We start from the raw sequence: 144,179 nt of genomic DNA, 5'->3' as shown, positions 1-144,179 counted from the left end.
TATTCAACTTTAGAAATTACAATTGCGTGCTCTTGACGCTCACAAACTATGCCGACCCGGCGGTAAAATAAAAATAAGAAACTAAAAAGAGATAATAACAAGTGACTAACTACGAGGCTCTCTAAACGTAACTAACCTCACCGCGTTTTACAATACCGCTGATAATTCAGCAAACTCTGAATATTACGTTGAAAGATTAACAATTTGCCGAGGCAAGCACACAGGCCGAAACGCGTGGTTCTTCAATTTCTAACTAGCCACTTCCACACTCGTGAAGCAAGAAAGCACCCTTTCGAACTCGTTTCCTTTCTATTTAACTCAGAATACTTCCGCTGATAAATTTGAATCCTTGCGCGTTCTACTAAAATTTACATACTCTAGCATTGGCAATTCCAGGGGAAAGTAAGGCTTGACAGGAAAGATAGTTTAAACTTAAAATAAATGTTAGTTAAAAATAAACCCTACAACTTAATAAGTGTTAAAGGAAGGAAGCAAAACATTATGGAGCTTATCTATTCTGAAAAGTGTGGACTTACTTCTGTACAAGTCAATTTTGAATGGTTATAATGGTGAAGACAAAGAAAGCATAGTGAAGAAAGTCGTATTACATCTCTTCTCATTGAGAATGATAATATCACTAATTTATGGAACCTAGAAACCACAAGAATAAGTTACCCTTGTAAAACTGAGAATTCTGCAGAATTACAACGAATGACCACAGAATATTTTCTACGACTGTTGCTGTAAATGAAGAAGTCAGATATGAAAGTCGACATCTATGGATGCCAAATTTAGATGAATTGCCGATTAACAGAGAAATCACAGACATAATCTTAATAGAATCAACAACAAAGTTAGAAAAGGGTGACAATTACCAAAGTTATAATGCGGTCCATGAATAGCATAAAGATGGTGTCACAGAAACTATTGGTGACAGACTAGTGAATAAATTCTAGTGACTGGTGATCTTACTCATCGATGAGTATTTAAGGCTCATTCCACTACAGTTGTGAAATCTGATTTGATGCTTCCAGTAAAATTAGCGGCAATTTAACATTAAACGATTACTCAACAAAGGATACAAATTTTGGTAGTGATTGTTCCCTCAGTGTTAACGAGGTTTAGAAAAAAGAAAATTGGCGTGATCTTAGACACAAAGAAAGCCTTCCTACAAGTATGTGTTTCTGAGGAAGATAGAAAATATCTGAAATTTTTATGGTGGGACGATAAAATCAAGAGATCAGGAACGTATTACAGCACTGTAGAGTTGTCTTCGGCCTAAACTGTAGCCTGTTTTAATGTACGCTGTTATTCAACATCATTTAAAAATATCATGATTTTGCTGTTGTTGTCACTTATCTAACTTGTCTAAGAGCAACATCAAAACAAGACCACAAAATTCATTGTGGGAAGGAGTGCAAGACTGCAGCTGTCGTTGGCAAAGCCTACGATAGGTAACAGTACGACTTTGCTCAGTTCCGCCCCAATTTTGATAGAGAGCCCACCCAGGGAATGTGTCCGAAGGTCCCCCACCCCTCTTTCCCACCCACCCACCTTTCGAGAGGACTTTCGGCTCACATATTTAGAGTTCCTTCATGCTGCACAGATACTATACATTTAAAAACATCCATGCATTCTTCGGGATTCGAACTCGTGTCCTTCGGTACCGCAATTAGATCCCTAACCACTATCCCAGTTGGAGGTCATGATTCTCCTGTTCAAGATATATCAGTGAAATTAAGAAATTATACAAACAATTGCGTCACTTCTGTGGATTGTGTCACCACTGTTACTCACCTGAACAGATGAAAGATTCACAAAGTGTTCTTCAGAAATGAGGGCAGACGCTAAATTTAAACTCAGGGACTAGGACTTTACCAAATGAACAAAATAAAATAAATAAACTCATATTTCTCCTCTTTTGGGTTCCCTTTGGAGTTGATCAGATTTTTTTTGTGCTAATCGACTATCGAAATATATGAAAGAAACATGTACGTGTATGATGTTGTCCTTATCTCACCGAATTTTCAATACAGTTGGTTTCAAAAGTCCATGAGTTATCGTCCAAAATTTTTCCTTGAAGAAAGTTCACAATCAAAATTAATTTTGGGTTTGGAAATTCCAACTGATATAAAAAATTTTTTGAAATAGGTCGAAGATATGCAGAAAATAGACATCGTTAAAATATCACGTAAAGCACTTTTGAAAGAGAACAGCCTTTGACAATAACATACGTTTTGTAATGCCAGTTGTATATTTTGTTATGCCATTATTATTTCTGCATTCTTACGGGGACAGGCTGATGACGAAACTACTGTGCAACTATTGATGGACAAATCTAGAATCGCTCCATTCAAAGAAATTTCAATTCCAAGGCTTGAACTGCTGGCCTGTAGCATAGGGGCTCCTATGATGAAGATTTTAAATTTTTGAACCATTACGTTTGAATAAATTCCGCTGCTGCGCTTCATTGGATTAAAAGCGATGAATCATGGGAAATATTTGAAATATTTATGAAGATTCGAGTACGCGAAATAACTACATTATGGAGTACTGAAAACTTGAATATGCCTACAAAATCAAATCCCGCAGATATTTGTTCTCGAAAATGCACTGTGTATAAGCTCCTAATTTCCAGATGATGAGAAGTGCCATCTTAATTAAACTCTGAAAAGGAAATATGGCCTGCCTGAAAATCTAATTGAGAAAGAAGTAGTGTTTAAAAAAAACTCCACGAAAACTGTCAGTCTTGCATCTGATGGTACTGATGCAGTCTCAGTCCGAAAATTTAATTGATAAAGAAGTGTTTAGAAAAATATACGGAAATAGTCAGTCTTAGATCTAACGGTATGGGTGAAGATAGCCTTTTCTACCACTTTCGCAGTTACACGAAGAGCGTCCGAATGATCGGCTGGGTGTTTCGATTCATTAATAATGCTAAATAATAGAAAGATATTCGAAAAAGAAGAGAGATAACTCTAAGATAACAAACGCAGAGAAAAGGATATAAAAGTAATCCAATGTGGAGTTTTAGCAGAGAAGTACAACAAAGAACTAAAGTCATTAATTGTATTTAAGGATGAAGACGTAGTTTTTAGAGTCAAGAGAAAGTTGATTTGAAAAAATGATACAAAAGGTTTTAGATTTCTTGTCATATTTCCTGGAAAACAAGGACTACTGAAACTTCTTTTCAAAGAAACTCACCCAAAACTAATGCATGTTGGGTAACAAATTCTGCTAGCTAGTTTAAGACAAACGTTTTGGGTTGTCAATAGTACATGCTGTATGCGATGAAAGAGATAGAATGCCAAATGCAAGGGATAGAATGCAAACGGAACATGTTAGTTTGACTTCTGATAGAATAGAAGATACAAGTTGTAGATATCCACAAAAATATTGTTACGTGCGCACGAGTTCGTAATGGATAGAATGCGCATAACAATTTTTGGCGTGAGTTGAATGCGGTGACAAGAGGGATGGAAAACAACTATGACAGCTGGTGAAGTCTTTACTGCATCTCAAGAAAAGATGGAAGAGGTCGTAAATTCAGTTAAAGAACAGATAAAACCAGGTCAAGAATCCACTAAGAAACGATGGAAGGTGTTTAAATAGTGGTGTAAGTAGGCCAAGAAAGGATGAGAAAAGGCCAAGAAAAGATGGAAGGGGAAGCTAAGTCAGTTCAACGAATGATTGAAGCAGGTCAAGAGGAAATGAGAAGAGAAACTGCTACCATAATAAAAAACACATTTGAAGCTATGGAAGGCAAAATAGACTCGACTGAAAACAGTGTTGGAGAAATTGAAGAAAGAGTTTCTGTTGCTGAACAACAAATTGAAGAAAGAGTTCCTACTACTATCGCCAAGGAAGTTAATATTTAAAAAACCCATAACGACAGCCAGGCACAATTCTGACGCCTTTTAATTCCTAACGCTGTGTTTTCATCCCTTTATAAAGCTATCCACGTATAATGAGAAGACCTCCTGGCAAATGTACCAGGCTCAGTTCTCTATAGTAGTAAACCTAAATGGATGGGATTCCGAAGCCTGCCATTTCACAACTTCTGTGACAGCAGACGCAACGGATATCCCTCTAACTTTATCCAAAACCAGAGGCTAGATTTCAAAGCTCAATCTCCCGCGTTGGAACTGCGCTTTTGCTAGAAGTGTTTAAAAGGCTATAGCCGGCTTCAATTAAATTCTTGCCAATAGAAACACAAAGAAACACTCCAAGAGGTCGCCGCGAATGTTGAAAGAGTGTCTCATCGCGTTTTCTCCGACTGCCCATCAGAAACAAGCGAAATCTTGTCCCTGCATACAAGATTGCAAGATCCATCGTTAGCAACCGTATTCGTGAAATAGGGAGGAGAGCAGAGCACCACAGAAGGAACTAAGACCTGAGCGGCTACATTTTCAATATTAATAAACATCTCTAGAAGCCGCTAACCTGTTGATCGGTCCATAGAGCCAAAACAATGCCTCGCTGAGAGTTGCACACAGAAACTTGAATTCCACATCCTCTTCCCTGAGAGGAAGATAAAGCAATCGATGTATCCATCACCTCGACATTCAATGTATCCACCGTTTCGGGGGAACGAATCCCAATATGGCAGATAAATCTCAATTCAGGTGAATTGGGCTTTCAAAGCTGCCACCGAAACAATATTTCAAGAGGCATCCAAGATCCATCAGAGACTTGCACAAACTCGGCATTTGCGCACTACATTGGCTTTGGCCATGTACACAGCGATATATTTTCCGGCCATGTACACAGCGATATATTTTCCTTAAAAAACATCAGAGAATTGCACAAACGCAGCATTGCGCACTACATTGGCTTTGTCCATGTACACATCGATCTATTTTCACTTGAAAAACATCACAGAATTGCACAACCTCGGCATTGCGTACTACATTGGCTTTGGCCATGTACACAGCGATCTATTTTCACTTAACATTAGAGAATTGCACAAACTCGGCATCGCGCACAACCTCGGCATTTCGCACCACATTGGCTTTGTCTAAGTACATAACGATCTATTTTCAGTTAAAAAGACATCAGAGAATTGCACAAACTCAGCATCGCGAACAACCTCGGCATTGCGCACTACATTGGCTTTGCCCTTGTACATATTGATCTATTTTCACTTAAAAAAATCAGAGAATTGCACAAACTCGGCATCGCGCACAACCTCGGCGTTGCACACTACATTGGTTTTGGCCATGTACACAGCGATCTATTTTCACTTAAAAAATCACAGAATTGCACGAACTAGACATCGCGCACTACCTTGGCTTTGCCCATGTACATACCGATTTCTTTTCACTTAAAAAATCAGACATTGAATAAACTCTGCATTGCTTATATCCTCAGAAATCTGCTTTCACTTAAAAGAAATCGGATAATTTCAGAAATTCGCGCATAACCAAGTCCATTGATTCGAGTGATAAAAAAAATGTTTCCAGAAAAATTACACAAAACGAAAATAAAGCCACCAGAATAAAGTAATTACCGAATATCCAAATTGCCATATTTGGCAAGCACCCGATATTTTACTTAAGTCAATAATAATAAAGGAAACTTACCTTCAGTCTTCTCCTTTTGCACCCCATCACATTCTCCTTCAAGCACCCCACCCAATACCCCATTCTTCTTTAAGAATAACTCTATGCACACTTTCCTACAAACACTTTTCCAATCTATCACCGCAATTTTAGCAAGTAATTCCGATCGTATAAAATCGTTCCCGCACTTACCCAACCACATATAAGTAACTCGAAAGACACCACACATGCTCAATTTACTCTTCGCAAACCACAAGTGCTTTCGAACAGACCTTGTAATTCGATGCTTACATTCGCCTCCAGTAACTCCACACATCCACTCAAAACCATCTATACAGTTCTTTCGTTCTAGTAGTTTCATATCAGTTTCACAAATTGGGCATTTATACGATTTTGCAATCAAACGTTTCTCCATAACCACTCAAGCACGCTTTTTTTTTTTTACCTCTTCGCTCCAACTGATTAAAAAAAATCCAGATTCAGATAATCATCCATTCTGTAGTAAGCGCCGAAGCAGACACACTCAAAAACGTTCTTTCTTTTCTGTATTTTGAGAAGTTACGGTTATAATTCTTAAATCATGCATTCAATATTTTCAATCGTTTGATAATGTTCGTTTTCAATCGTTTGGTATCTTAATAATACGTTTGTGAGAAATAACTCGTTGCGTTAAATGCTAACACTAACACACAACACACAAAAGTAGATTTATAATTAAAAAAATCTCGCGCAGATCATTAGAAACTTAATATTTCAATTCAGTTAAAATGCAATTTAAGTTTTTTTTTCAAATAAGAAATATGGCATACTTATAACTTGTTTTTAAGAAGAGGCGTACCCAATATTACGTCGTAAAAAGTTGTGTCCAAGCATAAGAGAAGTAAACACGGCATCGACTGAAGCAGCCTATTCTGCGATTTAGCCAAGTGTTGGACCGAGTCTGATACATCAGATGGTCCCATGCCGGGAATCGAACCCGGGCCGCCTGGGTGAAAGTCTTGGGGCCTTGTGATAACGAGATTACGGAAGATATAAAAGTAACTCGTAGCAGTCGTTGAGTAATATCTGTTAAACGGATGGACTTATGAACTGCTAGTGACTTTCTTCTTAGAATTTGATAATTGCAATGTCATTTGTGTGTTTACTGTTCTTTGGTGTTGTATTCACACATTTATAGTTCTTAGTTCAGTTTCATGTCATGTGTTAAAATTTATGCCTATTATTATATGTACACATACTTCATTTTGTTGTTCATTTCATGTTTCATTACTTCATTTTGCATTGCTTTAAGAAAAACATACCTGCAATGTAAAGGGGGGGGAAGGATGTTGTGACTCCTATTAAGTTTAGCGTTCCCCGTTTCTTATTATTTAGTAGTTTGTTTTGTAATTTTGTTTGATGTATGAATTTGGCAACCAGTTTTATTTTCGAATGTAATGATCGGGAAATTCCCGTTCTAAGTAAGCAGCACTTAAGTTACGGAATTACTGAATGTTTTTCATCATTAAGATGTACGGATCATTTGATCGCATGCTAAGATGTTAAGTTACGTTACTGAGATACTGAATGCTTTTCATCATCATTAAGATGTACAGATCAACTGATCATTATACTAAACATTTAAATAATCACATTTATCTATTTGTGTTCGTAAAGTGAAATAAATTGGATACTAAACAAAGTCTGATTTCGAATCAAAACACACATATTATAAGAGATTTGTGAAAGACTTTTCTTCCATCACCTTGACCCCCTCCACAACCTGACAGAGAACAAGCAAGAGTTCTGGACAAAAGAATGTACGGTTGCATTTAAAAAATAAACGAAGCTTTAGCATCTGTTACAATCCTGACGTATCTTAAGCTCGATAAGCCATTTATTCTTGACACGAATGCAAGCAATGAGAGTATCGGTGCTGTTTTGTTCCAAAAAATGAACGGTCAAGAACATGTTATAGTATACTAGAAGAAATACCTGTCTAAACCTTCCGCTATTACGTCTACGGCAGAAAATTCCAGCTCCGCGCAGTTCATGTATCGTTGACCTGCTTCTTAAATTTCAAGAATCCTGAAGGCCAAATAGCCAGATGGATGCGGAGACTACAGCATTATGAGTATACAGCAAAACGGCATATCTTTAGAATTTCCGATGCACAGTCTCGCGCACTAGAGATAATTTTTTTTCCCTGTACAGTGTTGCCATTGCACGCTTTGAAATCGTTCAGTTTGTTAATCAAAAATTCGTTAATGTTTACAAAATTTTAAATTGAAAATAAATTCGAAATTCAAAATTCGGGCTTCCAAGCAATGCCCATGCTCAGTTAGAGAATTACGTTTTTCAATATTTGATGGCTCTAGGTACCGTTGTTTTTCCTCAATGAGAGAAACATCCATACAGATTATTCATTATTTAGTTTCTTCAAATACAATACATGGCGGTAATATTTGGTGGCAACGGCAACAGTTTGAGAAGTGAACCAACGCAGAAAGTGAAATGACGAAAAATGCCGTTTAGAGACTAATAGCCATTTGGATCTAGCGCCCCTTTGGGCTTATAAGTAAATAAATAAAATATGCTTTCAGATTTACAATCAAATGCTAAAGCTGTTATTACACATCTCACCTTGAGTTGGAAATTGGGGCATACCGCGGAAATATTCTTATTTTAAATATGAAAGTTTTAATGGAAAATTAAAAAATTGTATACAGATCACAAACAGTAGCTCATCAGACTGCTTTACGTTTGTTAATACATCAGTTTGTTAAAATTTGCATTCTTTTCATAGTTTCTCAAATACTGTTGCAAGAGAACTATTTCAAAAATTAATTCATGGATGTACGTTAGTTAAATAGTTTTCAAAATCTGACAATTTATTAGGGAGGAAATATTTTTTTTTTTTGTTTTGTTACAAGAGGTTAAAGTTGTTAGAATCAAGCCTGAATTGTTACCTTTCATTCATAGTTTGACAACGTAAAAAAAGCAATATTTTTCTGTAAAGAGTGTTTTACGGATCGTTAAAAAAATACGACGATTTTGAATAGTAGATATAAATATATTTTATTTGTTTATTAAGAGAAAGAAGAACAGTTAGTTCTTGCAAACCTCGCACAAACTGGTAATCCGGATAGGATCAGTATAACGAAGAGAAGGTCAGAATTTTTTTTTTTTTCGTAATGGTTGACATTTGGATCATAAAACATTATAAATCATTTAAGCTTAGTTCGGCGATTGAGTTTTATTTTAATTCAAATGTAATCGTTAACTGAGAAACAAAAAGCGCCCTTTAGGAAAACAACTAATGCAATTTTTCAGGAATAAGGAGAGAAAATTCCTGATGAAAAATCTGTGAAATTGAAATTTGTTACTTTGGAACTTTTATCTATTGAATTTAGTACATTTGGCACTCAAATATTGAATGCGAAATTTTCTTCAAATGATCAGCTTGAAAGTGAATGGGTTATGCAGATTTTTTTATTTAATTTCTTCAAATATAATGCAGGACTCTAACATTTGCTGGCAACAGTTTGAAAAGTGAAACGGACATTTAAAGTGATTCAACACAAAATCGCAAAACGAAAGCAATAGTCCTTCGAAAACAAAAGCACCTTTAGACTAATAAAAAATCTGAAAGTTTTCCTATTTTAAATTACGTCAAAAAGGGCATTTTTATAACATTTTATGTGTTATTTTTATTTATTAAATATCCTGTTCTTAACACTTAAACCATAAAATTCAGTTCAACAGCAATATCGAAAAAAAAAAAAATTAAATTGAGCATATTTTTAGAATTTCCGATACACAGTTTTCCGCGCTGGATATAAAAATGATTTTCTGTACAACGTTACCATGGCTCGCTTTGAAATCCTCGAGTTTGTTAATCAAAAATTCGTCAAAGGTTTACAAAACATGAAATCGACATTAAAACAAATTCCAATTTAAAATTTGGTCTTTCAGATGCCCATATTCGCAGTAGGTTTACAACATTCAAAATTTGATGGCTCTAGGTACCGTTGTTTTATCACAATGCGAGAAACATGCCTACATTCATACAGATTCTTCATTATTTAATTTCTTCAAATATAATACAGGGCGATAATATTTGATGGCAACAATTTGGATGTGAAACGGACATTCAGAGTGATTCGACGCAAAATCACAAAACGAAAACAATAGTCCCTCAGGGACAAATCCCCTTTGGACTAATTATCTAAAAGAAATTATAGAAAATCCCTTTTTCACTTCATTTTATAACTCTCTTTCTATGAGAATTTGCGTTTGACTACTAAATTTAAGACTATTAATTTATAGCTTTGCGTATGGTAACAGTATTATTTGGGCATTCATATGAGAAAGAGATAATAAATATCCAGAATGAATTTCGGAATTAAAAGCAGCTGCAAAACTGAGTCCGATTAAGATATTCTGGACCCCTAAGAACAACATACTTTTGAGGTTTCTGTATGCTCGCATTTTCTTAATTTATGTGAGTTAAACGCTAATGTATTTTTTTTTAAGTGAACAGTTAATGTATTTCGTTTTGCCACCTATGTCTGGGAGGAAACACGTGAGCAGTGTTTTAGTTCAGCCTTCATCTGTTGATGAGACGGCACACTGGCATTAATTACGGCAAGTATGACAATGAGAGAGCAGTTTGCTGAGAAAATTGGTTTTCTGTACTTTTTGCGGCCCACCAGCGGCCGAGCGGTAAAGTCGCTGAACACTGGTAGTTCGGTTCGAGGTTCGAATCCCGCGAACGGGCTGGTTGCATGGGTGTTTTCGTGGTTTTCCCCATGTGTAACGTGTATACGAGCCAGTTTCCCTTAGAAAGTCCTCCACGAAGGCATCCCTCCCCTTAGGCAGATAGCCCTAGTGTGCTTTGCCATAATTAAATACACCACACCACTGTACGTTTGCTGCAAGGTACTATTCCGAAACCGATTATGTTGCCAATGCTATTGTGAAGGCAAGCCTCCACTTGAGATGCTAACTGCAACCAGCACTGATCACGAGGCGAGTTTGAAGGACGAAACCGGTTTCTCGCTTTCTCCTGTTGCTGGAGTTCGTCGAGGTAGGACGCCCTTCTGGGCTGTCTGGCCGAGTCCTCATTTTCCGAGATTTCCTTTCTCCCTGGCTGCGTGAGTTAGCCATTTTTCATTTTTGGAGTTTCATCGAATTAAATCCATATTAAAAGAACTTATTTGGTTAATTGCCTGAAAGGCAGCTTTTCGAGAACCATCTTCTGATAATGTCTTGTTACGGAAAGATATTTTGCGCAAAATTTCATCGGAATCTTGTTCGTTCCAAGAATTCACACAGCCACGTGCTGATTCTTCAGGCCTAAAATTCCGAACTGGAAAATGCATTTGAATTAATCTCATCAAAAATTTAAGTGACTTTAATGCAGCTAACCCAACTTAAATATGCTATTCACATAAGGACAGTACTTTCGCGGATTAATTAAGATTCTTCTGGACTTCGTCTGTAACTCACGAGCAGCTTCATGTGTGCCTTGTATCAGTATTTGATGTCTGGCAATGTGATATTTTTTTATCTATTTCTTTTACAGTCTGGCTAACTAATAAATTTTGAATTGTTTCAACGAGTCAATGTTGTCATTTTGGGGTAAGTTAAATCTTATTTTTTTTATTTCCTAGTTCACACATGTTACCCTCAGTCCTTTCCAAGCATATTACAGGTTATTGCGGCACAATAGCAACTGCGGCACAATAGCAACAAAATAAAATATAACAGCTATCGAGTCGCATAGGTGCATTTACAAAAAGATAACACGTGATCATATACTGCGTAATATTATTAGCGATAAATTCACAGGCTTAATATTTTTTCATATATTTCCACGACCATCTAATTTCTCACAATATCACCGACGGAACACGTTTAAGATATGCCGGGAAGGTAACTGCAAAGTGCTCGGAATGCAACTACTATTTGACTAGTTGCAAAATTTTTCAGAAAACCTTCAGCAGAAAGACTTAAAACAATTTGATTTACGTTGTGCAGTACCGAATATAGGTTTATATAACTACTAGAGAAGAACTGACCACTTAATAAAATATAACCTCTTAGCTACGTTTTTGTCTTCTACTATCGTCCTTATCATGACGAGTATTGCTGTTCTAGCTCAATATTTTATGGGTGCATATGTTGTCTTTTTTGCAACTCAATAGTAAAGGTATATAACAAAATAATTCCTTTTATATCACAAGGTAATTTCTCCCTCTTTATCTCATGCCTTCGTGGTTTAACTTAAAACCCGTCTGGCTAGTACTTGGGTGGTTCGAAGTTCGAACCCTTGCGAGAGCATAGCTGATTTATCATCATTTTGCCTTCGAAAAATTTCTGAAATGAATCTACAGCTGCACCCGACCTAAAATGTTGAGACAGTAACTGAACATCGAGAGGCGTTGAACACTAAATCTGCTCTTTCTCTGTCGCCATTTAAGAGGGTAGAATGTAAGGTATTTCCTTCTTCCTAAACCATATGCCTTCATGGTGTAATTGGAAATACATTCGGCTAGTAGTCGGAGGGTTCGGAGTTTGAATTCCGGTGGCGACATTGCATATTTTTCATGTTTGTCTTGTAATAAATAGCTAATGAATATATATATATATATATATATCTAAAATTTTTGAGCGGGCTTTATTTAAGGATTAAGGAAAATATATTATGATTGGAATAATGATAACGATGACAATAATGACAATAATAAAGATAAAAATAATTTCTTTGGATGCAGATGAATGTTTCATATTTTATAAAATATAACAAATCGTTATGCACGTACGATTGCTGCTATTTATATTTCTAGCCTAATAATGAAGAAACAAGTGTTTATGATAGAAAGTGTTTCAATGTTTTTCAAAATATTCTCCATGATCAATACACTTTTGCATGAGTTTGAACCGATTTCCGAAGCAATTTTTCTACCTCGATTGAGGTAACTCCAAAACAAGCCTTTTGAATACATCAGCCGCTTCTTCAGGTGTCGTAAATCACTTGTAAGGATCTTAAGTTTTACTAACGTTTATTTTATTTTAAATCTTTACTATCACTTCTTATTTTCTACTTCCGGCCAGAATTATAAGCGTGAAGGATTTTATGCAAAGTTTGTCTGGCGAACGCCAGGTATTTAAGTGTGGCCTTTTTGCCAAGCGAGAGAGAGGAAGCAGTGAGTCAACGCAGGCCGCTTACCTTAGAAGTTACGCAGTTGCTGTTTGCCTTCCAGGCCAGAGGTTTTAATCCTCTTGATAAATTAAAACGTATTGTTGTGTTCACAGTCTCTGTGCTACATACGCTTCCTGTTATTATAAGGCCAATCTTCCACGTGTATTATTCTAAAGTTAAATTAGAGTTTAGTTTTATTTTTATACTTTTACGTTAGACCCCGAGTGGCGGGTCATTGTATTCCGAAGTACGGAAGTTATTGTATATAGAGAAAAATAAAGGGTTTTGTACACCCTTCGTCTGTATCCTGTCTACTTACCACAATTAGTGAACATAGCTTTAGTAAGCTCTCTGTTCCGAGTCAGGTCCTTGTATGTTCCCGAAGAAAGTTGGAAGGAACATTGACCCTGATACACTGACCATGTAATTTTTTCGATGTGCGGGAATAAAAATGTCATTGGGTGCCAAATCAGGGCTTCACCGTGGATGACCCATCAATTCGATGTTTTGGCCCGTCAAAAATGTCTTTATTTGAACCGATGTGTGACAGCTCGTATTGTTATGATGAAGAATGATTCGCCTCTTCTTTTACTTTTTCGGAATTTCTCCGGTGACGTGTGGCAAACAAATGGACGTGCACAATGCAAGACGTGCAAACAAATGGACAGACCGTCCTGCGTTGCTGTAATGCCACTGGACCGCTAACGACGAAGAAACTTTCAACCATTTGCTTCGATGTGCTTTTCCCGCGTACAACTTTTGTTGCATCTGGCTTGTCTTGAAAGAATCATACAGTGGACAGCTGTTTTGTTTCGGGCTCATATGCATAGATCACCTGTGTGCTTCGTCACCTGTGTAGATGTTATACATAGCCTTTGACGCCCCTTGAATATATTTTTTCAACATTTCCTTGCACCAATCGACACGAGTCTTCTTTTGAGTGTTTGTCAGATTATACGAGATCCAATGCGAACAAATCTGTTTTTTGCGATAAAATGTTTCACGTAATATTTTATTGATTTTTATCATACTAATACCCAGAGATACTTCAATCTCACGGTACGTCACATGACGATCTTGCTTTATCAGTTCACGCACAGCATTGGTATATTTTGGAACAACAACCAATTTTGGACGACCTTCATGGAATTCGTCCTGGAGCGAACGTCGACCACAATTGAATTCGTTATACCAGTTTTTTACAGGGCTGTAGGATGGTGTTTTATCGCTGTATAAAGAATTAAGTTCATCGAAGCACTCTTTATCTTGAAAATCCGAGCCGAAAGTTATGAAAAATAATCGCACGAAAATGTTCACGAGTCAATTCCAATTTTTTCCTGAGATGAATTTTTCAGTTTACTGTAAACAACACAATTTACGCTAAAATGGTAAAACGTTCTGAAGAAGTTATGGTTAAAAATATCAAACTTTCGATTGGAATCTTCTGCGATCATCTAGCAATATTTACTGTTGCCAAGGCCAGAAATATAAATAGCAACTTTCGTATAAACACAGAATAACGGTACTTTAACTGATTTTTATCAGCTCTTTCACAAATGAATGATTAGACAAATACTTCAAAATACGTATGCAAATGAAAAACGGAAATTTCGCTGGCTGAAACAAGTATTACCTGCTTTACGCAATTCGTCAAAATTGAATATACCATTCAGAAACAATTTGCAATAAGCAGTCCTCGTTTACTGAACTTACTAAAGTTACCGGTTTTCTACTAATATGCTTTAACATGATAGGAGAAGTGGGCAGAAAAAGGAGATACTCCATATTTCGTGACTGCTTAAAACTTTGGAATACTGCTAGATCGTCTTGGATTTGGTTTCAAGGGACTGAGCGACCATGCTGCATAAGAGTTTCGTAATTTTCTACTTGTTTAAGAAAATACAAGCAAATTTTCCTTACATATACCTCCATGAAAACATTCACACATAGTCAGATAAAATTGGCAACTTGGCGATTGTTAATTAACCAGCCAACGAAATATTAAATCAGCCAACAGTCACAGAGATTATTAAAATAAAAGATTTTCCTTGCACTCAAACCTGTTTGGTAAATTTCTTGAAACTGAAGGTGAAGAAAAAAAAAAAAAAAAAAAAAAAAAAAACTCGCAAAGAAATACCTGATTAGAGCTTCATGATGATTTTAGAGGATACTCAGACAAGATCTGTTGCACTATGAAGCTCTCTTCTTAGACATAACAGTTCCTTGAATACATATTGGCGGAGCAGTGAACTTACCTTTCCAAGTCCTAATTAAATAATTGAGAGTATGCTAGGTTATTGAAACAGGTTAAGCACACAAAAGCTGTTATTGGATACTCACGTTACACATGGAAGAAACCATGAAAACATCTATTAAATTAGCCCAGTCGCCGTAATATGAACTCAGACAGAATTAATAGTATTCAACTATCTTAACATTGTTTCCTGTTCTTACTACAGATTACAGATTATCCGTGAACATCTGAACAGTAGTAATTTCATGCGTAGATATTCTCCCTCAAATTTTTGTCTATAATGCTAGTGATTTTTCGATAACTTACGCTTATTTGTACAGTTCTAGCATAATGAATCGTACCATTTCATCAATATGATAAAATGTGAATAATTTTTAAGCAGAATACTCGAAAAAGGTATTTGTTATTTTCTTAAATAGTCGTCCTTCACGTACACTTCCAAAATTAATGGTTTTTAAAATAAAGGTTAGAATTCTCAGATAAAACTCTAGTACTGTAGATAGGGTAGATACAGTTAACATAGAGAAATTTTTTAAGGTCTTCCTGGAACAGAAATTCAAATTCGTGAACTTTAGATATGCTTCATTTTATTCAAAACGTGAATCTTTAGATCTGAAATTCTCCCATACGTTCGAGAATGAACAAGATGAAGATTTAGGTCTTTTTACCATGCTCGAAATTGTAATTCGTTTTATTAATTATTTCCTAATTTGTAAAATTTAAATGAATTTTTAATTAACAAACTCAACAATTTAAATGGAGCAGTGGCGACACTGTTCGAATTAAAACATTTTTATCTTCAGCGTGCGAGACTGTTGGAATTCTGAAAAATGCAAGATATTTATCATTCAAACTTAATTAACAAACTCGGCTATATGAAAGCAATGTGTTGCCTCGGCCGGAAATAAAGTACTTTTGTCTAGCGTGCTGCCTTTCAGTAAAGCCTCAAATTTAATCTCGAAGGTTACTGAGTAATAAACTAAGCAATTTAAAAGCAATAAACACAATTCTTAAGAATATGTTTTTCTACTTTTTAATGTGGTTGTTTTAAATAACCGTATATTAAAACCATGAGATGTCCAATTAGAAATATTTTTATGAAATTACACTAATTAGACTCATCAAAACAATATTTTCTTTTTTATGATAACTATTTTAGGTAGCTGGCAGCGCGAGCGGCTAGTTTGTAAAGAAATGATACAGCGAGTATAAAAATGTCATGGCAACTTCTAACATTTATTCGGGAATTATAAAGATATACTGTTTTTAAATATTTTGTGGTTTTGCTGTTTAACTGAATTTTCCGTAGCGTAAATGAGAAGAACGTGATATTTAATTCGAAGAACGGGATATTAACAAATAAAGTCATTGCATAAAAACTTAATGATAAAAGGAGAAACATTTTTTTAGCCATCTTACGAAGAAAACAGAATATTGATATGATGAACTGAGAAAAGCCTGAAAAAAATATAAAAATGTATCCTATGATTTAACACTGCATCGAGAATTCAAAACATATGTTGCTATGCAACAACCTTAAAAAAAAAGTAAGAAAAAGAGCTAGAAGGAGTGAGTACGAGAGCAGATTGGTTGACTGCGAGCTCAGTGAGAACCTCAAAATCCTCAACTAACCCTTTTGAGAAACCGCTAAAATCTGGAACCTTTCAGAATTTTTTTAATTTTACTTTTTTAATATTACGTTTATTATTTTTATAGTTTTACTCTGAAAAAAAAAGAGAGAAAAAGAGTAGTATTCAAATTAACGCTTTCGTTTTAAACTTCTGTCAAGGCTCATTCTTTTTTTTTTTTTTCTTTCCTTCAGTTAAACTATTTATATGGTATTTTAATGGAATGTACTTAAGTATTTATAATAATACAGTATTACCATATGACAATAACCTATATCTTTAAGAACAAAGTATTAATTAAAAATGTCGTTGGTTAAAATGTGAGAATAAAGATAGCGCGGGGAGAAACTCTTCAAGGACCTCACAGGGAGAAAATTAAGCTGACATCAGCACTTTGAAGCACTTCTAGTGCCAAAGTTTGCTGATTGCTACTCTCTTACATTCGTAAGGCTCGAAACAGAATATATGATTACTCGAGAGAAAGGGAAATTAATTAGCGAAAAGGATGATATTATTCATTATTTCACATTGTTGAATGATGCATATCACCGATATCTGGCAAATGAGATTAAAAAGAGATTTTTCATGTGAATGAGAAAGTTGAAAAAAGCAATAAAGTGTCCGAATATTACTTTAGTACTGAATCAAAGAAGTGATCAAGCAAAATGTGAATTACCAGTCAGGGCCATTTCTGAATGCAGAATATGCAATTTCTTTATAAGAAATAAATCTACACAATAAAAGGATCTTAAATGGAAGATGGGCATCAGTTGGGGCAACTATGGCAAAATATTTACGCTGCCCCCTATTAAAAATCAGATGATCAGTCGCGTACCTTATAGGTATGCAAGGTTAAGCAATGCCTAAGTGCTCACACGATTTAAGAGCCACTATTCTTTTATCAGTTAAAAAAGTAATAATCAATTAATATATTTGTTGCCGAATCCAGCTTTGATATTTTATACGTACAGACTTAAATTTAAAATTTTGGGAATAAATTATGTTATTAATTATAAATGTGTTTCAGATTTTCTTTTCAAGTAACATAAAAATTAGAAATAAAATTGAATCCACAACAGCCTATCTTGCTTGTTATTGATTCCATGATTCCATCACTGCGTAATGCTTTCTTTTGTTTACACATATTGGCCCGTTTGCACTGTCATCAAATGCGCATACGCAACGTGACCAAAAGTATCCTATTTTGTTTGTTATAATCATTTTGTGTTTCTTTTTGCTGTGTTTTTTGTATTTGAACATAAGAATGTATTAAAGCATAGCAAAAAATTGCTATCACAAACCAAATACTTAGCTTTGGTTAGATACGTTGTTTATATTCTCGTTGATGTTTTTGAAAGAAAAGCCCCAAATAGCTTTATATTTAAAAGCCCCGAACCGGGGAAAAAAATGAGGGCATTTTTATGAATCATGTTCTACTGCTTGTTCAAGCGTAGTTGGTAAAGTTAATATCTTTTTTTGCATATATTGAAAAGCATTCTTAACACTACATTCACTTTTTTATTATGGATGGATAAATTATGTTCATGAGATGATGTTTTAAATATTTAGAAATAGAATAACAGAAAGTAATAAAATAGAAAGCTATTAGCATCCAGCTGCACCTGTCTTATTTATCTGATTGTGTTACTTATCCCCAGTAAAAAATACGGCAAACTGAAAAAGTAAATGCTACTTCTGTACAAATAGTATTTAGAATTCGTATCTAATTTTTTATACTAATTTTTATACTCAGGTAAGCCTAATTTTTTATACTCAGGTAATTGGCGTTTTTAAAGAGCTGTAAAAAATAATAGTAATAAAATGTCTTACATTTGATCGTAAAAAGGAGCTCAGATTTTACTCCTCTTAACCTGATTCTTCTTATCCAAGCTTATTCTCTTTTGATCCATTAACACAAGAAAACTTATAAACGGAAAGCTCAGAGACGGCGCATGAACTGTTAAGGTCAGAGACAAGCGCTAGTCATTCTGTCGCTCGGTGCAATATCCAGTCTTCAAATTATGTGGTCCAATGCCAGCCTGAATTTTAAAAATGTTGCGCCCCTCAAATCTTCCCGTCCTGTGTAAGCGCACATGTTGTCCTGGCTTTAGCTCCGGCACTAGTAAGGTTTAATATTTTTAAAACAAGTAGTATGTTATCAAGTTTTATTGCCAATAATAATCTTTCAATACGTATTATTTTAACTTGAACCCTTGAAAAGATTGCTCGCTTTGTCGAAATTCAAAGTACAATATTTGATCCTTTAAAACTTAATTCTTTTCAGCTTACGTTGTTGTTGCATTCAAACAAGTGTTATCACGTACTGTGTCATCTAAACTTGATTTTGCATTTAAAAAGCTAAAGAAAAGGGTTGCAAACAAAATCACGAAGAAAAGAAAATTTATTTACTATACGGTTTTAATGAATCGATACCTGAGTAAGCACTGCAACACACATTGCAAAATATTAAGGACGTTATATGTATTCTGATATTAGATAAATTGAAAAAGATTTTTACATACATTTTATGGTAGTAAATAATTTTTAAGGTTAGGTTAGGTTACTTAAATTCGGTAAATCATCCAAGGGTTATGTGCCTAACGAAAAGAAGTATGTATAACTTCCTAGAGAACTTTCTAAGTAAAAACGTTTAACAAAAATCTGAAAGGATTCAGATTTTAAAAGTCGCCCAAAACGGTCTGTTAAGGGTTTTCTATTCTCGCTGAGCTCGTAGTTTACCAGTATTCTATTGCACTCACTTCTGCTAACCTATTTGTTTTGCCTTTTCAGCTTCATTATTAAGCATCATTTTCTTCACATTTACGCCATACGCAGAATCCATATGCTACAGCCATATACGCCACATACAAAATATACAAAATCAAAGCCATATACAACAGCAAAACACAAGCGTTTTATTTAATTTAGCAAAATTTATAATTCCCGATGCAGTGTTAAGTGTTGACATTCATTTTTATATTTTTTTCACACTTTTCTCAGTTTATATGAGTGGCCAGTTTTCTTAGTAAGATGGTTAGCAAAATTTTTTTTTCTATTTATTATTAACGTTTTGTGTGTTAACTTTATTCATTAAATATCTCGATTTTCGCACTTACGCCACATAAAATTCAGTTCAACAATAAAATCACCAAATATTTGGAAACAGCAACACATCTTTAGACTTTTCGATGGACAGTCTAACGCGCTCAAGATAAAAATATTTTATTCCGTACTGTATTGCCAGTGTTCGCTTTCAAATCACTAAGTTTATTAATCAGAAATTCATTAAAGGTTTACAAAATATGAAACAGATAATAAAACAAATTCGAAATTTTAAATTCGGGCTTCAGGGTGCACATGTTCTTGTAGAAGACTACGTTGTTCAAAATTTGATGGCTCTAGTTACCGTCTATTTTTTTACATTTCGAAAAGCATTCATGCATTCATCAAGATTCTCTAAGTAATTTCTTTCAAAATATTACAGGGCGGTAACATTTGGTGGCAACAGTCTGAAAAGCGATATGCCGCTTATAGTGATTCAATGCAAAATCACTTTTTCTAACTAATAGCCTATTTGGGTTAATAAGTTTTATATGTTCATGATTATTGGTTTGATAATTTGAAACATTTCCAGAGTTTTTCAGTCAGAAAAAGAGAAATCGAAGAAACACTTAATGCCCTGCCCGGGATTCGATTTCATGTCCTCCGGAATACGCGTCAAATGTGCTTCCAGTTACATCACGAAGATATGCGGAAAGAAGGAAGAAAATACCTTATACATCAGATAAAAAATTTGGTTTCTCTTTTTCCTGTGGCTCTTCAGTTTGTTCATGAATTCTTTAAACTGCAGAAACTAGAAAAGTATTTACCAATATGTTCATTAAAATATCGCATGTAAGTGAAACTCCGCAGTTCGAAACTATATGGTTCAATGTTTAACCTCATTTCACATCAAGATATTTATGGCTATGAGAAATAATAAGGTTCCGCCAAACGATTGTAGCCAATTGATTTTATCATTTGTTAGGAAATTTTTAAATTTTCATAATTTCGTTAGTAAGGCATTAAACATACCATCTCTGGTAGGTTTTCACAAATGCTACACCGTAATTATATATCCTTTTTAAAGCAATATACTTTAAACAGGTAGGTATCGCAAGTAAATTTCCATCTTGTAATTTAGCAATATGTATGTAAATTTTCTATTTGTTCCTACTGTGGTCGATAACGACGTAAAGAAAATTGGTTTGGTTTGGTTTATTTAATTATGGCAAAGCACACTAGTGATATCTGCCTAAGGAGGATGCCTTCGTGGAGGACTTTCTAAGGGAAACTCTCTCGTATACACGTTACACATGGGGAAAACCACGAAAACGCCCGTTCGCGGGATTCGAACCTCGGACCAAACTACCAGTGTTCAGCGACTTTACCGCTCGGCCGCTGGTGGGCCTGTAAAGAAAATTTAATGAAAAGTATGCAGTTCCGAATTTTTTTAAAGAAAGTGTAACAATTAAAGACTTACAATTTTTATTACTTTTTTTTAACAATTTTACAGTATTTTCTGATAATGCACGTAAATGCATTTTACACGTTTCTAGGTTTCTTAAAGTTCTCAGATCATTCTATAAAATATTTAAATTTGGAAGCCAACAGATCACAATTCTTTTTGAGAAGAGAATTCAGGAAAAAACGTTATAGAGAGGTCTGGGTAGCTAATGTTTCTCCGAAACTGCAAAATCTAAGCTTTATTTTCTCAAGTGAATGTGATATCTAATTAACATGAAAAATCATTCTGTTCTTGCCTATTTCACACATAATTAATTACTGAAATTTGAGTTTCTGACTATCAGAAGCAATATGCAATGATTCAATTATTTTCTGATTTTTTTTTTTCCTTTGAGAACATACAGACTCCCCGTGCACCACATATGTGGGGGGCTTACAGAAGTAAGTTAACTAGAACATTAAAGGTTACATGTATAAATAAACATTAAAAATTACATGCATAAATAAAGCGAACAAAAGCAGAGAACAGCAGTCTGGACTTCACGAAAACAGATAAGTTCACTGGCCAAGTCACTGCGAACATTTTCAAATCGTTCTGTAAGCATAATTTAGGGCCATCAAATGTAGGGCACGAGAAAATCAAATGTTCCACATCCTGAGGAACTCTTTTTGAACATTCACATAAATTGTTTGATCGTAGATTAAAACGAAACAGATAACTTGCAAATTTACCGTGACCAGATAAAAACTGAGACACTTTAAAATTTAACGAGAGGAAAGACTCGGAATTCAGTCTATGGTAAATAGAAGGAAGGAACTTTTTGGTGACTTCAGCATTACAAGATGAAATGTATTCCTCATTCCACAAATCTAAAAGCTTTTCATAATGAAAGGACTTCCAATAAATCTTTGGAATGCTAATGTTGATATCAATGGGTAAATTTAAGGCATCTTTAGCTAAGAAATCAGCTCTTTCATTTCCGTAGAAACCACGATGAGCACGCACATAAGAAAAGCAGATATCAATACCTCTAATTCTAAGTGAACTTACTAGGGTTTCGATAACTAATTTATCGCAGCTGGTAATACTGTTCAAAAGTTGAAGAGAAGAAAGAGAATCAGAACAAATAAGGTACTTTGAGGATGTTGTCCCATGATCCTGGATCCATTTGACGGCAAGATAAATGCACAGAAGTTCTGCTTGAAAAACTGTACATTCATTCCGTATACGGTGTCTAAGAAAACAAATCTCAGAATGGCCTTCAAAAAGAACAAATGCAAGGCCAACCTTGTTGTTCATCTTGCTGCCATCTGTAAAGAAAACCATATGAAAACTTATTTCAGCAGTCTCTTTATAATCGCAGAAATTTGTGGGTTCTAAAGAAGCGGGATGAGGAAGATCAGTGAAGGGGACAATTCCATTAATACAGTCTTCCGAAGAATGAGTTGCCAATGACTCAAAAATATTATTCTTATATGCAATTTCAAAATCAATAGGCGGAACTCCTGCAAGAACAAAAGTAGCCTCATAGTTTAAGGTTCTATAACCACTAATAATACGAAGAAGAATTATCCGTTGAATCTTTCTTAAATTTATTTTGTTAACCTTCTTGGCAAGAACATGTCCTCAAGCACGACAGCCGTACGAAATGAAAGGTACAATACACTGCTTATACATGAGTTTCTTAACATCGTAGCTTACTCCAAAAGTATTTTTGGCAATTCGGTGAAAGCCATTAATAATTTTTTCCCATTTAGCAGAAAGGAATTCAATGTGCTTTTTCCACGTTAATTTTTGGTCAAGAATGACACCAAGATATTTAACATTTTCTACAAATTCCAACGGAGAATTATCGAGCATCAAAGAAGCAATATTTTGTTCATCAAACGTACAGGGAACAAGCATAGCTTTACTTTTTGAAGGATTGAAAGTGAGTTTATGAGAAATCGCCCAACTGGAGACAAAATCTAGAACTTGTGCTCTCAAAAGAATATTATTCAAAATCCTTCCTTGGAAAATTAATAGTAAGTCGTCTGCAAACGCAATTTTTAAACAACCGTCGAGATGACTTAAAAGATCATTTATGATTATGTTCCAAAGAGTAGGTCCGGATACAGAGCCTTGAGGACAGCCTTTTTCTAGAGAATAAACCTTAGCTTCGTTCCCAAGCTGAAGCTCAGCAGTCCTCTCGTTCAAGAAGCTTTTAAGGAGGTGGTATACCAGTATATATTATGTGGTATACCAGCATCTTTTAAAATTTTTAAGATAGATGGCCACCAAGCATTATCAAAAGCTCCTTTGAAATCCAGGAAAATAAGAAGTGTAGTATACTTCATTTTCTTTGCACACTGCAAGATATTACAAAGGCGAATAATGGCGTCTTCAGAGGACTTTCGAGGTGTAAATCCGAACTGAGAATCATTATAAAAGCATTTTTGTCTCAAATACCAATTTATTCTGTTAATGAAGAGAGTTTCAAGACATTTTCCCAAAGTAGGCAAAAGACTAATGCATCTAATATTATCAAGATAAGGGGTTCTTGTATCTAAAGTTTTAGGAATCAAAACAACCCGAGCTCTCTTCCATGGTGCTGGAAAAACTGCTAATTGTAAACAAAGGTTGAAAAGTCTGTGTTGAAATGTACTATCCACCGCATGAAAGTGCTGTACAATTTCATTAGAAAGAGAGTCAAGCCCAGGTGATTTGTTCTTCTTGAGATTTTTAATAACACTGTTAACTTTTGAAGTAGAGAACGGACAGTCCATAAAAGAAATATAAGGTCCATCAGACTCAGTGCGCATAGTTCTATGAGAATTTCTATCATCACGCGCATTATCTCTTGGGAAATTCTTTGTCATTATAGCAACAATTGTATCACTCAAACTCGAAGTAACACTGCCATCCGGGAGTTTAATTCCCGAAATCTCAATCCTTTTCGCAAAATTGGTCTTAACCCCATACTTACAAATAGATTTCCAGACATTGTGAACAGTAATAGTTGAGAGAAAATTTCTCCACGACTCAAGCTTAGCATTAGCTAATTTAGCCTTGTACTTATGCCGCAATTCGAAATATTTAATTTTATAAATATTTTTAAGAAGAGAGTTTCTTTCTCTCTGGAATGTACGCCTAGCAGCATTTACATGCTTTCTATAGCAATCAGTTTCTTTAGACCACCAAGGGACCCCATTCTTCTTACTTTTCTTCATCGGAATTGAAAGTAAAGCACAATTAAAAACAACGGTAGAAAGTCTGTTTACAATATTTTCCTATGCAATACAATCAGAGTAACTGTTAAGAAGGATATTCAAGTTACACAATTCTCTTTTACAAAGTTCAGCAAATAAAAACCAGTTCGCTCTTTTTAAATTAAAAGTACACAAATTAGAAGATATAATCGGACGGCATAAAACAAGTTCAAAGATAATCATTTTATGGTCAGAAAGAGAATCTTCCTCAGAGATATCCCAACCTTGAACGTATGGCAGCAGTCCTAAGCTACAAAGCGTAAGGTCAATATAACTCTAACCTTGCGTGGAACAGAAAGTAGGTCCGCGATTTTCATTAAGTAGAAACAAATGATTCGCACTAATAAAATCACTAAGTTTCGTTCCTCTAGCATCAGTAATAGGACTATGCCAAATCGCTGATTTGCTATTCGAATCCATACCGCATAAAAAATTGCATGGTTTCTTCATCGTTAAAATTTGTGAAATTTTTAATAGCTGTATGTCAATTGAGGCTCGAAATAAGCGGAACAAATAGTCAAGTCAGATCCATTGATTTTTTTATCTAAAACAACAGTATTATAAACTGTATGATTTAAGTCCAAAAAAGGAGAAAGATTCTGGTTGCGAACAATAACAGCAGACTTGACAACTTCTGCTTCGGAATTATAGAAAACTTTATATTTTATTGGAAAGCCAGGAAGAACACCTTTATAAAAGTGCGGCTCCTGAATCAGTGCGACATCAGTGTCATTTGCCTCCATATATAAAACAAGTTGCTGAGTAGCAAGTTTTGATTTGTGCAAATTTATTTGTACAAAAGAAACAGACAAATTGTCGGACTTACCCATGATAAATTTTTGAAGCTGCAAGATTCATCATAAATGTATGGCTGGGGCAAGTTCCAGAAAAAGGCTTATGATTTACATCAACTTTCTTAGTTGCATTTTTCGTCTTTTTATTAAATCTTATGCAATTAATACACACTTGCACTTCTTTTTTATCACATTATGAACTCTTATGCTCACCAGAGCAGCAATAACAAGCCAAGGGATTTCTGCAATCAAGATTTCTGTGGTAGCCTAAACATTTAAAACATCTATTTAACAGAACAAAATCTTCAGCTTTACACATATTCCACATCACTTTAATACGCCCAAAATTTAAAATACGCTTGCGCACAGCAGGATGCACCTCAATAAGCACGCTTCTCCCACGTTGAAACTTTACACGTTGAAGTAAAGCGAACTTTAACCTCTTTCCAAAGTCTCTTCACTCACGGTAATTTCAGGATTTTGTTCTTCAATAATGTTTAACAGTTCATCATTACTAATGCTGTTTGGCACATTTTTAAGTAAAACTGTAGGATATTTTCGTCTTGGAATAGAGGGATTCAAAATATATGAGTCTTCCTGCAAAGCAGTAAACAGTTTTCTTTATCATATCCCGAAGCACATTTCACCATTACTTTATTGTTATGAACTGTTCGAATATTGCTAATTCCAATTTTATGTTTCCGAGGGTTGATTTCAGCTTTAAGGAGCTTTTTAACTTCGTAAGTTTATATTTTGATATTAAATTCATTTTCTCCATTCTGTTCGCATGGTGAAAGTGAAACTGGCTACCATTAGCTCTGAGACCGGGTTCGAGACCCGGAGAAGATACTGATGTTTGCAAGTGTATACTGTCATGGGGCATGGGGCACTTGAAATACTGTCGAACCAGAAGGTCTCTTGAGAGATTAAGAAAAAGGAAAGAGCAATGGGCGATCCTCGGATCAGTTCTCGGGAGAGGATTTTCCTTCAAATTTGGGACGGAGCTAAGGAAATTTCTCTTGTCACCTACAATGTTGCCCAAGATCTAAGCCAACGACAGGGACAAATCTTGTGTGTTGGCTAAAATAAAATTCTTTAGTTTGATATGATGTGATTTTCAGATAAGTGAGGTTAAGTCACAATAAATGCAGATTAATGTTTTATATGCCATCTAGTATAACTAATGTTACGTAATCTTTCTTGTTAAATGTAACTTTAATTTTAAAATAGATACTTCATACTATATTCTTCCAAATAAAATCAATCGGATGCATTTTTATTTCTTAGATAGGTAGTATAGTAGTAAAACGTGAGAAACATATTTCAAACCCTTTTATGATATATAAACTAATGAAAGATAAATTTTTAAATTATTTATATTTACTATATTCAGATAATGTTAGAAATATGTTTTCTAAACATGAATGTAAAATATGTTAATAAATTTTCTACATTTTTAGCATGCTTAAAAATTTCAACAAATATAAACATATATATAAAAATTTTAACAAGTAATAATTCATATTCTGCTAAATCGAATATTGCCGCAAATTTAGAAACATTCATATTTCTGTGAATGTAATGTATAGGTCTATGGAAAATGTGCATTCGAGATGTAATCCATTTTAAAAAAAGTTTCTTGCGTAGTGATAACTTTTATATGATGAAATGAAAATGAAGTAGTTTGGATAAGAACTGGAAATAAAAATGATGTATTAAAAAAGCAGGGAGATGAAAGTTGCTTTTTCATTGATAATTCACATAGCTTAAATAAAGTAAAATAAAAAAAAAATATTTATTTAACTTTAAAGTAATCTTTAAGATCAATCAAAAATCAAATAAATTTTAAAATAATAAATAAACTATTTCTTCAAGTACCTATTAAAGTGACGGATGTAATAAAATTAGGTACACATTTATTGATATTAGTTCTATTAATGATGATGCATTAATTTAATTATGCATTAAATCATATTATTTGCATCATAATAGTTTAATAATATATGTAATATTTAATAAAATTCCATAATTACGTGGAATTATTTCAATATGTGCTCATATTTTGCACATAAAATGCAAATAAATAAATTAATCCCCATAACAAGCTCTATTTCTTTTCTTCTTTCCAATTGGACCAAGAGTTCCGTGACGTCACCAAGCTCCTGATTCCTCATCGCGTTGTTCTAGAGTGCGAGAGCAATCGATAACAACAAACTAGCGGTCGTCCCTCGTCGGATCGTCTTGCCGGAGAACAATCATGGCTGCTGCGTTTATTTCCCGGGGTTTGCAGAACTTCAATCGGCATCTCTTTGCGGATTAACCAACTACAGATGTGGCTGTTTCTTGTTGCCATTCCTCCTAATTCTCGCCCCCACGGGAAAGATTGTCTCGAAAACTAATTCCAAGCTCCGGCGGACGTTTTCCAAAATGAAGGCGAGCTCGTAAGAGATGAGATTAGCGACAGTTGCCAAGAAGGCCACGTGTTTAAGAGCGTGATCAAAGAACCATGGAGAGCACTGTTGTTGCTGGAAAGAACAGGTAAAACAAAGAAAAAAGTTCTTTCTGGTTGCATATACACTTAATAATTAACTAGGAAATTAATATTAAAGGAAATAACATTAACGTTGCCATTTCAGAATACTCGTGCATTACAAGGCACTCTTGTAAATATATTTTTAATACTTCATTAGAAGAAAATAGTTTTTTAATGCCCCCTTTTCGATGATCTGCTATTTCCATAATCTTTTTTAACCAGAACACTTATATTAGACGAGTAGTCTTCGAAATATTTTGTTCTGTATCGTTCATTTATGTACCTTGGTAGGAAATGACTGACCAATGTTCAGTTTCCAGTCTTTTGGGTGACATATCGACGCATAAAATGAAATCGGTAATTCATCTTTATACTCTAAATAATTTCTTGATTCATTGGTTGAATGAGGCTTGTTACGTTGAGCAACAGAAACATAATAGAAATATTTTTCATATTTAAATCTTCAGACTGTTAAAGCACTGCATATTTTTTTTTAAAATCTCAGTGGCTCAAATTTCGTATTTAAATTCATATCTTCAAAAATGTCGTTATTTTGAAATAATTGGTTAATTCGGTGCCCGTTATAAGAGATTTTACTGCGCTAACACTCAAATTTCTTAAATGAAGTAGAATATTTAGAAATACGATAGGAATTTCAAAAATCTCTGTTTCCTCCATTTACAGCTAATAATAAAAATATTCTTTCTTCAGTATAGTAAAAATACTTCGAAATAAGAACTTTTTTTTTTTTCATTTTAACACACAAGGAATTCGGAGTATATTTATTGTATAAACAGAACATTAAATTCTAACAGTAAATGGCATAATAATTTTATATGTAAAAAAATATTTTTACAAAGTAGTCAATTCGACAACATATAAGAGTTAAATAGATAAAATTCGCAATGATAAATGGAGGCTTTAGAACTATAGACATAGTTGCTTTATGAAGCTTCCACTGTAGGAACGAACCTAAATCGGAAAATTTCTCAGTTAATGAAAGGAAAATGAAAATGATTTTTGCTTTTATAAAGAAAGAAAATATGGTTTAGTGCTTGCTTTATGCAGCTGATTGAATAAAAGTCTCGATAAATATGGTATTCCTGATGGAGTTGATGAAGATTTTGCAAAAACCTTTTAATTGCTTATGAAAAACTGTAAAGTAATGGGGGCATTGTGCCATCTAGGCAAGTAAGCATTTATAACTAAGCATATCTAACTTCTAAATTCACTATCAGTCAGAGTACAACAGATTTCGCTCTTCAGCAATAGACTAAGTGGACGTAAAAACTATAGGTCCGACGGTTATAAATTATGATAACATAACAAACAATCAACATCATTCTTCTACAGAATAGGCCACTATTTCATACTCAGAACCTCTTTGGCTTCTGATGTGTTCAACTACCTTTTCAGATTTTCATCTTAAAACTAGAGCGTATATTTATCACAGCATTATGTCTTTTTATGCTATATTAAGCTTTAAATGATATCTGGGATATGACAGTTTTTTTAGAGTGATGTGGAAACGTTCAATGCGTTTTCCCATGCAAATTAATGATTATTGCTTGCTTTTCCCCATTTTAGTTTATGAAAAGTTTCATAAGAGTTCTTTGATTTCGAAAAGAGAGCAGAATTTATGTAGTATTTAAGAGCATTCAAAAATAATTTTAACATCTTAAAGTAGCTATTACTGTTTTTATCTTGATGTTCAAATTTTCATTTTTGCTGAAAAATAGCGGCGTTATCACACGAAGAAGCATATAATATATTTTATCTACCTTATCATGTTTCAAAAATACATTGCTAAGCAGCGTAACAAAAATGTATCAATCGAAAGCAATGGTAGTCTTAATATGCAGCAAATTTTATTAATGTTTACATCATTAATATAATTAATAAAATATCTAATACAATATGTGTTTGTAGATTACAAAATTACAATCTTTATGTATATTATAACATTTTTAACACTTACTCCGTATGTATATTACCATCTGTATCAAAAATAAAATTTAACGGGAATGATGAGAATCGGTAGTAATATATAGACTGAAATCTGATGCATATTTCGGTTAATTAATATAATAATATATAATATGCTTTTAGTCAGAAAGTAATGTACTTTTATTGCATTTTATTCCTTCTCTATTTAACCTTTTTACGTTTTTGAAGAAATAGAAAAATGAATGCTCATCGAACGCAAATAAAAATAATTTGAGTTATTTTTTAATTTTATTCAATTCAAAGCAAAGATCTGTGTTAGTACATGGAGAAATAGGTATTATGTTTATTAGGTAAGAATACAGAAATATCCGTCCGATTTCTCACTGGTGGGGTTCTTTTAGCAAAGTTTGTATAGAATTCGGGAACATCAGAAGCATCAATAGCTATTAAACCAGAATTTTATAGCAAGTAAGACGGCAGTTTTCTTCCGGACTTTTCCTTTTCTAGCAGTACTTTACGGATTCTAACTCAAGATTATTTAATGGTTTATATTATCTGTTTGTAACGAAAGTTTTCCGCCAAAAGACGTTTTTAATAAAGTTAGAAGAAAAAAACATGAAAGCAGTACCTTTAAGTGCGGATAGTAATCACCACCCAAATCTATGACTTTCTGCTAACGGTTTAGTAGTTTTTCAAAGCCTTCGCCTCAGAAACTTGGTGGCCATGACTCCAAAAACATATCAATCTCATTTCGTGCATCCTGTGCAAAATGGAAGATAGCACCAGCAAGATGTAGCTACATGTGTGAAAAAAGGTAGAATTCCGAAAAAGGGATGTCGGGGCTGTTTGGTTGGTGTAGCAAAAAATTCCATTCGAGTCCGTAAAAGTCCAGCCGGTGAATGTTGACACATGCGGTCTTGCATTACCTTGACAGAAAATTACTTTTTACCGCCGAAACTCAATTCGACGTTTTTCCTTGAAAGCAGCGTCAACAAGGTTTAGCATCTCGCTGTGCACCTTGCTGTTGAGGATTTTAAGTTTTCCCTTATACTCTTTGTGGATAATACCACGGCAATCCGATCAGATAACAAAGCATGATCTTTTTGTTAGTCAAATTACGCTTTGTGCCGCTGCCGACAGGCTCACTGGGTGCAGACCAACGCCTTTTCGGCGTGCGTTATTGAAGTAAATACATATTTCATCACAAGTGACGATCCAGTCCAGAATTTTGTCTTTTCGTTGATATTCGAGCAGATTAGTGCAAGCCCGAACACGTCTGGCTTTATCTCCTTCAGTCAGTTATCTCCTTCAGCTCATGTGACACCTAGCGATTGAACTTGCACGTCACGTTTATGTGATGTATAGCGCTACTAATGACATATTACTAACGTCTAACTCCTTAGCAAGCTCTCGAGTGGTTGCATACTGATCTCTTTTACATGTTCTCGCAGGCGAGTCTCATGAACATCAGTAGCCCGGCCAGAGCGGTTGATGAATAACCTAGTCTTTCTTTTTGAACTTTTGGTGCGAAACATTCACAATGTCGTATGATACAAAATTAGTACCTAAAGCTCTACACATGATTTGGTAGCATTGTGTGGCTGACGTTTTACGACAGAACTAAAATTAAATGATGGTTTTAATCTTGGAGCGTGATAGTTCCATTTCAGACCCTTTGTACTTAATGATAACGATATTTGTTTACAAATTTCACAATAAAGTTTTCTAAAGTAAGTTTCTTTGTCTCAAATGCTAAAAAATCGTTTAATAAAATGTGATTAAATACGAACACGCGAACTGTTTGCGCAGACGATATTTGCGGTGACGGTAAACCTTCGTTAAAACCCGGTATATTAATTCTTAAAATAATACACACGTGTAGAAAGGAACAAGCATAGACAATGTGTTGACGCTTACATGAATATTTATCTTATGAAAATTTGTGAATGAGAACAAATAATTGATTGTTTAATAAAAAGAGTAAAAAATATTTCAAAAAATATTAGACAGCTTAATATTTTTTTTAAATTAGTATTTTAAGCACATTAGAAAAGTAGTTTTGTAGGGACATTAGGTTATTTTTGAAGCAGGATATGGGAGAAATGAGCAATGTCCTCGCCGGGACTCTAACCACGGACCTCTCGAATACGCCCCGAGCATTCTGACCATCACACCAGGAAGGCATGTTACGAAGGCTGGAGAAATACCTTATACACCCCCCTTTTAAAGGGCAATTGGGAATTTGGGAGCCCCCTCGCCAAATCCTGGTGGGGGAGAATCATCATCCGACACCTTTTGTTTTATTTCGGGCGTCACTGTAGAGACATTAGGATATTTTGGAAGCAGAAGACGTGAAAAATGAGCAATGTCCTCACCGGGACTCGAACCTTGGACCTAACGAATACGCGTTGAGTATGCTGATCATTACACCACGAAGGCATGCTAAGAAGGTAGGAGAAATACCTTATAGTCTAGGTATACGAGGAATGATACTGAAATCGATATGAGTGCATTTAGTTTTAAAGAACTAATACAACGGAAATAATCAAAAGCCTTGAAGACTCAAACTGATTATATAGAAAAGAACAAAATATACAAACAGCGTACGCATTCACGGTATTAAGAAGGTGGCTGTGGGTTCTATTCCATTAAATACCAGTGGCCTCTATTCCATTAACCTTAAACATATATTTCTAAGATTTGGAGATTCGTCGAAACTGTTAGGACGCCAAAATCCGTTCGAAACAGGTGGCCAAAATTTTGCAAAATAAAATCTAACTCTAGTATATATGTTCTGTATGAAAACATGAGCTTCTCAATGTAAAAAAATGCCGAAAATTGCCAACAAATATCTGCCCACTTGTTTCAAACATCTCGGCGCTTCAACCACTCGTAACGTTTGAGGTGTGCTATTAACTACTCGATAGGTCTTCTTCCATTAACTTTATTATATTTTAAAATAGTCTTTGGGATGGAAATTAAAGCTATTAGTGTTCTTCAGTATCGATATATATTCAATTCCCTTTCGATCAAATTATATATAGTTGAAAAAAAGAAAACGTGCTCTTGAAGCATAAAATTAAAATGTTTAGCCAGGTTCAAAAAATGGCAATGGAGAACTAGTTTGAAAGAGCATGTATTTTTGTTTGCTACGGTGAAGAAATTGATCTGCTGTAAGAAAGAGCTCAGCCATATATCATTCAGATTACAGTCAGAGTTATCTTGGCGCTTACCAGACTCCTCCTGTTAGATTAATATTTGATGATGCTCTTGGCATCCCTCGTGCCTTATCAGAAGTGTTCTATGAAGCTTTTCGTAATTATATGTTTTCTTTTACACTGTTCAGGATTCAAGTTATTAACATTCATCAACTGCACATGTCTTAACATTTTTTATCATTAATTGCGAAACATTTTTTATAGAATAATGAAAAGATTAAACGTATAAATGCATAAACTCCTCTGCGCCACAATAACAACTTTATAAGGAAACAAGCCCAACAGCGGGTGAAGCGTTGAGTCTCTGAACCCTGTTAGTTCGGTCCAAGGATAGAATCCTCGCCAACGGGATGACTGTGTGGGCACTTTCGTGGTTTTCTCCAAGTCTATAAGAGCCAGGTTTCCTCAGAAAGGCCTCAAAGAAAGCATTCCTTCCCTCAGGCTCGACTACTTTGACATAATAACCCAAACCAAAATATAAGGAGAAAATGTTACTTAATGTACATTTTGATTAACAAAGCCAAGTTTATTTCTCAGTTTACTTCATTAAATGCATTTTGTTTGAATCAGTAAAACATTTGGCAATCTTCACGTCTAGCTATAATTAACTCCAAAAATAGGTAACATCCGAGAAAGAGAATTTACAAAGCAACCATCATATTATTGCTGCTTATTATACGAAATTAAATTTAGAAGTAGACGCCGCTGAATAGCGATCACATTTTTCACGTCTGTTTTGATAATATCAACTGAAATGATAGCGCTACACAATGAGAAAAATATTTTTCAATGTAACAATGGAACTAAACTAACTGTTGCTTCAAAGTAACAATGGAAGTAATTTAGTATAAAATATCGTTGGGCATATGAATATGTATTTTTTCTGTATTTGTAAAAAAACTAAACATTTGTTTATGAACTGTTCATAATATCTTGAATGCAGGAGTTCATTTATGAACTGTTCATATTGTTTATGGAAATCATTTGATTGACCCCCTAATCTTAATATACGGATGGCATCTTTCACTGGAAGACAGCATACTAATGTAAAATTTTAATTTAAGCAAAATAGTAAACTTAGCTTGCTGTAAATGTTTTCAAATAACTTGGTTTTAAAGGAAAAAGACTTGTGTCTAATCACTTTCAAAACCGATGACCGCTTTCAAAAACGTCAAACTAAGGCTGCTTTTTTCACATCTTCTTAAACTGTCGGCTGAAATCTAAACCAAGCTGTTTGGCGATTTACCCCCTCATTTGATATTTTGTTGTCACTCGGGAATTTTTATCTATTTTGACCTTATTTGACGAATTCAACTTTTATTCCGCAATTTTTGTTTAAAAAGCTTCTATAACAGTTTAAGATATTAACTGAAATATTGCTCACAATAGGAGATGCATTTTTATTGTTTCAGCGCAAAAACGGGCGGGACATGGATCACTCGTAACAATATCCGAATAATAATAGGAGTATTAACCGCGACGACCACATTGAGCATCATCTTCTGTAATAGCAAAAGGAGGGAGGATAAAGAAATTCTACTATAGCATTTGTCTCATATCTTGTAACTTATTACCTGAATGTGTTTTAAAAATTAAAGAATTTCGCAACTGTAGTCATAATAACTAAAATAACTCCCATTCTGAAAACATTGTAGCATTATATGTCAGCACAAGAAAATATAATAATTTACCACTCAATTTAGAAAATTAAATACGAAAAATAGTACAAATATTTCTCTTCTTAAAAAATTACTAATATTTGCTGTTAACAATTTGTTTAAACTCAGCCGAAAAATAATTTCAATTTTACGAGCTCTGGCGTGTATTTCTTAATTTCTTTATTGAAAGTAAATGGATATCCAAAAAAGAATATAAATTATTAACAGCATACACTGCGCTTGATTAAATTTTGAAAAGTAAATATATAAAGAGAATTGCAATTGTACAAACCTCTCTATTATGAATTTTTTTAAAATCGTCTTTTTTCTCTTTCAAAACTATATGCTATACCCAATAATTAGATTTTATTTTGATGGTTTGGTTTATAAGATTACGGCAAAGCACTCGAGGGCTATCTGCCTTAATGGAGGGATGCCTTCATGGAGGACCTTTCAAGGGCAACTGGCTCGTATACATGTTACACATAGGAAAAATCACGAAAACATTCATGCAGCCAGCCCGTTCGTGGAATTCGAACCTCAGACCGAACTACCAGTGTTCAGCGACGTTACCGCTCGGCCACTGGTGGGCCAGATTTTATTTTGAAGGCAGGCCATAGTGCATTTAAGTAGAAAATTTTATGGGCTATCTTTTGAGTGAATTTAGAAACCCGTTTTGTTTGTAACATCCTTATTAAATAACTTTTGTTCCAAACTGTTGTTAAGAGGTCCAGATAAATTAATTTTAAAATTATTAATATCAGATGCACCGAGCAAAATGTTTCTAGCATAATGAATATTTAAAAACAACAACGATCTTATTTTTTGTCGATTGGTAAGGACGTCTATTTATGTTGGATGCGGGGATGCAGCATTATAAAAACTGAAAATAATAAAACCCTTTCGAAGGATATATAAATGTGCGCTTGAAAATAAGATGGAAACTATTGAACAAGCACGGAGAAAAACGTAAGAGGTTATATAAGTGAGTAACACTGAAATGGTTTGAGGCTTTAGAGTAATATGATGAACATAAAAATGTGTTTATTAAGTCAAAGTGTAAACTTCGTATAAAGTTTGGAGAAAATATTTATTGCAGATTTAAACAGATTTGTTTTGAGAATTTATTATCTCGCACGTTATTATTATTAGCAGTTAATTGATAATAATAATTAATAAATAAAATAAACTTAATGAAATTTGTAGATTCATTAGGTTACATCGATGCAGGAACATGAAAAATCCGCAATGCCTTCGCCGGGATTCGAAACCCTGACCCCCCGCATACTACTCGATCATGCTTCTAGTTATACCACGATGGGAGAAAAAGGCTTGTAGATTTATGAGATGTTATTAAAAAGGAACATTGTTAAATAAGATATTATTGAAAAAGCAACTTTATGATGTTTACATTTAGATGCAGATCAGTTTTGTTGCTTCTGTTAAAAAACTGTCCAATGAGATCATTGTTGTCAAAAAGTTGTTCTACAGTATTTACTTTCTGTTGCTCATAGTTTCAAATTTCGAACATAGGACAGACAGAGACAAGACAGAGAGAACTGTCCCTTCTCAGCTGGAGGAATGTTAACGAAAAAATTATCTTCAGGCTTTTCATTCCTTCAACTGCATGTTTAGACATCTATTTCCAGTTACAAAATTTTAAGTAATTCCGGAAAAATTCAAGGCCATTGAGAAATGGTTTTAATTAAGAATAGAAATTTAGTGAAAGAATAAAATTATAGTTGATAAGTAGTCTGTTGCTTTTGGTATCATTTAAAATGAATCAAATGTGCTATATTTGCAAATTTCTGAAACTGCGATTCAGCCAGCTAGCTAGCACCTCGAAAGAAAAGAACTTTACTAGAACCAAAATAAAGTATACATTCCTAGGGTAATAATCTTACCTAAAATGTTAAAATTTTAAATTTTTACATTAGTCGCATTAAAATCAGGAATTTCATAACACGGCAGGAAGAGGTGTAAGTATATCATGTTTAACTTATATGAGTATCCCGTTTTAAGTTATTTTCCTTTTAAAAAACTAATATGATACATGTACTCAAATAAAATGGGCTATCATAAGAAAATTTTAGTAAAATGCGAATTCAAATGAGAGCAGGGCTGTTATAATAATAATTTTAATGATATTTGCATTCAGGTATCAAGATATGCTAGAATGATTCTTTAAGTGATTTTCTTCTTGAAATAAAAAGTAACTTCATGTCTTATTATATAAGGAAAGAGTCAGCCCGCGGAGAACACATTTATATATATACTAAATCAAGAAACTTGTCGAAATTGTAATAAGTAGAGTTTTTTCAAAATTTACAATATCTGTATTACCCCTTTTCTATTAAAGCACAAAAATAATACTGACTAAATAATTTTCATTAACGGTCCTGAGAACGGGGTTTTACGTCCTGAAAAATACTATGATATTTTTTTTATTAGTTCACTTCAGTAACAATAGCGACGGCTACATAAAATAAGATATATAAGTTCTTTTTTGTGAAAGTTTGTGAGGGAAGGCGAATGAATCTATTAAATAAATTTTTTGCTGTTGCAACTTAATAGCTTTAATAGCAACTTATTCGTTTTAATGCTGCTATTTACAGAAGAATTAAATAAAACTCTTACTTTTCTAAAAGATGCTAATTTTAATTTATGTCGAGTTTCAAGCTAATAAATGATATTTTTGATGGCGAATTTAGACCATACGTTTTATTCAAGGCTAACATATAAATGATCTGATATAAAAGTTAAAATTCTAGATTTCATTCATTTGCAAAAGCTTGATTTTTTAATTAAACATTTTAGAGAATTTCTATATGTAGTCCAAAATAAAAATTAGAAATAAATAAACAAAAAGGAAAATTTCGTTAACGCTACGTCATTAACTTCTAAATTTCAATAAGAAACTAAGTTTTATGAAGCAAAAAAATCATTGCAATAAGTTTATAAACTAGAAAAATTTATTATTTTTGAGTAGGAATAAGACCTAGTGAAAATAGAAAATTATGCTCCAATTCTTGAAACTGTTAATGTGTTGTATTTCACTGAGGAGTAGTTAAAATAAAAATCAAGTATATTTACATTTCTTTTAAATTTTGATGCTATTTACAAAATCCAAAATTTCTTAAATAATGTTTCATATACAACTATAGCAAAATGCTTCAACATGCTAGGTTTTATAATGGAAAAGGCATCAGAAATAAATTCATAGTCTGAGAACAACAATGATATGTAAATTTTACAGATTTACTTTAAGAGCCGAGTAATTAAAGTGAAGAAATAAAGGAAAATAAAGAAATTTATTTAAAAGCAATGGATTATTTTATTCTTCATCTAATAATTAAAGAAGGCCACCAAATTCATTAGCTAAGGGAAAAACTTTTAGAATGTTTAAATATATCGAGAATTTATTCTTTGTTCAGGAATGAAATCACTGCAGGCAACCGTATTTGAAGTGGCAGCTATATTTGTACATTTTACGCCACTTTAATTTGCCAGAATATTAGAAGCGTAAAAACAGTTAGACAACTCATCTTCAAATTTTACCTTCTAACTATATAAGGCACTTCTCCCACCTTCTTAGCATGCCTTCGTGGTATCGACGCGTATTCAAGAGGTCTGTGGTTCGAGTCCTGGCGAGGTCATTGCTCAATTTTCATCTCTCTATCTTCTAAATAACCTAATGTCTCTACAACTATAGTAAACATAATTAAAACTGACGATTTAAAATAAAATCTATTTATTAATTTGTCATCCTGAGTGTATTATATACTGAAAACTTACGTTAAACATTACGTTATACGTTAAAACTGAAATATCTGAAATTAACGCATTAGCTTGATGGATATATAGTAAAAGTCTGCCTGAGTAAGTTCTGCTTCGTGATCCAAGTTTTTGCGAAATAAATGCGGTTTACAAGTCGGATCAGACCAAAATGTAGACAAATATTCGCCAAGAATGGCGACTTTTCTTGGCAATTTTTTGCCGAATTTGGCGATAAAAATTAGTCGCCAATACTTCAATTTACATATAATTTCACCAAAATTATTTACGTTTGTACAAAATTCTTACTGACATTTTATTTTTAGCGGTGGCAATAGATTTCTTTCAAATCTCTAAACTTGTGGGTCATATTTGAAAAACAAATATATTATGTTTTATACAGTGGTAACATATATCTTTTAAATCACTGAATTTGCTGATTTAATTTGAAAGATAAATATGTTACCTTTTTCTGATTGGGAACACATTCCTTTGAAATCACTGAGTTCATTAATCAAATAGCCTCTAAATTGGCACAATATTTAAATTAAATAAAAACTAAATTCGAGTTTCGAAATTTGCCTTTCGGAGTTTAATTTAAATATTGTGCGAGTTTAAAATTCGGTGGTTTTAAGTGCTGTCATTTTTTAAATATGAGGAACATACATACAGAATATTCCTTACTTGATAATAGAGACCATAATATAAAAGTCGGAATGTTAAATGTAAATTATGCAGAAGAAGTACATAATATATGGTGTTAATGATATCTTTTATCAGCTATACAAATGGTTTTAATCGTTGACAAAATTTATTACCATCGTATGGTATCAAAATGTTATTCGAAAATGCGTATTATTTCGCAATGATCCACTCTGTTGTCTTAATAATCAACTTATTAAGATTTGGAACCTAAATTGAAGCTGGTTTGATTCTTGATTAGTGACAAGTTTTTGTTTTCTAGAGCGAAAGAAAAATAAGAAACAAAAATAACAAAAGTATTAAAAAAATTTCTATTTTTCATAATCGGGGTGAACCATCACATAAAAGGTAAGGTAACGTATTCGCTGACAAAGTATCTAATAAGATTATGCGTTTCTTTTCAGTACAGCACGTTATTAAATTATATTTTCTTTGCTCTCAAGAAACAAACTCTCGAAGAAGTTAAGAGCACTGAAGAAAGAGAAAAAATTGGAAGCACTTAAATTCCCTTAACAGGAAATGTTATTTACGTTACATGCATACTGATATTGCCCAGAAGAGCTTTTGACAGGCGTTATAAATAGTTCTTCCCTAATTACAGTTCTGTTTTATATTTCATGATTTCTGTTACTAAGCTGGTTTTTCTTAAAAACACGTATAAATTATTCAGTCTAGCCTATTAATAAAATAGTAATGTACCTGTTGATATAAACAATTTTTGATCTAATAAAAATAGTGACACAACATCGTTTTATACAAATAAATTATTTCCATGAAACGTTTTAATCAAACTCAGCTACAGTTTCGTTCTAGAGGTAAACAGAAAAGCTACCTTTTTAAAAAAAATTGAAATATCAAAATGAAGAGTTGTTGAAATTTAGAGTTAAATACATAAGTTCTTTATTTCTGACAGTATATAATTATTCAATGTTTTCGCTGGGGTAGATTTAATTCCCCATACATAGAAGATGTAATTCTGCTCTCATTTCGTGCTGATAATAAAGTGTTGCGTGTGTACGGGTTCGTAATAGATTGAATGCATAAGTCTGAAGAAAGGTTAATAATATTTATTCCTATCGCAAAAAATAAAAACAAAATGCTGAAATCTTTTCTCACAGATATTCGTACAATATCACAATACATAGTTAGAATCACAGTAGTTATATTTTAAACTACTAAAATGTTAAATAGAACACAATTCAAAGTGCAGAGAAAATTAATCCGATCTCACAGCGAACACGTTAATGTGAACAACAACAGTTATCTAAACAACTGAACTGAGATGTTTTTCTCTGGCTTTTAGAAGCCTTTTAATCAGTCACGAGAAACTTCTCGTAATTTCTCGAGATTTTTGAAAGACAAAAGAGTACAATTACGAGATATCTATTTATTAAATGTTAAATGCGCGTGCTCCTGTATTTTTAGTTTTTCGGCGTAGCTTTCCCTTCAAATTCGTCACGCGCTGCATTACACGGGGCAATAAAACAATTTTAATAACAATTCTTTCAAAAAATAGCTAACTAAATACAAAATCCGTAACAAAAGGAAAACTGTAGTATCAAAAATATATTTTACGAATTATTCCTTCTTTTATAAGTATCTACATATGCTATTTCCTGTATATAAAAGAATTTGTTTTGATTGATGACGCAAAATATTTGTTCTCATAGAAGGAGAATATCTGCCAGTTTTCCTCAAAAAGCGCATAGTTTTGTTATAGAATCAATGTCGATCTAAAGTTTAATTTTTTCTGGTTTTAAATGCATCCGTAATTGTTTTCTGAAAATTATTAGGTTTGAATTAAATATTTATAACTATTCTAATAATGCATTTAATGCTATGAAGGAAAAACATCTTTTAAGATCTTTAATCAAAAGTAGTTCTGCCATTCTTCTAGATTATTATCCATAAAGAAAACCTCAAGCGTTTCCACTATTATGTTTCTATTTAATGCCTTTTGCATTCATAATCTCAAGTCAAACTTTTGTGTTCACAGATATAATTTCCTGTCAAAGTTTGTGTTTAGACACTTCACCTTAAATATAAAAAACTAATATAATAGCCTAATACGTAGCAACTTCTTTATAAGAGATATGTGTAAAATATTATTTTGCAAAATAAGCATTTCTTAAATACGTTATCATAAAAGTGGTATTTATTTTGCTGCATTTAGAATTTTCGGAATTCAAACCATCTTGCAGATCGTCACCCATCTATAGATAGCGTTTACATTTTATGACTTGCATGGATATGGCAAGATACCAATCTAAGATGAGTATTTTTCTAACTAGACTCCAGGTGAGTTGCATCATCCATGGTCTTGAAGCAGAAGCAGGATTTTCTATTAGAAAAGTCAAACTGATCAAAATAACTCAAGGCATTAATGGGTATAACTGAAATAAAAGATGTGTCAAAAGCACCTGGCTTTCAGAAATACTTTTAAATGAAATAGAAGTACCACAAACTCCAAGCGATTACGGAGCCTCAATTAACTGTATTGTTACGTCGGACCGAATAATCCATGAAGTATTTGTTCCATAGATGAATCCGCTTGCGTATCCAAAACAGCTGAAAATACTTATACCAGTCTATATTTCCCATTCACTAAGAATTCAGTATTCGAACTACTGATCCCAGGTGAGTTGCATTCATCAAGATCCAGGATCATCATCCTGGACCTTCATCAGGATCTTTCTCGCAATAAAAAATTTCGAAATACATTTTTAATACGCATGTACATGTAAACTTCTTGCGGTACTAAAACATCACATTTCAGAGTTATTTGCCCATATGTAAATTTATAACTCCTGTGCTTTTATGAAATTGAACAGTTTACTGTAAATATTTATTAGCTGGATCCTGTGTTTAGTTATCGTCTTAGACGCTAGCTAGACCTAGTTGTACGCTTTAAAGCAGCACTTTAAATAAAAGCACAAATTTAATCCTTAATCATAGACTCACAGATCTCACATGCATCCCTATTTACTTGAAATTTATTTTAACGACGAAGTTGTCTACTCATATTTTAACAAACAATCCGTCTTTTTATGTTATCCTAATTTTGTGGTATGATAAAGTATTAAATAATTAACCATTTCAAAGTAGACTAACCGCATTTAATAAAAATCCAGGTCGGATATAATTTATAACAGTGGCATAAAGACTGATAATAGATAGAGTCATTACTTAAAAATCGGCTATAAAAATTGATGAATTTTTCTTAACTCGGTTCAGTAACTACGTACCTTTCTTAAATACGTTTTTACTTACCCCGGCATAGAACCTCAGATTTAAGAAAGCATCCAGATTATTTTATGCCAATAAATCTCTATAATCCCCTTTATCTCTGATCAAAGCAACGAAAAAGATCATTGTTTGCTTTGAGGACTTCAGATTGTCTTATAGATCGAAATTCAGCAGGAGGTATAGGTAACAGGCTTCTCGATTAGCATTCCCTTTTTCGCTATTAATAACTCTACGACAGGAAAATGAAAATCTAAGCAGTCAAGCATATTGTCGTACTATTTCAAAACTGTTGCATCGATCACAACATTTAGCAAACCTCAACCTTCTGACACTAGACTTAATGGATGTAATTAATGACTGTAGAGATTTAAAGAATGAGATACCAGTGCTTTTCTTAATCCTTTTATATTACACCCACGTGTTTGTTTTACCTCCCATTCGCAAATTTTCAACAGCCGAAACTTACGCCCTTTCGGCATTGTCCAAATTTTTCATGTGTAATTGTCGTCTCTCTCTCTCCTTTTTTATAATGGAATTGCTTTGTAAGTATATAACGTTTTTATTTCACATCGACTATGCGTTTATCATATCACTCTAGTTTTTAGCGTTATTTTGTATTATTTCAATATCAATAATTAAACTATTTGTACACATTGATACATCTATGATATGATTTATTTCCTTTATTTTAAAAATGGATAAATAAATGGAGACTTATGGCAACTCTTTCTTGCCTTCTTTCTTCAAGCAGAATAGTGTAACTCCGTTCGTACAGCACTAACCCTATCGAAGATATCTGATTTGCGAAATAAATTGTATAGGAATCTAAATTATCAAAATATTTTACAATTAAATAATTGCAGAAAATTTTCAGAAGAATTTCTTAATTTTTATTCAAATGCTGGTATTCAAATGGGTCCTTAAGTCATTATGAATACAAATAAGTTGAACTAAAAAGCAACAAAATACAACAAAGTAGTGAAAATCTAGTTGGTGACAGCAGTCAAAAATAAGAATTTAAATTATTATTATATTTTAAGGTAGTGAGTTAATATAAAATTACAATGTAGTAAACTATGAGATCTAACAGCTAACGAAATTCAGTCATACACAAAGCAAAATGCTTATTTTAATGAAAATTACGAATTTACACAGAAGTAATTAATTATTGTAACATCCGAAAATGTCTCAAAATCGAGAAAAGAATTAACACTTTATCGATAGAGATTTCGATCGTGTGGATCTCCGACATTTTTGATACAGCGATATTTTCTTCATTATGTCTGTTAACTGGGAATATTTAAATATTTCAGTAATATCCTTTATTACCTTAAAGATCTCAGAAATAAAAACCATACCATTGGAATCGTAGCTCAAGGTACTATATTTATTTTGGAGGGTTTTGTTTTGAATAAACGTGGGAATAAAGCATGTTTTTGAGATGGGAATAAAGCATGTTTTTGAAATGGGAATAAAGCATGCTCTAGATAATAAGGAGAACTATAGTATCCGAATCACCTTTATTAACAATGGCGGATTAGCTCTTTTAAAACTTATTGCTAAGATTAGTTCTTTTTAAGAACTTTTGCTGAATAATACAGAGGATTTTCAAATAGCCTTTAAAGTTCGCAATAATTCCAGATTGCAGACACCTTTCAGACTACACATTTTGAGTTTTATTCTTTTTACCACAACATTCAGAACTGTTATGTGCTCTGGTACACTACACGCATCTAGGTTTTTGACTTGGACACTTCGGACGAGTGATTAAATAATTGGCAGTGATAACAGTCGATGATAGTTCTCGTTATCTGGTACGGAATAACAGAGAAATTAAAGCATACAAAATGTAGAAATATTATAAATGTATTCCTCTTCTCCTCATTGGTCGTTGGATCTGACAAAGAGGCACTGGGACCTTGTTTGTAAGGTTGTAAGGTTTATCCTAAGTTTATAAAAGTTATTTTTATGCTAAAGTTCCTTTCATATCTCTCCTAATTTCAGATTACACTTTCTTACCGGAATGAGCTTTTAGAATCGCGTTTAATGCAAGTGAGAAGGAGTAGTATTTAAGTCGAAGTTCCACTGACTTCGAGAGAGAGAATTAGAGTTCCTGAATTGCACGCATTTGCCTTTTGGCCACGTCTCTTTAAGCTGTTACTACGCTCGGCCGTATTACGTGCCCTTGATAGCTTTGCCCTCTAATTCTATATTTAGGGACCAAATAGTTAGAATTGTGTTAGCTTCGTCTAAGTCTCTTTAGGTCGTTATTAGTTAAGTTCTTATTATCTTACACTGAGTTTAAGCCTGAGTGGAGGTTTTTCTGTTCAGCCCTGAGAAAGGGGCCGACTGCATATCTTTATTTTGAGCAATAAACACCAATAATTAACCCTTCGTGAGTTTACGTTGTTATTTCTGAACTTAAGCGATTATTCGCTTAGTTGTTCATTAGGTTTCAATACTTAGTTATTAGATAAAAGGTAGGAACACTACAAGATGGTACATTCTAGCAGCCTTTTGTACCTTAAATTAAGAGTTATAATTTCCTCAGTAATTTCATCAATCAGGCATTCTAGAGAAAGACATCTAGGGCAAATTAAACCGGTCTTTCCGATTCGTCAAAAGTAATAGTGTGTTAGCCAGATATCTAAAAATAATTCTGTGGAAGTCTATGTTTTTGGTACTAACATATGAAATTCACCGATGACATGCGCTATGAAATCAATTTCGATATCATAATTAGTAAGGTTGATAAAATATGAAAATTCCACTTGTTTGGAGGACTTCCAGTAGTCTGTATGAATGTCCATACAAATGTCGGCATTGCAATTGTTATCAGCAGGTAATGGACTAAATTTAACACTAAACTGAAAATCCACAGTACACTTCACAATTTTACAAAGTCTAGCAGAATTGAAACCTTCCTTTTTTGATTTATTGTTTTCATTTAGGCTACGCTTTTCAAGTTTTTAGTGTTTCTAATCGTTTTGCTAGGACTGGAATTAACATTTTCTGCATTATTTACATTACCAGTTTCAGATTATTATCATTAGAGTTACATAATATATTTAAATTTTTAGTAAACTTTGAAGAATCGTTAATATCAACAGAATAACTAATTGTATTAGAATTAACAACTTTTAAAATTTTTACTTTAACTCATTAACCGCCAAAACTATAAGGAATGTTTCTTTTCTCATGAAAATAATAACAAATATTAAATTAAGCATTTATAACATACATTTACATTGAAAATAAAAAAAAAATGCTCTTACCTGTGGAAAACGCGAGTGTTGCGTTCGCGCAACGTCAGCGGAATAAGACTACGGATGTTTAATGAATAGGATTTTACTCGTGTGATGTTTCTTTTGAATGGAGCGCAGGATTACTTTTTAGCTGTATAACGTTTTATAAATCTACAAATCACTTTACTCGCACTTAATTTAGTATTAAAATATACATTGTATTTCTTTTACAAATACAGATTATTTCATTTGAAAGATTCAAGCATGAAAAGCTTGATTACAATCATGATGTAAAGCTACATTACATACTTTGCATCTATAAACAGTCTGGCTATGGTACTCTTTACAACAAAGTCTTTTGTTATCAACGGACTTTACGATAAAATGTCTACAATCTCCATGCAATGGTTTTTGAATGCTGAATTTACTAGGCCTTCCTGTTGCTGATCTATTTCTGGCTAATTCTACACTAATTTTTTGCAAACAATAGGAGTTTGTGAAAATAATAATGCATTCTCGCGTCTGAAATCTAAAAGAGACTTTATATTTCCAGTAGTAAAAAGTGGTGATATTTAGTAAGTTTAGATACGGTCTCACCTCATATAATTTATCAGGATTGTCAATTTGACTATTGTCAAATGCAAATTCTGCTTCATATTCCTGTACTGCAAACGTGATATCAAATCTCGTACAACAGGAACAGAAATGTCCTTATCAAAAGACCAATACGTTTTTTCTTGAGGTAAAGAATGATATCCTGTAAGCAATAATATTCCAATAAATCTTCTCATATAGGCTTCAGATGCAATAAATTCTGGGCTCTTTTTTTTTTTTTTTTTTTTCTTTTTTTTTTCTGCTGAACGTATATATTTGTCTGTTCAACGAGAAGAGAGTAAATGTCTAAACCAAAAAGAAAATCGAAAATCTGTGCACTAGTTTTATCTGGTGTTTTTTCTTTTATAATTTATCTTCTATCTCTTTCTTCATGTTCTTCCTGAGACATAACTAACAGTTCATTTTTTATCCACTTTGAGATTTCAGTCTTCTGCTTTTTAAACTTTTTAGTATGACTATAACTGCTTTTAGAAGGCTGAAACTTACTTCTTACGTGAATTTCAACTTCCCCAGCAGTATCATTCGATAAAATATCATTATCATTATTTAAAACATTGTCATTCCTCTCTTTTTCTGGGGGAACAACAACAATATCAGTTTCATTCTGGTCATCATTAACATTATTATCATCTGTTTCTTCATCAAAAAATCTTTGAAGGGCTTCTTCTAATGCAAGATACCTCATTCTTGGCATTTTTAAACTACCAGAATATGAACCATAACATCGAAAGGAATGAGTGAAAAGGGAGATTGACTACCCGTTTCCTGCTGACGTTGCGTCAACGCAACACCTGCTTTCTCTCCCTTCCCAACACAAATGTAAACATCTGACTGATGTAATGTTCTGATAAACGGTGACCTTGACTAAAAATAGATCACTCATAAAGACGGCGATTCTTTCCTTAAATATTTTCAGCAAAACTACCCGGTCGAAAATTTTGCTTAAAATTTGCTTAAAGTATAAGATTAATTACTATAAACAAAATGATTGTTGAAGGCAAATATTTTTTTACAGAAATAATCTTTATAATATTCCCTACACAAAATCATCTGCTGGTATAAAATATCTTAGGTAGTTATATTTATATACGCATTTATTTTGACCGTTGCGTCAACGCAACACCAACGGTTAATGGGTTAAGAACAATCTTTTTTTTTGTAACTCAGTCTCGAATTAATTTGGTAATTAAATCACTATTAATGGGTTTGGGGCACCAAAAAGGTTGCACTTACCTCTCATAATCTTTAGAACTTTGTCAAATACCTGTACCTTCTTGTCAAATATTTAGACCTGGTAGTCTAATTCAAGACCTTTGCCTTCTTGAACAAATTCATTAGACAGATAACTTAGCGTCTGTCACTCATGGACCGTTTTATTGATTAGCCCTTAATCAACGGCATAGTTCATTAAGGTTGACCTTAATCATAGTTGACCGGCCCGGCATAGTTGACCTTAATCAATGACATCATAAGACTTGATTTCTCTTTCAATCACTTTTGTATGGTCCTAGGAATTGTGTTTTACTGAATCACTAAAACTGTAGACGCAATTGAGTAATTGAGTTATCGGCGTGCTGAAATTCAATAATAACGCAGAAAAGGAAACAAACTGCAAACCTTTATTTTACGACTTATAGAAAATTTCTGTAGGAACTCAAATATTAATGATTCTTTTGGGTCGCTATTTGTGAAAACGAAATCAAATCAAAGTACTATAAAATTTCCATTTAACACAAAATAGCTAAAAAGAAAACATGAAAGCTTTTAGATTTTATATTACGTTTAAAGGGGCGTTTTTTAGCGTTTTATGTATTACCTTTATTTATTAAATATCATGTTCTTCGTACTTAAACCATAAAATTAAATTCAATAATATCACAGAATATTTAAAAAGAGCATATCTTTAGAATTTCCAAGACACAGGCTCACGCGCTGAAGATAAATGTTTTTTTTTACAGTGTTGCCATTGCTCGCTTTGAAATCTTTGAGTTTGTTAATCAAAAATTCGTTAAACTTTAAAAAATATGAAACAGATAATATAACGAATTCCAGTTTCCAAATTTGGCTTACTACATTATTCAAAATTTGATGTCTCTAGGTACCATTGTTTTTTCACAATGCATACATACATTCATGCAGATTCTTTATTATTTAATTTTTTTAAATATAATGCAGGGTTCTAATATTTGGTAACAACAGTTTGGAAACTGAAGCGCCGTTTTACAGTAGACGATGCAAAATGCCAAAACAAAATTAATAGACTTTCTGGCCAAATTGCCCCTTTTGGCTAATAACTCAATAGCTCTAAACAACTAGCTCTCACCATACCCAGTTTTCTAAATTTTGTGAAAAGTAAGAGTAACCTGCATCAAAACAAAACAATAAATAAAAATGAGTACAAGATGCTCACGTAAAAAAAAACAAAACAGAAATCCTATTTACCTCGATATGTTCTCCACAGGTCAAAGCTTCGCATTAGGGCTGTCCAAAACAGTAGTTTTTAATAAATTGGTAGCCTTTTTTGGTATTATTTTTGCTCGTTTCAGCAGCAGCAGTTGTTGAACATTTATCTCAATAACCTGAGGATATGATTCAGGTTCTTCTCTTCTTTTGTATCTTTGAAGGTTATCGAAAGAAAAGTTTGGCTTTCTTAAAGTACATTTCTGTTCATCTCTTAAAAAGCTGACAAATGCAATATATATTTTCTTATTAGAAAATGTGCAACACTGTAAATTCAGACGTTACCTCTGATAAATTTGTTTCATCAATTGAATCATATGAAATATATCAGATGGGAAGGATTTTTAGCCCTAAATATGCTTCCAGATGCAGATGCAGGATAGCATTTGCTATGAATCATCTGAAAGAAAATTAAGGTAAGGACACAATGCAATTCAAACTTATATGACAGGGAATGAAAGAAGAAAGATTAAAACAGCTATACATCTATGTATTTATATAGAGATACCTAACACGCGTACTTGACAAACATGAAAACAAGAATTGATAACATTATATGCTTCAAAATTATGATGAAAATGGTGATAGTTCTAGTAAAAGTTCTATAACGTTATATAATTGAATTTTTATCATAAAAGTGCATTTTAATGCTTTTATAGGGAAGCTAGAAATGAAATTTAAATATGCAACTTCGAAGTTCAGAATAAAATAATGTTACGAATTTGGTATTTAAAAAAGCTAATATTAGTACAATTATAAATTAAATAGTTTTATTTCACCGCGCAGTGCGGCGCATGATGAATATTAAAAGAAGCCGGAAAATTGAAAATACAAGAGCGCGTGCATTAAACATTTAATAAATATCTCTTTTTGATTTCGAGAAAGTAATAGAAAATTCTCTCGCGCGATATTAAAATCTTATAAAAGGAGGAAAACCTCTCAGTTCGTAGTAGTTACTTAGATTGTTGTTGTTTAGAAAACTACTCTTTTTGACTGTAGCGAATTCGCGGATTAGCTTTCTATAGCTGTTTTGAATTAAGTTCTTTTGAACGTTTGAATAGTTAGAAGAAAACTGCTGTGAGATATTGTAAAACTGAAAGAATATCTGAGGGAATTTATGCATTTTGTGATAATAAAATTTTTTTTTGTTCATTTTTCATCGGACTTGTGCATTCATTTCAAACGAACCCGTACGCACGCAACAATTTTTGGTGTCAGAAGTGAGATTTTGAATGCCAATTACAAGTGCGATGGAAGAACAATTCAGGCAAATGATGACTGCATTTACTGTTTTCCAAGAAAAGATGGAAGGGGCCGTCAACTCCGTTAAGGAAGAAATGAAATTGGGCCAGGAATCCGTTAAATTAGAAATGAAGACTGTTCAAGAGAAGATTGAAGTAGGTCATGACAAAATAAAAATGCATGATAGAAACCAAATTCGAGGTTACGGAAGGCAGAATTGACGCAGTTGAAAATAAAGTTGGATAAATTGAAGAAAACGTTTCTTCGGTGAAAGAAGAAATAGAGAAAGAGTTTCTTCTGTAAAAGAACATGTGGAAGAAAGATTTTCTGCCGTCGAACAACAAATTTATGATAGGGTTTCAGCCGTTGCGAAAGAACTGGATACTTTAAAGAAATTCGTAGTGACGGCAGGGAGCAATTCGGATGGTTTTAAATTTTTACCAATGCCTGCTCGTCCCTCTCTGAAACTATCTACATATGATGGGAAGACATCCTGGCAAGTGTTTAAGACCCAATTTTCTATAGTTGCGGATGCGAATGGATGGGATTTCCAAGCTAAGGCTGTCATCTCGCCGCTTCTCTGAGAGCAGACGCAGCGGATATCCTGCAGACTCTTCCCGGAAACCAGACATTAGACTTTGAAGCTCTATCCGGCGCATTGGAGCTTCGCTTTGGAGAGAAGTGTTTAAAAGACTACAGCAGGCTTCCACTAAAAACCCGTCAGGAGAAGCCCACCGAAACACTTCAGGAGCTCGCCACGGATATTGAAAGGCTGTCACATCACGCCTTTTCGGAGTACCCGACAGAAACAAGAGAAATCCTGTCGCTGCAATATTTCATTGATGGCATCCGGGACCCTGAAATACAGAACGCTATACGCTATACGAATGGCGGATGTGAAGGATATAAAAAGTGCTTTGTTGTACGCCATGAAATTCGAGGCAGCCCAGCATGCAACTCATAGAGACCGCTACCCAGTCAGAGCTATGCGAGTCCACGAGCCAGTAGATCAACTGATGGCTCGTTTAGATGATTTATCCAGACAGGTGACGGAGGACGGGGGGCGTCTGCTGTCTAACATAGGTAAACAGGCATATGCCCCACGTCCTCCACTGTGTAGAGGCAACAACTCCCTGGAGCCCCGTAAGGCCGCCCCGGGAGTTTATTAGGATCTTTAAAAAAAAGTGAACATGGCCATATAAGGGCTAGACTACATGTAGTACATTGTAAGAACGTGAGACAACTGAAGGTTATGGTTACAGAGGTAGAACAAAATAAGACATAAACATAAAACCTAAATGGAAACATATTAAAAAAACATAAAGAAACACATAAAGCACTAAAAACACAAAAAGGTACACTAAGATACACTAAAATGCACGTAACTAAATAAACACCGAACAAACATAGATAAACACGATGCAGACAATTATATAATGTGGACACATAAAAACGAAACACTTGATGATGTTATGAGATGCATAATAGCACGTAATTATTTAAACAGCGCGTGTGATACTGAGAGGACACTCAATAGGGCACGCATATATACGTGAAGCAATGTGATGACAGTAGTTCATGAAGCAATGATAATAATAGTACTCACAAGAAAACGCGTAGATATACAAGATGCAATGTAAGGACTAAGGTACATGATACAATGATATACATGATGCAATATAATGGTAATAGTACATGATGCAATAAAGTTAGTAATTCACATAACAGGTAATAGTACACACATGTGAGCATACAAAGATACGTGTTACAGCATAGTGACAAGAGTACTTCACATAATGGTGCTAATAGTTCACACTGTACGATGCAGTACACACATATATGCAGAACGTATACTTGATGACAAATAGTACACATATAAACGATGCAGACGATTAAATGATGCAGACACATGAAGAAAATAAACATTAATATGGTGCACATAAAAATTATGAGACTCATAGTAGCATACTGTTGATGATACGGCACGCGTGACTTGATAGTACACACAATTGTCTATTCATATATACGTGATGTAATGCGATGATGGTGATACATTATGCGAAGATACTAATAGTACACTGAGCGGTTATTAGTGCACACGATAAGACATGCAAATATACATGTTGTGGTGTACTGACCACATGATGCTAAAACGACAATAGTGCACTAGCAAAACTTGCGTGTAGACAATATGCAGACAGTTAAATGATGCAGATAAGCATTAGTATGATACACTTAATGCTAAAGATGCATAATAGCACATGGTTGATGATTGATAGCTGAAGATATGTCACCCGTGGCACAAGGTACACACAAAGACGTATAATAGCATATGGTTGATGATAGATGGCTGAAGATATGACATCCGTGACACTGATTATACACACAGTAAAGCATAGATACTGTAAAGAACGCTCCTGAACTCTACTAGAAAGACCTATGATGCTCTTGACTAGAGAGAACGTCGTTAGCAAACTCCTCACATTACGAGTACTATAATTCATTTTAACACCTTATTTTAAAAAACTGTGAATGGCAACGACTTAACTGATACGCATGCGTAAAGAGAAGAGACTTCTGTTCAGACGCCTGTCAGAGAGGAGAAGAGTTTGGGAAGCTCCGCGAGCGAGCTGAGGTGTGGAGACTTTGTTTGTCGAGTGATGACGAGTACCATCTTCGTTAACGTCTCTGATCGTGTCACCAGCTCGGATATCTACTAAAGTTTTCTAAATGTATTAATGTTGTATCTGTGATATGTTGTGTTATTAAAAAGTGATGCATCACCACTATCAGTGTTGATTCCGTTCCCACTGAAGCATCCACGACATCACAGACTAAAAGAAATAAAAAAAATTTGGAGGTTCCACCGAGATTTGTGTGACAAGAGACCAGGTATGTGTTCTCCACAATATTCATTTCCAGGCCTGAAGTGTATAATGTAGTTATTTATTACTTATTCGGGAAATCAATTCCCAAAGCAGAAGTAGCACATCAGTGCATAAGAGTTTTAAACACTCAATGTGTTTGGTTTGGAAAAATTCATTCCCGTAAATAAACAGCACATCAGTGTATTTATATTTAACGTTTCGCTATCAATTTGTGTGATAGAATCTGAACTATTTATTTTGTGTATATGTGAAAGCACATCAGTGCAATATTACAATTTTCACTTCTAAGTCATTAGAAGAAAATGTATGTTAAATTCTTGTGAAAGAAATAAGTTGTTGAAGATATTAAAAACTTGTTACTTTGGTTTTCTCATGAAAGCACACCAGTGCTGTATTTTAATAGGATGCGTATTTTCTGAAAAGTAGAATGTTAAATTTTATCATTTCATTTTACATTTTAAAGCTTTGAGCAGTAAAGAAAAGTTCTAATAGTGTTCTGATTTAAACCTGCGCCTATCGAATTTACGTAGTATTTGCGTTGGCCATGTGGTTGCTAACGGAAGTATCTGAAACGATAGTTAATTAAAGGTGTTTATATTTATTGGCGCCACTCTGGTTTTTTTTCTGTCTGGCTGTACCAAATGAAAAGAATTTGTTATTATTTTTTACGAAGTATTCAGTAAGGTTGTTTATACGTTTTATGTTTGAATGGAAATAAATCCAAAATGATTAATGCTTTTATTAACCTTTTATTTTTATTTGCCTAATGTTGTAAGAAAGAAGAAAGTGTTTTTTATATCTCTGATATATTTTTATGTGTATTATTTGTGAATAACTATTTGAGTTCTTATTTGTTTTGAACAAGTACCTTTGCGAAAATGGCATTTTTGGGAAAAGCTAAGAAAAGGGATCTATTCCTTGTCGCTTCAGAACTTGGGGAAATAGCTTTAGAAGATATAAAAGTGATAGATTTAAAACAATTAATAACGAATAGTAAAAATTATGAGGAAGAATTTGTTAAAAATTTGTTAGAAAGTATTATGACTGATAGGATAGAAAAGGAAAACTTAGAGAAGCAAACAAGAGCGAAAGAATTACAGTTAGAACAGGAAGCTAGGGAGAGGGAATTTCAGATACTACAGCAAAATAAAGAAATTGAAAAGCAACAGTTAGAACTAGAATGCCTTAAAGCAAAACAGAACACTGAATCTGCTAAACCTGGAGGTGAAACGGTATTTAATCAGAATTTTCAGAAACTAATGCCCAAGTTTAATTTAAAAACTCATGATATCAGTTTATTCTTAGAACTTTTTGAGAGGCAAGCTAAAGTCCTAAAATTGCCCACGGATCAATGAGTGTCATATCTCATTGGTGTCCTTCCGGTTGAGGTAAATAATATAATTGCTAGGGAACCTGAAGAACAGGCTAGAGATTACCAACATATTAAAGAATTACTACTTAAAAGATTTAAATTAAGTGCGGAAAAGTTTCGGCAACTTCTTGTTAAGACTCAGAAACATCCGGATTCTACGTGGTACGATTTTTATCACGAAATTAAAACATTTTTAGATGGGTGGCTTAAGGGATTAAAAATCGAAACATTTGAGCAACTCAAGGATTTAATGTTGGTAGATCAGATTAAAAGGCGCACGCCTAATGAGTTTAAGGAACATTTTATAGATGAATGGGCTACGATCACTTCACCAAAACTGTTGGTGGGTAAAATAGAGGAATTTGAAGATGCGAAAAAGACGATGGTTGGGAAAACGAAATTGGGTGAACTGAAAACGAAAATATCAGGTAGACAAATGGGTGTTTTTCAGTCCACTGGTAACGTTTTCAAAAATAGAAAAAACCCTCATGGCACACAATTAAAACAAGATGATGACGCACGCAATGTTGGGAAAAAGTCAGACTTGAATTTTGATAGGAGAAAAAGACTCCAGTGCTATGAATGTGGATCTTTTGACCATTTACGACTTCAGTGCCCTAATTTAAAAACTCAAAAGGCAGATTTGTATCGGATAAGCGGGAGATCAGAGAAGAATCTGTTAGATCCCTATACATTAAATGGAAGAGTAAATGGTTTTGAAGTACCTATTCTAAGAGATACGGGAGCAACGGTAGATATTATTTGTCAGAAATATGTAGACAGAGATAGAATGAAGGGGGAACATGTGTGGGTTCGACATTTGTTGGATGATCATATGACTTGTTTACCTGTTGCTGAAGTAGATATTGAATGCGATTTGGGTACAGTAACCACCAAAGTAGCTGTTAAAGGAGACCACTTAGACCAAGGACGATATATATTAAGCAACCAGACAGCGGCTGTTCTCAGAGGAACTGAGAAAACTTATTCGTCGTATGTCGGTAATGTTAATGCGGTCGTTACTCGATCTCAAGCACGACAATTTAAGGAAGCGGAAAATTTATGTGAGACGAATCAAAATTCTGAGCAGAATGAGTTAGAATTGGAAGAGGAGGACGATGCTCATGAGAGGTCTGAAAACAGAGAGATATTACCTCCTGTCAACCTTTGTGTCCCCACAAGTCCTGCGATTCAAATAGACTCAAGTACTTTTATTGATGAACAACAAAAAAGTAAAGAACTTGCACCTTTATTAGAAATAGTAAAAAGCGGAAGTAAAACAAGTTATGGGATTAAAAATGGGGTTTTAGTAAAAAAGAAGGTAAATAAGTTAGGAGGAGAAGAACATTTAATTGTTGTTCCAGAAAACCTCAGAGAGCAAATTAAGCAATTTGTCATGAAGGAACTTCAGGTCACTTAGGAGTTCTGAAAACAAAAGACCGGTTACTAAGACATTTTTTCTGGCCAAATTGTTATAAAGACATTGAGGAATTCGTTAAAACATTCGACTCCTGTCAACGTGTAGGAAAAACAAATGACAAAAAGAAGGCACCGTTGGAAATAGTACCTGTGATATCGGAAGTCTTTAGTAAGGTTAATGTAGATGCTTGCGGGCCTATGCCTACATCTACTGAAGGTAATAAATATCTTATTACAGTTATGTGCTTAGCATCTAAATATCCTGACGCCGTCCCGGTACCGGATATAACGTCGAAGTCTGTTGTAAGTGCACTCTTGCAGGTATTTAGTCGGATGGGTTTTCCAAGGGAGGTTCAAACTGATCAAGGAAAATCTTTCATGAGTCGCTTAACCGTTGAATTTTTGAAGAGGTTTGGTATAAAAATTTCCAGAAGTTCTGTTTACCACCCCCAGAGCAATCCTGTGGAACGGGTCCATAGGTCAATAAAAAGGGTCTTAAAGGTATTATGTATTGAAGCTGCCCCAAATTGGGACCTGCCGCTCTCTTTGCCCTGCGAACAGTAACGCATGATAGTACAGGATTTAGTCCAGCTGAATTAGTGTACGGGACCAACCTCAGAACACCTGTCGCATTATTGTATGAGAAATGGTTAGATCCTCAGGAAAAAGAAGATACCGTGATAGAATATGTTTTCGAATTAATCAATAGGTTAAAGAAAAGTAGAGAATTAGCTGCAGAGAAAATGGAAGAGGGGAGAGATAAAAGGAAGAAATGGTATGACAAAAATGCCGTGAAAAGGGTATTCCAGCAAGGAGATTCTGTATTAGTATTAGCAGGGAACCAACCCCATAAACTCGCTCCTCAATGGAAAGGGCCGGGAAAAATAGAGAAAAGATTATCAGAAACAAACTATGTGGTTAGTTTTGAAGGGAATCAGGAAGGGAATAAAGTGTATCACATCAATATGTTAAAACCTTATCATAAGAGACCTGAACTTTTGAATATGGTGCTCCTTGACAACGAGGAGATAGTTGAACTTCGGAATTAGAGGAGGATTTTCCTTATATGTTAACCGACCCCAATGTGTTTGATTTTAATGAAATAATAGCAAAAGATAATCTTAAAGAAAGACTTAGTGATGAACAACTCCTGCAGTTGGGAAAGTTGTTGGTAAAGTTTTCTGCTATATTTTCGAATATTCCAGGGAAAACAAATTTAGTCGAACATGATATCGAACTAATTAGTGATAAACGCGTACAGCATAAGCCTTATAGAATGACAAATCGACAGAACGAAATTCTTAAAGTCGAGATTGAAAAAATGTTAAAATACAAGATTATTGAACCAGGGCCCTCTGAGTATACTTCACCCATGATCCTTGTTGAAGCACCAGGTAGGGATCCTAGGCCGTGTATTGATTACAGAAAGTTAAGCGAAATAACGCGTACTGAGTTCTATCCGATCCCCAATATAGAGCAACGTGTGGAAACTGTTGCAGCAGCCAAATTTATCACCTTGATAGACTTAACTAAAGGTTATTGGCAAATTCCGCTGACCCCTAGGGCTCAGAAAATTGCTGCATTTGCTACAAATTTTGGCGTATAGGCCTTTGCGAATGCCATTTGGGCTTAAAAATGCTCCTTATTATTTTAGTAAAATGATGAGCGAAATATTGTGCGGATGTGAGCAATATGCGACCCCCTACTTAGATTATATTGCTATTTTTTCTGAAACGTGGGAGGAACATTTACAACATTTACATGAAATTTTAGAAAAAAATAAGAAAAGCCAATTTAACTATTAAACCCTCTAAGTGCAAGTTTGCACAAGAAGTGCAATATCTCGGTCACATAGTAGGTCGAGGAAAATGTTCTCCAGCAGAACTAAAAATCGAAGCGGTTCAAAATTTTCCTGTTCCCACAACTAAAACTGAGATTAGAGCTTTCTTAGGGTTAGCTGGATACTACAGACAATATATACCTATGTTTTCTGCTATAGCCGCACCTTTGACAGATTTGTTAAAAGGGAATAACAAAAGGGGTTAAATTGTTTGGAATGATGAATGTAATGAATCATTCAAATCCTTAAAAGAAAAGTTATCTAGTAGGCCTGTGCTACATGTAGCCGATTTTTCTAAACCATTTATACTACAGACAGACGCGTCAGATCAAGGATATGGTGTTGTTTTAGCCCAAAAGGATGATAAAGGAAAAGAACATCCCATATTGTATCTGAGTAAAAAATTTACTGATAGTGAGTGGAAGTATTCCACCACTGAAAAAGAGTGTGCCGCAATTCTGTATGGAATAAAAAAATTGAAAGGGTATATAGATGAGCAGACTAAATTTTCAATTCAAACGGACCATAATCCACTAGTATGGCTAAAAAATAATGCAGGTAGAAATGGTCGATTATTACGCTGGGCCTTAGCCTTGCAATCTTATAATTTTACGATACATCATAAAAAGGGAAGTGACAACTTAAATGTAGACTGCTTAAGTAGAAACTCTGTACATGCCACTTAAATAGACTAGTTATCATTTCTTTTAAATTGTATTGTTATTTGATTATGTATATTGTATTTTTTTTTAAATTCATACTATATAGTAAATTGTTAGCTTCATATATTCATAAAGACAAAATTTCTGTGTTGGTTTTTCATATATTGTATGTGAAGTTTTAAATGTGTTCTTTTTATGATGGCCTGGTTATGAGAGTGGAGAACCTTTGTAACAGTGTGGTTTAGAATTAACTGGTAAAATGTTGAACAATCTCTATTGAAACCAGAAACTGTGAACTGTGAAGGTTTACTTCTCCTGTGTCCGGAGAAACAAAAACTGGAGGCGGAAGGTGTTTGTTTGTAGCGAACGCCTGCCTGAACTTCTATTTTATCCTGCAAAGTTTTGTTTCCTCTGTGTCCGAGGAAAACAAAATCTGGAGGCGGAAGGAGTTAGTCTGTAAAGAACGCTCCTGAACTCTACTAGAAAAACCTATGATGCTCTTGACTAGAGAGAACGTCGTTAGCAAACTCCTCACATTACGAGTACTGTAATTCATTTTAACACCTTATTTTAAAAAACTGTGAATGGCAACGACTTAACTGATACGCATGCGTAAAGAGAAGAGACTTCTGTTCAGACGCCTGTCAGAGAGGAGAAGAGTTTGGGAAGCTCCGCGAGCGAGCTGAGGTGTGGAGACTTTGTTTGTCGAGTGATGACGAGTACCATCTTCGTTAACGTCTCTGATCGTGTCACCAGCTCGGATATCTACTAAAGTTTTCTAAATGTATTAATGTTGTATCTGTGATATGTTGTGTTATTAAAAAGTGATGCATCACCACTATCAGTGTTGATTCCGTTCCCACTGAAGCATCCACGACGTCATAATACACATGATGCAATTGGCTGACTAAAGTACATGATGAATTGCTGAAAAAAGTACATGAAGAATTGTTGAGAACAGAACACTTGACAAGACATGCAAGTATACATGTTGCTGACAAATGCATGCTGCAGACTCAGAGAGGGGCTGCATATTAAGTAGGCTGACAGAGGTCTTGCCCTAATGCCGTTATTGCCTTTAGAATGCGGCAGATTTTATTTGTCGTGGTCTTATTTTTGATAGTGAAGCGGTAGAATGCCTCTTCATTGTTGGATGGTGTAGGCAGGTGGTACTGCGACGTAAGTGGGCATTGGCAGACATAATGGTCAGGTGTGCCTTCGTTGCCACCCACACATACATTTGTAGTTGAGATTCCGTGCCTACAGAAGTAAGTAGGGAAAGGGCCATGTCCGGAGATGTAGTGTGACAATGGTGCAATTCCTATAGTGCGGTCAGTGGACACTTTTGGGAAGAACATATAAGTTCTCCTGTCTGTGTCACTTTGGTCCCACTCTGATTGCCATATGCGGGCAGCTTCATCCTTGAGTAGACGTTTGAGGTAAGAGGGAGGAGATGGAACGTACAGCTCTTGCGCTGCAATGTTGTTATCTGCCTCCTTCGCAAGCTGGTCTGCTGCCTCGTTACCAAGGATGCATGTGTGGGCTTTAACCCACTTTATAGAGATTTCGCAGGAGCTGTTGAGCTTTAGCATCTGTTGCAAATTCATAATAATTTGCGACGTGTGCATATGGTTCTGGATGGCGTACAGTGTAGATGCGCTATCCGAGAAGATGGTTGCATTACTAATACCGGTGTATTCTATTATATGCTGAACTGCTGCTGTGAGAGCCAGCGCTTCTGCCTGGAAGGCGCTGTTGGAGTCAGCCAGGTGGCCCTTCCATTCATGAGTCGTAATGTGATTCTCAAATTTCACAAAACCGCATCCGACTCCATTTTCGAACTTGGAGCCATCAGTGAAAATATAGGCTTTGTTGTCATTAGCAATGATTGCTGGGGGCTCTATAGAAATAGTCACTCGAACTCCCTTGGCTTTAAGGGCTGGGTGTGTTTGAAGGACATCTCCAGGGTGTTCAAAAGTGATCGGACAGAGAGTCCTGCCATTCAAGGTGGCGTCCCGTCGTAAGTGAATTAGCCTGGTGTAGGCGGCTTCTGCCTGTGCCTTGATATGTAGGGGTAGAAGGCCTGCCAGGATCAATGCAGAACTCGTTGCTGTAGTCCGATATGCTCTACAGATGTTGAGGGCAAAAGGTCTTTGTATGGCAGAAAGTTGCCTGATTTTTCTTGCCCCCATCTCTGATTTTTCTTGCCCCCATCTCATCATCATCCCCATCATCCATTTTCTTGCCATCTCTGAGGGCCAGCTTAATTGCAGGCTACCAGAGGGTGTCAAAGGCACTCTTCAAGTCTATTGAAATAAATGCCGTATGAAGCTTAAGAGATCTATTGTTCTGAACACATTCAAGGACGGTGTTCAGTGCATGCGCTGTAGAGTAGTCTGCGCGAAATCCAAACTGACGGTGACTCAGGTAGTGGTTGCGATGCAAATGGTGGCTAAGGCGGTTGATCAGCAGCTTCTCATAAATTTTTTCTAAGGATGACAATAGGCAGATTGGCCGGTAAGATCTGGGGTTGGCCGGGTCCTTGTTCTTTTTAAGGAACAGGACAACCTGTCCCTTTTTGAAGACTGCGGGGAAGATTTCCGCCTGCAAGAGCTTGTTGAAAAGAAGATTGATCCAGACATGTCGACGCTTTGATACGGAGTATCAGTGAGAACAAAGTGGCTCGAAGGTGTTGGAGATGTGGTTCTGAAGGTCACCTACGACGGCATTGCAGAACACCCCATGGCACAGATAATTAAACGGATGAGTTGACAAGACCAGTGAATGCCTTGAGACGGAATAGTAGTGAAAAGAAACCGATCCTAAAGTGCTGGAACTGCGGTGTTGAAGGCCACCTACGAAGGAACTGCAGAACACCGCAGAGCACGGAAAATATGGCATACGATTTAAACAGATAATTAAATGCCATGGGAAGGAAAAGGATCGACAAGAAACCAAAGTGCTGGAACTGTGGAGCTGAAGGCCACGTACGAAAGAATTGCAGAATATCCCAGGGTATGAACATTGAGACCATTTCTCAGCAACGACGCAGGAAACAAATTAATGACCATATCAAGGAACGGAGGTTACCAGATAATGAAAAACCTTGTTTTAAAGAGTGGCAACAGTAATGGACTGTCCATCAATGGAAATATCGATGGAGTTCCTTGCAATATGATTATTGACACAGGAGCTAATGTTACCATCATTAGGAAAGATGTAGCTGAACAGTTTAAAGATAAACTTATTTGGACGCCATCCTCTGTTACCCTTCAGACTGCGTCTCGTGATAAGATCGACACAGCTGGGAAGTTAAACGTGAAGATCATGTTTGGAAGTGCCGCCTACCATCATACGGCTTATGTGGCGGATATTACAGATCCATGCATACTCGGATTGGACTTTTTAAGGAAATATAATATTTCCGTAGACTTCATAAACAACAAACTGCTTTCAGCATCTGAGGACATGACTATCCATCCTCAGAAGGAATCCTCACCTGGAAATGCCGACGCATTGTCCGAAAGATCCAGCTCGGGAAGCTGCCGAAATCGTGCTAGGGCCGAAAAGAAACGCAAGACTTCCAGCTATTCTCCATCCCAGATGCTCTTCGGTCGAGACATTTGTCTGCCTTGTGACCGCCTGTTTGGTCGCCCTACGGATGTGCCTTCATCGCCTGAGGAATACATTTGAGATGTCCAGGCCCGGTTTGAAGTGATGCACCGTTCTGCAGGAAAGCGAGTCAACTTAGCGACGGAGAAACCAAAGACCAGATACGACACGAGAGCTACTGGACATAGATCCAACAAAGGAGACAAGGTGTGGTTATGGAACCCGATTCCACGAAAAGGAGTCAGGTCTAAATTACAGTCAACTTGAGATCGTCCGTACACAGTACTTAACAGGCTGAATGACGTCGTGGTTCGGATCCGTAAGTCTTCGAATTCTAAACCTAAAGTCGTTCATTGGCTAGCTCAGGCTAGCTCATTACAGGCTAGCTCATTACTATGGCCATAGTACGTAATGTAAATAAATGTAAATAGTGTAAAACCATGGTCATTTTTGTTTCTAAATGTCTATTTAGTTTTTGATTTGTATTTTGCATTTGATTTGTATTTTGTATTTGGTAGCATTTGATTTGTTTTATTTATTGCATTTATTTTTCATGTTGTTTATTATTGTAATGTAATGCTTATTATTGTATTCATTCCTTAGTTGTAAGTTTGGCTTCCTGTCCAGGGATTGTACTGCCCGGGACGTGCAGTCCTTGGAAAGGCGGCAGTGTTACGAATTTGGTATTTAATAAAGCTAATGTTAGTACAATTATAAATTAAATGGTTAGGGAAATTGAAAACTTCAGAAAATCGTATATGAAACCTTTGCTAGTAAATCGCGCCCTAAATCCGCTTCAATGAAACGTGCGGCTGTTAATAAACTGCCTGCTCACTGGATGGCAAACAAGGTAAGCCCTAGATCATTATTGCAATCTTTACAGAATGATTCAACAAATTTTCATCTCAAAAGTCAGACCATGAATTGTAAAAGATTTCGAATTCCATTTTTTTCTGATTCTTCACATTGCACTTGGCTATCATATCTTGGAGCACCAAAAGTATAAATTTTATTTCTGCTCCCTAATATTACGTCTTTGTTACAGCCGCTAGATCAGTGTATAACTGCAGAATTTAAAACATGATATGTAAAATTTCAAGACGTTTTGAACAAACTGAATAATGAAATATTAACAGTCACTGATGTGGGAAAGAAATTTTCAATTACGAATTCTATTGATCAATTTGGACTAGAGTTAACGGAATTAGATTAGGGTTTTCCAATGTAACAAAGTCACGAGGACTATTGCTTAGGAGGAGGATGCCTTCGTAGGAGATTTTCTGAGGAGACTGGCTCATATTCACATTACACAAGGGTAAAACAACGAAAATTTACCATTCATCCAGCCCATTCACCTGAGAATCGCCAGAAAGGCCGAAAATACTTTCTCGCCTCCAAACCAGGAAACACGTGTTTAACCTACCTGAAAGATTAGAAAAGAAAACCGTAGCCGGCCGCAAAGTGACCGTTGTGTGAGAACGGAAATAAAAACCCGCGCCTTTTATTTGTAACAAACTCTTCTGATAACTTAAAAGAGCTTTGCCGTAATCGAACGAAAAGTTTAAATAATACTGTATATTAAAAATTAATTCTCCGATAAGAACATTGCAAATTCTTTATTCACACTAAATAATATAATCCTATGAAGTAGTGTAAAACCAGTAAGTGTAAAATAATATGTAATAATTGTAGGCAACAAAAATAATACATAACATCCCTTATCTCGGGGTGATCCGCACTAATTCTGTCACTTGGACCCCATACATACATTTTACTCTCCAGACGTTTTGAGTTCGTAAAGCTAAGCTGTATCCCTTAATTGCTCGAAACAGCTTCTATCTATTGACAACAAGTTACTCAATTATAAGTCCATGTTGCGGCCCATGTTATGTTATGCCTGTCCAGTCTGATGGAAAAAACTTCTGACAGAAAAAAAGTCTGACAGAAAAATCTTCAAACTGCACAGAACTGTATTCTCAAGCAGATATCCGGAGCACCCTGGTACGTTCGCAATAATATTATTCATGAAGAATTTGGCATTCTCCAAACAAGATCATTTTATTACCGTCTAGCGTTAAATTTCCTGCAAAAATGAAAATACTTAGTCATCTTGATCTTCGGATCTTTAGCTATAACTGGATGAGAAGCATAAAAAGCGGCCCATGGCCATACTTAACCTATAGGTTGTAATGGAATTATTAGTATTGAATGTAATTTTATTTAAAATTTTATCTCCCTTTACTTCCACTTTTTCCCCGTTTTATTATTATTATTGCATGTATTCCTTTAAACTTTACCACTACGAACGCTTGCATTGTAAACTTAGTAATTTTTATTCTCAGATCGATCAGCTCCTTGAACAATCTCCTCCAACAAATTGATTAATATTTATAATATATTTAAAAAAATCAATAATTCAAATCAGTTATCTTATTTCTTAATGTATTATTAAGTATATTGTTTCGAAATTTTTAATCGTTAGATTCGGGGTAGGGCACTGGGCCGAGGCACGCGGGTGTCTTAAGCACCGTTTCACGTTAGCTGCAGATTTTCTCATGATGATGAGACACCAGCAGCTGTTCGCTTCTAAATCCACAGTCTTGATTAAAATATACACCCAACAGAAGTTTGTTGCTTTGCCTACTATTACTGTACACATATATTTTTAACTATTTGTACTATTACTGTACACATATATTTTTAACTATTTGTACTATTACTGTACACATATATTTTTAACTATTTGTACTATTACTGTACACATATATTTTTAACTATTTGTACTATTACTGTACACATATATTTTTAACTATTTGTACTATTACTGTACACATATATTTTTAACTATTTGTACTATTACTGTACACATATATTTTTAAAATACAGTTAACTAAATTCAGTTACTTTTATATCGGTTCCAAGTAGCACACGACGTTGTAAAGACGTTGCAAACTGGTCCGAGAGGTTGCAAACTTGTCTGAAAGGTTGCAAAGTGGTCGTGGTAATTTTTACGACGTTGAGAAGACGCAAAATATTTGCTGTTGCATCTTGGCAATTCGTCGACTTCGCTGAAACGTCATGATATGACCGCTTTCAGACGTGGTCGTTTTAGCATTCTTTTCATAGTTCATCAGCATTACTTTTAGAATGAAAAGAATCTAAATCTGCTCTTTCAAGTAGCTGAAGTTCGCATAAGATTTACTTTGCAATGTTTCATTACTTTATTTCATCTAAATATATTAATCTAAGGTATTACATATATCTAATTATAAATATAATAATAAAGGTAGTTCATCTAATGAAATGCAAATTTAATATAAATACTTTTGATTTATTAAATTTAATTAATAGTACTAAAATACTTTAATAAGTTAGTACTAAAAATACGTGCTAAATAATTGTTTAGGCCCACCAGCGGCCGAGCGGTAAAGTCGCTGAACACTGGTAGTTCGGTCCAAGGTTCGAATCCCGCGAACGGGCTGGCTGCATGGGTGTTTTCGTGGTTTTCCCCATGTGTAACGTGTATACGAGCCAGTTTCCCTTAGAAAGTCCTCCACGAAGGCATCCCTCCCCTTAGGCAGATAGCCCTCGTGTGCTTTGCCATAATTAAATACACACTACATAATTGTTTAAAATTTTGTTAAAATAATTAATACTTAAAATAATTTTTATAAATATTATAGCAAAGTGTTTAAAAATGAAACTAATTTATACAGTAAGTAATGCATTTTACATATTTTAAAAAATCATATTTCCGAAATCAATGCAAATCACATGTTAGCAATTATTTCGCTACTGAAATATGACGTTATTTATTATTTTTGAAGAAAGTACGAATTTATTTGAATTAATATGGTGACATAATATGAAACATTTTACAGCATGCAGTGCAAAAAGTGCAATTTTCGCCAAGATATGATTGGGCGTGAAGATGTATTCACGGATAAAAATGGGGCGATTTTAAGAATTCCGAGAAAGCGCCCAATGTTAAAAGAAGATGCATATCCATGCAATATTTAACGGCTGTCTAATATATATGACGGAAAACTCACCGACAGTCTGGAGAAGTAGAACGGAAAAATTAATGGAAAAAGAGAAAGAAATATTAACATTTTTCATGGAAAACGATAAAATTAATGGATTTGATAAATTACTAATAAATGTTGACATAAAAATTAGAGAAACTGTGGAAAAAAATACGAAATTTATTAACTATAAAAATTCCGATGAACTGTTTGTTATGTTTTTACGTTTTTGCACATCTCCATGCATTCAAAAATGCTTCGTTTAATTCTATACGGTACACTCGGGATTTGGCGACATTGACATTACAAATGTTTTAGCGAGCCCGATAAATATTTTTTTTTGTAAATATAATACTGTGAAACATTGTTCGTAATTCTATTTAGTTTAGATAATTCTTCTAGGCCATTTAAAAGATTCTATTAAATTACCAGAAGAACCGTTGAAAGAATTAATGTACCCATAAAAATCGCTGAAAGTTACACTGCATTGCTTTTCAACCGATGACTTCCATCTACATTATTTACTGGATGCTTATATAAACGATCATTTCGAAGTTTTGCGCGCTTTGGCAAGTTGTTAACTATGCAGTGACTTGAGATTCCAACAGTTCTTTCAAGTAATTTGGTAAAGAAGCTATTTGTAAGGCTTTTGAAAAGACTGACTTCATGTTTGAAATTGAATCAAGCAATGACTAATATAAATAGTATTGCTTATATTAAAAGTAAATGTAATGCACTGTCAATCAAAGAACGCCCTGTGAATCTTTTCATTGTTCTCACCCTATCTACTTACTTCAACTGCCTTCAGCGAGCGAAGTTGCATTACTGTGAGCTTCTGTTTGGAAGCCCCTGAGTTGAAAACAAATCATCGTGAGAATGCGGAATTTGTGCTTATTTTCCTTGTGAATATCTGCTCTACAAGAAGACACCAAAATTTTGGATACATCATTTAGAAATTATTGAATGCAACGTGCTACAATGTTAATCGTGAATATGGTGTTCCTGAAATAGTGTTCTGTTTTGGTGTTTCGTGTGTTTCCGGTGATTGAAAAGTTATATGGCGGTGTTCTCCAATCTTCTGTGGTTCGGTGTGCTTCGGTTATAACGTCCTAAGTGCTATATCGTATATTATTCATATTAATCGATTATTGTGTTCATAAAGAAAGGATGGTACTCTGAATTAATTCATATAAAACCATGAACAAAATACAACGGTAAAGCACTTTTTGGTTTTGCTAAAAATGCAATCAATGCAGAAGCGACAACAATTCAAGCTGCTATGGTATATTCATTATTTTCAAAACACAAAGAAATTATTGGACTGGTACCAGTACTTAATATGACTGCTGAAGATGAATTAGATATATGTAATAAGAAGGAGCAATACATTAAAATTAATAATAATGCACATTGTATAGTATGTTATCTTTTGCATAGTATGCAGAAAGGTTAATGATTTTAAACAGTGTATGAAATGTATGATCGAAAAAATAGTGTTAAGGAAACATTAGCATTTCTATGAAATATTGTAATATATAATTATGTGATATTTGTGTAATATTAAAAACACTAAATATTTTTTATTGTTTGCGAATTGCAGTTCTATTACTTTTCGTTTGGTATCTATTCTTCCAAACATGAGTGTTTGGAACTCATGTTTTTTAAATATTGCCGTTATGTATGTTTATTAGATTATTTCAATAAATGAATGTTGGAAATTAGGCTTTAGTTTTTTATTAAATTTAAGTATATTTTATTTGTTTTTTGCTTAATTTTTATGTGATTGTGATAAAAAAGAAATTCATAATAAATAGAAACAAAAAGTTTATCGTGTGCTATTTAACGAAGAGCTTACTTTACCGTACTTAGCTTACTATCGTATACTATATTATTTAAATTATTTCTGTGCAGTAACAAAAGGAAAGTTATTGATTAAAAAAAGTACGTGAAATAATCGTTGTAATCTACCACTCTTCTAAAATGTAAAAACTAAAAATAAATAAATACATTAGCATATGAGCGAAAGAAATGGTGTTAAGAAACATCAGCATTACTAGTAAATACTACAATTCATAATTATTGCACTTTTAATTGCTCACTATTTAAAAAACACAAATAATATTTTATTAATTGGAAATTTTAGTTCTGTTACCTTCCTTCTACTATTTATACTTTCAAACACTGCTAGTTCGTGTTTTTTCTTAAATAGTGCTGTCATTTATGTTGTTTGTTAGGTTATTATTTCATTTTAAATATGAATATGGGAAGTTATTAGATTTAGGTATATATTTTTGTATGAAATATTTTTGATCACATTTATTAACTACTTTTTACAGTCTTTCATTTGCTATCTTGGAGATATTTTTATATAAATAAAATTTTATTTATATTTTAATTTTTTATTTTTATAAAATTTGTTATTGGTTATATTTTTTTACTAAGAAACGCGAATAAATTTATACTTGAGTTCAGGTAAAATACTAACTATGTTACCTTAATTTACCATGATAGGGGCAATTTTCAATGCGTCTGAGATTTAACAGAAATAAATGTGATAATGCTGTTATAATCAGAAACGCTCCTTTTTTCCCCACAGATATATCTTTACTTTTATTGACGTCTGATTGACTTTTATTTACTTAAAACCTACTATTATATCTATAATAACCACTTTCATAATTACTCTCACTTACATACTAAAGGATTAAAGAAACAAATGATGAAATCTTAAGTAATCGTAACTTAGAATTTAAGTTATTTAAAAAATATAGTTTGAAGTACTGAAAATAATTAAGGGTATTATTAATTATGCATATTTAGACTAAAGAGAAATTTAAAAAGTATAGTTTAAAGAACTGAAAATAAATAAGGCTATTATTAGTTATGCGTATTTAGTCTAAAGAGAAAAAATTGTATTATCTTCTGGTTTTCAAGAAATGATAAAATATTCAAACTTTAGAAAAATAGAGGGAATACAAAATTTAAAAAAAAGAAAAATATATTAATTGTAAGGCTTATTCTTCTGCATAAATCAATATGTAACACAAGGACATAATAACGGGTTTTGCAACTGTTGCAAAAAGGTTGCAAAACAACTGTTTCAAAAATTTTGCGAACATTTATGCGTCGTTAAGACGTTGTGATACGATGCTTTCACAACTAAAATATAACCTGCGAAAGACGCAATAACGACGTCTATGTGACAAAAATATCATCTGCAAAGACGTAATAAAGAGATCTTTGCAACGGTTGCAAAACAGTGGAGTTTCGCAGACATCTAGGCGTCTTAAGGACGACATATTGCAACGCTTTTGCAGCATGACTCGCGACCAGTTTGCAACGTCGTTACGACGTTGCCGTGCTACTTGGAATATTATGCAATTAAGTTAATGGAAGAAAATTTAAATTTTTTAATAGCTCAAGGCTATTAGAATTAGGACAATCTTTATATTATTAATTAAATGTTAGTATTTGCATAAATATACCTGGATGGGCCTGATGAAATATACCTGTATATTGGATGAGCCTGATAATTTTTAGTTGTTCTATATTTGGAAATATGCTTGAAAGAATCACTATAATCCTCATGCTTTAAATCCCTCTTTTGTTACTTAGAATAGGTGGGAAGTCTGTAGATTGAATAACTAATAGTAATCTCATGAAATATCAGACTTGGGAGAAAAGGTATAGATGATTGTCATATGTAATTTTCAGACTCTCAGATTTTCATGTAAAGTTTGCTACACGCAGTTAATTTGAATTTTATTTTTATCTTTTTTTCGATTAGTTTGGAAAGGAACCTATAAGAAATACAAGGGTAGACTTCTAGGACTACTTGTGGCTCGCGGTGTTTGAGTAAAGCTGCTTTATACAATCAGAGAAAAGAAATTTTATCCCTTTTTTTATAATCAGCTTTAAACTAAGTCGAACTTACCGAGAACTAGGTTAATTATCTACAGAATGTTAGGAGTATTTTACTAGGAATTCAATCCGTAACAGAAAAATTTAAAGGCTAAATTCTTCTAACGTTGAATGAAATAAGATATTGAACGGAAATTTCGTTTAGATTCGAGAAACTTTAAATGACTTAGGTTAAGTACAGTCACTTATCTTAGGTGTGGGTAACATTGTTACCACGGTAACTCCAAACATTGAAAGAATTATGTTGCTTAGTTAATTAAACAATGACTATAAATTTTTTATAAGCAGTTTTACTCATATAGCTAAAAGGTTTCGGGGAATAGAGATCTAATTTATATTTGGGGTTATTTATATATTGGTCATATGTTTAGTAAATAACACGAAAAAATGATAGGAAAATTACTGTTAATGTGATGTAGTATATTATTAACATTCATGTGCATACTTTTCTAGCTCATATTACAGGCTGACAAAATGCCTTATTTAATACGTTTAATACGTTCCTTATTTAATACATCAGCGCCGAGGGTTAAATGCACTGAGCACTGGTAGTTCGACCTGGATGTAAATTCCAGTGGACAGGATGGTTGTCTGAGAGGTTTCGTCACTTTCCTCCTGCGTAACGTAAATACGAGCTAGGTTTCTTTAGTTAAGTACTCCACGAAGGAACCCTTCTCTTCAAACAGATATTTCTGGCGTGTTCTGCTGTAATCTAAATAATCCAATTTAGTTTGCAAATTCAATAACCAATTTCTTTAGAACGCGCAAGTAATGTACTAGTTAGAGCTTCGAATCTTAGTTTGATGTTAACTTTAAAAAGAAAAGTAACACATTTTACGCGTTAAGACACCTCCCACGAATTTACAGACCTAAAAGTGTAATGCTGACAATTAATGTTGCAGCTTTGAACTTTATTATGTACCCGAAATTTCCAAGCCTTGTTTTTTGATTTTGAACAGCGCAATGAGTAATGTTAGGTTCTGTGGCCAATAGTTAAGGTCCTGTTTCTATAGGAGCAATCCACGGCACAGATCTTTGCGTTACCATTATAAGAGAAAACTATTCGAATTAATTTGCTTCTGAAGAAGAAAGGATGTGTCATTTTTCTCTCAAAATGCCATGAAATGTTTCATTAAAGAACAGGATGCAAATTAAATTTAAAAAAGAAAGTTTGATATTTGTCATATAAATTAGTTTTACCAGTTGTGGAAATTACCTGAAATTAGTAATTTGAATGTCTTGTGAAAATTACTACTGAAAATGTTTTCATAACACAGAAAGTAATTTTTAAAGTTTGCTAAACTTGTATATACTAGAAATGTGTATGGTGCTTTAATTGTGGGTTTTTCAATTTAATTTCATACTGTTAACTATTTTGTTTTACGCTTTTATGCTATCCTAATAGTCATTCTAGACTTCAGTTTAATTAAGATAAATTTTCCATCCTATAATTTCAAATGTTTTATATAACTTTGTTTTGTATAAACGTGATCTTAGTTTTAAATATTTAATTACGATATACGGTCCTGTTAAAAGTTTCAGTCCAAAGGGACGTTACCCCCGAAAGGCTATTAGTCTAGAAACGGCATTGTGCGTCGAATACTATAAACGGCTCAAATTGTTGCTTATCAAATTGTTGCCACCAAATAATATCGCCCTGTATTATATTTAAAGAAATCAAATAACGAAGAATCTACATGAATATATGTATATTTCTCGCACTGTGAAAAAACAACGATACCTAGACTCATCAAATTTTGAATTACCTTATAATGTTGGTGGCCCCAACTTGTCAGCAACAGTAGTAGTGACTGCTATGAACACAAACTCGTAAGAAGGGTTTAAATCCCTTTTTATTTCACTTTAGAAATCACAGATGCGTCCACTTGACGCTCACAAACTACGCCGACCCGGCGGTTAAACAAAATAGAAAAGTACAACTAAAAATAAATGACAGGATGAATAAATAACGAAATCACTATCTACGAGGCTCTATAATCGTAACTAACTTAACCGCGTTCTAAGATACAGTTGAGATTCAGCAAACTGATTAAGAAGCTGAAAGATTCACCGAACTGCCGAAATAGGCACACAGGCCGAAACGCGCGGTTCTTAAATTTCTACCTAGCAACCTTCACGCTCGCGATTCAAGAAGCACACTTACAATCTCGTTTCCCTTCTATTTAAACTCAATTTACTTCTGCTAAAAATTTGAATACTCTGCGCGTTCTACTACGATTTACATACTCTGGCATTGGCAATTCTAGGGGAAAGTAAAGGCTTGGCAGGAAAGATAGCTTAAACTTAAAATAAATGTTAGTTAAAATAAATATAAACCCTACAACCTAGTCCTTCACCCGAATATGAGCGCTTAAAAGTCTAAATCTTGAATTTTAAATTTGTTTTATTATCTTATATTTTTTAAACTTTACCGAATTTTTGATTAAGAAACTCAACGATTTCAAAGCGAGCAGTGGCAACACATTGTACGGAATAAATATTTTTATATGCAGCGTGCGAGACTGTCTATCGGAAATTTCTAAAGATATGCAGTTTTTAAATATTTTTAGCTGAAAGGGGCATTAGCCCGAATGTTCTCGAAACGTGCATGTATGTGTAAACGAAAAAAAACTCTCCTTTGGGCGTAATATAAAATCTGAAGGCTTTCAGATTATTTTTTAACCTGAATAAATGATAATTGATAATAATAATAATAATAAATGATAATTTATTCATTTAATTTCTCAAACCTGTAGAGGAATTATGTCAACCAATCGGATCTTCTGCCTTTACAGACAAATAGATATTTCATAGGTACAAGCTAAACTTATTTTAAGTATACTAATTTCTGTTTTAGCCCAATACGGTTTATTTAATTTCTATTAAAGTCATTACAAATATCCAATTTTTTCTACGTGATTTTACTTTGATCTAATAAAGCATCAAACACAATGTTTTTAGGTCATTATTTGAACATAATTCTTAAAAATATTTACTACTCAGGATTTCTTTGCCTTTACACTTGCAACATGTTTGTCAATTAACGGTCAGATTTTTCTTTAAGCAGATTTTTACTTTGAAGTCCCACCCCCAAAAAATTACATTATTAAAGCTGCAAAACAAGAGTTTACTCTGCAAAATTGAGATAAATTGCTTCTTTTTTTAATCTTTTTCTTTTTTTAGTCATGAGCATTTAAGAAATTGAAAACTAAAATCGAACAAAAGGAAGGAAGTTGCCTTAAAATTTAAATTAATTAAGATATCGCAGAAAGCAATATCTGCGTTAGAACGAAATTCATGTAATAACAAAAAATTATTATTTAAAGATTCGGATTTAACCTTTTTTATTAATTCGTTTTCATTGTATTTAAATTCAAACAAGCTGGAAATGCTTGTGAGATATTCATTTGGAAAAAAGTTATATGCTTCTATTTTTACAGGTTCATGAACGCTAGAGCATCTGGGAACAAAGCTTATATACCCACCGATTTGGAACACATTGCCAATGTTCTGACACATGCTGTAAGTACTTTGTTACTGCAATAAATTGATATAAATATCACTCTTATTTACAAAACAATTCAATTATTCTTTTTGAGTGATTTTCAGTTGACTGAATCATTGAAGAAACAAGCGCTCCTTTTAATACATAGTGAGCAATGAACATGAAAATTTATGTTTTTAATTATAACCGAAGAAAACCTTTCTCTTCGAGAGTCAATAACATTATCTTTACTAAATTTATGAAAAGAAGACTGATCAGTGCGTTAGTGTATATTTGTATTCATGAATTACTGAGTTCATAGTAGAGCAAATCAAAATGCAGCTCTTTGATTTGCAGTCAATTTTAGATAGTTTACAAAAAATATTTAGTCTTGGGAACGGCTTTTGAAATTGAAGAAAGAGAAATGCAATGAACTTGTTATAATTAATTGGGAAAAATTGTTATAAGGTATTACTCAACATCAAAAGCTAATAGAAATATGTAGCTAAATGTTTATGCTTGAAGCAAACATAAACCATTTAAGTATGAAAATATGAAGTATTCATTCATATCTTAGTCGGGTACAAAATGATATTGTGATTCTAAGGATGTAGTAAACAATCAAACATAGTTTTCCTAGGAAAACGTTTGAATACTCCTACATGTCTATTTTATTTTTTAATAATTATTTACTTGGAGATTAAAGTTCCTTTATACATATTTTATGTGAAAAAAATTTTGTTAACCTTATATAGCAAATTATTATACTTTGATAATCTTCTTTGTGATACAGTCAGGATATTAATTTAGAAATTTGGTCTCTCTTCAATGCTGGTAAATGCAATGGCCTTATTCAAAGATTTTTCATCTATACCCAGCTGCCATCCAAATACCAGATGTAATTTAAAGTGAAATTATATAAGAAATTATCGCATTTCTTTGTGTGTGTTGTCGAGGTTAAGTTGGCAGCTTATAATGTTTTTACTTATTATATCATAATATCCTAAAATATTATCTTACAACATCATATTATTTTCATTTGAGCTGATGTCCTAAGACTCGGCAGTTGTCAAATTAATATAGAAATATATTTGCTTTGAAGAGAGTTATCGATCGAGGGAACTCGATACAATCAGCACTGCATTCATAGGAATAAAGATTAGGTAAGTTGTTAGCTTGCTACTACTTCATTATGGTGATATCGTTATGCAAAAACTTTGCATCATTTCCTCATTTTGCACAAATTACAAGGATCAGAAGAATAGAATCATGTTTTTCTTCTTTCTGAAACCATTTCTTCCATAATCGACTTTTGTTGCTATTTCTGAAGTTGTAAGTTTTTTTTCCAGCTGAATTTATTGTTATTTGTCCTCTACTAACTTTTCCACATATTCGTTGCTAACATGCTAGCTTATTGACTTGCCTTGAGCAAATATTATAGATGACTTAATATCTTTGCTTGCAACACAATGTGGCTATAATTTCTTCCTAATCGAATTCATGTTTCTGTAAGTCAGTTACTGTCAGGTTTTGTTAATGAGAGTTAAGCAATGGGAAATAATAAAATTTTGTGTCCAGAAGTCCTTGCGGACATAGGTTATCAGGGTCAATGTTCCTTCTAACCTTCTTCGGGAACATGCAAGGACCTGACTCGGAACAGAGAGCTTACTAAAGCTATGTTCAAAACTGTGGGAAGTAAACAGGATGCACAAGAAGGGTATACAAAACCCTTTATTTTTCTCTATTTACAATGACTTCCGTACTTCGGAATACACCGACCCGCTACTTGGGGTCAAAACGTAAAAGTATAAAAATAAAACTAAACTCTAATTTAACTTTAGAATAATAAACGTGGAAGATTGGCCTTATATTAACAGGAAGCGTATGTAGTACAGAGAACTGTGAACACTACAATACGTTTAAAATTTATCAAGAGGATTAAAACCTCTGGCCTGGAAGGCAACAAGCAACTGCGTAACTTCTAAGGTAAGCGGCCTGCTTCGACTCACTGCTTCCTCTCTCTCGCTTGGCAAAAAGCCACAACTTAAATACTTGGCGTTCGCCAGACAAACTTTGCATAAAAACCTTAACGCTTATAATTCTGGCCGGAAGTAGAAAATAAGAAGTGAAAGTAAAGATTTAAAATAAAATAAACGTTAGTAAAACTTAAGATCCTTACATCCTTACATACTTCCCGCCAGAGTTAATTAGTTTGAATCTGAGGTCTAAAACGACCTTGTTGAAAACTTTTAGCTCTAGAATCTAACGCGAGGCCAATCTTTTACAAACATACTTCGCTAGAAACTAGAAATTTAAAAGAAAGAAATTTATTTTTACAATAGCAGCTCCCAGGATACACAATTTTTTTCATCTGTACTGCATCCAAACAGGAGCTCTTATTCAAATCTGGTTCCTTCCAGAGATCTGGAAGGAAAACTAGTTTAATGAAATGTTACACAATGAAATGGCAAGTAACATGTATAATTATATTTCACTTAACATTCTTATTTCATTCATGACTATTTTAATTATCTCTCCCCGTGCTCTCTGACATGTGTTGTAAAAGAACACCAAACACGAATATGTTTATGTCTATGTGTTCAACACTTCCTCCTACAATCAAAACACTAACGTGTTAAAATTCAACATGCCAAGACCTCGTGACACACCCTAATTTCAACTCTACACCCTGAGGTACTATTCTGAAGGTGTCTAACTCTGAAGTGTAAAGTCAGAGAGCCTAACTACATCATTCAACCTTTAACACATATTCAACATGATTTAGTCTTTTTACAATCACACGAATAAAAAATTTTAACATTACTTTCACTTTTACCATATCACGGTATTTCTTAACATTTAAAATAACAGTTCACATTGCATATAAGAACATATCAACATGCTGTTAATTTTACACATTTGAAAACATACATTAGTAGTACATTGTTAACTTCTATTCTTTTCAAAGCAAGTGCCAATTCTTTCTACATTGAAATACTACATTTCAAAAAGTCTTTCAGACTAAAACTTCTTTCTTGCTAGAATGTTTTAAATAAAATTTATACATAACTTTTTACAATATTTAAGTCTTTATACAACGCTATTATACATCAACTTTAGTTTTACGCGCGAGTAATTGAAAAACATAATACCAAAATCGGTAACAACTCATTTCTCGCCCTTTTGGCGATAAAGGTAGACCTCGCATGATAAAACGCATGGTAAAACTTCTTGAAATCTGCCACTTGCAGTAAGAATGAAAGATTAACTTAAGTTTGCAAAGTAACATAAAATTTTACTTATCTTTGTGATATTCGGACATCCTTTTCTGGGCCCAGTCCTTAAAGGTATTGCAGACAGTTGTTTGATTTATCCTCCTTCTTGTACGGGCTCGCCCTTCAGTGCCTTCCTCTGGAAGCTTCCTTTTTTCACCAGTTCGGTCACCCTTGAATACCTTCTTTTTCTCCTCTGCTTGTGGTCTTGGCCGTTTGAAGGCAGCTGGTCTTGGCGGAACCGGGAAACTTCTGTCGTGTTCCTGCTTGGACCTCGTTGCTGGCCGTTCAAATTTTCCTTGTAACTTTTCCTCCGCCGCTGATGGCCCTTCCGCAGTTCGGCTACATTTACTGCGGAGAGTCCTGTCGGATGAGTCGATCTTCCGTTTTAGAGCCGGGTTATAGTTGCCGTCATTTCTCCTGGTTCTCTTCACATCCGTCGTCCTTCTCCTTCCTTCATTCTGGGGGTGTTCGTGAACTCTCTTTTCTGGACGGTGGAACGGCTTCTTTTTCTTGCTACCTTCAATTTTTCCGCGGGGAAATTTTCTTTTCACTTGCTCCCGCCTCTTAATGGCTTGCCCTTGTACTTGTCGTTTTTCCACCTCTGTAGCTTGTGCCTGCGGTGTCTGCCGTGCCGGATCCTGCAAAAGATCTGAAAATATTTGCATTTTATTACGATCAAAGTAGGGTTTGATTTGATCAATGTTTGCGGAGCAGGTTTCACCATTTCTGGCTTTTAACACTACTACAGCGTGAGTTATTTTTTCTATAACATATGGTCCTTCAAATCATGGAAAAAATTTGGCAGTTTTATCTTCTGGTGCTGAAGAAAGTGCATGCTTAATTTTTAAAACTTCATCCCCTACTTTATAAGTTACTCCCCGTCGTTTCAAATCATAATAGAGCTTCTGTTTTCTTTGTGCTACTTCCGTATTCTTCTTTGCTTCCTTAATTAGTTTTTCGATATCACCCATTTTAAATTCTGGGGCTCTTTGTTGCACATAAAATAATTTATCTAACGGCGTTATAATCTTTCTGCCTAAAAATAACTCAGCAGGAGTTTTGCCCGTTGTATCATGTTTTGCGGTCCTAAGGGCGAAAGCAAATTCGTTGACATAGTTATCCCAGCTTTTATGAAAATTTTTAACATAACTACGGATAATTTTCACTATATTTCTATTGACCCGTTCCGCTATATTTGATTGCGGCCGATACGGGACCATTTTTAAATGACGTATGCCCAGTTTTTGGCACATGTCTTCAAATATATTACTTACAAATTGAGGACCATTATCCGATATAACTTTTAGGGGCGCCCCGTATTTTAAAATATATTTATTTAAAATAGAATCAGTAACTAATTTCGCGGAGGTTCGTTTTAAGGGAACAATTTCGGTCCATTTACTAAAATGATCAACCATAACAAGGAGATAGCGACTTTTATTTAACTGACTTTTTGGGAAAGGGCCCAATAAATCGATGCCAATTATTTCATTTGGAAATTCGGATTTAATACTATTTAGAAACCCGGCCGGGCGGAAATTAATATAATTAACTGCTTGACATGTTGGGCAGGACTGGACATACGCCCTTGTTAACTTTTGCAGTTCAGGAAAGTAGACTGCCTCGCGTACGCGTTGGATAGTTTTTCGAATACCAGCATGAGAAGCTAAAGGGCTGTCATGGAGCTCCTGCAGGATATTTAATCTAAGACTAGCTGGGATAACAGGTCGAAATTCGTTGTTGGAATTCGTAGTTTTTGTATAGAATAATAGACCATCTATTAGTTCGTAATGGGCCGCCCTATTTCTTATCGCCACAATATCTTGGTGGCTAAAATTTTCAGGATCCTTCAAATACTCATAAATGCTTCCAAACTCAGGATCCTTACCCAGTTCGGTTATTACCGTTTCTCGGGAATTTATTGTACATGCTGTGAGCATTGCCACCTTTACGGTATTACCGTCTTCATCTATTTTAATTCTTGATAGGGCATCTGCTACGATATTTTCCTTTCCGGGGGTATGCTTGATTACCAGATTATATTCTTGCAGCTTGAGTGCCCATCTTATTAACCTTGGGGATAAATTTTTCCCTGAGTACAATCTAGTTACCGCCGCATGATCAGAGTACACTGTTATCGGCGCCTTTCCAAAATAGACTCGGAACTTTTGCACTGCTAACAGAACTGCAAGTGCCTCTCTCTCGGTCGCGGAATAGTTTCTTTGTGTTTGATTTAAAGTTCGGCTAAAAAATGCCACGGGCTGCTGATTTTGGGAAAGTACCGCTCCCACCGCATAATCCGAAGCATCCGCTGAAATTTCTAAATTCTCATCCATTTCAGGAAATTTCAACACAGGGGCTTGCGTTAATGCTTGTTTTAATTTTTCGAAAGCACTATTGGCTTCGGCCGTCCACGAGAATCTTGCCTTTTTCCTTTTTAATTTTAACAATGGCTCAGCGATAGCCGCAAAATCTTTTATAAAGCACCTATAATATGAACAAAGTCCTAGAAAAGAAGAGAGCTTCTTTGCCGTGTTTGGAGTCGGATACTTTTGTACAGCGATTATTTTTGATTCGTCTGTCTCGATTCCTTTTTGAGATATTTTGTAACCTAAATATTTTAATTCAGGGGCTGCAAATTTGCACTTTTCAACATTAACTTTTAGACCGGCCTCATTTAATAAAGAAAACACCTGTGTTAAATCCTGTACATGTTGGTCGAGATTATCACTAGTAATAATGATATCGTCTAAATAGATAAATGTGGACTTTCCAAGAACAGGTCTTAACACAATGTCCATACATCGCTGAAATGTTGCCGGGGCCCCTGAAAGGCCAAACGGCATACGCAAAAATGCATAAGTGCCAGACTTGGTTATAAAAGCAGTCTTAGGCACGTCCTCAGGCCTAACCCCTATTTGAAAATAACCAGTCGTTAAGTCTAAAGTCGTCATAAATTTGGTTGATTTTATGTTCCTTAGAATTTCTTCTATAATCGGTAACGGATATACCGGATATTTAGTTATGGAGTTTAATTTACGGTAATCAATCGCGAATCTCCACCTTTTCGGATGTGTCAAAGGATAGTCATTATTTTTCTTACATAAAACCACCGGGCTAGCATAACTACTTGAGATGGGCGTTATGATCTTTTTACGTAGCATATCGGTGATATGCCATTCTATAATTTTTTCCTTATTCTTATCATATCGGTATGGTTTTTGGCGAACTGGCATTGCATCTCCGGTGTCAATACTATGGTTAGTAACCTGAGTAAATCCTGGAATATCACTAAATAACGAAGCAAATTCACTTACCACTTGTCGGATTCTTCCTTGCTCGTCATTAGGGAGGTGGTCAAGTTTTAACATCGGCGGTTCAGTCTTTTCTGCACGGACTGGTTTCATTGTCAGCTTAAGGGACGCTTCATTAAAATCCAGTGTTGCTTGTGCGTCTGAAAGAAAGTCTATTCCTAAGATTATATGTGCTTGCAGATTCTTTACTATAAAAAACATCACCTTTACTTGTTCGTCCTTGATACGGATATACAGAGGTACTTTACCTATGCACTTACATTTTTCTCCTTGCGCAGGTAACACTGTCGTATTATCCGAATTATATATGCGATATTTACGAAAATACTTCCTAAAAAAATCTTCTGCCACACAGGAACACTGCGCGCCTGTATCCAGGAGTGCGGTGGCTGGGATATTATTCACCAACACTTCAATCTTCGGAAGAGTCAAATTTTTCACTATTACTGTATTTAACTTGTATGAAGAGGGGATTTTCGTGACCTTCGGATTTCCGCACCCTCTCGTCAGCAGAAATCCGTTTTAGTTTAAATTATTTTTCATTTCCGTGCTTTCCTTCTTTTTCCCCTGGCCTTGAGACTTTTTTCCTGGATTGCTATTGAACTGTCGACGTTCGCCGGCTGTTTTTGAATGCTCGGGTTTCCTTGCCCACTGATTCGCTTTGCCTCCGTAGCCGTGTGCTTGAGTTTGCTGTAGTCTTGGCGCACCAAATTGGTTTCGCTGTTGATATTGGCGTCTTCTTTCAACGTCCGCCGTTCTTCTACTTTCAAACTGGATTGCTAGCTCAAATAACTTTTCCAGTGTAGTCGGATTTCTTAATTCAATAAAGTCTTGCACTTGGGGCAGTAACCTCGGCAAAATCACTTGAATTATTTCAGGATCCGGACGGTTTCCATACAAGAGTTTGAAGACGCGAATTTTTCTTAAAATAAAGCTTGAGAGGTTTTCGATTCTTTGTTGATATACTGAAAAGTTCCGTTTCTAATTTCGCACGATCCCTTACAACAGGGAAGGCTTTTAGTAGGGCAGTCTTGAAATTTTCGTAAGTATAGGAGGGACTTCCTGCTTGACCCAAGAGACTTCTGCCTATACATTTGAACCAGTTCAGCGCTTGGCCCCTCAAAACGCTGGTAGCTAAGGTAACTTTTTGAAACTCGTGCACGGGGTAGAGCATGAAGTGGCCATCCAATTTTTCCAAAAAACTGGTTACCGGTGAGTTTCCATTAAATGTTGCTTCTGGTTTCATCGAAGCGCGCATGGTCTGGACGATGTAACCAAATCCTTCCAGGGCGGCAGCTGGCATTTCTGGATTCTGAGCCGTTTCTGCAGGCAGCACAGGTTCTTCTTGAAACTCGGCCACGGTTATTCTTCTTCGTTGGGCGCCACTATCAGGGTCAATGTTCCTTCTAACCTTCTTCGGGAACATGCAAGGACCTGACTCGGAACAGAGAGCTTACTAAAGCTATGTTCAAAACTGTGGGAAGTAAACAGGATACACAAGAAGGGTATACAAAACCCTTTTTTTTTCTCTATTTACAATGACTTCCGTACTTCGGAATACACCGACCCGCTACTTGGGGTCAAAACGTAAAAGTATAAAAATAAAACTAAACTCTAATTTAACTTTAGAATAATAAACGTGGAAGATTGGTCTTATATTAACAGGAAGCGTATGTAGTACAGAGAACTGTGAACACTACAATACGTTTAAAATTTATCAAGAGGATTAAAACCTCTGGCCTGGAAGGCAACAAGCAACTGCGTAACTTCTAAGGTAAGCGGCCTGCTTCGACTCACTGCTTCCTCTCTCTCGCTTGGCAAAAACCACAACTTAAATACTTGGCGTTCGCCAGACAAACTTTGCATAAAAACCTTAACGCTTATAATTCTGGCCGGAAGTAGAAAATAAGAAGTGATAGTAAAGATTTAAAATAAAATAAACGTTCGTAAAACTTAAGATCCTTACAAGGTTACCTTAAAACACTTTCGAAATCACTTGTTACCAACTTGAGTGTTGGTAACATGAGACACCGTTTGTCAACCGCGGCAATTTTTATTAAGTTTTTAGGAAACTGTTCATAAAATAAGGCATTCGTGATCCAAGGTTCTATTGCACGTGCGTTATTGTTATTTTTAAATTTGCTTTTTTCTTAGCTACAAATATAATTTCCTGCATCGCTTTCTTAAACCATAATTTGGGTTCGAACTGGATGGATTAGCGAAATTGCTTATTGTGTTTAATTTGATTTTTTAGTTACTTTGCTATCAGTGCTGCAGCCAAATATTATACCTGCATAGGTTTTCAAACTGCTGTGGAATTCATTGAGCTTAAACGAAATGAAAAAGATCCTTAGTATGCCTCTTTTATCGATAAGGTTTTCTTTTAAATGACATAAGATTTCGAATCTAAAATAAAGCTCACTGTGCAAAAAAGTACAAAAACTCTAAGAAGATGTTGTTGGTCATAAGCACTAGAATGCAAAATGCGAATGGTTAAGAATATTATCACCATATTTAAATATAAAAAGCAAACTGATACATCCGATGATGTAGTTTTGATGAAAAATAAATTGAGTGTAAGGTTGCTAATAGTAAACTGCTTATAGAAATCTACCGCAAAAGCAATTAAGCATTTAAATGTATTCTTCATATGGTAATAAATTTTTCATTACAAACCGCTACTTTCTTGAATATAAATGAACAAAAAAGAAATGAAATCCTTATAGTTTTTCTCAATGTACCTAATTTCGATTTATGTCAGAAATCAATATTCAGTAAAATTGTTGAACTATAACGGCACTTAAAATTCAGGAAATGAATTTTAATTATGTTACTGCATAAAATATTGGTGATAAACAAATTGCTAAATTTAATGGAAAATCAGGTTCAAGGATTAGGAAATGATATGACTTACTCCAGCAAATAATACAGTTTCTATGCAATTTTTTTAAAAGTTAATAACATTTTAAGTAATCAGCAAACCGTGCACGGGCTGTAATGAGAGAAAGATCAAACAATATTCAGAAGATGCAGTCTGAAAGCACTCATTACTTCACGTAGTTTATAAATTAAACGAAAATTCAGAGCAAGGACGTTCGATCAAACGAGCTGAACCTTGAACTAACGTAGTAGATTTCGCTTGAAAAGACTATTAAGGATTACTTAAAGAAATATTTAGAGCTGGCTGCTGATGAAATTACTATTTAATAGCAGCTTGCTATGTAATAGGAGACGCTATGGAGCTGTCTGCACGGATATCTGTCAATAAAAAGTTGTCTGTATCGATGTCTACATAGTTTTGCTTACAAAACAGCATCTTGTGGTAGACTAAATTATCGAAAGTAAGAGTATGTATGTAAGGGGAAGTAAGTTTCTAAACATGAGCAAATTAAAAAATGTGTTGTTGTTCCATATGGCTTTATTGGAAAGATCAAACCAAACACTTAAAATAGCTGAAGTATCATACAAGAACAATGATAAATAATAAAAACGAACAAACATTTATAAAGTGTAAACCAGAATAAATGAACATGGGAACAAAAGTAAAAAGTTAAAAATGTAAACAATAAAGGAAAGGAACGTTGGAGATGTAGTCTTTACAAGGAGTTCATAAAAGCTCTGGCATTCCAATATGGTTTACTTACCTCATCACGTTTCTGAGACCCTTTCTCTAGTTCTGGGCATATAAGAAGACGCTCTGCATTCATGATGCCCGAATTGGAAATTTGGCATATACTAGATGAAATGATGCCAATTTTATTATGATGTACCATACAATCGTGACCTGTTTGCAGTTTGAAGTGTGCCACAATCTCTGTACGGGATTTTTGACAAATCGTTTTCAATGTGTCTTGAATGTTAGCCCAGGATTTGCCTGTTGATTTTGCTGCTTGGTCCGATTTAAGAGTATCCATTGATTTCTCAAAAATTTGCTTTTCAAGTGACTCTGGAGGGAGTGATTTGTTGTCTTGTACCGCAAGTGTTCCTCTCATGGCTAGTGAGTCTGTCTTTTCGTTACCGTCGATACCTACATGTGCAGGGATCCATTGAAAAACGAGTAATTTAAATTAAAATAAAGAATGTGTAAATAATTAATACCGAAAAAAAGAACGAAAAAAAGAATTAATTTGACTTTAAGTGACATTAAAATGTATGCAGACTCGCAAAAATGTTTTTACAGGTTTTCTGCACATAATAATGCATTACGATAATATCTAAAAGTACGTTATGACATCATTTTATTCCAGTTTCAGCTTATTTATATCTTAGAGTTTGGCAACAGAGATGCATTTCTAGTCTTTTACAGCTTGGAAAACAGTAAAATGAATTTAAAACATGTATAACCTAGCAGATATCTAACTATGCCGAATTTAATCGAATGAAATAATAAACGGTATAAAGTGTGTTTATGAATATGTTTCCTTCCGTCTTTGTATTATATTTCTGTCATTTGAAAATATATTTTGTAAAAGGGTTTTAAGTATTACAGTTTTTTAAATAGTTACAGATCATTAAAAAATTAAATTTAAGTTGTGCGAAAAGGTATAATGGATTGCCAAAAGGCATTATGATTTAGGTCTAAAAAACTTACAGTCGCTTAAACCAATTAAAAAAAGAAAATAGCATTTATAGTTGCTAAAATATTATATATACATGGTGTAAGAGAATTAGGGGCCAAAACTTTAAGTGGTGATGAAACATGGCAAAAGTAACTATTTTCATAATTCAATGGGCGGCGGAAAGTTAAATCTGAACTAGAAACACAGTAATTACGAAAAAATTGGAAAATGAAAAGTAGTTTTAATCACGAATATTTACAAGAAGTAATTATTGTTCTAACGAATGATTACAAACTGCAGTACGTGCGTCACAATGAAAACGGATCTCAGTTAAGAAACCCAGATTAGCTAAAGTGTATGCCAATCATTTCCTCATTGGTTGGAATGAATGCATTGCAGTAGATCATCCATTTGAATAATTCTTAAAAATGTGAAATAATATTTCTTGAAAATATTCATGATTAAAACGACTTTCTCTTCTCCATGTTCTTTCTACATTTCGCCCTCACATTTCTTGTTCCATCACACATTGTGGTACAAAAATATTTACATTTTTCATATTGTATCACTTCTTAAAGTTGTCAGCTCTTAAATTTGTCACCGTCAGCGTTGTAAATATAGAGAATGAGTCAAAATAAAGTTACAACAGAGAATCAGTACTTCATTAAATTAAAATGCACATAGAATATTAAACCTTTTATATTGTAGTGCTCAAAAAACAAAATCCCCGCCTCCCAAAAATATAAACCAAACAGAGAAGACACATGTAATCCTTAAACAATTTTTAAAAGGTATTTTCTCCTCTGAAAAATTTGTACAACCAGGAGAACATAATAAGAGTATAAGAATGAATCCTTTCAAACTTTTCTGTTTTCCCATCATTATGATGTCCTTACGAATGTTTCATTCGAGAAATTGCCTTGCAAAAACCAATTTTTCGCTTTTCAAGGATTACGCAACTCCATTTCAAATTTTCTTGGGAACTTTTGTTTGAAAGAAATATAAAAGCTTTAATATTATGCCTTTTACTTTAATAAAGCGTCATGCCCACACAAGTCCTTTATATGGTATTTATTTTCGTAACCGTTTGTCATAGAAAAATACTAACAACAAAAAAATGTTTAAAATGACAAAAGTAAATTTAAGAAAGCAACTTTTTAAAAATTACAAAATCGAACGTTTTATACGGTCTCCTCCATTTGTATAATTTTAATTAAAAAAATTCATAATCGCTATAAGAAAATACAAAAACGTAGACTATCATGCAAAATATTGTGAAATTAATCAATTAAATTTTTAAAAAATAAACGAGAATATAAGCACGTAAAAACTGGCAAGTTACGCAGCATGAAGAGGCACAAAGCAAAAACTTGCATGAAGCATAAACTTTGAAATCAATCCTTAAACAACAAGGACCAAAGAGTTATCAACTTCTGTTACTCTATTTTATTATTTTGTGTTGGTATTCCTTTACTTATGTTTAAGGATTGACTAACTGTATACTGCGATTTGATTTATACCTTGTAGATAAAATGCATGCCGGTGAGCTCCGCTTTTGTACAAAATTGCACGGTTATTGACGAGCAAAAAGAACACTTTTATCTACTGTTCAGCAGTGCCCTTCGACACACATTCACATTTCCTTTCAATCTGCGTATTTCGGTTCCTTTTACCTATATCTTGCATATGCAAGTATTATTTAAGTGTATGCAATTGTTTAAGAAGAAGAGACCGTTTCACTGAAAATCTTTCTTAATAGGCATTTTAAACCTCTTTTTTATTTTAAGCACAATATAACTTAGAATGTGATTCAGATTAAGCTGATGCCTAAAGATAGCAAAACATTTTAATGGAGACGGCATCGTGGCGCATTTGATGCAGTTCAAACGTAGTTAAGCAAGATGCGTAAACATGTGTTAATCGGCGCATGAGGTGAGACTCGTATCTGTCATTTAAAAAAACCTCCAATTTAAGTTACACATACGTATTTAGTGTCTCAAGAATATCGCAGCACGATATAAACTGGGTGAAAGCAATCATTAGAAGAAAAGTTTTCAATTTAAAATATTGTAAGCGAATGTTGGGTTCTTAATTTTTCTTACTAATTACGTACGTATGTATATATGCATACATTATTATTTAAAAGTTTGTATTTAGTTTAAAGAAACCAGTTATTTGCTTTTTGTTTTTTTGTTTAAAGCAATATATTCGCTTCGAATTCTATGATCTGTACGCTTTTCTAGAACTGACAGCAGACGTTTGATTCGTGAAAAGCAAGCATAGAAAAGAGAAAGTTTTCAATTTGTAATATTGTAAGCGAATGTTGGATTCTTAATTTTTCTTAGTAATTGCGTACGCATGTGTATACATACATTATTATTAATTAAAAGTTTCTACTTAGTTAAAAAAAATCAATCTTTTTTTTATAGCCAAATATTCACTTCGAATGCTATGATCTATACATTTTTCTAGAACTGATAGCAGATATTTGATTCGAGAAAAGGAAAGTCTTGACACGAATTCTGTGGTTAAAATGAGATTTAAGTAAGAGCAAGGACACTGTATAATATTCTTTGTGAGAATAGGTAACGGCAATGCAATGTTTACATTAAAATAAATATGTAAAGTAGCGCACTAAGAAAACCTTATTCAGAAAACTACAGGAGAGTAGAGCCTGTAATATTATTGCGTGAGTACGGGTTTGTAATAGATTGAATGCACAAGTCCGATAATAAATTTATTCTTATCACAGGAAATATAACAAAACGCTGGATTTTTCCTCAAAGATATTCGTACAGTATCACAAGATCACGCAGCAGTTATATTTTAAACTACTAAAACGTTAAAGAGAACGCAATCCAAGGCGCAGAGAAAGCTAATCCGATCTCACTGCGAATTCGCTACAATTAACAATATCAGTTATCTAATCAACTAAGCTAAGATGTTTCTCTCCGGCTTTTATAGCTTTTTAAATTGGTCGCGTGAGACAGTTCTAACAATTTCTGGAAAGCAAAAAGAGAAGAATTGCGGTTACAGCTAACATAGTAGTTAATTATATTTATTCACATTAAATAACAATTACAGAGTTAAACTTTTATTGAATTTTAAATGCACGTGCTCTTGTATTCTTACGTTTCCGGCGTAGCTTTCTCTTAAAATATGTCACGCGCTGCATTGCATGGTGAAATAAAACAATTTTGTATAATTCTAATAAAAATATCTAACTAAATGCAAAATTTGTAACAATATATATTTATAAATTAGACTGGATTTTTTATTTCCGTCTTAAACATAGATGAAGAATGGGAAAGATATCGAAAGTTATCAAGTTTCTGATATTAAAATAAATAATGAATATCACAGTAGTTGAGAAAATAAAACGGATTAAATTTAAAAGTGTTGACTCAAAAACTACTGCAAATGTGACAATAAAGCTTGAAAATAGTATAGTAATATTCGAAAGACGAAGAAAATAAGTTTTAAGTAATTTATATTAAGTATGTTAAATGATAAATAATTCAAAATTTTAAAATAAGCGCATCCAAAAAGTAAATAATAGATTACAGATCTTCAAATTAAAAACGAGAAAGACTACCTGAGTGTTAATGCAAGGTTATTTCATGTCTAAAACTACGCTCTCTCATGACAAATTTACACGTATTTAGAGTTGTTCTCTTATATTAGAAAAGGCGAAGAGAAAAAATGTTAATGCCATTCAACTGTTTAGGTTTACTGAGTGTTAAGTGTTGCCAAACTTTATTTTCGCTAAACTATTTATATTTGGGATGTAAATTGATGAAGATGCCCGAATTTGTTTCGGATTTCTTCATCTGTAAAAATTGTTACTACTTGGGGTTGTAAAAAGGGTTCAAGAGGTTTGGTTATTTCTTTCAGTCTTTGAAAATACAGAAAAATATCAAAATGTTTAGTTTAATTATCCTTTTTTTTTTTTTTTTTTTTTTTTTGAAGCTGAAGATGTTAAAGATTTGTACAGCAATTTCAAATGGAATCCTATGTTAAGGCTTTAAATAGGTAAAATGTTATTTTTGTGTATTTAAAGATGTTCCAATAATACAATCAACGAGGATTGCATAAGCCTTAGTGTTATGAACTAATATTATGATTTGCATTTGTGAACTGTGTTGAAGTTAGTTTTAAGATATAATGAGACGGATGAATTTTAAGCATAAACTATTTAATTTGGTTATTGTTTACTTTATTAACATTAATTGTTACTTTAGTTATTATTTCCACTGTTAGCAGTGACATCAGCATCTTGGCTAATATGATTCAGAAAGGCCAAGAGAAAAAAAATGGTGGGAAAAAAGATGGGACTATAAGGTATTTCTCCCACCTTCTTGGAGTGCCTTCGGGGTGTAGTGGTTCTGCGCCCTGAGCCGGTATTCCAGAGGTCCGTGGTTCGATTCCCGGCGAAGACGTTTCCTAATTTTTCATCTTTCCTGCCTCCAAAAAATACCTAATGTCTACAGTGGCGCCAGACTAAAAGGGTGTTGGATGATGTTTCTCCTCACCCAAGATTTGGCTATTGGGTACTCTAAAATCCTCAGTCGCCCTTTAAAAGGGGGAGTATATAAGGTATTCCCCGCTTTCCTAGCGTGCCTTCGTGGTGTAGTTCGATTCCCGGCGAAGGCGTTGCTCATTTTTCATCTTACCTGCTTTCCAATTAACCTAATGTCTCTACAGTGGCGCGCGAACTAAAAGGGTTGTGGATGATGACTCTCCACACCCAGGATTTGGCGATTGGATCCCCTAAAAACCCCAGTCGCCCTTTAAAAAGGGGAGTCTATAAGTTATTTCTCCAACCTTCTTGGCCTTTCTTCGTGGTGTAATGGTTCTGCACGCTGGGCTGGTATTCCAGAGGTTCGTGGTTCGATTCCTGGCGAAGGCGTTTGCTCATCTTCCATCTTGCCTGCTTCCAAAAATACCTAATGTCTCTACAGAAGGGAAAAACTTGTGTCGGGTTGACCCCATCAGCTGATCAAAGCTTACGTTTACAAGTAAAATTTCGGAAAATGAGGTTAATCAAAAGCAGTCTGAGACAAATCACTCAGCAGTACATAATTTTCGTTCTCTCCGTGCGCTCGTCAAATTTAGATCAATATTAAGAGATAAAAAATAATTATTCAAGACAGATCATTGGAGATTTAAAAGCAAGGTTTGAATGCTGGATAGGACACAGGTATGTTGATTGGTCATTATAATTGAAAGCCTATCTGAACAAGCTTAAGCTGTACTCTGCTTTCACACATCCAGAGGTATGGGTTTAGAATATGAGATTTGAGTTGAGACAAAGATCTTACACACCTTGCTTTTACTTTCTCCAAAGATTAGCAACTAAGATATAAAAAATAATTTGAGACAGAATTTTATTTTACTTATTCCTTAGGGTAATATTGGGGTCGCTAAAGGGATTTGAGGCAATTTCTTACATAAATCTAAAAATGTATACAAGTTAAACTTAACTTTAGGAAGCTGGATTTGTTGTCCATTTCTTAACTCTTCCATTCTCATTCCCATGCAGTTCATATCAAAGCGAGTGTCATGCATTCGTTTGTTCGCGTCGCTAGATGATCGGAGGCTTACTAGTTCTTCTGTAATTTAAGCGAGAATAAAATTGCTTATTAATTTGCAAGTTCAATTTTCTTGAACATTCAAAGGAGTTTTTTTATAACGCAAATCTTTTATATTATAACGTTCATCATAATCATGTTGCAAAAATCTGTATCTACCCCCTTCGGGCAATTTTTCCTGTAGTATTAGACCAGCGATTCTGAACCGGTGGTACGACTGTAGAGACATTATGTTATTTTGGGGAAGCAGGAGAAAAGAAAAAAGAGCAACGCCTTCGCCGGGAATCGAATCACGGACCTCTGGAATACGCGCCCAGCGTACAGACCACCACACTTAAGAAGGCGGGAGAAATACCTTATATACTCCCCCTTTTAAAGGGCGACTGGGGTTTTTAGGGGACCCAGTCCCCAAATGCTGGGTGTGGAGAATCAACATCCACCACCTTTTTAGTTCGGGCGCCACTGTAGAGACATTAGGTATTTTGGAAGCAGGAAGATGAAAAATGAGCAACGCCTTCGCCGGAAATCACAGACCTCTCAAGAAGTCGCCCAGCATGCAGAACACTACACCACGAAGGCACGCTAAGAAGGTGGGAGAAATACCTTATATGCGTACCATGGTGGTACGCAAGAGAAATATAGGTGGTTCGCAGAGAAACAAATCATGTTTAACAATTAAATACAAAAATTATATACACTAACATCCTGTTAAATAATTTTCTGTAACACTCGTAAATTTTTGCTCAAGGTTACTAGCTCAAGGTCTCCATTTTTAATTACACCATTTTTATTTTCACAAATATGTTTTAACCGTAGACATAACCAACTTTGTCATAAATGATGCTTTTAAAAGGAGTAACAGAAATGGATGTTGTATTTAATTGGGAATAAAAATAATTTCCTATAAAAAGATAATAGTATCTGATTAATTCTTTTAGGAGTTGATCGATTTATCAGCATGTCTACACGTTATGTCGCTACCGTTTCTGGGCTCATGTTGCTGTATTTTCAATTAGAATCATTTTTTTACGTCAATTTGTTGTCTCTAACAGCAGATATTTTGTCTTCTTGTTGCTTTGTATTCCTTACTTTTCTACGCGATTTGAGAATACTGTCTTTTGTTTTTAAGAAACTCGTAATATATTGCGCGTTTAAATAATTGCGAATAAATAATAAATCAAACCTAGATTTTCAAAATGAAAAACTGGTTACCAATGACTAAGCGGAAAAATGATGATTCACAGAATATTGGAATTAATTAAACTAAGAATATTGGAAAGAAAAGAAAAATTATTTATAATAGAAAATATAATAAAAGTTATTTTTCATTCGGGTTTACTTGGAATGGAGATGAAATGGACCTTCAACATTAAAATGTGTTATCTCCGGTGAACTACTATGCAATCAAAGTATGAAACCATCGTTTCTTAAAAGAGATCTTGAATCTAAGCATGGGAATTTAAAGGATAAATTTGAAGAATATTTTAAGAGAAAATTATAGTTCAAAAATATTAAACAAGTAATGAAAGGCTTTGTTACTTCAAGTGAAAAGCTTTGGATGCTAGTTACCTAGTAATCCTAAGAATTTCCAAGCTTAGACAGCTCAAACTATTGGAGAAAATCTTGTATTAGCAGCAGCTAAAGATATCGTTTTAACATTTTTCAGCGAAAGAGCGTTTAATGAACTTAATAATATTCCATTATTAAATGATATACTTAAGTCAACGAATTCATGAAATGGCAAATTCCATAAAAGAGACATTCAAAAAATAAAAACACCGTGAGTATTTCGTGTTGCAATTGGATAAAGGTGCTGATATAAAGAACTTTGTTCAAGTATTAGTTTACATACATTTTGAAGAAGGTAAACGAATTGCCGAAGAGTATTTATTTTGAGAATATGTTCCTGATATAGCAACTGCAAATGAAATTTTCAAAGTAATTGACAATTTTATGGCTGAGAATGATATTCCTTGGAATAAGTGCACTTCCGCATGCAGTGACAGAGCTTGGGCTTTGACAGGTAAACATTCCGGTGTTACTTCTCAAATAAAGAAAGTCGTATCTGAAACTAAATTTACTCACTGATCCATTCAGCTTTAGTAGCCAAAAAATGCCCTAAATCTGAGAATGATATTCCTTGGAATAAGTGCACTTCCGCATGCAGTGACAGAGCTTGGGCTTTAGCAGGAAAACATGCCGGTGTTACTTCTCAAATAAAGTCGTATCTGAAACTAAATTTACTCACTGATCCATTCAGCTTTAGTACCAAAAAAATGCCCTAAATCTGAGAATGATATTTCTTGGAATAAGGGCATTGCCGTATACAGTGACAAAGCTTGGGCTTTAACATAGGAAAACATTCTGGTGATATTTCTCAAATAAAGAGAGTTGTACCTGAAACTAAATTTACTCACTGCTCCATACAGCTTTAGTAGCCAAAACAAACGTCGAAAACCTGAAAATCGTTTTGAATCAAGCTGTGAAAATTATTAAATTATTGATTTTATTAAAGTCCGAGCTCTAAATTAAAGAATATTTCCGATTTTATGCCAAGAGATGGGAAGTGAACATGAAACTCTTTTGTTTCATTACGCAGTAAGGTGGTCATCCAGAGGCCTTTTTCTTTTTCTAACGTTTTAAATTAACTTTTTTTTTTTCTAAAGTTTTAAATCGTCTTTTCGAACTTCGAGTAGAAATTCAAATTTTCCTATGTGATTCAAAATTTTGATTCCAAAATTGTTTGTTTAGTGAATTATGATTGGCGCCTTTATCATTTTTATCTGATATTTTTGGACAGTTAAGCGAATTAAATTTAGGATTACAAGAATAATGTATTAATTTTTTTCCATTAGAGATAATAAAATAAATGCAAGCATAAGAAACTCGAGCTAATAATAAAAGTAAATAATGTTTTAAACTTTTTACCACTTTTTAGAAAGTTTTCTAAGCAAAAATAATTTGAAGAATTCGTATCCGATATTAAAAATCACTGTTTTTCGTTGATAAATAATTTCAACATGTATTTATATTTATTGTGAAAAAGAAAATTGGATTAGAAATCCATTTTGTTCAAATGTATTTAAAATTTTATATCATGAAGAAAAAGAACAACTGATAAAAATTTCCTGTGATCAAACTTTAACTGAAGATTTCAAAAATAACACATTTGTTAACTTTTGGCTGAACCGAAAAAAGAATTTAAAGGCATGTCAAATAAAGCTATTCAAATTGTATTCAAATTGCCTTTTTTCACAGCCTATTTTTATCAACAGGGATTTTTTTTCCATTTTATATTTGAAAAATAAATACAGAAAAAGATTAAAAGTGGATCCTAATTTACGGTTAAAACTGAGTGAAAGAACAGCAGGCATAAAGAAATTAATCTGTCTTAAACAGATGCAAATTTACCACTAAATTTTAGAATTAAAGTATTATTCGAAAAATAAATACAGAACAAAATTCACAGAATATTGGAATTAATTAAACTAAGAATATTGGAAAGAAAAGAAAAATTATTTAATGAAAGTTATTTATCATTCGGGTTTACTTGGAATGGAGATGAAATGGACCCTCAGCATTAATATGTTATCTCCGGCGAACTATTATGCAAAGTATGAAACCATCGTTTCTAAATGGATCCTAATTTACGGTTAAAAGTAAGTGAATTAAGATCAGACAATAAAAAAATTGGTCTCTCTTAAACAGACCCAAATTTCACACTAAATTTTATAAATAAATTATTATAACTTAAATTTTGATAGTTAAAATTTTAATCAATTTTTAATCTTATTTCTGTTTAAGTATTTAGCCAAATAGCCAATAGTTTGTGCAAATGGCAAAAAATATTGATATTTTTTTAAAACTATTTCTATGGAGAAATTGTAAAATAATCATTGTAAAATTTAGTGGTGGCAGTAAAGTTTTTCAATTTTTCTGTAAATGGTACGCGTTAGTCAAAAGGCTAAGAACCGCTGCTGTAGACGTTTGGGAGCATTCAGTTTTACCTTTCATGCAGTCAAATTTACGTTGTTAATGCACACTTTCGTACCAGAGTTTCGTTGGAGTTTACGTCATATGATTACAAGGTTTGTATCACTTAATACGAGCATTGTGTTTGCATCGTGACAGTACTGTGTCATTATATTTTAAAAATAGTATAATCGAAATGATGTAGTCTAAAACCTAATATTAAAACACAGCCAGTTCTCGTGATTGCCGCTAAAAGTATTCCTATAATTTTCTCCCAAATTGTATCCATGAGTTTGCCAGTGATTCAGGATTTATGCGTAAATACTTCCGCTTTCAGATGTTGCAGGAATCGCAAACTGCGAGTTCTCGTGAGTATGTCACATGAAACGACATGGAATGCATCTTCTCTATACTAATATTGATTTTTACTGTACACAGAATCATGGGCTAGCTTCTGGTAGCATTACCTGTCAGTTCTGCATTGATGACAACAAATCGTTCAGTCCTTCTTTTTTTATGCATTAAAAGGAATTCTGTGATTCTTTCCATTTTTACTTTATGTTGGGTAAATTTTTCTGCTGCACACTTTATGCAACGTAGTCGCTGATTACTGAACCTTCTTCCTTCCTTATAATACGTGCAGTTTTAAACGTTGATAATGGGAAAGCATCATTATACGTTTACATTCTCAGTATTACAATTCACTTTACGTAACTTTACGTAATGGAGTAACGTAATGGAGTAACTTTACGTAATGGAGTAAAGAACTTTACGTAATGGAGAAATATTTTAAGGAATAATAGTGAATAAAACGATCTTCTCCTTTTTTTTCAAAGGTGGATGCGATGTAGAAGAATAGGTATCTGAAAAGATTTTGGGTTTTATTCTCATATTTGTAGGCCTGACGACAGCAGTTTCATTCTCTAATATAAATTGCATTTCCACTTCTGACATAATGAAATATTCATGATGTAACATCTATCCTATGATTATTCTGCCGAATGAATCCGCGAATAATCTTTCGGAATAATAATGAAAGTGTAGCCTCTGTGTACAGTAGAAAAAGCATAATAATATTAAGCTTTATTGAAACATATTCAAGAAAGACAGTAACTGTTATTTATTTATAATATGCAAAGCAATAGTTAAAATAATGATTTGGTTTCCCCAGTTTGATATCCCTTTTCATATTTTCTAGATTTTATTATTGAAAAGTAAATGTACATTCGAATTAAAATAAGCATAATCACATAATTTATATTTATTTATCTTTTATTTGATGTATTCCAAAATTAGAGTAATTCGATTTTATTAGCACATACATATTATGCACTTCCAGATCATAAGAAAAATTTTAAAAATGCTCAGATAATGAACAAAATCATGTTTCAGAGTTCTTAATTCCAAAGCGCTTTAACATGCTGAAGTGCATCTACAGTATTTACTCGGGTATCCCCTCTTTTCGTTCTAGTTTCACCGTTTGAAAACTGGCGACGAAATATTTCGCGGTGTATGCTATTTCCAAAGAGATAAACAAAAAATAAACACATTACACTCATAAATACCCACTAATATTATTATTTTACATATTTCAAAGAACTTTATCAATTTAAATGATATTCTTTTACTCTGTAGGGTTTATATTTATTTTAACTAACATTTATTTTAAGTTTAAACTATCTTTCCTGTCAAGCCTTACTTTCCCCTGGAACTGCCAATGCCAGAGTATGTAAATTTTAGTAGAACGCGCAAGGATTCAAATTATCAGCGGAAGTATTCTGAGTTAAATAGAAAGGAAACGAGTTCGAAGTGTGCTTTCTTGCTTCACGAGTGTGGAGGTGGCTAGTTAGAAATTGAATAACCACGCGTTTCGGCCTGTGTGCTTGCCTCGGCGAATTGTTAATCTTTCAACGTGGTATTCAGAGTTTGCTGAATTATAAGCGGTATTTTAGAACGCGGTGAGGTTAGTTACGTTTAGAGAGCCTCGTAGTTAGTCACTCGTTATTATCTTTTTAGTTTCTTATTTTTATTTTACCGCCGGGTCGGCGTAGTTTGTGAGCGTCAAGAGCACGCAATTGTAATTTCTAAAGTTGAATAAAAAGGGACTTAAACCCTTCTCAAGACTCTGTCTAATTTCCAGTTTTCTGCAGTTACCACTTGGTTGCGTGCAGGTTGGAAGCGCGCAACTTTACAACTCACAGGAAATATTTTTCTATTTTCCCATTTCATTCTATTGGCATTTGCTACCATGAAAGGGAAGTTTCTAAATAATGTGTTGAAAACACTGGGGATAAAATTATGTGGGTGGGGAATGCTGTAAAATATGATATTTTGCATTAAAAAAAATGGTAAATACGGTATTTGTACATTGTACGATACTTGTTTTTCGTACATTTGTTTATTTTCTCTATATTTTCTAAGTTAAAATTTGAATTTGCAGTTTTGCCTGAGTTTAACGAAATTTTATAGAAGTAAATTTATTTGCAATGAATTTCAAATTCAATTTCTGTTGGGAACATGGATATAAAAAATTTTAAAAACGTTAAGATTTTGTAAAATGCCATTCTTTTCCGATATCACTGTCCAGTTCAATTATTTTAAATGTGGTTTTGAACTTGACCGTCTTTTGCGTTTGCCATGAGATTTGTCCTTTGGCGATTAGCCAGATTTTTATATAATCTTTTCTCCGTTTATTTGTGCGGGCTTTAGTGACATGAATCATAAGCTATAAGCCGTACAAATGTTTCTTTGAGCTGCACAGACTTCACGTCCTTTCCTCCGTTCAATGAAATCCGTTCTTCATGGATTCTAAATGGTATACGAAATTTATTTTCTTTCTTTGATGTCTCGTGACAAAAGATAACTTTTCAGTCGCCGGAAGTTGATAATTTTTTTTTTAGTGCAGAACATTCGATTCGTATTTGAAACCATGTTCTTAGTCCCACGAAAGATTTTGTCCTTCCTTTTAAGTATTTGTACATCAAGTATTTAAAACTGCATTAGGAAACACTGATATAGTGATAATCTCTGAATTCGCGTTTTCGAATCCTATTTGCATTGAATATAAGTGATCTAATAATGTGTGAAACGCTCTGGAGGGTATTGGAAAACAATTTGAGATGGTGATAAAATTGTTAATTGTTATTGCCAAATACATATAATTAGAAATAATTCGAATTATGAATTAATTTCTTTATTTCTAGGCGAGGGCAATGATGAAAAGAAATAACTCTAATGAAATCATTAGTGTTGATTGCACCATCAAATAATGTTTTAACCAGAGTCGTTTTCAGCGCCCAGGGATAACTGAAAATTTCGCGCCCCCTACTGCTTGCCAAGGATGGAAAACATTTAATTGTAAAATGTCGTAACATCAGTTTGGCGCCCCTTGGATTCTGCGCCCGGGGACAGATTCCCCCCTTTCCCCCCCTCTAGCTACGCCCCTGGTTTTAACGAAGTTTCATCTAATGAGATGTATCAAAACGTCATTCAAACGCACACTGACTAGCTCTATTGCAAATAGAACTAGCTAGTTCTTATAAAAGTAGTAATGTTATAAAAGATATATTAAAGCTTCTATTTGGTTGATAGGAATATATCGATTTCTGTTGGTGTTGTTTTATTTATTATGTTTTGCGTCAATATTTAAGCTAAATATTTTATGTTGTTGTATGCTAACAGTTCGTGTACAACTCGGAAAGGCATTGATGACGAGAAGAACTTTGCCGCTATATTAATTCAAAATATAGCAAATGAAAAAAATTCTCTAAAGAACTGCAGCTGAAACAAAATAAGCTTTAAGCAGAACCCATATAAACTACACTTTGCTTAATGAGAACGTTTGCTCTTCTATTACATTTTTATTTTCTTTTATGAAATAAAGGAAGCGTTGTAATCGCGACAAATTACGGGTATCATATTTCAAAGAAAATATCCATTTTGACTGTTCCCGATTCCATGTAGACTATTTTTCGTTTGTCGTCTGTACGTGTAGAATAAAGGACTCTTTTTTTACGAAACGGTCTGTAAAATGAATTTTAAATCTACTCAAAGGGGTGATGTTTATGCGCGCATACATAACGTACGTATGTATGTACCTCGCATAACTCAGAAACAAAAATAATTGTTATCGTTTATGATTTATCTCAAAAGCGATATAAAATAATTCGTTCATGAAATGTGTAGCAATAATTTGCTTCTAGAGTCTTTTAAAAGTTTCACTGCTCCATTGAGAAATCACCAAATGTTATTTAGGTCTGACTGACTTAAGTTGTTTATTTACACAATACTGCGTGCAGAACATAATAATCCAATTAAAAACATAAAATTATGACTAGTACATAAGAAGATAAATAAATATCCTGAGATTTACAATGAATGCTGTTCGGAATAAATAACAATAAATAAAAACCTAATAATATAAATTAGATAAACTAATATTAAAAATTATTAGATAAATTAGTTAAATTAGGTAAGCTAATATTAAAAAGTTCAAACAAGTAATGCAAATATTTACATTTGTTAGCAACAATGTACAGAGCTATTAATCCAAACAAAACTTTGGTGCAAAAGGCCTGCAACACAAGTTAGTCGTTTGTTCAATTATAAAAATATGACATGACTTCCTTGTACCGCCAATTAAATTACGCACCTTTTTTGCTGCATTTTATTTAAACTTATTTCTTCGAATTTCATTAGAGATATATTTCTCTATCAGTCAATTCAGTTTTCCCTTCGCGGCAAGGAGAAAATACATAAAAATTCAAAACATCTTCCTTAAAAATTGTAAAATGCAGAAAAACCTAAAGCACCAAATAGAATTAAAAATCGTTAAAAAAACAATTTTTTACCGTTAAAATTACAGTTTAAATTAATTAAAATGAGTAAATTTCTCCAAATAACACACAAATGTATAGCCTTAAAAATAGAAAGTAAATTCTCAATTACAGTAATTTTTACTGTGGTTAATAATGTATATTCTAGTAGGTATTTATGTGCATTTAAATTAAAAATTTTTGATCATTTCTCTTATTAATGTTTCGTAATCTTTATGGTATGACGTACAGATGATTTTTTTCGTGAAGTAGAATACGTCGTATAACTTTCGAATAGTTGCACACATGCATCGCCGAATCAACGTATACAAGTTAGAAACGTCGTATAACTTTCGAATAGTTGCACAGTAGCATCGCCGAATCAACGTATACAAGTTGGAAAATGATCACACTCAGTCACTAAAACTGGTATCTTTGCTATATGCTGTTCTGAACAGCGAGTCGAAAGAAAACTTTCCAGAATTTTTATTTTCGAGATATCTTCCTGGTTCGCATATATGAAAAACCGTAAGAAAGACAGCGCTTCGAACAAAACATTTTTCAGTTTAATCTAAAAAAATTCCTCTTAGCTAGGCGGGACACAGATTTCAACGAAACATATTTCTGCTAGAATCCTCATATGGTAGGTAATGACCGAGCTCATTTCTCGGAAAAGTTTCTTCTAGCCTCACGAATCGTTAGATGTGGTAACCCCATTTAGCATTGCATCCCCCCCAGCATTCCGTATTGCTGGAATATAGACTTCAGAAAAATAAATTTAAAACCATTGAAAAACTTTCATGTAGAGAATGGAAGTGTAATGCTTAATTAATATAAAGTGATACCTAATCCATTAGTAACAGTTTGAAAAACATAAAGACAAAGCATCAGTGAAAACCCATTTTCGGTAGTTATCAAGAGATTCAAGCAAAAACTCGGTTACAAGATATAACGTAGATTTATTCTAATTTAAGACACATGTAAATCCAGGGTAAAAAGGCGAAAAGATACGGATTGAATTCAGGATTTGATGTCGGCAGTTTGATGTCTGCTTTCACGAACGTACTATGTTACATAGTTGGCTTGTTCCGAATGTCAGCATACTGCGAAAGGAGCTTACCAGGTTATACAATGTAAGGGACGCTATGAAGTCATATCTACCTTTACTTTGATTAGTTAATTGATTAAGGCAAAGCACATGGGAGGCAACTGCTATTGGAAGGACAATTAATGGAGTGCTTTGAGCGAGAAATTGGTTATGGTTTCTCTTTACACGAGAAAAAAAGTTTATGCAGCTGGCCTCTTCATAGGAAACCATATCAAGCCTAACGTATAAAATGTGCTAGTTGTCATAAATTAGTTTCTTCTGATGTTTTTATTATTCTGATCTATTGAATAAAGTGCTGTTTTATATTTGTTAAACATCGCTATTTCATTTTGTAATGGGAAGTTCTGTATAATGGCTTCTGAGTTACATTTTTAATTGTATTTCTCCACTGAGGGAAATGGCGCTTTTAATCCATAGTCATTTTTATGGAGTACAACTAACTTTCGGGGTGCTACGTTCCCTGTATATGAGTACATAAGTTTTCTTAGAGACCCTGCGAGTTAAAATGGCTTAACGTTCTGAGAGTAGTTTTCCCATTACCTTCGATTAACGAATTATGTGATATTATGCATTTGAAGTAACATTTAGTTAAATGGCTGCGTCTTTTAATAAATAATGATGTAAAATAAAAGCTGTAAGGGCATAATAAAAGAGCTCTAGTGAAATTCTGAAAGAATTTGAAACACTCGGGTCATAAACTCCTTTTCCCACAAAAATGTATTTCTTACATATCTGGTCAATTACTATGACTTAATAGTAAACAAAGTCGATGTATGTCACATACCGTGGGCAGTCTCACTCTCTGAAATTGGATTTATCATGTGACTTTTTTTCTTACAGCTGTCTGTGATTCCCAGCTTGATGGGCCTGTTCCTTCTACTGCAGCGGTCAAACGATAAAAGGAAATACTTCAGTGGTTTCGTCTATGGTGCAGCTTTGGTATCGCTCTTCCTTATATCCACTATCTTCCACTATGTATTCTATACAAGAAAATTTAGGTACTTTATTCTACTTAAAACTTACGTAACTGAATAAAACAGGGAATAGCGAAATGTTAGAGTATTTTTAAAATCGAACGGTGACTTTCTTGAATATGCTAAAAAAATTACTAAATTTCTCTCTTTCTTTCTTTCTTTTTTCTTTTTTTTTAATTTTTTCCTTCAAAATCAATGAGAGAAATTAGATAATTTCATAAAAACCTTAAATTAATTTATAATTAAAACAAAATGAATTTGATAGTTAAAAGAGAAAAAGTACTAAATTAAAATATGATTAAAATTATTTATTTTCAGTAGCACTGCATCCTGTACGTTCGTATCAAAATACCAAAATGCATTAATTGGCCTTGTTTATTTTCCACTGTACAATTTAGATGACTACTTAGGAAATTTGTTTAATAATAACAGAATAGAGGCTTCAGCATAAAATATAGCATTTTTAAATGTATGGTATTTTGGGGGAGAGGAAAGAAGAAAGGAGGGAACGACTAACTGCATGGGTTTGGAAGTTCCTCCATTTCTTTTATGCGTGTGAAAGAATTGTTAAAAATTGTAAGAAATTAAAGAGTAATAGTAGTATAGGCTCAAGCCTATACTAATATAGCCTATACTAGTCAAATGTTAGTCGATGCAAAATGTTCCTCTGATAAGGATTTAATATTTTCTATGCGCATTTGTTATAAAACAAGCATATCAAAAAGACCTATTCACATATTAAAACGAAGAAATGCGACATTAAAATAAAACCCTATCGCTTACATAATTATACAAAAAAGTATTAAATGAACATTTCTGTAACTTTTGTGATATTTATCTATTGTTTCTAACGTTTTAATTAAAATAAAAAAATATACAATCCATGTATACTTTACTGTGTTTAAACAAAATATTTATAAAATTATAACTACAGATTTGCATAATTATATATTATGTTTTCATTAGTGATTATTCAATCATTACAATTTCCCATTAAGCTATAGACGAGCTATCTTATAATACTAAACTCATACGCAGTTAATTGATATTTATAGCTCTTACAGTTTTGTGCTAAAAATAAAACTGGTGTTGTAATTTATTCAGTATATATAACTCAGTACATTAAGACATTATATTCATTTCGAAATGAAACTGGAAATGTTTTATATAATTACAGGTATAACAATGAAGATTTTAGTTTCATTAAGCAAAAACCTTTTTATAAGTTAACAAAAGCGTATCATGAGTCAAATGTTAATATTTTCAAAAGGTTAGGTTAGGTTATTTAATTACGGCAAAGCCTCGAGGGGTATCTGCCTATGGGCAGGGATGCCTTCGTGGAGGACTTTCTAGGGCAAACTTGCTCGTATATACGTTACACATGAGTAAACCACGAAAACAGCCATACAGCCAGTCCGTTCGCGGGATTCGAACCTCGGACCGAACTACCAGTGTTAAGCGACTTTACCGCTCGGCCACTGGTGGGCTACTTGCAAAAGGATTTCAGTATTTTTTAAGATTATTTTGCCAGAAAACTTGCATCATGGTCTACGATTTATTAAATTTACAAGGCACTTATAACAGAACATTCTGCATCGATTAAAATGATAAAAATCGACGCAATTACTTTTAATTAATATTTACTAATAATATAAGTAACATTAGTACTAGTAGACCCAGCACTCTTCGACCTATCGAGGACCATTATCCAATGAGAGTTGTCATTTTAAGTGAAAAGGTGGAAGTTATTAGGAGGATCGGAAGTGATTGCAGTATGTCTCCAGTGACCTACATTAAAAGAGTCAGTAGTCCTCCAGTCTCTATTTTTTCCGGAAAGTCTAATATCGGAGTTATTGAGGTATCTACAACTAAGCGAGGAAGAAAGAAATGCTGAAGAAAGCGTCATTCAAAAATTTCAAGATATTTTTCCTGTTCATCTGATTGGCCGAACGAGTTTGCCTCAGCATAGAATTGATAAGGGAGATCATCAAGCAACATCCAAGACGGCTTTCGATTAAAATGTGGTAGCTCTAGGTGGCGCCATTTTTCCGCAATGAGAGAAATATACATACATACCAATCTTCATTATTTAATAATACAAATTATTAAATATCACTCTTTTCTCCCTTTCACCGCATTAAATTTAACAGTAAAATCAAAGCATTTTTAAAAGCAGCATTGTTTTAGAGTTCCTGATAGAATTTTAAGTGTTGCCACAAATTTTCCAAATCTTTTCAGTCTTTTGTCAGTTCATCATTTCAGTATGCAGTTTCGTTTTTAAGACGGCCTACATAACAATTTTTCTCTTTTTAACTTTATCATTAATGACTTTCTTCACGCTTATGCCATATAAAATTCAACAGAAAAATCAAAAATTTTTAAAAGCAGCATATGCTTAGAGTTTCCGATGTAGTGCTAAGTGTTGCAATTAATTGTTCGTCTGCTTTCTCAATTCATCTTATCAATGTTCAATTTTATTAATTAGATGACTTACATAACATTTTCTCTTTTATTATTAGCCCTCTTTTTTCATTTTGTTTATAAAACATCACTTTCTTTGCACTTACGCTACATAAAATTCAACAGCAAAATCACAAAATATTTAAAAAAACATATCTTCAGAATTCTCGATAGAGTGTTAAGTGTTGCCATATTTTTTTAATATTCGTTATATTATTTTTCCTTTAAAATAATACAGTGGCGAAATCATTTGGTGGAATATCCTTTTACTTGTGTTCTCATGCATTTCTCTTTTTATATTTTCTATATTAGCTCTTAAAATAATACATTTCAAATACATTTAGTGACAACACAATAATATTTGAAAGTAATACGGACATAAAAGTGATCCGAAAAAATAAATTAACAAATTCAATATGAAGTTTGAAGGTTGGAACAACTGCACGACTGGCTTTTGTATATAATGAGTTTATAATGTGATATTGCAAGTGTTTACAATTTTGAAGAATTAAGAAGAGGATGCAGATTGCCTTTCCACGTGCTAAGCGTTCTTGAATGTGTCGCTCGCTGACCTTCGCAGAAGGATTGCATGGAGTAGCTTTCTTCGTCGACTGATCGTGTAGCATGTTAAAGTCAGGAAAGTTGCATTAATGTACAGGATAAAAACTAAGGTGACAATCACTATGTTCCAAATCCAGTCAGCCAATGAACTGGGTGTTGAACGAATCTGCGAAATAAATAATTTCTTGTATTTTAACATAAATGTCTTTCAATATATGTAAGCTCAAGAGCAGTGTCGTACAATGCCACAACTGCCAGCATTTCAATCATTTATCGGATGTGTCCAAACTTAAATCACTTTGCGTTCAATATGTGGGCCACATAAAAGCTCTGAATGCTCTGGGAAATATATTGATAATATAAAGCGTTGTAATTGTTTAGAAGAACATTTCGCGAATTATCGTGGTTGTCCAAATTCTTCTCAAAATTACCAAATAAATTTGATAATAATCACTCAGAAATTAACATAGGCCAGAACAGCTTGCTGTGATATTGAAAAGCAGTGGCTCGTGTGTCAAAGATTAAGTCACCATAGCAGGAGTCTCTTGCGTTACCATGGTTCAAAACAAATTTTTCGGAAAAACTTACGATATGACCCCGAGTGGGGCACGTATTAGGACTTTTGTTGATATTCAGAAATTTATAAAATAATTAGAAAATAGGTTCCAATGGCTTTCACCAAGTGCCATAATGTTGAAAATTAATGCAAAAATGCCACAACTGTAATTCATGAATAACACCATAAACAAAGTTTTCGTAATTTTCTCATTATTCAAAGAAATGTTTATTTCGTACACAGTGAACAATGCTAAACAATTTTTACTAGTCATTAACTAATATTACATGGAATGCTAGTGGAAATTATATATTAAGCAGCTCCGTACCTTTTATTATCACCTGGCTCGAAATTTTCGTTGCTGTCAAAGCACTATGAATAAAGAATCAATTTAATTTTCAACTATGAATTTCAATGAATGTATAAGCATCAAAACAGCTAAACACATTTTAAGTGCAACTATTTTAAACCTAATTACAATATTACTAATTATTAATATATATATTAATAATAATAGTAATACCTAATAATTAATATTAATGTATATATATATATATATATATATATATATTAACTATGTATATACACACGCACATATTTAATGAAAATAAAAAATATAAAGTAAAAGCAGTTCAAAAGCTATTCCAGTTGCGCGCTGAAAGCAGGAACAAGTAGTGGTAATAATGCAAAATAAATTTCAAAATACTGTTTTTAAAATGCATTTCACATTCAGTTCGGTATGAAGGTATGCAAAATTCAAAAAGCCATAAACGAGAAGCACAGTGGAAGTTGCAGTTTGGGTTTTTTTTATTTTGGGGTACTTTTCTATCATCGGAACCGGACTCAAAATATATATGTATCTATGCACGTGTGTATATACGTATGCGCGTATATGTGTACATAGGATGAATTTCAAACATATTATATTTAAAATTATTTTTGCATTTTATATTTATATATATAAATAATGCAAAAATAATTTTATATTTTTCTCCTTTCTTCTGATCTTGAAGTTCATCTTTATGATTACTTACGAAAAATTTTCAATTTTGCTGCATATGCATACATACGTATACTTTAGCACATATACCTAATCGTACCTTCTATTTAGTTTCTTTATCTTTTCATTAAACATAGCGAATAATAACTTAAATCCAATGAACGTAACTTGCTGTAAACATTATTCGATGCGGTAGTGCGTCCTTCACAAGTAGCCTGGTGCTACACCATTCGACCTGGCTTTATGCTCTAGGAACAAAAAAGTAAGGATAGAAACCAATAGCACCTCTGGCAATAGAAAAAAGAAACACATAGAAACGATACAATACGATTTATATTTTTCTCCTTTCTTCTGATCTTAAATTTCATCTTTATGATTACTTCCGAAAAATTTTCGATTTTGCTGCATAATTTTTGTATAACATTTGTTCAATTTTGTTGCAGGATAATATATCTTCAACAGCTTCCAAATTAATGAAAAAGGATCAGGTAAATTAGCTCTCAAGATGACCGATAAAAGAAACAAAAAGGCCTTTTATATTATTAGCAGTTTTGTGATAATTTCTTTAGCTTTTTTATGGCTATAGGTAACTGGATTCTACTTTGGGTGACTCTATAGTAACATAATGTGGTTACCTAAAATTTTTATTTTTTAATATCAAAATGTATTTTTATTTTAAAACAATGAATTTTTACTTCTAATGTAGGTCACTTAAAGAAGCTCTCCATCTTTGTGACCGAGCAATCATTTACATCTTTATTGCAGCTTCCTATACCCCTTGGTAAGTCAATTTTTCTCTCTTCACATGTTTATATTTTTTTAACTTCAGTGGTCATGTTTATATAACCTAAGAATATTCACTGAGGAAAATTAAAAGTAATCAAGGAATGTGCCCTGCATATAATGACGGTAGTTTAGTAATCCAAATAAATGACTTTTTATAACGACGTTTTAATAAACACATCGTAAAGAAAAGAAAATCTCTGGTAAAATTTTTAGTAATTTGAAAATTTATAAATAATTATTATTTTCGTCAAGAAAATAGTCTTAGGTTTCGCAATGTATTCAGAATATTTATTTATGAAAAAATACAAAATTCTAAAATTAAATGCAATTTATCGTCTGTGACTAACATTTATTGGCTTAAGCAGGAGATCGTGCTGGAGATTTTTATTTATTTCTTTATGTGAGATAAACATGAACCAAGCATATCGAACCCCGAGATTTTTTGGTGTGGTGATACAAGTACACCGCGACGTTACTGATCCAAAACACACTTTGTAGGGTTTCCATGCTACGTTTCCGATGTTTCTTTATGTTGTTCTTAATTTTGATGGTTAAGTACTCTAAAGAAAGGAAGTTTTCGTGGTTGTTATGTTTTATACGTCTGTTTCCAAAAATTAAGGAAAAATCATAAAAATAGGGATAACTTGTTTAAGAATAAGCCAATCAATATAAAATTCGAATATATTGTCAAATAAGAAATGATGAGGAAAACTTCGTAATGCAAATTAGTGGTGCAGAATACGTCATTGCCTGCAAATTTCGCTGTGATACTGAGATAAGAAATTTGGAATAGCCAAGTTTTAACAATGACCTCCAGGCATAATTTGCCCGAAGAACTGGATTGGAGAGCCACTGGAAGACTACAGGCAGTGCAAAGTCAAACGGTTCTATCCAGATGGCTAAATATGGGTTCTGTGGTTCATAGATTTGTAACTACAGAATTTCTAACTACAGTTTTGGCATTCAGGAGGTTCAGCCAAAGATGGCCAACCGCAACGACAAGCGCAGACGACCGATATTTGTTGTTACGCGCAAGAAGGAATACAACTGGAAATCCGATTCAACTCAGATCCTCCCTTGCTACAGTCACTGGAAGCTTTGTGTCAACGTTACCGTGCGTAGAAGGTTTCACGAACGAGGTCTGTGCACAAAGCGACGAGCCATTTACGTGCCGCTCATTTCGCGTCTTATAAGGGAAGGTTTGAGGTGGGCACGTGACCGTGTCCATTGGATGGCTGATCAATGGAGGGCTGTTGTCTTCACGAATGAGTCTAGGTTTAGCCTCCAAAGCGATAGTAAGCGTTATTTGATTTGGAGAGAACCTGGAACCCGTTATCATCCATCAAGCATCTGTGAAAGAAATGAATGCGGAGGTGGTAGTGTTTGTGCCTGAAGTGGGCATGTTTGCGATGCTTTAGGAAGACGTACAGTTGCTATCAATACTCCTCTTCAGACCCTTGCCACAAGTGTAACTACGTTTTAAGAACAATGTCTCTCACTTCCCACGGAACTAATACACTCCTTAACTGACAGCATCACACATTGTTGTATGTACTGCTGCTAGAGGAGACCATACTCCATACTGAAGGTAATTTTTCTATACCAAAACTACACATCCGATTTTTTCCTTTTATACATTTTTCCTTTTTATAAATAAATACTAATTTCTGTAACAATATAATTGTTTGGTAATTTTATTTTCATGTTAGTTTTATATCTTACTATTGATTGTATACTGTGGGTCAGTTTCGTTAAGCCTTAAACACAGAGGTGAGGTCTGTATGACCTCGCCAATAGTTTAGAACTGCGAAACTGCTTATATAGTTATTCTTTTCTTTTTCATTACTTTCAAGTTGACATAAAATATAACTAACGCGGCACCGTCTCACCAAGATGATGATCCCTATCTTATATCTTTTTTCTTATACCCCCCTTATATCTATTTTCCTAGAGATCAGTAATTTTTCTGCAAACTTTATGCCAGGCAGAATTTGTTTTTTATCTACTTTCCATTAAAAGGATTTAAAATGCATGATTATTGCTATTAAATACAGTGTAAGATTTATATATGGTATGTTACACCAATAAACCCTTATTGAACAGTATCGATATTCTGTAATATTCACAATGTATCAGGGATGACTTCCTGTCATTGGCCAAAACACAAAAGCAGAGAAACTAATCATTCACCAAGCTAAGTAACAAAGAAAATCCATCATACGTACACATTAAAGTAATAAAAACCGCAGTATAGAATGTAGAGTGCTTAAGATGCCAGTCTCATTAGGTTTAAAATGCAGCCAGGAATATGACATTTTTACCAGCTTCTGGAGAATATAGATATGATTAACATTATTTTGGCTACAACAAAGAACACTAAATCTCCAGGGAGAGATTCCCTCGTGGAGAACGTTTTTAAATAAATTTGCAATAGAGAAAGTAGAAATGGAAATTTTACATCACAATACAGATAGCCAGTGGTTTTTGAATGACAAAAAATGGCTTTTCAAACATGTATATCAGGATTGAGAAATTGTTATTTTGTTTGGTAGAATTAAAATCTAAGATTATAATAAAAGTTTATATCATTCCTGAAACGCCAGTTATTAATAAATAGGGTAAAAGTATAGTTTAGGGTACCTCTTGGCGAAACTTGGCTATACATAGATACCGATTTTGTGCAATTCTTTGACTCGTTATTTTGGCTTGCGAAGCGGCGATTTTTGCGCCAAAAATCGCCACTACACAGAGCCAAAATAACAAGACAAACAATTGCACAAACTCGGTATTCATGTACACATTGACTTATTTTCACTTAAAAAAATCCCCGAATTGAAAAAAATGGCAATTTGACTTTATCCATGTACACGTCGTCGACCTATTTTCACTTAAAAAAAATCCACGAATTGCACAAAAATGGCATTGCGCACTCTTTTAACTTTATCCATGTACACGTCGACCTATTTTCACTTTAAAAAAAAATCACAGAATTGCACAAACTTGCATTGCGCACTCCCTTTACTTTGTCCATGTACACATCGATATATTTTCACTTACAAAATCAAAGGAGCACCAAATTCTACAACATAGGCAAACAAAAATACATAATCTCAATAAAATACATTTTAAACCAAACAATAAAATAACATAAAAAAGGAAAAACATGTTATACATTTAAGCACTACCAAAAGCAAATATTCACTTACCATGATTTTCGAATTCGCTTCGTACACCGAGATCCACGAAAAAATCAAAATATCAATAATACTCAAATGACTTTTTTCAAACCAGGTACTCTTTCTGATCGAACGCTTCACATAAAGACCATCTGAACCTTTCTTGCTACAAACCCACTCAAATCCATCTAAATAGTTTTTACGTTCGACTAGGCACATATCCTTCCTACATACAAGACACTTATAATGGCTACTAAGTAAACCTTCATTTACACACCAGTCAATTAAAGCTCTTTTTCCCTTTCGCTCCAAATCGTACAGAAACTTCAAATTAATCTTACTACACTCGGTCATTCTACCGTTTAAAGAATCAAACCAACACACACCACAAAAACGCTTACAACACATCCCATGATTCAAAATTTCCCAGAATCATGCACCCGATTACGTCACAATAGGGTTTCCATAACATTGAACTACTCAAGTTACCATAAATGAAACAACAACTTGGCGATAAATCAAACAACTTCGCCATAATACAAGGGGTACCTTAAAGTCTACTCTACCCATAAATAGGAATTAAATAGAATAATTAAGAATTAAATAATAAAAATAATGCAAATAATTTAAATAAAAACAAGATTTTATACTAATGTTTAATTTGCCAGTTGAAAGTTGAATCGATGAAACAACGAAATGGTGCCTAGTTCGAAAGTTATCATTAAATTATTATATATTTATTCCTCATTATTTGTGAAAACATAACAGGTCGAGAAAAATTATACACAATTTTGATTCTTCGCGAATAAAGGATCCTTTTGATTCTGTGTACGTTGCATAGGCAGATAGTATATTTTCTCTTTCCTTAACGAGAAGCGAACCTGGACAGAGGTCCGCAGCGGACGTGCGTTTCATGCATCATTTTTTGGCATTATAATTGGTCATTACCTAGAACCGAAGTTTCACATTCAGAATTATTATCACTCAGACAGCAATATGCTTTTAATACCCCTAAAATCAAAGTGAATAACTATGAAATGATATTCTACGTTGCGTGTGATTGTAATGTGTTTCAAAGTTGTTCTATTCAATAGTTTATCTCAGGAAACCTAAGCATGTTATTTAAAATGAAAAATGAAATATAGAAGTGTTTTTTATTATTTGACACTTCTTAAAGATATTTTCTTCCCAACCTGAAAGATAATTTATTAGGCTAGTTGTGATTCTCTATGCATTAAGGTTTTATTTTCCCTCTGTTATCAGGAATTTACGAAAGTAATTAACAGTTATAATTAAAGTAACTATAAATCTCCATGAGGGGTGAGCGGTAGGCAAAAATGCAGGTGCCAGTAAAAGTTAAACAATTAGAATGCGAATAAAGGAACCTTTCGAGTCTGTATATGTTGCACAGACAGGTTTTCTCTTCCCTTAATGAGAAGCAAGCCAGGACGTTGGTCCGCAGCGGACATTCGTTTTGAAAGAAAAAAAAAACTTATCATTAAAGGTCTGAAAGCCTGGAAAGGAAGGTTAAAATTTATTTTGTTGTAGGAGGTAAACGGATGCGGCAGCTATGTAAAAGAGTCTTTACACGCAACATGGTGACATTCATTGTTTAAACTGCCCTTGGAGAATTTAACAATAAATGAATCGTGTCCTCACGGCGAACGAGTTTAAGAAGAAACCCTACTCGGCGTTTTTTGGGGCGATGTAGTAAAAAAAAAGTGAAGCGTCTAATTTAAATTTCTATGTCGTTATAATTAGTTTAGAAAAGGTTCTGGCGGACTTTGACTGACCAATTAAATTGAGGGTTGGTTGCTTCAAAAGATGATCATTAATTAATAGATTGTTACTGAATTAAATAGGCGAGATTTTGTCGAAAAAAGGGAGAAGTTTTTGAGTTTTTAAATTTTTATTTTAAATGATAAGTTTAGCGAAAATGAAGAAAAAAAGCTGCTTGGAAAGCTTCCAATATCCTACCACGGTCGAAGAGAAACCTGAGTTGTTGAATTCGGCAAATTACCATTTCAGGAGAACTCATCGGAGAACCATGGAGTGTCGAAGAAGTCAATAAAGACCAGTTGGAAAAAGGGCGACATTAAATCCATAATTGATTTAATGGAATCTTCCAACAGAAAACCTACCTGGTAGGACATTTCAATTTATAGTCCTACGACAAAGCAATGTTGGACTCACTCCATATTCGACACGGCATCTTGTACCTCAAGTTCGAATTGGATGATTTAAAAAGCTTTCCGATGGCAGCTGATAGTTCCAAGATCCCGGATCTCGAACGTCCTTCAAGAACTATATTGCAGCTCTACAGAAGGCCACTTCGGAATAATGCAGAGAGTTCGTGAGCTCTTCTATTGGAATAATGCAAAGGATGACGTGGAAAACTAGTGCCAATCTTGCGATGCCTGTGCGGGTCGGAAAGGACCGAAGAAACGCAGCCGAGGGAAGCTACAACTTTACAATGTAGGAGCGCGTTTTGAACATAGCGTCTTTGACATTCTAGGACATTTGCCACGAACTGTTGATGGCAATAATATATTTTAAGAGAAAACTCTTCCGGGAAAGAAAAAACACAGGGGCACGTGCATTTAACATTAAGTAAATGGGTATCTCGGTAATTTGTATTGAAAATGAATAAATATAATTGACAATTATGTTAGCTGTAACCGTAATTCCACACTCTTGCTGCTTTCCAATAATTTCGAAAACAGAAAGAACTAGAAGTACCTGGCGGCTGGTTGAAAACTATAAAAGGCCTGAGCGAAAGCATCTGAGTTCAGTTGTTTAGTTAGCTGCTGTTGTTATTGTTGCCAGTTTAGCGTGAGATCGGATTAGCTTTTTCTTCAGAAGCACTTCGAATTGCGTTGTATTTAACGTTTTTAGTAGTTTGAAGTATAACAGCTGATTTTACTGCTTGATATTGTGAACATTTTTACGAATATCTCTGAGGACAATTCTAGAGTTCTGATATATTTCTTCTGATAAGAAAAAATATTGTTAACCTATCATCGGACTTGTTCATTCAATCTAGACCCCGTATGCACGCAACATAATAATATAGCAATATAATAATATAATTTATATAATACACACTGCAGACTTAGAATGAGATGTTCATAAACCATCAGTTCAGTATCTATTGCTATTACAGCAACAGATACCGTACCATGAAACCAAAGGCTATGGCATGGCAATAGATACTAAGGCATTGTACTTACTAAATCGATGTAAAATCTTAATTTCTTGTTACTCATACGGAACAAATAATGAATATGTGGTTTTTCTTACTAGGTTGATGTTAAAAGATGCCGAAAGAAATTTCTGGACACAGAATCTCAGCTGGATTGTATGGACCATGGCAGTTTTGGGCATTGTCTATCAGTATTACTTCCACGAAAAGTATGTTTTTTTTAAAAAGTATGTTTATCATAAAAAAGGAAATAAAAAGTATGTTTATCATAAAAAGGACTAATAAAGAGGAAGAAGTTACTGTAACACAATATTAATTATTAATGTAGCTTTAGTAACCCAAAAGAAATCTTGATAACTTTTAACAGAAGGAATTAAAAGTAATAGTACATTTTAGATTGTAGCAAGCATTAAAGCTAAAATACACTGCTGACCATTCAAATTGCAACACCATGAAAGAAAGCAAATACAAAAAAGATATTTATTGCACGTAAATAGTATGGCATGAGGACAAAATGATTAAATAAGCATTTTGGAGGTTTACGGGAGTGGGGAGTTAGTAGAAACAGCTGTCACTCCTGGCAGCTAAAACGGCCCTTATCCCATTAGGCATGGAGTCAAATTGGGCTTGGATGATAGAAGGGCAACTCATTCCATGCCTCTTCAAATCTAGGCCATACTTCATCAACCGTATAAGCTGGAGAGGGGTGGCGACTCAGTCTCTCAGCAACCCCTGACGAGATGTTTTCAGTGGCTGACAGATCTGGAGATCGTGCAGGCCAGGGTAGCAATCGAATACCCTGTGTATCTTGTATTATCTTGTTGGATGTCAGATCTGCGTTCAAATTACCGTCGATCCGAACTAGAGATGTGCGTATCGTGTACCCAATGGCTGGCCAAACCATCACACCAGGTGCAGGGCCCCTATGCCGATATCAAATGAAAGCAGGCGATGTGCGATCATGCCGCTGTCGAATTTTGAAACTTGCTGGTAACGCTTTCCTCTTCTTATTCGAAGCATAACAGGCTATTCCGAGCATATTCCAACCTTAAAAAGCACTTTCAGAATGAGAAATCCACTACACATCTTTCTTTTTATGCAATGCTTCAGATGTCGTTTCTCCCTCCTGCGTCGTCTAAAATGCGCTGAAATACTAATCATTTGCATATCCCAACTTCTTCCTTTCATGTGATTTTGACGTTCGTCAGATCCTTCCTTCCTGGTGCTGCAATTTTAATGGCCAGCAGTGTATATTAAATAGATGATCAGTTCTGAACCCAAAATTATTTATACCTTAAATGTATGAGATAGCTTTTTGCAGTTTTTATAGTATTATATGGTCAATGAGACAATTTATATTTAGTCCGTTTCCAATAGTCAACTTATATTAAAAAGAGCGAAAAGAAAAAAGCGTGGGGGTAGAAGCAGTTAGCTGATCAAAGTTTATTAATGTTTAACCATGGTTTTATGCCGAAAAATGTTTTACAGTGAAATTTTTGATTAATTTTATGAGTTGATTTATTTTGTTAACAGCAGCACTCATTGTTCAGCAAAGTTTGAGTTACGTTGTAAAATAAAACAATAAAATAATTGATCTACCTTTGTTTAATCTATATTTAATATTATTTATTAATTATATAATTTCTTTTAATGTTACCGCACAACGTCAACATCTTTAAAGTTAAATTTATTCTCAACTTATTAATCCTTTCATTCTCATTCTTAAACAGTTCATATCGAAGTGAGTTCAACGTGTTCACGTATTCGATTCGTTGGAGAATTGGAGACTTACTAGTTCACTTCTAAAATGCTTTCCACTAAATATGTTGCATTTTCTTTATACTTCAGCCGCGTTGATATTATCGTCAAGCAGGTCCACAAGTGGCCAAGCGGTAAAGTCGCTGAACACTGGTAGTTCTGTCCAAGGTTCGAATCCTGCAGCCAAGCTGGCTGCATGGGCGTTTTCGTGCTTTTCCCCATGTGGGACGTGTATACGAACCAGGTTTTCTTAGAAAATTCTCCACGAAGGCATCCTTCCTTTTAAACAGATAGCCCTTAAGGCTTTCCCGTAACTACGTAAACCAAATCATTATTGTCAAGAATAATCTTTAGCAAAAACGAAGGATTTTTGTGGAGAAACTATGTCCAAAAAAATACTCGCGCGTCCTTTATTTTCGCAACCGTTAATCGTACTGATAGACTTCAAAATACAAAAAATGTTTTAAATGAATGCTTGGCATTTTTAAATTTAAAAAATAATCAGTTTGATAAAAGTTCCCAAGATTAATTTTTTTCACAGTCATTCGTTTCCTATATTTATGTTTAAGAATATTTTATACTCGTTATAAAAATTTTTAAAAAAATGCTTAACTCGTTCACGAAAAAAATTGACTGAGACATTTAATTTCAAAATTTATAGTTTTTCACTCCACTTTCGAGTTGCCTTGAGGGATCGGTTTGTTTAAAAATCTGGAATTTCTCTTCCGCGACTGATAAGCAAAGTGATCTTGCACTTCAGAAATTTTTATTAAATATAAGGAAATATTAATTTTTTGAATATTTCAGTTTCCACCAAAATAAATTCTTTCTCCAACCTCAATATGATGAAAAGTTCCAAATTCTTTAAAATATATATTCTTCTGACTGCTGGATTGTAATAATAGAATTTTAATTGATGAATATCAGATTTAGAAAGGGAGATATTTACAAACTTCTGAAAATCTTAATAGCATTACCAGTTACCACCTGTATTACGGAAAAATCGTTTTCTATGCCGAAATAAATAAAAGCATATGATGAGTTTCTCACTTATGCTTTTATTTATATACAACAATGTGCTGTATATATTGCCCGTATTGTGTTCCATACGCATTGTCGTATGGAACACAATACGAGGCACAGTAATGCAAAGATAACACAGCACAGAAACATGTACAGTAATGCACAGAGATCATACAGTAACACAATGGTACAATAACAGAACAAAACCATGTGTAGATACTTCTCACATTATAAAGCTCAATAAATATTAAGTTATTGATATAAGGCTATGAAAAATACTGCGAAAAATAAATAAAATAGCGCTACTACCTACTGCATGACAAGAACATATTTAGCATTTTAAAGATTAGAAAACCCAGTACAAGTTAGATAACACATAGCTATAAGGTAATAGATAATATAATATTAGAGTTAAATGCCATAATCATATATATAATAGTACGCGAATCTTTTTTTCAAGGGCGGGCACTAGCCATTCTTAGGCTTTCGCTACTGCTACAGCCTGAAGTGGTGGTCATTTTACTATGGAGGCACCTAACAGGCGGCCACAGTTACCTCCTCTGATGGGACAGACAGTTTACATCCATACGTTCTTCGGGATTCGAATCTGGGTCCTTCGGTATCGCAGTTCGCTCCCCTAACCACTATACCGGCAGGGTTGCATACACGAATCTTAAGGATGCGATACAAAATATAATTGTTTCAATATACAATGAAAAAATTAAATACAGTAATATTAGTGTACAACACTAGACGACTGCAAAAAACAAAACTGTTGCACAATGCCGAAGAGATATAAAAATTTATTTTAATATGTTTTTGTGCTGTCAGCAGATATATAACATATGCGGATTCACATGCCTGCATTCTCACTTAAGACAATCACACAAATCACTGTTACTTTGAAAGGATCCTAAGTTTTAGTAACGTTTATTTTATTTTAAAACTGTGCTATCACTTCTTATTTTCTACTTCCGGCCAGAATTAAATGCTTTAACTTGTTTATGCAAATTGTCTTGCTAACGCCCAAGTATCTGGCTTTTTGTCAAGAGTTAGGTAGAGAGAAGGAGATTTAGGAAGCAAGCCGTTTGCCACTGCAGTTCTACGAGTTTTCACTCAGTTGCTGGATAAGGCCAGAGATTAATTAAGGCCAGAGATTTAGTCCTCTTGATATTTGAAAACGTAGTGTAGTTTCAGCAGCTCGGCGTACTACATACGTACCCTTTTAAATAAAGGCCAGTCTTAGTGCTAGACATTTGTATACTAATTCAAAGTTAGCTTTTAGTTAGAGTTTTAGTTAGTAGTTTTATGTTCTTACGGCAACTTTAACTCAGGCATTGGAAATGTGCAGGAAATGCTCCGTCACATATTAAAAAGTGCATTAGCTTAGTATTAGAAACTTTAAATAATATTTTAATGTGAGGAATATGATCCATCCATCTACCTATGTTAGTCTGCAGTCCATCATTTGTGCCATTACTCCGAAATTTATGTCCGAAAAATGTTTCAAATGAGAAGGAGGAGGAAGTTCTATGTTCCGATTTGTGCTGTTTCTACAGATGTTAACCGTAAACTTAGTGAAAGTATTTGCGTATTTGTTAACGAAACTTCTGAATGTTGTGTACTTCCCCCAAATGATTGCAGCTAATCCTAAAGCAGACTTGTGAATAGCTAAAATTATATGTAGAAGTCCACTCATCGGTCGGTTCCTAATCATTCATGTAGATGAATGGCTGATAGTCTGTTCTATATTGCCAGATGATTAGAAGATACAGCATATCTTATTAAAGTCTATATGGATGAGAATTATATGACAAACAATCATAGTTTGGGAGATTACGATATAGTCCCGGTTTGTGACAATCTGAGAGTTGCATGTCGTTGTATGACCGAATCCAGAAGTGGGGGCTGCCAAAGTACATGTAATGAAAAGACTGATGTCCTTAATATAACTGCAACAAATTTTCAGTAAGGAATATCTTTGTATAATATTTTTCACATACCTTTTTTTCAGCAAGAAATATTGAGATGAGCTGAATATGTGTTCGTACTGTAACTGTATACCAATATTCAATGAGCGAATATTACTTCCGCCACGACTGAATATCGAATATGTAGACAATGCCAGAAAAGAACTGTTTTCATGGCATACAGTTAAACAGAACTTGAAAATTCTGCTTGATGTACTTTTAGCGTGATAGTTTCAGAAATGTTTCGTCTATTATAACATATAAATAAATAAATTTTGAGTTTCGAGAATAAAGGAAGAGAATAAACTTCCTGGGGAAAGAAATCCCCAGGATATTCTCGAGGTTCTGAGGTGTAACCAGGTTATTCTCAAGTGTCAAGTACCACTCTTTTCCTTAAATCAAATGCTCAAGATTACTTTCAATTGGACAGATTTAGGGCCTTCTGCTGCAAACGTACGTTACAGTTATTCAGTTATGAACGTTCTTCCTGATGCGAATTTGAACCCAAAAATATAGCAACTGAGTTTGTGGCACCGTAAGCGTCTTAAGCGGTAAAAATTTTTTTAATAATGAAAAAAAAAATTGAATGATAATCTGAAAGTAGAATATGATATAAACTAAAATTTTAATTACCCAATCCTAATATTGCAATATAACAAACAAAAGAAAAGGATTGCGTGGATTAATTTTTGTAGCCATATTACCTTCCAACAGAGGGAATTGCATCTCTTTCATTTCGTACTTTGTTTGAGAATTTTACGCTATGAATCAAGCCGTATTGTTATGTGTTCTAAAATGTTATATTATTCTTCGTTTCAATGGGCCATTCCATCTGTAATGTAGTGTAATTATTTTTTCTCTATACTTAAATCTGATGTTTTTTCTTTCACAGGTACAAAACTTTAGAAACACTCTTTTACCTTGTTATTGGAATAACTCCGGCTTACGCTATGTTTTACATGGTAAGACTTTATACATATTTATGAATTTTCCATAAAATATTTCGAAGCAAAAATCTGAACATGTAGCTGTGAATTTTATGCTCAGATGTGATACTCTAGGGGTTGATAATCTGACTTTTTTAACAGTCAAAAGCCAAAAGCTTGGTTTTCTTCGTTTTATCTGGCACCAGAAAATCATTTAGCTGTTTGTCATTTTCCCAGATTTTTAACACGCAAATAGGATTTATATGAAAATTCCGTGAGTTTCGTTACTATTTTCCTTGGTGAAAGGTTGAGCTTTATTAAATTATTATGCATGAGACTAATTAAACTATTATGCATAAGGTAATGTAATACTACTTCCTTCTAAGGGTTTGCTTTTTAGCAATACTGATAGCTAAGTCAAAGAACAAAATCAAATTTATTTCTAAACTCAAAAGTGTCTATATGTGTAATTCATAATCATAACACATCTCGAGAATAGCGCTTGCAACATTTTTGTCCTCACGTATTTGACAACTATGGTTTGTACTGCTGTGTTTGAAAAAATATCCGCTCTATTAATTTCATTCAAAACGAAAGCAAAGAACGTAATTCACTTAAGTTTGTTTGATGCTATCATTTTTAAATAAACGCTGCAAGGACTTCAACAGCTTCAGGAAAGAAAATAAACTGTATATCTAAAATTATTTACCGAATATATTTTGTTCGTTGCAAAGTCTTCACGTGATGTGCTTATGAAAAATATATTTTATTTAGCAATGGTTAAAGGGATGCATGGGGCAAAAACGACTTTAGCAAATTAGGTGATTCGACCTTTTTCGAGAATTTTTGTGGTAAACAACAATTGTTGCCATGGTTGTGAGTCATTATTTGGGGGAAAGAAATGGCCTTGAAATGCCTATTGTGAAGTAATAGAGTAAAAGTAATTCCACGATTGTAACCTTCTGAGGTGAAAAGAATCCACATGTGAATATGATATTAAAAAATCTACTATATTAGAAACTATTCATTTACTGAGAGATGATGTAAGAATAAACTTAATTTCAATTCCTTTACTATTTATGGACGAAATTCTGCTTGCAGAATGTGGCATTCTAGACAACCTTACTAGATAACTAATGATGATCATATAGAATAGCAAAATCACAAAAATACAAATTATGTTAACAACTCTTTGCTATCCTTAAATTTACCTACTTGCTGGATATAGTGATGTCAGTCAGAAAGGTTAGAGTAATTTAAGAGAAATGAACTTTAAAAAGATTTTAAAATATTACAATCTAATATATCAGTATTTATTACGGTTCTTTAAAATATTATATTTATAAATAAAGCAAAAACAGTTGTTGATGGAAGAGGAATGCTACACTGGGACAGAATAAGTTCAAAATGCACCGCTAATGATTTTATCAAAGGAAAAGTGGGCTGTTGAACGATTCAGGGAACCCGCGGCACACTGTCAGCTTTGTCTGATAAAAAGAGGTATCCAATATTGCGTGAGTGTTCTGCCTGGCTCCAGATACTCCAGTTGTGTGAATTTACACATATGTTAAACGAAACAAACTCCTCATCAGTCCACAGGAAGTTTTATATGCAGTTCGTACTGTTTTCTGTCTGGGAAAAGCCAACTTTGTAGATTCATGACGTCTCTCGAAATCGGTTTGTTTCAGTTTCTTTAAATGTTGAATTTTGTAAGGATAAATCTTGAAAATAATCCTCGGCTCGTGTGACACAGTCTCGCTAGAAATGCTAGTTCATTAGGATCGTTACAGTGCCATCTGTTGATAAAAACTTAATTATTCCAGCAATCAAATTTATATTATTAAAATAATCCTATATCTTTATGCGCATTTCAGTGAAACCCTTATGTAACTATTGTCATGTTACTCAGATTCTCGTTTAAAATATGAATTCGACCAATAAACCAATTAATTATATGTTGTACAACTCTTAGCAGATCAACATAACATCTTATACTCCTTGAAATAGAAGCAATGTTTTTAGAGTGGTGTTCTATTGGTACAAAATCCTTGTGTATTCAAAAACTAATTTTCAAATATTAAACCAATGCTGCTACTGTTTGAAACTTTTATGAACAATTTGATATAGGTAGTTTTTATAGCTATTTAACCTATATAAGCGTTTTTAAACGCTTAATCTTTAATTAAAGGATATAGTTATGTTATTGAACATCATATTACTGATTTTTTTCAATTAGTATGAATCTTCAGGAATGTGGGAATTGTGTATGGGAGGCTTAGTATATATTACTGGTGTTCTGTTCTTCAAGAGCGATGGTCGGATTCCCTGTGCCCATGCCATATGGCATCTCTTCGTAAACATCGGCGCCACCTTCCATTTTTACGCCGTCTACAAGTATCTCATCAATGATGAACACCATCATCAGCCGCAGAATCAAAAGGAAATTGCCTCTTGATGGAGCCATTGTTGGAATCTCTCATAATGTAGTTAATGTTTGTGATGACTAAATTTAATTCATCTGTATTTTTAGAGATAAAAAGTTAAATAATAACCTTTTCTAGCAACATTCAATTTATAGAAGAAATTTTTATAACCAGGGTTTAATTAATAGAATACTTTGGAGATTTAAAACTATTACCTGTATATTTATGAATAATGAATGTCACTTGGAACGGATTCTTCTGGTTTTAGAACTATGGGCATAATCAGATTTTATATATTTTATATATATTTTGAGTTGTTTAACAATTGAAGTAAGAGCTTAATATTTTCATAAAAATTTCTTACCTTTTAAAGAAAATTTTAAAAAGAACGGTAAAAAATAGTTTTTTTAAGATTTTGTTTTTAGGAAAGAATACTACTTGGCAGCTATTATCAGGTAAAAATTAAATATATAATCCATTTCTGAAGTCCATCATCAATAGAAAAAGTAAAAGACATAGAATACTTTGAAATAATCATTTTCCACAAAATTGAATTAATCCGCAAAAAATAACAGTTTAAAAGACTTGATAAAAATTAATGAAAGTTAAGATTAGGTTACTTTTATTTGAATAAAAGTACCATTTCTTGCATTATTTTAAATTATGTTCGTAAGAACCTTAGCTCTAACCGAGCTGATATCATGCAATGTAATTATGCCTAGCAACAAACTCTAAAACTAAATTATTAGAATCTATCAAAATATATACACTATATTCCGCTATTGTCATTGTCTAAGGAAAAAAAGGCTATCTCTTAATTCAACTATTTATCCTGAGCAATATGCTTTCGTAAGGACGTCTCTTAAAATAAGCTTTATGTTAATTACGTAGCTGCATTAAATTTCTAACGATAAATTTGGATTGATCATTTCACAAATTTACTTATATTAATATTAAACGCATGCTATAATACACATTAAAACAAATAGGCAGTAAACTGTAATGTATAAAAACTGTATTGATTTCTTTTCTTTTTTTTTTTTTTTACTTGATCTTATGAAGATTTGAAACCAAATCGGTTTAAGTTATAAGCCAAAAATTAAAAATTATGCACCGTTGTCCATGTTGTCCAGATTTGCTTTCCTATTAAAATTCGGTATATAATTTTCACTATAATACGGGATAAAAAGTTTTTAAGAGAACGATTCAACGAGCTGCATTTAATGCAGAATGATTTCTATTTCTCGTGTGCATAGAAATATTTATAATTTATAAAGGTATATATGTATAGCGAATCTGAAGTAAACTTCTATTAAATGTTTAAAATTCTTATTGAAAATAGTCAAAAATTCAAATTGCTAATTATGAGAATGCGTTATTTTATTTCAAAAACATTATTCTTCGAAACATTTATATGAAAGTAAATTTGTATATACGAATTAAAATTTACGAAAAGGTAGAAACAGAAAATAATTATTTTTCAAATTTTCATGCTCATAATCAAGATGATATGAAATCAAGGGCAAGAAATATTTAGCTAAAAATATTAAATATATTTTTGCTACTGACAATAGCAATGACTTTTATATTGTTTAAAAAGGCTGAAGAATTCGTTTCATGAACTAAATATTGTTACTTTTTGTTTTCGATTTTCTATAAATTTCTAAAGAATATAGTGCCAAAAGAAATTTATTTGGTGCTAATTAATACTTTCATTTGACGTGTGAATCTGGAATTCATTTTATATAATCTACATTATCTTACAAAACAATTGAGCATTCATAAACTTAATAAGGTATTCTGTCATACCTTACTGTATCTTGACATGTTAATTAGCATGACAGTCTAATTTCATTAACAAAGTACTTCAGTTTACGAAGGGTAGTTAATTGTTAAAGAATTCTGAAATTTAAAGTAAAAATCATAAAATCATATATTCGGTAACGACATGCGTGTTATAAATTGCAACTACTATATTTTTGATACTACTAAGATAATTCAATTAATATTTATGTCACTATAAATTTCCCGATATATTAGAAAGAACTATTTAAGCAATTGTCATTAAAGTTGATGCCGATAAGTAACACTTTTTCTCTGCTAAATTGATTATTTATGTTGAATTATACGTTTCTGGCCCAGTATTTGGAAATAAATGGATAAATGTTTTTAAATTAACTCATTTCTGTACGACTGATTGTATATAAAATACTACAATTTCCTTTCTATACATCTAACAATTAATTTTCCTACAAATAAAGCTTGAAACGTGATGCAGATAGCAGAAAACTTGATGGCTGAATTAACCCGTTGTGTTATCAAATAATTGACTGAAAGTTTGTAGAAAACGTAATCCTTAAAATCTTCTGTTAAACATTTTACGTTTCATAGATATTGGAGATTTATGCCAACTTGACAAATAAAAAGATTCATTTTATATTGACATTAAAAATTACTATAATGGTCATTTCATCCAATAAAAGCCTAGAAGCATTTCAGTGAAAAACATGGTAATTTTTGCTAGCAACAAAAACCTAATTATTAATTTAGAACTACTTGTCGTATGAATAAGAAATGTGGGTAACAAAATTCAATCTTCGAAGGTTTGGTTTATTTAACTACGGCAAAGAACTCGAGAACTATCTGCCTAAGGAAAGGGATGTCTTCGGGAAGGACGTTCTAAAGAAAATTAGCTCGTATACACATTGCACATGAGGAAAACCACGAAATCACCTATGCAGCTAGCCTGTTCGCCGGGATTTAAACCCCAACCGAACTACCAGTATTCCGCGTCCCCTCGGCCGCAGGTGGGCCTCAACTTTCGAAAGATGAAATACGTTGTTTGTGAATAAAATATGTGTTTCATATCTTAGCAATTTAATATTCTTAAAGATCTAACAAATCTTGAACAATTTATTTAACAGTGGTTGCCAGTGTTGCTAATCATGTACTATTTAACTCCAAATTATACGTTAGTATAAAGATGATATCTGCTGCTTATCTTTGTTTTTCCACGAGTCATTGTTTGGCTTATTGTAAGAAACGGTTGAACTGTTGAACTGGATCCTAGAGCTTATTTATTGCACTAAGTTCAAAATTAGTGTCACCTTAAGTAGTTTCTAATTTTTCTGCTTAACGTTTTCGCATTCCAGTGATGCTGCAGATTCATTGGTCCTCAAAGGCAACGATTATCAGAATTTCTCTAATTTTTTAGCAACGTAAGAGCATCTGCATGTTATAAACACAGTTTAAAACTATGCATAATTGACGGTGAAATTCATCCACTTAGTAAAGCACTTCCGCAGCATGCCAGGTCATTTTTCGAGAAATTTCTTGTGATTATTCGATTGATTTAAATCAAAGGTTATTTAGTAATGCAAATATATTTGACAAACCTCTGCTAGGATGAAAGAGGTTTTTGTGAAAGATCTGTTAGTGAACTTTAGAGTAAAAGTTACTTAGATGATAGCCTATAGCTTCAAAATTAAGTTGCCTTAAAAAGTAATTCTTGCCTTCGGATCGGTAAACACGTTTCATGTTCAATTGCGCACGAACTGAATATGAAAGTTTTATAACAATATTAGATATAAGTATTTATAGAAAATTTTGTTACCATAATGAAACCTCACTTTTTATTCCTGATCACTTGTGCTCATATTTTATGTCATGATTATCATCCATATATATATATATATATATATATATATATATATATATATATATTATTTTAAACTTGCTATGAAAAGGTCATCTGCTACTGAACATTGAATTGAGAGCTTTGGTTTAAAGCCACATAAACAAAATAATTGTTGATGAAAATTATAATACTTATAAAATACTTAAATTGGAAAGAAAGAGATTATTAGCTCTAATTTTGTTTCAACCAGTTAAGGTTTAGTGGCTTTAGATGGCTGCATACGTACTTCTGGTTCATACTTTATTATTTTTAAAGAATGCTTTGCACTGATTTTCGTGTTATTTTCTCTAAAATATCTGATGTAGACACCATATGACTTCCTTGTACGGCCCATTAAATTATGCACAATTTTTGCTGCATTTCATTTAAACTTATTTTCCCGAATTTCATTAAAGATATATTTCTCATTCAATTCTCACTCAGAAATACATAAAAACTCAAAATATCTTCATTAAAAATTGTAAAACTAAGAAAAATATAAAACACCGAATACAATTAAAAACAGTTAAGAAAAACAACTTTTGCACTTAAAATTAGAATTTCTACTCAAAAACAAACAATGCAGTTAGCATGTAGGAAAACAGAATTCTCGGTGCACAAAAGTCAATGTTTACTTTTGGTCCCACTCAGCAAAAGGACCCTGAAGTTGGTGCACAAACTGACTTAATTCACTATTCTATTGAGTTTCAAATGTAAACAAATGACAGCTTCTTTAGGCTTTGTAGCACCTAAACAACTTTTTTTTATGTTGTTTTATATGTATTTATGTTTTTTATGTTTTTACCTAAACAACAATGTTTAAGTGGGACTTATTACTACCAAAAGAGGCATTGAACATGTTATCGTAGCCTCATATACAAAATTTCAACGTTCTGAGGATACTTGTTTTTGAGGTATGCGAGATATATATATACTTACGTACAGACGTCACAGAAAATTCTCTTCTGAATCCATTTTAAATTAATTTTACCATTCGTTTTGGAAAAAAGAGTCCTTTATTCTTAAAGAGTTCTTTGTGTACAGATGGTCAGGTAAAAATATCGTTCAAATGGATTTGAGAGCGGTCAAAAAGAATATTTTCACTGAAATACGATACTTCTCTCAGTTCGTACAAGGAAGTAAAATGTAAAACTGTTGCTTTTCATATGCTTTTTTTAAATGCTTTTCATATTATTTATTGTGATATTTTTGAAGAAGACTTTAATGTGCCATATATTTATAATTTATTCCCACAAAGAATAACTTTGTAAAAACATTTTACAAAAATTATTATTAGATGTTTAAGTGATATATAGTATTTTATGTCTGTGATCAAAGTATTTTTCTGATAAAAAAATACTTCAGAATAATTGCGCTGCTTCTTGAAGATGAGTACTTGACCAATTAATCTAGTTGATGAGTAATGAATGTGATAATAGGCGTGATTAGTTCTTGAATGAAAGTAAACCCTCCGGTCTTCGTTATGTGCTAAAATTAATTTCTCTACACTTCCTGAGCAGCAAAGCAAAGGCTTGCTATCTAAAAATATAGGGTGATTTATAAATTGAGCAGTGGGTAAAAATAAAATATATTATTAAAAAGCCGCGCAAAACAAACTCCAATTTTTTTTATTTTATATCTTTTCATGTATACTCCGGTTTAATAGCGGAAAACGATATGTGAATTATGTCCACCTCCACTTTACCGGCAGGCAGTCTGTTTGCAGGTGATAGTTTGTTCACGTAAATGTTCGATTTGATACAACCTCTTAAAAAGAAGTCGAAAGATGTGAAGTCACAGGACTTGATTGCCACTACGAAGTGAGATCCTACATCCAGCAGAGCTTTAATGAAGCAAAGTTAATGTTGCGAATTTTATGGCAGGAACTCTCATTCTGCTAAAACCACAAATTTGCATTATCCATTTCATCCAAATCAGGCAACCAAAAGTTTCTATTTATGTCAGGATAACGATCAGCGTTTACCGTAAATGTATTTATAACGATACCTTTAGAAAGAAGGATCACACCTCCTACTGCAAACTACACTAAAAGGTAGTGCGTAGAAGATGCATTTGACACTACTGAATCACCTTAGCTTGAAAAATCCTGACAAATGAACACGTGCCTCATCAGTGAAGGTTATTCTTTTTAGAAAAGTGCTATCTTCTTCTTGTTTTGTTAAAATCCATTTGGTGAATCATCTGAGAAAATAGGTTGGCTTAATTTATTATGTCAGTTGAATCTTATATGAGTGCAGAGTGCAGTGCGAAGGTCATTTCTCAGCATTATTTGTACCGAGAAGAACAGCGGTAGTGAACTATAGCAAAGCCGCTTTTTTAGAGCTCGCAATCCCGTTGACCTACACCACTGCTATGTTTTGTTTCATAAGACTCGTGCAATTTTGTCCGGGTGATTTTATGATTGCAGCTGACGAGGATTATGAGTTGCGTAACAGCATTTAGCTAGGAGCACTGTAACGTGTGAAGATCGCCCGAAGTTTTCGAAATCTCTCTGCATAGCAGTATTCGATTTGAAATACATTTTCGCGAATATGATGCGTTGGTCCTTAGTAGACTGCATTAAATAAAAAGAAAAAGAAAACAAAAAAATAAACAAGACAAGATCATTTAATCGAAGTTATTAATTGAGCTTTTGATTAACTGGTAATGAAACTAATCAGAACAGTGCTGACAGCACTCGAATGAAACAAGTGCTTTGCAATTCAAAGCCTGCAGATTTATAAATCATCCTGTGTAAAATGTCGCACCCTTAATTATTTATATTCAGTCGGAGAATGTAATAATTATAATAATTAAACACGCAGCATTTCATATTTTCAGGAAGTCATTTTTTTAAAAATGTTTAGTAGATAAAACCATTCCTCACTGTAGCTTAATTATAACAATGCATCATATAAATAACTTAAAACATTATTATACTATAAGCCATAAAACCCTAATAGACTTTCATATTTTTATTAGTTAAATAATTAAAAAAATATTTTAAAAACTGTCTTCATGACTTTTCTGATGCAATTTTAACTGAGAACTCAACACATACATTACCATTTAATGTAATGAAGATGTTATTGACTTTGAAAATAACATCTTCTGAAAATATTCAGACATAAGAATAGTTATGAAAGTATATATTTGAAGAAAACAGTGCGATATCTTTTGCATTGTGCCAATGGTTTTGTCAGCAAGGTTGTACCGACAGCTTGTAACTTTCAGCAGAATATCTTTTAATTTAACTACCTTCTGAAATAAAATACGATTTTTGAATAATCGTTAGCAAAGAAATAGATTTCTAAATTGATTTGTAAATTTAAGTAATTCAGTAATTAAAAAATCATGAAATTTCCTTTGTGTGTCTACTAGTCATAGATATGGTATAAATGAAATATCGAACAAGCTTTAAAGTTTTTTAGTGAAGAGTCAACACCCAGTATATTTGTTTAAAATATTAGTTACGGAAAACGTTCATTATTAAGGAATAATTTTAGATTTTATACCGATGTTCCTATTTAATATTATTTACGTATCTTATATAAGAAATATTGTTAGATTTGATTGAGTTCACATAAGCTTTTCCAAGCTTTGTGATTATAAAAGTTTTATATATATTTTATTACAAATGGAGATATAAAAATATGCTCACATTTTAAAGTAAATTCTATCAGCGATGAATTTCTGATATTCTAAATTTTATGCTTCCAGAAGTTATTTTCAGTTTGAATGTTCTAAAATGTTGTTATGTTGGTGCTATGGATGATCTTCAAATGCTTTAATTATTATATGTAATATCTCCAGAGAGAAGTATATTGTTCTGTTTTTAACGCGCATCTCTCGAAACCTAATCAGAGGCAAAAACTGTTTTTATTCAGTCTAATTCACAGCTCAACTTAAACAAGATGACCAATGCATAGCGATGCTGGACTGTTCGGCTATTTGCAAAGCTAATGCAAACAACAGTAAACGTAATCCACCGATAAAAGTAATGAAACCAAATTCTCCGTAGTCAGACTAATACACTGCTGACTATGTCAAAATCGACGATACTTAACTACTTGCCAATTTGATAAACCTTGAGGAGCTTGTAAACATAGTACTTTCAAATCTAACCGAACGGTTTGTAAATTGAAATATGCAATTTACATGAAATTTCTTAAAAAAGAACAATTCATACTTGAAACAATAATATAAACATACATATTTGAAAAATACAAATAAACATACTTGAAAAATACAAATAAACATACTTGAAAAATACAAATAAACATACTTGAAAAAATTACATTACACTGCAAAAGATTTATTTAATTGACGGGCACTTTATTTAACAGCTATTAGACTTGCACCGCTACAAGGGGCGGAAATGGTGATCATTTCTTTATGAAAGCGCCTGATAGGTGGCCACCCTCCGGGATTCGAGGCCAGACCCAACGCTACGGCAGTCAGATCAATAATTCAGTGAATGCCGCCGGCAGTGGATAGTAGATTCTTTTCCGTCGCATGGACATAACTCTGATGATTGGTGTAGAACCCCAGATCGGGGGTCCATGCGACGGCGTTTCGGTCACTAATCACTATGTTGGCTAGGAGACACTCAACAAAATATATACTGATATATAATGTATCATTCTCGTTAATTAAGTCATATCTTTTCTTGCAATATCTTAGCCATTAAACGATAGATTTCTTTTACAAATGCAATTTTTTTTTAGTATGCTTATAATTCCAAGCAAATTACACACAGAAATTTTATCGTTGAAAATTTTCAGAATTAAATCCTTATATGTGATATTTTACATGTATGTTTTACATTCCTTGTAGTACACTAAATTTTTTTACAGTGTATACTTTCCATGTTTGTTAGTATTTGTCACGAGTTTTACCATGTATAGATCCATTTTGAATGTTGATATTTAAACAAAATTGTATTTTCCAGCCTTTAAAGAGAATTATATAAATTAAAAGCTATGGATGTCACTTTAGATGTTTGAATAAATGTTGTTATGTGTCACTTTTTGTCTTTTATTTTAAAAGTCTCTGTATTGAGATTTGATATTTTCACACCCATACCATGTATAATTTTGGTATCGAAAATTAAATAACCAAACATATTGTTGCGTACGTACGTGTTCGTAATATATTGAATGCACATAGAATCGATGAGCGCTTGAGCTATGAAAGCGCTTCCGAAGAGCGAAAACAAAGACAACGCAGACGAAAGTTACGACTGAAGAGTATTTGAAATGGGGAATAGCCGGTAATCTCGCGAAACGCACTGCGATAGGTCAATAAAGAACAGGTGTAAATTCTGGTCCAGCCATTATGGATTCTCGAAACCCTCAACGACAGTTTCTTAAGGCTAGTTCGATAAAACCTCTACCATGCCGTCTGACTGGCCATGTAAATGTGTCGATTGGGTTTCGTCGATGGCGAGAACGTTCCAGATTTCTTTTATTACAGCCAAAATAGAATTACTTCCTTGATCGGAATGTAACTAAAGAGGCACTTCAAACCTGAAAAGTTAATGCCGTATCATTAACTCTATTACCGTGACTGTCTCTTGTTAGGGTAGGATACGCTTCAGGCCACTTTCGGAAGTAATCCGTGTGAACGAAGAATATTTCGGAATTGCTATCAGCAATTCGTGGAAAAGATCCCAATATATCAAAAGCGATGCGTTCAGAAGACGCTCTTACGCTGTAATGTTGCAACTTCTCTCGGATGTGTTTCTTCGGTACTTTCCGACTCGCACAAGCATCGCATGCTTGGCATCAATTCCGCACGTCAGCCCTTATATTACTTCATTAGAAGCGCTCTGGAACTCTATGCAGGACTGCTATGTAGTTCTGCAAATTGCAGGGCTGCTATGTAGTTCTTATACGAAGTCCGGAATCTGGGATCTTATAAGTATCAACTTACATCATCAGATTAAACCTTCCAGTACAAGACACAGTTTCGAATATGGAGTTCTTAACTGGGCGTACGATCAGATTAAGCAGTTCATATTTCGCACTGCGGCAGGTTTCTCGGCAGGTTCTTCTAGACAGGGCATCAGCGTCTCCATGTGACGGTCCTTTTCTATCACAGATAGTTATTTCATACTCGCGGACACTGTATCTATCTGCCCATCTGGCTTTAAGGATTTTTTAAATTGAATAGTTATGTCAATAATACATGACCTGTGCGGAGCAGATATTTTATTCCGTAGAGATAAGGATGGAATGTTCTACTGCTTTAGCTATGGCAAGTAACACTTTTCTGGTGACTTAATTTCTCTCTGGTTTAGATAGATATATAGATACTTCCTCCAGCACACCAAGATTTCTTGAGACAAAACAGCATCGACACTTTCATCACGTATTTCTTTCTCGCATCCGTGTCGAATATGAAATGGTTAAGAGAGCTGAGGATACGTCAGGGTTGTCACTTAACTTAAAGCTTTCTTTCAGTTTGTTAAAAATGAACCTTCGCACTCTTTTGTCCACAAGAACTATTGCTTACTCTCTATCCGCTTCCATATATCCTTCTCATGTCTGCTATAGCAGGGGCAAAGCCCCAAGAAACTATTCAGCTCATGGACATTTTCGGGACTTCACCAATCATTAACTGCTAACGTTTTTCCAGAACTATACACATGTTCGATAGAGATGACATGCCTAATGAACTTCACAATGTCTGAAGACTTTACGCTTGGCAAGACTAACTTTTAATAGTTGGCTTCCTTTATTTCTTGAAGCACCTTCCCAACATTTCCTAAATGCTGTCCAAAACTCTTTCCGACGGTAATGTCCAAGCATATCAGAGATGCTTCGTAGGAAAGATCTCTCAACACAGTCTCCATTAGGCGTTTTAATGCTGCAGACGCATTGTATTATATAAACAGCAATGACCTGCTAAATCCTTGTCTGGTAATAAATGTCGTCTTTTCTCGATCATAAGGACACGTCACTAACTACCAATATCCACTGTTTAAATAGAGGGTCATAAACCACTTCCTTCCAGAAAGAATGCTCAGAATATCATCATTTGTAGGAAGAGGATAGCTGTATTTCTTCGTAATCTCGTTCAAACGGCGATAGTCGACGCAAACTGTAGTTAAACCGTCCTTCTCTCTCATCAGGACCATTGGAGAGGCACAAGGACGTTACTTTCTTTCATATCATTTAGAAGAAATCCTACCTCTTACTCCTTAGCAATGGGTATGCAGGTAAACTAGCCATTTCTTGCATTTCATTTGGTTTGGTTTACTTGATTATGGCAATGTGGCACACGAATTATAGCACGAATTATGGCACACGAATGTTATTTACTAAAGGATGCTTTTTTGTGGAAGGCTTTAAAAGCGAACTGGCTCATATCCATGTTACACATAGGGAAAACTATGAAAACACTCATGCAGCCAGCCCATTTCCCTGGAGTTAAAATCAGGTCAAATTACTGGTGTTCAGTGACTTTACCACTTAGTCATTGGTGGACCTTTTGGCATTTAGGTAACATAGATAATTTTCATAGATGAGTATCCATGGTGCCATCATGTCAGAGGTACTTCAATGATTTAATTATATTCTATGTTATTTCTAAATTCGTGGTCAATGCATATCAGAGAGTTTCATGAGAGAGATTTAAAAATCGCATCATTTAGTCAAACCTGCTTCATGCAAATTGCTGTATTTTACCACTAAGCAGTTATAGAAACATCCATAATTAGCACTGCTGCTTGTTCCTACAGTTACAATTCATATATAAGAACACGCATTGTAAGGGGAGGTTTGTTTGTCTGTACAACTAATTAATGAAAATATACAATAAATAATGAATAATAATGTAATATAAGTATAGGTAGCAATGAGGGTTATGAAACAAAATGATGTATACAGCGCCAAAAATAAATGGGACAGTTCTGTATCTCCCGTCCTACTGGGCCACTTAACGAAATTCAAATTGCGTTCTTCATGTCTCGAAAGCGAGACTTCGAATTTACACTAGATTTATATATAGCATCATTCTATCATAGGTATTTTAACACAAAACCGAACTTTTTCTGAAATGACATGCCATAATGCTTTTCCATATTTCGTTTCTACGACACAAATTATGCCTGAATATTAAATTTTGCAAAATTTGCTGCTAAATTTAGGGAGAAATTAAAAAATTTATTTTGGCGTATTTTTTTCAGTTTTTCTTCAAGAATAATTTACTTGGTGAACTTCTTCGTTTAGAGCAACCTAGTTTCCCTGTCTTTTTTGGTTGCAGACGAGCGGAAATAAAGTAATCATTCATACATTGAAATTATTTTAACAAAGTGCGTAAGCCACATTTGGCGTTATTATCGCTCAAAGCAAGATGCCAAATTTCAAAACGCTCCAGTATGTAAACTCAGGTATATCTTAGAAAATTTTCAGTAAAAGACTCTAATTTTTTGCAGTTGTGCCTAGAAATACATCTACTTTATAATGATGTTAAAAAATTTATAGGTTATAATACAAAATTACTTTCGAAAATGTATAAAAAATATTTAAAAGTACAAATTTCAAAAATAACTCATAAAAATGTGAGAATTATATTTGGATTAAGCCTAAATTTCGAATTCTGGAAAAAAGAATCAAATAATTTCGTAGAGACTTATTTGAATCAGGAGGTTATTTCGAAACAGGAGATATGAAAAGTGAGCAATGCCTTCGCCGGGACTCGAACCACGGACTTCTCGAATTCGCCTCAAGCGTGCTGACCACTACACCACGAAGGCAGGAGAAATACCTTATAAATTTAATAAAAAAAACACATAAATGTAATATATATCCTAAGTCGCGCTTTCGAGACAGTAAAAACGCAAGTTGAATTTCATCATTCGGCCCAGTAGAACGGGTGATAAAGAACTGTCTCATTTTTTGTTTTTGCACAGTGTACATCAAGCATTTCAAACCGCAACCTCACTAATCAATTTTATCACCAATGGTATTCAATGGATGACCGTAGATAGCAAGAAGGTCTTACGGTCATGTTAACTAGAAGATCTTTTTGCTTATCAGCTAAATGATTTTATTATAATCTATTAATACTTGATAAACAACTATACATAAGAGGAATATCTGATTGATTTGCGATACGTGAATAATCTACAGATCATATCTTTATGAATGATAACCTTCCTGGTATGATTTTCCAACCTCCACATGGCATTAATATATTAAGAACACGCTACAAAGTATCCATACATGATTATTTAGACATATAAAAAGAGATCTTCGTATTTACAAAATATTTATAGCACGTAACAAGATTATGACAATAAATTTATCTTGCATTGACACAAAATTATAGTAATAAGTAATATACATGGCTAAAACATTCACAGTGTGTAAGTGAATTACGACTATAAAATTCATCTTTCATTTACTCAAAATTATAAGAAAAAGTAATGTGCAAGACCAAGATAACAAAATCATAATATAAATAAAATATTTTGCTTGAATTCCATAAGCTCGTACTGAACTTCATGAGCTCCATTACATTATCGAATTTCACAGTTTGTCTAAGTAACTGATTTAAGATATTATTCATACCCTGCACATTTACTATCAGTATCATTTTGTCTTTAGCCTCAGGGTTGATTATAATGAGATAAAGAATTAGATTATATTATTCCATTTCATATCCTGATTAGTTAACACCATTTTGGCTGTTGTTATATTTGATGGCACACTGTCTTTGATCACAGTAACTTTATTCAGCTTATTTCACCTAAATATATAACAACTGCAAACTTAAGGCTGATTGTTTATTTATGCAAGATGTTGATCCGAAATTCTCTTCTTTCAAGGAGAAAATGATTAAAATATGTAAACAAGTTATAGGTATTTGTTAAAGGATGATAAAATATGTTAAACAGCATAAAAATACAATAGGTCCTTACGTATCCAATACGTTTGTCCACAACCTATTTTCATAACATTAACCGAATGGTAATATTAAACAATGAGATAAAATATCTCTCAAATTAGCAATGAAATTTAACTGATTTAATATAAGTAAAAATCCACTCCTTATTTCAATATAATGGATATTGAATCTTGTAGGAAGAATAAAGCTAAATTTTCAGAATGAACAAAATACTTTTATTTGAATTTTAAAACAGAACCAAAAAAATAAATACTGCAGCTCTTAACTATCAAAATTTTAAACTCTTAACTACTACAGTTGAAACTCTTACAACTATTAAAATACTAAAACATTAAAAAACCTTAAACTCTCTAAAACAAAATATATAAAAATCTTTCGAATCCTCTTCTTGTTGCCACACCGTAAAATGCAAGTTCTTGTCCTATTATTTATATTTCACGTTCTCTTTAAGTCACGATCTTCACAAGTCATGATCTTTACAAGTCACGATCTTTACAAGTCCCCCCACAAGAAGCACATTCGTCACCGTAGAGACAATGTTGCTCAGAGTTCATTGAGAGAGAAAGAGTTAACAGCTAACCTTGACAAAGCATCAGCATTCCCATGTGAACTTCCTTTGCGGTATGTCACAGTCATGTTATACCGTTGTAACGCTAAGGCCCAACGAGACAGTTTAGCACCATGAGGGGCGCTTTGGGTCAAGTAGGTGAGGGGATTGTGATCAGACACAATCTGCACTTTGGCACCGAAAATCCATGTGTCAAATTTTTTCAAGGCTTCGATGACACATACTGCTTCTCGTTCGAAGGTTGACCATCGTTGTTGACAGGGCGTTAGTTTCTTGCTGAAAAATGCTATGGGCATTTCTTTTGTAAATGGTTTATCTTCATTATCGTTCTCACCTATGGTAGGCAATTCTAGTAGCTGTTGTTCCTTATCATCTTTCTTCTCTTCTATCTTTCCAATGGCTTTGTCGAGTAGCTCAATTGTTTCAGCTTTATCAATTTCTTCAAATATGGGATTTCTGTGCTTGGTGAAAGTCCTATAAACTAAAAAAATCTCAGCAATTTTTTTCTTCTTCTTTTTCTAATAATTCTTCATCAACATGATGTAGATTGTCTACCTCGGACTCGGGCTCTTCTATTAATTCAGCAATTCCTTCCGTTTCTTTCTCGTCTTCCAGTTCTTCGCTTTCATCCGAATAACTTTCTGTTCAATCTTCCATGTTTTCACCTTTGAACTTGAGAGGTTTCTGTGGTTTTCAGTTTCATTGTGGATGACATTTTCCTTTTCAGTTTCAACTTTTGTTGTATAATCCACACTTTCTTTTTGATCTCCCAGTTCAACAATATCTATGCTGTCCTTATTGTACTTTTTCTTTCTGTTATCATCCAGAATTTCTTTTTCAGTAAATTGTAATAGTTCACTGTTATCTGCAAGTTTATTTTCAGTTTCAAGATCTGCAGCTTCTGTATGATTTACATTTTCATTTTCAGTTACTAAGTCAGCTTTCACACTTTCCTTATGGATTATTAAGTCATTCCTTTTATCATCTACTTTTTCCTTCTCGTTTCCAATTTCAGCAATATATTCTTTCTCTTCTATGTTCTCATAATCAAGATTTACTTGAGTTTTATTTTCATTGACAGTTTCTTTTTCAACTGGGATTTCAGTCTCACCCATAAATTTGCTTTTACTTTCAGGTGGAATAATTTCTACATATGCTATTTTGCTGTCAATTAACTTTTCCTCTTTGAGTTCATCTTCTGTTTCTACCCTCTTAGTTTCTTCAGTTATAATTTCTTCCTTCTGTGCTTTCTGTTCAACAATTTTATCTTCTATCATTTCTGTTTTCTCTATTTCTGTAAAGGGCAGTTCTTTACAACTTTCACAGAATTTTTTAACATCTTGCTTAATAGTAGGCCAAAAGAATGAGTACTTGATTCGTTGAATTGTCTTTTTCTCACCGAGGTGGCCGGCAAGAGGGATTTCGTGTGCCATTCTTAGGACTTCCCTTCTTTTTTCTAAAGGTAATACAACTTGCTTAATGTTTTCACCACAGATATATTCGGAATGAAGTAATATGCCATCATCGAAAGTATATGAATTTTGATTTTTATTTGCCCATTCAAAGCATTTTTTCAGAGTTTCGTCTTGTTCTTGATGTGTCTTGAATTCTAGTCTTACCTTGTTCGTTGTTTTCAGAGACTCTATGTTTTCTTGGGAAATCTGATTAACAACAGCCAAATTTGTAGTAATGTCTTCAACTGGTGAGGGTTTATCATCTGTCTCTTTGTACTCTAAGGGGGATGCATCCCAATGACGATCACAGTTCCACAGTTCGATATTTCCACAGAGTGTTTCATAAGCTGAAGAACTCAATAGCAAGTCGGTAACTAGCTTTTTTGAAACAGCACACGTAATGGACACTCTACCGTGAAAATCATCGTCAATTTTCATCTGGAAAATCTTTAGTGGAGTAATTTCGTTTTCACCAAAAGCAGAAGATATCTCTATTTTACTTTCTCCTTCGCAAGGTATGTTGTCAACCAATTTCTCACGGACTACTGAAATTTGTGCTCCCGTGTCTACGATTCCATTTAGAATAATATCTCCACATTTAACTTTGACCAGTTTTAATTCATCTATGTTTCTAGATACGTCCACTGATTTTGAGACAGGAATAGAGATCTTGGCAGTTAGCACTTCTGGTTTTTCTTTTTCTGCTAGGGGTGCTTGTGTTTGTATTAAGTTGTTTTGTGCTGTTGCAGAAGCACTTCTTGGTATCCGATTTTTGGTACATAACTTAGATGTATGACCTTCTTTTCCACAATTATAGCAAGTTAATTTGAAATTAGTCTTTTGTGGTTCGTCACTCTTACGGGATGGGTACACTCTTGGCGTGTTTTCAGCGTACAGCGATTTATTTCTGAAAGCTCTTTCTGGAAGTGGAGAACGAGGTTGCCATTTTTTATTAGTTCTATCTGCTGATGGATTACCACCATTCTGTTTTGAGATATTACGAACACTGTCATATTCGTCAAGTTTATCAGCTAATTTGGTTGGAGAAACGAATTTCGCCCAGTCGTCAAGAAGATGGTCTCTTACTTCATAGGGTACTCTTTTCTTAATTTGGTCAGTAATAATCAAGTCTTTTAACGCGGCAAAATTTGTGATTTCAAGACCATTGATCCATTCTTCAAAATAACTTGTAATTTCGTAGCAAAAATCTCTCCATGATTTTTCAGCGCTCTTTTGGTGCATCACAAATTTTTTTCTAAAGCTTTCAGGATTTAATTTAAATCTCTTCAATAAAATGGCCTTAATGTACTCATAATCTTCAAAATTTTCTTCAGATTCCCTACCAATTAATTGAATGATTTCAGATGGCATTAAAGTCAATAAACATGAAACCCAATCTTTAGGATCAATCTTTGTCCTTTTAGCTTGTCTTTCAAATAAGGATAAATAAATCACAATATCATCGTATCTTAAATTGAATTTGGGAATAAGCTTAATTAAATCAAAATTATGATGTCCATTTTCATTTGTTGGTGGAGTTTGTGTTAGTCGAACACGAGATTCAATTTCGAGTTTCCTCAATTCAAATTCCATTTGCTCTCTTTTCTGCTGTGCTTCTAATTCTTCTTTCCTTCGTCTTTCCTCAATCTCTTCTTTTTCCTTTCTTCGGTGTTCCTCAATCTCTTCTTTCTCCTTTCTTCGCTGTTCCTCTTCTTTTCTTTTCGTCTCTTCAATAATCGTTAAAAACACTTCTTTAGCAAATGCTTCATCATATGTATCACTTTGAATTATTTCATTTTTTATCGCCACGATTTTCATACTTGGATCTACTTGAATTTCTAATTCAGCAGCTAAAGCCAGCAAATCCTCTTTTTTCCCACGTCCCATAAAAGCCATGTCTCGATTTTATTCAGCCAATAGACTCTTAGTTTTATGAAAAGCTATTTTTTTTCTTTTCTTTTTCTATTTAAATATAATTCACAATGAATTTAATTTTATTCGACACGAAAATCAATCAGTAGAATCAATACTTAATGTGTTGTTCACCTACTCTGGCGAGTCAAACGAAATTACATTTGAACACTGGCGTATTCATTACTTTGAAAATTACCTTTGAACACTGGCGTATTCATTACTTTGAAAATTACATTTGAACACTGGCGTATTCATTACTTTGAAAATTACATTTGAACACTGGCGTATTCATTACTTTGAAAATTACATTTGAACACTGGCGTATTCATTACTTTGAAAATTACATTTGAACACTGGCGTATTCATTACTTTGAAAATTACATTTGAACACTGGCGTATTCATTACTTTGACAAGTAAATAAACTAAGATTCCATGACGGAAACAATAATTAACTTTTCATAATCTTAATTAACTATTTTACGTTTCCAAGGTAAATTGAGCTCTCACCTGAGTTATTTTGGTTCGTAATTATATGCGGGGAAACTCCGATCCTGTCGACTGCGGCAGTAAAAATCCACTCCTTATTTCAATATAATGGATATTGAATCTTGTAGGAAGAATAAAGCTAAATTTTCAGAATGAACAAAATACTTTTATTTGAATTTTAAAACAGAACCAAAAAAATAAATACTGCAGCTCTTAACTATCAAAATTTTAAACTCTTAACTACTACAGTTGAAACTCTTACAACTATTAAAATACTAAAACATTAAAAAACCTTAAACTCTCTAAAACAAAATATATAAAAATCTTTCGAATCCTCTTCTTGTTGCCACACCGTAAAATGCAAGTTCTTGTCCTATTATTTATATTTCACGTTCTCTTTAAGTCACGATCTTCACAAGTCATGATCTTTACAAGTCACGATCTTTACAATATAAAAATATTAAGAACATTTAAATAAGTATTTTACATTTTAATAAGGAAATGCAAAACTATTTGACTGATGCTGTACGCTTAATTTTAATGTTCAGATAGAATCTGTTATTTGAAAAGAACATGTCAGTGTACAATTTTAAATTGAGGAAAAACGCCCTTACTTTGCTGTAGATGTATTCAAGAATTTCCGCCATCCCCAAGGGAAAAGAAACAATTTGGAAATTTTTGTTTTTGTTAGTTTTTTCTGAAGGAAAATGTTTTATGTCTGATCACCCTGAAAATCGATAAAGTTATTCAAACTAAAATTGGTTTTTGCCTAATTTTAAATGGCTGAATCAAATTGGAACTAAGTTTTTTGGCAACTTATCCTTTCACACAGTATTATTTTTCTGTCTTTTGCCAACTTTTATAATGTATGACCTAATTTGGCAAATTTTATCTTTTATTTGGCAAGTGTAGTTTAGTTTAGAAATTTTATACTATAATAATAATATCGACTGAATTCTTGATCATAATATGTGGTATTATCCCATGTTTTCGGAAAAAAAGAGGCAGGAATTTGGCAAATCGATACTAATATCCAAATGATCACATTAATTTGCTTACGTTACACTGGTGTGCAAAAATTAAGGACGAGACGGTTTTTTCAATATAACTTTGTACAAAAGCTTTCCAAACCAACACATTTAATACCGTAAGATCCCCAATACGTAAGGACATGAGTAATGTAAGCAACACTTACTAAAAGAGAAACTCCGGAATCGTTACTGGTGGTAAGGTACGAGCTGCCAAGCGTCTGCCTAGAAAATCCCATACATGCTCGATGGGATTGAGATCCGGAGATCATGCCGGCCAATCCATACGTTCAATATCCTCACTCTCTAAGAGCTGTTCGGCAGCTACTGTGCGATGACATGGTGCATTGTCGTCCATGAAAAGGAACTGCGGACCCATATAGCGCCCCTAAAAAGACGCACATATGGAAGAAGAATCTCGTTACAATAACGGGTCCCGTTGAATGAACCTGCGTCGAAGATGTGAAGGTCTGTACGACTACCAAGCATGATGCCTCCCCAAACGAGAACACCGCCACTTCCATACCTGTCCCTTTCAATGATGTTCGAGGGCTGATTGCGGCTTCCCCGCTCTCTCCAGATGAGTATGCGATGAGAATCGCTACTCAGACTACATCTGCTCTCATCTGTAAAGAGTACTCGTCCCTATTCATTGTCTCTCCAATTCCGGTGTTCCCGGCACCACAGAAAACGCCTTCTCCGATGGGCAGGCGTTAGAGGTACACACCGTACAGGACGTCATGCAAACAGACCACCACCGTGCAGTCTTCTGGCCACGGTAAAACCCGATATCGGTCGTCCAGTCGCCTGTCGTGTGTCTAGCGATTTCTCCCGCTGTCTGCCGCCTGTTTCTTCGGCCTGTAAGGCGATATACGGGTCATCTGCGGGTGTGGTTCCTCGTGGACGCCCACTACTAACCCCCCCGGATAGCTGTTCCTGTAGTTTGAAATTGTCTCCAAAGTCGTGAAACGATGCTGTGAGCAATTCCGAACTCTGCAGCCACACTTGTCACACTGCGGCCTTCCTCCAACTTCCCAATGATTCGACCTCGGGTAAAAGCATCCAGATGTCGTCTAACAGATTGATTATTCGCCATTTCTCGCTGAGGCAGCAACTCGGTGTGATTTTAACTGCTATACGGCGTGCAATCTCTTTGCCAGAAATACTGATCTTACACCGACAACATGCTTTATACTACTCAGACACTCCCCATTACGTCTATCTGCATATCTGCGCATGTGCTACCGTACATCACTTTACTTAATCTCCTGATTGGTCTTTCTGTCCGTTCTGCCTCTTCGTTCAGCTGATATGCTAATTTTTCGACTTCGTCCTTAATTTTTGCACACCAGTGTAAGTGGATCTTAGTGTAAAATTCTTAGAGCATATTCGTGTTATATAACGGAATAAAAACTAATAACTTGATTTAATAATTTAAATACATTTGAAATCAAGTATGAGGACAATGTATTTAAACAAAAATTAAACTTCATTTATTTTTAACTGATAAATAACAGAATGAAATATTTTCTCCGTGAATCTTCTTAATTATTTTATGGAGAAAAAAGTAATTTCTAAATAAGCTTATGTTTTTTCGCTTAAAAATGATCGTAATTTTTCATGTTATATTTGAATGTTTTTAAATGAAATTAGTAATAGCATTATAGTATAAATGTATTTGCATGTGGAAGGTACAAGTAGGCATAGCAGGTGCGTTTAATAATTATTAGCAGTAATTCTGCATGGAAAAGTCATTATGAGCAGTACTGGAGAAACATGAAATGGAATGCCATGGATTATGTATTTGAACAACATTGTATAAAGAAAACCGTTCAGTTTTTAATAAGAAGGGGAAAAAAATGTTTTGTCACGTTTGTCAACAGGTTTCGAGATGAAACGTAGGTATTAAAACACTCTGAAATAACTTCCATCACATCAAGTAAGTACTCAGCCTCACAAAACAAAGATTAGTCTCTATATAAGCAAAGTAATGCTTAAATAGTTTTCTTCCCCTATGTGCAACACTGTTACAACAGGATAACAAATCATGTTGCAGTGAGGGGAAAAAAGTGTTACTGAAAGAAAAACAAAAGAAAATTAGAGGAAGATATGGTCTCTATTATGAAGGAAAGACTGCTACATATTTTTTTTACATACTACACACTAAATCTGCCAAACTCCCTAATATGCCTTGCTGCATCTGCCCTACAAAGAAAACACCTACATATATCTAATCCAAAACAATGTTGTGAAAGAAGTTATCATAAACTATCTCAATCGCAAACCTTCATTATTTTTGTTTATGCTCTCTATCGACTTGCCTTTCATGATGAGATGTTTGCCTGAATGTTCAAGGTATTTCTCTTTCAGCCAACTAGTTAATTAACCTCATCATTTCCATTATCGTTGAATGAGCCATGTAGGTTAAAGCAGATTTTTTGTTGCTGTTATTATTTAATCTATTCTATGTTAAAAGTATGAGGGAGCTAACTATCTTGAAGGAATGTCTAATATTCAGAATATACATAAATAAAAATGCAATCAGCTTACTTGCTTGAAAATAAATTTACATTAAAAACATCATTTGAAAGTCTTATTCATTCAGCCACTGGAAGGCCTTCCTTAAAAATAAATGTACTGAATTTAAAAGAGTTATAAGATATTTCTCCCGCCTTCTTAGCGAGCCTTCGTGGTGTAGTGGTCTGCACGCTCAGTGCATAATTGAGAGGTCCGCGGTTCCATTTCCGGCGAAGGCGTTGCAAATTCCATCTTACCTGCTTCACTGTGTAATTCGCGTTTTTTTTTTTTTTTTTTTTTTTTTTTTTTTTTTTTTTTTTAATATTGCTGTTATGCATGTCTATTAGATTATCTCAATAAATGAATGTTGAAAATTAGGTTTTATTCTTTATTAAATTTAAGTATATTCTATTTTCTTCGCTTACTTTTTATGTGCTTGTGATAACAAAGAAATTCATAATGAATAGAAACAAAAAGTTTCATCGTGTGCTATTTAACGAAGAGCTTACTTTAACGTACCTAACGTACGTATCGTATAATATATTATTTAAATTATTTCTGTAGAGTATCAGAAGGAAAGTTATTGATTATAAAAAGTGCATGAAATTATCATTGTAATCCACCACTATTCTAAAATGTAAAAACTAAAAATTAGTAAATACATTTACATATGATCGAAATAAATAGTATTAAGAAACATCAGCATTACTAGTAAATACTGGAATCCATAATTATTGTACTTTTAATTGCTTACTATTTTAAAAACACAAATAATTTTTTATTAATTGGAAAATTTTGTTCTGTTACCTTCTTTCTCCTATTTAGGCTTTTAAACCGTGCTGGTTCATGTTTTTTCTTAAATAGTGCTAATGTTGTTTTCTAGGTTATTATTTCATTCTAGATATGAATATGGGAAGTGCTTTTTTTTTTGCTATTAGATTTTGGTACATTTTTGTATAAATATTTTTGATCACATTTATTAACTACTTTATACAGTATTCCATTTGCATATTTTGGAGATATAAAAGTTAATGGTTATATTTTTTACTATGGAACGCGAATAAATTTATACTTGAGTTCAGGTAAAATACTGATTATGTTACCTTAATTTATCATGACAGGAGCAATTTTCAATGTCTCTGAGATTTAACAGAAATAAATGTGATATGCTGTTACAATCAGAAACGTTCTTTTTTTTACCCACATATATAGTTTTACATTTATTTATGTCTGATTGAGTTTTATATAATTAAAACCAACTATTAATGTTATATATCTATAATAAATATTTTCATAATACTCTCAATTACATAATAAAGGATTAAGGGGGAAAAATGATGAAATTTTAAATAATCGTAACTTAAAATTTAAGTTATTTAAAGAATATAGTTTAAAGTACTGAAATTAACTAAGGCTAATATTAATTATGCATATTTAGCCTAGAGCGAAAAAATTTTATTATCTTCTGGTTTTCAGGAAATGATAAAATATTTAAACTTTAGAAAATTAGAGGGAATACAAAATTTTAAAAATGAAGAAAAATATATTAATCATTAAGCTTATTTCTCTTCATGAATCAATATGTAGCACAAGTACGTCATAACGACGTTTTCACAACTGTTTCAAAAAGTTTGAATTCTGCGAATATTTAGGCGTCGTTAAGACGTCGTGATACTATGCTTTTACAACCAAAATATAACCTGAGAAAGACGCATTAACGACGTCTATGCAACATAGACCTCATCTGCAAAGACGTAATATAGACGTTTTTGCAACGGTTGCAAAACAGTGGAGTTTTGCGGACATCTGGGCTTCTTAGACGACATATTGCAACATGACTCGCGACCAGTTTTCAAAGTCGTTACGACCTTGCCGTGCTACTTGGGACTTTTACATTTTAGCTGAGAAATTACAGCCCCCACAACGAATCAAAAACAAGAAATCTGACAAAGAAGTCCTCGCCATCGGTACCCAGAACATGGAAAATAGAGACCCCAGCTAACAAGCGGAAAAACGAAGAAATTAAATTGCCTAAACTTTCGAAACCCCACTGTCCTGAAGGGGACTGAAATAAAAATACTGCAATATATACAAAGCGAAAAAACAAGTGAAAAGAGTAAGCCAATTTATG

At 33.7% G+C, this 144,179-nt stretch overlaps 1 protein-coding gene across 3 annotated transcripts; it reads left to right on the top strand.

Annotated features, from left to right (window-relative positions):
• The first annotated feature begins 27,392 nt into the window (after positions 1-27,392).
• On the top strand, positions 27,393-129,524 carry LOC118193517 (monocyte to macrophage differentiation factor 2). Of its 3 annotated transcripts, XM_085821884.1 has the most exons (7): positions 27,393-27,716; positions 72,998-73,079; positions 100,515-100,672; positions 105,932-106,006; positions 112,491-112,598; positions 118,033-118,102; positions 120,303-129,524. In XM_085821884.1, exons 1-7 carry the CDS (start codon positions 27,685-27,687, stop codon positions 120,519-120,521), a joined length of 744 nt encoding a protein of 247 aa, XP_085678010.1. In that variant the 5' UTR covers positions 27,393-27,684; the 3' UTR covers positions 120,522-129,524. The 3 variants fall into 3 exon arrangements, with proteins under 3 accessions (XP_085678010.1, XP_085678011.1, XP_085678012.1); XM_085821885.1 differs by lacking the exon at positions 72,998-73,079; XM_085821886.1 differs by lacking the exons at positions 27,393-27,716; positions 72,998-73,079 and adding an exon at positions 93,748-93,868.
• Positions 129,525-144,179: the final 14,655 nt, after the last annotated feature.

The sequence above is a fragment of the Stegodyphus dumicola genome, chromosome 8 (assembly GCF_044657685.1).
Source record: "Stegodyphus dumicola isolate Sdum_Otavi_A_Nest chromosome 8, ASM4465768v1".
Taxonomy (NCBI): domain Eukaryota; kingdom Metazoa; phylum Arthropoda; class Arachnida; order Araneae; family Eresidae; genus Stegodyphus; species Stegodyphus dumicola.
Note: the sequence above shows the minus strand (reverse complement) of the source record. Positions and strands in the feature narration are given on the sequence as shown.

Bases quoted from the DNA above. Each gene is read 5' to 3' on its own strand.
- LOC118193517 (XM_085821884.1), top strand. From the start codon at position 27,685: ATGGAGAGCACTGTTGTTGCTGGAAAGAACAG. The intron at 106,007-112,490 runs GTAAGTCAATTT...TTTTCTTACTAG, and splicing joins GCAGCTTCCTATACCCCTTG to GTTGATGTTAAAAGATGCCG. The intron at 112,599-118,032 runs GTATGTTTTTTT...TTTCTTTCACAG, and splicing joins CAGTATTACTTCCACGAAAA to GTACAAAACTTTAGAAACAC.